This window comes from Cupressus sempervirens, chromosome 4 (assembly GCF_028749045.1).
Source record: "Cupressus sempervirens isolate cs-2001-9-10 chromosome 4, ASM2874904v1, whole genome shotgun sequence".
Lineage (NCBI taxonomy): Eukaryota > Viridiplantae > Streptophyta > Pinopsida > Cupressales > Cupressaceae > Cupressus > Cupressus sempervirens.
Genome location: NC_143121.1, coordinates 157,274,723 through 157,418,901, shown reverse-complemented (window position 1 = coordinate 157,418,901; position 144,179 = coordinate 157,274,723). Strand labels below are relative to the sequence as shown.

The window sequence follows — 144,179 nt, the reverse complement described above, 5'->3', positions numbered from 1 at the left end:
TCACTTGTTGGGGCCTTGATCTAGTTGGAACTATCACACCTCTCTCATCTAATGGACATAAATGGATAATAATAGCTACACACTATTTCACTAAGTGGGTGGAAGCAGTCCCCCTAGTCTTAGCTACAGAGTTCAAGTCTCCAAGTTCATCTCATAGCACATTGTTTGCCACTTCGGCATCCCATCCACCATCTTCACCGACCATGGAGGTAACTTTGAAAATCTCAACATGGAAGAATTATGCACTTCCCTCTGCATCCATCACCACTTTTTTAGCCCATATTTCCCATAAGGTAACGGCTAGGCAGAGGCAACTAATAAAACCCTCCTCAAAATCCTAAAGAAAGTTCTCAATGATTTTGGCCGCGATTGGCACCTACAAATAAATCCAGCCCTATGGGCCTATCGAACCTCCTTTCCTACATCCACAAGAACAACTCCATACTCCCTAGTCTATGGTGCCGAAGTAGTACTACCCATTGAGGTTGAACTTCCCTCCTTACGCATATCTTTGCAAGGGAAAATATCAGATGAAGAATACAGAGTAGCCAGACTCACCCAACTAGATCTCTTAGACGAGAAGTGACAACAAGCCTATGATCATCTCACAGTCTACCAAACTCATCTCAAAAAAAAATTTAACAAGAAGGTGCTCCCACAACACTTTCAGCTAGGCAACATGGTCCTCAAAGAAAATATGAAAGTCCAAGCTGATCGAGAAAAGAAAGGCAAGTTTGAACCTATATGGTTTGGTCCTTATATTGTCACCGCATCCTTTGGCTCCAGAGCCTATCAGATATCTACACCAGAAGAAGAACTCTTGAATGATCCTACTAACATCATACATCTCAAGAAGTTCTATGCTTGAAGATCCTTGGTATACCCAACTTTTGAAAAATACAAAAAGAAATAGTAAAGAGAAATAAGCATCCAATGGTGAAAACTTGGCAATTCAAGTTCCTTGGATAGGTACCTTGGTGAAAACCTGGTAATTCAGGCACCTTGTGTACTAAGACTAATCCGTTATCTATCACTATCCTATCCCTCATCCATCCATTCACCATCCCATAAAACACCTACTTGTTCCCTTGGTGTTTCCAACCAAGTATCCAAAATCTAATGAAGCTTGTACATACCTCCTGTATAGCTTGTAAATCTTGTACCTTAACTTGTAAATCTTGTACCAAAGCTTTTATTATACCTTGTAAATCTTGTACCATAACTTGTATATCTGAATCTTGTCCAAAGCTTGTCCCATTTTTGAGCTTGTAAATAATCTTGTATCCTAGCTTGTATCCTATCACATGCACACAAAGAATCTCATTTTCACTTAAGCTTTTCACAAACCATCTACCTATCCGCCTATCAACTATTATAAACATTCCACCCTCCACAAACATTTCCATCTCACAAAACTAAAACATGAACAACCCTATACATTTGTAACATATCTTGGTCTGTTAGCTTGTACATCCTCTTTAGCTTAGTACTATTGTATCTATCTAGCTTTCATGTCAGTTTGTCCTTGATCAACATCTTTCACACATCGCACAACCCTTGGTTAGCTATTCTAGTGCATCCTTTAGCTAGATCTCCTGTCACCAAAAGTGTTATCCTTCTTAGTTTAGCTTGCCAAACACATCACTTATCCAAATCCATCAGCTTAGGTGCTCTCCGCTAGATCCTTGTAGGATATAGCTTTCCTCATATCTAATCTTGGTCCGTTAGTACCTCATCCTACCCATCTCATTGGCAAACAATTCTCTTTTGGATTTTTTGCTTTCTTTTGATTTGGAATCTTCCCTTTTGAGTCTTGAAATATCTTTTCCAAGCAATCTTTTTCTTCCCTCCTCAAGGTTGCCACGATCTTCCATATCATGGTAGACTATGAATGGGGCAATCTAAGCATAAGGTCTTGATCAAGTCTTTTGTTTGTTTTTCTTTTCTACTTGTGGGTTACCTAGTGTTTGTTCAACTCTAATTCTTCCGAGATTCATGTGTGATGCTGGGGCAATCCTTGCATGTTTATTTTGAGTCAGTTCATCAATCCTCTGGACGGTTGGTGAAAAGGCCTTGATGTTCTTGGTAACCTTGGCAATTAACCAATATTCCTATAGAAAATCTAGTGCTCAACTACATGGTGGTATTTCTCTTTGAAGTATCCCCCTGCTCAATAAGTTTCAATGGATTCCCTTCATCTCCATTATCCCCCATCCATATCTAGCCTCTGTCTCTCCTACCCCATCTTATGCATCAGTATCTCTCTGAATCAATCTTCACTTTTAGCTTTAGGGATCCACAATCCTAGTCTTAGGGATCCACCAAGCCTCATCTTCCGAGATCCACAATCCTAGTCCTAGGGATCTCCGAAACCCATCTTTCGCTAATCTGACTCTTTGAAATCCTGTTGCATCAGCTTTATAATCCCCTCATCCTTCTCCCTATCTTAGATTCCTTTTTATAGAACTTTGCTCCTTCATCCTCCACCTTCCTTGAAGTCTTAGGCTTATTTACTCTTGTGCCTCTGATTCTCCCTTTATCATTCTCCCGTAGTGAGAGTTTGAGCTAATTCAGCTCCTTCTCTTTGCCAATCTGTGTCTCTACTTGTCTCAATTTTTGGTGCTTTTCAAGAAGCTGTCGAGCCTCATTTCTCTCTCTGCCACCTTCTTGAGGGGGCATCATCTAAGTCTATTCTCTCCTTTTCTTATCCAAGACTGGGGCAACCTTGTTGCTAAAACATCTTCCTCGTGTCATCTTCATTTGAACTTCTTTGAAATAGTGTTATCTCAACACTATGTCAAAGAGGGGCAAAATGTAGACACCTAAATTTGATTACACCCCTTTGGTAATCCTATTTAGCTATCTCTAAAGGCATCATTAATTACATTTCTATTTATTTAATCCTTTGCCATCTCCTAGCTGATTAATTTAATTAAATCATCTATAGTCCTAATTTATAAATCAAATAACTTATCATTTATCAATTAAATCCTATTCTTCTATCTAATTCCAAAATCCCCATTTATTAAATAATTCTATTTGATAAATAAAACCCTCAAATCTAATAACCCCTAACCTATCCCTAACCCTTCATTTAGCCTAATCCACCCCATCCACCCATACTAACCAAGCTTAGCCACTAACTCACCGACCCTCATGAATGCCATCCACTTGCATATCTCTAACAAGCCTAATCTAATCCTAAATCACCTCTAATCCCCCCCTTAACCTTGTCAGATTCCTTAAGCAAGCTTAAGACTTTCCTAAGCCAAGTAAATTCAACAATCTCAACTCCCTCCAAAATATCCCAACCACCCAGCCATGAATCCTCTTACAAGCCCTTTCATTACTCTTACAAGCCATTTATGAGGGTCTTTAAGGCATTGATCCTCCTTTGTTGACTCATCCTTTCTCTTTCCTCCATCCACTCACCCTGTGACATGTGTCACTCCCTGATTGGATGTAGGGAAGCACAATCCATGTGCTCTCCTCTCATGCAATCTGAACCCTCCATAAGATTTTCTCCATCCTTGCATCTTATCCCTCAAACCCTTAAGCTCTTAGCCTATAAATTGAATCCCCTCCCAAGCCATATCATCACAATCCTTGAGCTAAAGTTATAATGCTAGTTTGAGAAACAAAAGCCTTAACCATACCTTTATAATGCCAAATTGAGAGCTCACAAAGCTACCAATTTTCCATTACCCATCCCCACCATTGAAGAAAATTTGAAGCTTGAGCATACATCCCAAATCCTATCAAATAGACTCATCCCTAAATCAAGTGACCATCCTCATTGGGAAAGCCATTCCATGACTCATATTCTCATTTGAGGGTTTCACTTTGTCTATCTCATATGTTATGGTTCTTATGCTAGTTAATGCTTTTGTTTTTTAATAGATTAGTATTACTTGCTAACATATTTCTCATATACACTAACCTTGTTGATTCTTTTTCAGCTTTTATTTCTGACTTTATGTACTTATATCTCTTACATTTTACCATCCTTGTCGTATTAGTATCTTCTTCTCTCAAAGGAAATTTAGTCAAGTTACCACATGTTTCACAAGTTCCCCTTATGAAATCTATTTCACCTATTGCACAATCATTTGGTTTGTCACATAAGATTGATGTTATGAATTGACTCGGTTGTTTAGGAAAAGTATTTTGACAAGTTCCACTACTTTCTTCTGTCATCTTTCGAAAACCTTCATAGTACAGATCAAATTCAACATGATATCAACAACAAAATTTTTCAAAATATTTATTTATCTTCACAAAATAGGGCTTCAATCTTTCAAACATTGTTTGTCTAATCTCTATGTTAGGATTTAAATTACAAAATGAGAGATACAATTCATGTTGAGTGACATCCAACCAATGTTTTGCATGTTGAATATATTCCTTAGGTCCAATCCTTTGCTTGATGATATCTCTTCTATTTGGTGAAGGACGAGTATTATCAATCCAAAATTGAATAACTAAGTTCTTAACTGTTTCCCCAATTCTGTCAGATTGAGGAGCTCTACACATTAGTGCCTAATTGCCTTCTAATGTACTATCATTCAAATGTTTTCTCCTTTTCAGATAATGTAGTATTGTCTTCTAAATATACCCGAAATGAGATGATAATGAAGAGATCTGTCTATTTTGGGATGTTTTCTTATTTAAAATAGATGTCAGTATCACTCTTCGTGCAATGGATTTATCTGAAGCTCTAGATTTTTTTCCCAATGGAATGTAACCCTTCCTTAACACTTTCAACAATATCTTTTTCTAGTTTAGAATTCCTCCTCTTTTTTATACTTGTATATATACCCAATAGTCTTAGTGGCTCTTTTAATTCATCTTGAAGAACTAAAATTGATAATAGTTAAGTTTTCTCCATTGTTGATTGATTCTCAAATTGTGCAATTATGTCTTTAGACTTTTTATTCAATTTCCTCTTCGTAGTATGTGTAGGTTGATTATCTTATTCTATCAAATTTTCCACATCCATTTCTATTAAATGATCTATGTTTCTATGATTAATTTTTCTCTTCAATCTTTGAGCTAGATTAGCATTCTCATTTGTTGTTTGATCTCGAGTTGCACAAGAAAAAAAGAAACAAAGTCTTAAGATACAATCTCTCTAGGGGACATATATGTATACATATATACATGTTTAACTTGAGTGAAATATTATGTACTTGATTAAATTATCTAACCTTCAGATGGTCCTTCTTCAATATCCATTGCTTCATCTTCAATTTCCTCATGTCCAACATTTTCATCATCTACTAGAGTTGCATGTGCACGATATAAAAAATAAAATCAAGTAAGTGTATAAGGGGAAATATCGCTCCTTAAATTTAAAAATTAAAGATATAAAGTTTGATAGAGACCTAGAAATCTAGAGAGATCTATATCATATACTTGCAAGAGATGTACATGTACTCGTTTGAGCTTGGGATGAACGTTCTCCAATGTCAGTAGTTGTCCTAGTTGACTACATCCTAAATAAATTCATTTATTTAAATTTAATCATAATCTAATAAACCTTAATGGACTATAAATTATTAACATAATTGAATAAACAAGGTAATTCCCATGTTAAATAAATTCATAATTTAAATTTATTCATAATGTAATATTTACCCTAAGGACTAAGTATGGACATAATTGAATAAACCCTAATGGCCTAAATATGAACATAATTTAAAATGAAATATTAATATTAAGTTAATAGTAATGCTAATTTAAGATAAATATCATATTCCTAATTTGATTTAAACATGAATCCTAACTAAATAAATTAATTAAATACATAGGAAAAAATAATGTGCATGTGTACCTGATCTAAGATAGTATCTTGCTAGCGTTTTTCGATGATTTTCATCTTTTTGTTCCTTAGTTCCTCTTCGTGCATATTTACTTGCTCTTTTATCTTTATTGCCGATGTCATAAATTCTTTCTCCAAAATTTGAAAATAAGTTGCAGTTTGTCAAATATTTCTTTCTTCCCAATTCAAAAGCCAATAACTTGATTTCACATTAATGTAAATTAAAAAAAATGAAACTCATTTTTATATTAAAAAAAAAATTCTTTAAAAAAACAACCTTATTAGTCAACTAGGGAAAATCCCCTAGGGGCCGACTAGAGAAACACCCCTGGGGGCGGACTAGGCAAGATCGCACGCTATCTCTCCCTAGTTTTGATCGAAACTAGGGAAGGTTTGTTAACTGCGTGGTTAAACTGGCCATAGTTTCAATAAAAACTAAGTGATTTAGTTTCTATCAAAAGTTCAAAACAAAAAAATTTGATAGAAACTAAGTTTCTATCAAAACTATCTAGATAGAAGGTTATATGAATAGTTTGAAGTTTTTTCAGTGATTTACTTTCTTCGGAGCTGAATTACTAGGTTCAAATGGAGCAAGTTGAAGACTTGAAATTTTGCATGACTGAAGTACTCTGAACTAGCTTTCTAATGACTATGAATTTGGTGCTTTTTGAATTTTTTAGGTATATATTTTTTAACATGAATTGAATATAGGTTTATTATAAAAACTAAATTGAGATATTCGAGGCTCATGGAAAAATAGTAAATAAAAAAATTTAAAAAATAAGTACGGTCTCCATATTTGAGTCACCTTTCAATCAATTTTTTTTTTTGAAATTGGGTAAATATATAATAAGTTACATGTGTCAAAAGATACGTTTGTCTAAATTAGTGTTATGCCAACTTTAAACTACAATAAAATATGAAATACTAACGATAAAACTATAAGACCAACTCTACAATTTAGGTATGGATGTTAAAAAACTAAATTTGAAAGAATCACATTGATATCTATTGTAGAAAAAAAGTTATGTGTGTCAAAAATAGTGTCACTCTTTAAAAATCAGGTTTTTGATATCATACCAATTTTTGTAGGAGAAAAAAATAATTCAATAAATTCAATTTTTTAAAAATTAAAATAAATATATTTAGAATCTAGACACAAAATCCTAAAAGACTCTAGTTTACTTCATCTTCAAATTCCTAACCGTTAAATGGGAATTCGCATTTGAAAGTGAAAGTTTTATTGAAAATTCAGAGTTCAGTGTTAGTTTAGGCAAAAAAGTGTAACCCATTATTGTGGGCTGACCTTTTAAATTTGAGCCACTTTATCCCATTTAGAAGCATGAAAAGAGACACAAAGAATCTAAAGATGAAGGTACAAGGATAAAGTGGATGGGAATCCATCCCAAGCATCAGACCAAAAAAAAGCCTCAGAACCTCCTTTACATATCCAGAACAGACCCCTCTTCAGTAACGCCACACCTGTCTTCAAAGTATGCCAGACCATTGAGCCAAGACCTTCAGGAGGAAGTGAAAAAACAAAAAATGGATCAGCACCATGAAAATATTTATGAGTGATAATAAGAGCCCAAAGTTGATGTTCTCCAGAGCACCATCACCAATAAAGTTTAGCAGCCAATGCTTGACTACTCAAGAGAGCTGATTGAAGACCAAGACCACCCTCCTTTTAATAGTTGCCCACCAAGACCAAGGCCTACAAATAGTTGCCCAACTAATCAAGCTCCATTTAGTACTACAAAAATTACCACTCCAAAGGAATTGCTGAGAAAGAGCATCAAACTCCTTGATAAAGTAAACAGGAGTAGTCTGAACCATGCTTCTATAAGTAGGAAGAGCTTGGATAATAGAATGAAGAAGAGTAACCCAAGCAGCAGTAGAAAGCCATATATGAGTCCAATGATTTACCTTATCCTAAAGCTTGGTAATCAAATTTTGTGATAAGAGACATGGCTGCCTAGAAATAGCAATAGGAATGCCAAGATAAGTCAAAGGAAGTGACCCAATCTAAAACTGCAAGATACCAGCAATCCTGTGCTAAATAGAATCAGGAGTGTTAAAAAAGTAGATGGAAGATTTGTGCTCATTAACTTTCTGGCATGATGCTACCAAATAAATGTCCAAAGTATGTCGAAAGGCTTCAGCTTCCTTGATCCTAGCACGACTTGCAGGAGCAGAATCATCAACAAATTGAAGGTGGGAAAGAGAAGGTAAACCATTACCCCACTACCACCCTTGAATAGAATTATGGAACACCTGATACTTAATGAATCTGCCCAAGCCCTCAACCATGATGATGAATAGATATGGTGAGAGAGGGTCACCCTGGTGGAGGCCTCTAGAGGTACCAAATAGCTAAGAAGGTTGACCATGAAGAAGAATAGAAAAAGAGGTAGAAGTAACACAACTCATAGTCCAACTCACCCAGTCAGAGCTAAATCCAAAAGAAAGAAGAATACCCCTTAGGAAACTCCATTGAACTCTATCATGGGCCTTAACCATATCCAACTTAAAAAACATTTCTCTCTCCCTTGAAGTAGCCATAGAGTGAATAGCCATGGTAGCAATAACCACCCCATCCAAGATTTGTCTTCCAACAAAAAAACCACCTTGTTATTCTAAGATAATAATGGGAAGCCACTTTTTAATTCTTTCAGCAATCAACTTAGTAATAACTTTTTTACACCACATTACATAAGGCAATTGGTCTAAAAAACTCCAATTGATTCAAGAAAGTAGAATTCAAAGCTCGAAGCATTTACTTCCTAGAATAGGATTCCTTAACCACCTCCAAAAAATCATGATCAATGATGTCCCAAAATTCTTGAAAGAACTCAACTAGAAAGCCATCAGGACCAAGAGCCTTCCCCTTAGGCATGCCAAAGACCACCTCCTCCAGCTCTTCCAAAGATATTGGATGCATGAGATAATCATTCATTTCCTGAGTGATAAGGGAAGGAATATAATACAAAATAATATTTTCTTCATTATCTGCAGGAGGAGAGTCCTTAGAGAAGAGCGTAGAAAAGTACCGAGTAGCCTCCTAGAACAAAGCTGGTAAAGAATTCAGTTGGATACCTTGAGAATTAACCAAAGAAGAGATATTGCTTTGATTCCAACGATATTGCACTATTTTATGGAAAAAGGAAGTGTTCCAATCACCTTCCTAGAGCCACTCAACTCTAGCGTTTTGCTTCCAAAAAATTTCCTCTCGAAGTTCTCATTCTCCTAGAGCTCTAGAAGCAAGGGATTCAGCCCTTCCAAGATCCTCTTAGAAACCTTGATCTCTAATCTCCCTTATGATGACATCAAGATCATCTTGAGAAAGCCTCTTCATAGAGTGAAGGTTTCCAAAACATTGTCTATTCCATATCCTGAGCTACCTTTTAACATATTTAAACCTTTTAGAAAATGAGAACATAGTAGTACCATATGCAAGAGCACCATCTTTCCACCAACATAAAACAAAATCATGAAGAGAGGAGTCACAAAGCCACATCAATAAAAACTTAAAAGGAGGATGCTTTGGAATACAAGCCCCAATAGCAAAAAATTTGATTGGCCAATGATCAAAACCCCTCCAATCAAGGATTTCTGAAGAGAGATTAAGGGTTCCACTAACCCAAAAGCAAGAAACAAGAAATCTATCCAGACATTTTGAGATAGCATCAACTCTAGTCCTTTGATTATTCCAAGTATAGAGACCATTAGAAGGCGTAACATTAGAGAGATGCAAAAGAGATATGTGTTGCCAAAGAAGAGCAGAAGAAGGCCCCAGTCTAGCCAAACCACCTTGCTTCTCCTCTAGACATAAAACTGAATTGAAGTCCCCTACTAACACCCAAGGATGAAAAGGGTGAAAATTTCTAACATATTGAATATGCCACCAAAGTTCCTCCTTTCCCACAAGATCAACAAGGGCATACACATCAGTAACCATGATTACCTCTCCTGAGTCTAAAGCAAAAGCTACCATAGAGAGAGCTGAGCGAGAAGACACCCAGCCAAGGGGAGAAATTTTTCATGGATCTGAATAGATAGCTAAACCACCAGCACTTCCCATTGCCCCAACACACTGGCATTGGCCACGAGACAAAATACTAGAGGCATCTTGGACCATAGACTCCATAGACTCCATAGAGAGCTTAGTCTCTTGGATACAAAAAACATTAGGACTATGATCAACCACCAAATTCTAAATAGCCTTTTGTCTAGGGATGCTATTCAACCCCCAACATTCCATGAGAGAATAATCATCATTGAGTAGAATAGGGAAAATGAGCATCCAAAGGTTTCACTAACCCAAACTCAGCCAATATATCTCCTGTGAATTTAATCTTCTCTTTGTCTATTTTGTGCCCACTCCTTAGAGGGGGAATAAAAGAAACCTGCTTAAAGGGTTTATGCATCAACCCCAAGGGGAGAGGAGATCCTTGCCCTTACTTGATGGTAGCGCATCCTTAACCAAGTCAGCTAGAACAACATCATTATCCTCCAACACTACAGATGTCACTAGAGCCTCTGACACAAGACCTATAGGGACCTCATAGTTTTGATATACCACAACTTGGGATGCCCCACAAGCAGCATTAGGAACAAATCCCTCATCTGGGAAAACTGGATCAAAAGAGATAGGAGGAGGAATACCCTCCTCTAGAACCATACTATCTAGCACTTCAAAGCGATTAAAACTTGAATCAAATAATCTTTCTTTCAAAGGCCTCTTTTGACCACACCCCTTTTTTCATGGGTGAGTAGTGTAGACACCTAAAAATCCTTTAGAAAATAAAGTATTTTTATTTTCTGAAAAATTCCTGATGACATCATCATTTATTAATTAATTAATTAATTAATTTTTATGCCATTAAATCCCTTTATCTTAATTAAAAATATTTAATTAAGGAATCCCTCCCAAAAATGTTTAAATCTTATTTAAACATTATTTCCTTATTTATTAATTATTTAATTAATAAATTGACCAAAAATCCTAAAATAAATAAAAAATTTATTTTTTGCCCAAAACTTGGCCAATTTCCTTGTGACCAATAACCTCTTCCAAAATCTTCTAATCCTTCTTTAATTTCGATTAAAGGCTAATCCCATCATTTCCTACCCCTAATCCCAACTCAAAATATTTAATTAAGATTAAATATTAATCCTCATGTTTATTAAAAAAGTTTTAATAAATATCTCCTCAACCCAAACCCTTGAAATAAATAAAACTTTATTTATTTCCTAAAAATCTAATTTATCCTCGTCCTAAGAAGTTCTAGACTCTTCTAGAAAGTCTTCATCCTCATCCTAGGAAATTCTAGACTATTCTAGAAAGTCTTTATCCTCATCCAAAGTCTAGACTCTTCTAGAAGATGTCTTTAAACCTAATCCTAATCCCCTCCTAACCTTGTCACATTCTCTAAACATGGGTTAAGACTTACTAACCCAAGCCAAAGTTAACAAATATCTCCTCCTTCACCCACCCTCATTAAATGCCATCCACTTGCCTATCCCTAAGCTAATCCTAAACCATCCTAATCCATCCTCTAATCATTTGCACAAGCCTAAACAAGCTTAAAACCTTCCTAATCAAGTCCAAGTCGAAATTGCTCTCATCACCCTCAAAATATCTCAACCATAAAACTTTATGAAGTCCACTAGGTCATAAATGACTCTTACAAGCCCTTTTATTGCTCTTACAAGTCATTATGAGGGTCTTTATGAATATTTTATCCCTTGAGCCTCCTTTGTTGACTCATCCTTCCCCTTTCCTCCATCCTCTCACCATGTGACATGTGTCACTCCTTGATTGGCTATAAGAAAGCACAATCCATGTGCTCTCCTCTCATGCAATCTGAGCCCTCCATAAGCTTTTTCCCATCCTTGCATCTTAGCCCTCAATCCCTCAAGCCTCTTGCCTATAAATTGGATCCTTCCCATTTGCAAAATAACACAATCCATGAAGTAAAGTTATAATGCTATTTTGAGAGCCAAATCCATACTAAAGCCATCTATCCACACCAAAAATCCACAATCATCCATTGAAGCCTTTGGAAGCATATTGAGCATACATCCTATCCATTTAGATAAAGCTACTCAACAAGAGAGCTTCTCATTGAGAGAGCCCATTAATGGCTCATATTTTCAATTGAGAGCTCATCTTAGTCTATCTTGAAGTTTATGAATTTTGTTTAGTTTGTAGAAGCTTTATTTAAATTTGGTTTCTATTAGCATACTAACATTGCTCATATACAAGTAGGGGTAAATCCATCCTTATCCTACATTTGAGCCTTACCCTGACTTGTAGCATCTTGTGGATTCTTTCGCTTGGTAGTATTAGCCATCTGAGATTGTCCTTTCCCTATAGTATCTACCAAACCACCAGCATTGCCAGCTATAGAACCATCCACTCCATTGGAAATCAAGTTACGGGGGTATTGATGTTGTAAATGACCATACTCATGATAAATTTGATAGCGGAAAGGGAGGGATTCATAATCTAATTGCTGCACCTAGGAAAAAGCCCCAAGAAAAATTTCCAAAGAATCTGGTAATGGGTTATTCAAATTAATTTCAACACAAATTCTAGCATAAGAAATAACCTTTTTATCGAGGGATTGATTTGTGATCATAGTCAGCTTTCCCAACCAAGTAGCAATTTGCTAGAGGATGTCTTCACGCCAAAATTCTAGGGGAAGGTGAGGCAAGCGAACCCAAACTGGCACTGTTGAAGGGAGATCCTCACCAAAATTAAATTTTGAATGCCAGGGTTTGACAAATAACCCCACATGGTTGTAGAAATAAGGGCCTCCTTCAAAAACGTGATCACAATCAGACATGCAATAGAATACAACAAGAAATAACTAATCTTTGCCCACATAATCTCCATATCACCTTCCACCTGCCATGAGCAGTGGATCGATGCCTCAAGAGCAGATAGGGAAATTTAGATTCCAAGAAATTTGCATATCAAAGCATGCTTGGTCCAATATGCAATGTCCTCCATTACAGCCGATGGAGGAATAACTAGAATAGGGTGATCATGGCTACACAGAAAACAACCATTAATTTTTTTCAACTTGGAGCTCTCCCTTGAATAAAATGATTCAGATCTAATTACATGCACAGTTAGAGAAGAACCATCTATTCTTACCAATGCAAAATAAATCCTAGGCCTTTCCATGCAAACAATAAAAACCCCAATCCAAAATCGATTGCAGAAGATTTCCAAAAACACCCATGTAAACTTTATCCATAAGTTGAAAATTCAAACAAAATAGGAAAAAATATCAATAAAGAGCAAACAACAATTACAGGCTGGGGATAGAGCCCTAGCCCAGCCAGCAACCAAATCTTCTCATCGCTTCTCTTCCAGGATCCAAAATACAGTGCTATTACTAATAAAAGGAAAACTTCCTAGAAACCTTCTCCACTTTGAGCCTTGACTTGGGTGTGAAACTTTGATAAACTTCTTTAAATGCTCCATTGAACCCAAACTTTCTTTCTTCTTATGGTACCTATTCCTACATAAATTACCTTTTAAGAAGTTGTGAGGAGAGACAACTACCTATTCTATCTGCAAAAATTTTGAATCTATTCAACATGTTTTATTTGAATGGATATTTTCTAGAGAAGTGTAGATTCTTTTTGGATTGGCTCTTAAAAAATATTACCCTTGTTCTAACATTTTTTTTTCCCTTTGAAAAGAATAGGAAAAATTGCAACATCATTTTGTCCATTTCTTCTTTAGTCTTGTTATGGGACATTTAGAATAAATTAAAGGTAATGATTTTTTTTGGGGAGAAGGCTAGATAGCTTACTAAGCCTTTGTGAGGACTCATTTACAATGTTCTACTTTACTAGTAACAACCATGTTATAAAAATGAACTAGATTCTAAATAAAGGAAGAATCGTGGTTGAAAAGAAAGAGGTGGCCTATGGATATAACACTATTAGAGATAAAAATGAAATCATTGTTAATTTAGTAGAGTTTATTCAACAACTCAAGAGTAGTGGACAATGGAGGAATAAAGGGGATGCTAGACTTATTTGCCACGTGGACCAATTCATAAAGGAATCTGACATCTTTGCAAACCTCTCTCTCTCTCTCTCTCTCTCTCTCTCTCTCTCTCTCTCTCTCTCTCTCTCTCTCTCCTATTTTTGATTAGAAAAGGAAGGAAGAGGGTCTTGACCTAGATAACAAAAAATATATCAAACCATCTCTACTTTGGGCCATTATAGGCAAGTAGCAGAGAAGCACACTCTAACCCCAATGGTTAGAGTCCCTCCCATAACTTACAAAAAGGAAAAATTAATCAAAACCATCCATGTTCTAGGAATGGTTTTATCCATCTACACTTAACACTAACTTAAGTCTAAAGTTTAAACTACTAAGATTTCTAACCACATTAAAAAACTTACTACCCCAACACTAGTGGGGATAAACAAAGTAAACAATTAGCATAAAGCGCATCATGATCAAGAGTTTATAGAAATGTTTGTAAGAAAACACATAAAGAAGGAAACCTATAGTAAACCCAAAAAGAACATCAAAAATATAGGAAAGGAAATGAGGGGTGTTTAGTGTTCTCGCAATCTTAATTGAGGTACTTGATCTCTTTAGTCTAGTTTTCGATCTGGCTGGCACTCCTTTGTTGGAACAATTGATTAACTATGTATTGTCTTTGATGTTACACAAAATTTCATAGCATCACCAATTAGTGTATGTCGAGCTCACTCAAGCATTGGAGATAGATTTATATGTCTACTGGGAATTCCAAAGTTTTCCTAGTTCAAAAGATAGTATCTACTGAGTTTACTCGAGCATCAAAAGAAAGTTTGTGGAAGTTGACCGTTAACCAAGCTCACTTAGTTAATAAAGGAAATGTTGGATGGAATCAATGTTAACCAAGCTCACTTGATTACCAAAGGAACTTTGAAAATATGCAATCCTGACCAAGTTCACTAGGTTAACACATGAAAATTGTTTTTGCATTAGTGTCTACTGAGCAGGGTCGGCTAACAAATTGTTTTCTTGTTTTGTCATATTAAGTTTAATTGATTTTTTTGTTGGTTCTAGCTGACTGAGGATATGAATATTAATTATTTCAAGTTATATTCTAGCTAACTTGACAATATGAAAGATATAAATATAAGGTCAAGTTGAGATTTAGAAAGTGTAAGATCATGGAAGAGAATTCAATGATTTAATGATGCTAAAAGGAAGCGAATTAGAAGGATAAGCAGAATATCATTGTAGAGCTAAAAGGCTACATTTGATCAAGAAGGATCAAGTATACAAGCCAGAATTGAGATCTATAATTAGCAATTCAATTGCATCTAGAATTAGGTCATCTCATTGTTATTCTCTAACCATTGTAGCAGTGATCTAAATCTCTTAACAAAGTTGTCTTAACAAATATTTGTAAATCCTCTAACAAGGTGACTTTTTTATTGAATTGTCCAAAGACCTCTAACAAGGCCACTCTTAACAAGATGATTAAATTCTCTAATAGGGTCACACCTAATAGTGTATTTTGTAAACTTTAATAGGGTTGGCTCCTAATAGGGCTCACTTCAGAAGAGTGAAAATCAGTAAGTGATTACAATTGGTGGTTTTTTCCAAATTTGGTTTCCACGTTAAATCTTTGTGTCAAATGTGTTTATGTTATTTATCTTATGCATTTGAACCTAAAATAAAGTAATAGTAATCATAGACAATATCTTAAGAATTTCATGTTAAGTATTCGTTAAGCATTTTTAATGTTAACTAAGTTAAATTGTCCTGTGTGTTTGCCAAGCATCAACAGATTTTAGTTTCAAAGTTTATTTTGTACTAACATATAAGAGATTTGGAATTTATTTTTATTGTAACTAATTCACCCTTCCCCTCTCAATTATTCCTCTTATATTTCCAACAATTGGTATGAGATCATTTGATGCTTGCAGAGAAGGTTTCAAGGACCTAAGCTAAAGATTATGATGTCTTACAAAAGAGAGATTCCCAAGTTAAACCAAGACAATTTCATAGCATGGCAAGGACTTATGAGGTTACATCTAGAAACTATTAGTGATTTAGGATGTAAGTATCTTGATATATAATACAAGACTCTTACTAGAACATTATCAGTTGAAGATATTGTTGAAAAGAAAAGTCATAACATCATGATGATTGACATTGCATCTACTCTTAATTATGTTGAATTTTATGAAGTTGAAGACTATACTAGGACTTATGATATGTGGATTAAATTGAAAGACATCTATGGAGGAGATGATAATGTAAGAAGAGCTAAAGTAGAAAGTCTCAGAGGACAGTTTGATCAGATGAAGATGAGAGAAGATGAAAACATTGCAAAATATGTGGAAAGAATAAAAGCAAATGTGAGTGCAATCAAAGCATGTAGAGGAGACATTGTGGAAAAAACAATTGTGAGAAAGGTACTCAAAACCCTTCTTCCTATCAATGGAATTAGAGTGTCTAATATTCAAGAGATGAGATGCGATCCAAATACAAATATAACTTTGGAAGCTCTAGTTGGAAGATTGATATCTTTTGAGTTGGATAACTATGATAACTATGTTCCTAGTTCCAAAGGCATTGAATCTACATTTGAAGCCAAACTCTCACTCAAGAAAAAAAGTAATAAATCAAAGGCTAATCAATTAGGAAGTGAAAATGAAAAAGAAAGTTTTGACAATGGTCTTGAAGTTGTTGAAGCCCTACTTGCAAGAAAATATTCCAAAGGTAGAGGAAAGTGCACAGATAAGATTCCTCTAATCTTCTTTTCTTGTGAAGAAGTTGGTCACATTATTGCAAGTTGCCCAAATAGAGAAAACATGAATGAAAAGAAAAGTAATAAGAATAAAAGAAAGAGGGAATTCAAAAACTACAAGGAGTATAAGTAAAAAGGTAATAAATCTTGTTTTATGGCTAAAGATTCACATAACATTGAAGATGAAATGGTATTTATTGTTGTAAAAGATGAATCCGATGATGAACCAGATAAGATGGCACTTATCTCTCATGTTAGCCAAAATGATGCATGGATTATTGATAGTGGATTATCACATCATTGAGTGGAGCCAAAAAAAAGTTTGAACATATTGAATATTATGATGGTGGTATTGTGAAATTTGGAAACAATGAACCTTGTTGCATAAAGGGAAAAGGATGTATCTCTTCGAACAATGAACTTATATGTGATAATGCTTATTGGGCTAAGTACTAAAGTACAATCTATTGAGTTTGGCACAATTGAATAAAATTGGATTCAAGGTAGAATTTATGAATGGGAAGGCCAAACCACTAGATGGAAAAGGAAATTTGGTTGGATGTGACAAACAAACAAAAGGTAACCTATTCTGTCTAGATCTCAGTGAAAGTTCATGTTTTATTGCTCAAGTAGAAGAAAGTTGGTTATGGCACAAAAATTATGTCATTTAAACTTTGATAATCTAATTTAAATAAGAAAACATAGAAGAGTAAGACGTATTCGTAGCTTGAGGAAACCTGATATGGTTCTATGCAAAAACTATCAAATTGGTAAGATGGGAAAGATTAGTTTCAAAAGAAAGAACTGTCATTCTATAGAAGTCTTAGAACTTGTGCATAAAAACTTATGTGAACCTATTGGAATAGAGAGGTATAGTGGAAATAAGTCTTTTATTCTTTTTGTAGATGATTATTCCAAAATGATGACTGTATGTATCTAAAAGAAAAATCAAAAGCTTTTCAAAAATTCAAATGCTATCTAGCAAGAGTAGAAAGGGAAATTGGGAAGAATTTGAAAATTTTGAGTTCAAACAGAGGTGGTGAATTTATTTCCAATGAATTCAATGAATTCTATATTGAAAAAGGAATGAAAAGACAAATATTAGTCCCTGGTACACCTCAACAAAATGGTATAGCTGAAAGAAGGAACAGTTCCATCATGGATTGTGCAAGAACATCGATGATAGAATAGAATGTTGCAATCAAATATTGGAAGGAAGTAATCAACACTGTTGTACATACTTTGAATAGAGTATAGCTGAAGAAATATTCAAACCAAACTCCTTATAAACTATGGTATGGCTACTAACCTAACATAAGTTACTTAAAAGCATTTGGTAGCAAATGTTATATATTTAAAGAATCCAGGAAAGATAAATTTGATATCAAAAGTGATGAAGGCATATTCCTAGGATACTCCTATAGAAGCAAAGTTTTTAAATGTTTGAATTTTTCTACACATAAAATCATAGAAAGTGCACATGTGAAAATTAATGAGTTTGTAGAAAAGAGTGAACAAGAAAGCAACAAAGAGCCTAAGGATTAAAGAAGATTTGTTTATTATGAACCAGATACCCTACCAAATATATCTAGTAGGAAAGAGGCTTCACCTCCTAAGTCCCCAAAATCTCTAATAGCTAGTGAGTTCCAGACAATGCAACCTGCGTCATAGTTTGAAGGACCCAAGTCATAGTCAGAGGCTACCGAGCTATTACTAGAGCAAATTGAGTCTAATGGACCCAAGTCATGGAGAGTGGGACCCAAGCTTAATACTAAAGATCATGATGAAATTAGTGAAACAAACTCCAAATCTAAAGAAGTTATGCTAGCAAGATATGTCAGAAGGCATCATGCACCCGACCAAATCATTGGAGACAAATCAGATGGAACAATGATAATAATCAAATTGAAATATACAAGCTTGCTTGCTAAATTTGAACCTAGAAATGTTAAAGATGCTTTGGATAATGAAATTTGGATTGAAGCAATGGATGAAGAAATATAATAGATATAGAGGAACACAACCTAGGCTCTTGTTCTTAGATCAAAGGATAAAAATGTAATTGGCACAAAGTGAGTATTTAGAAATAAGCTAAATAAAGATGGAAAAGTTTCCAAAAATAAAGCAAGGTTAGTATGTAAAGGCTAATCTCAAGAAGAAGGTATTGATTATGGTGAAACTTTTTCTCCAATTGCAAGATTAGAAGGTGTTAGAACTTTACTAGCTTATGTAGCTCACAGAGGATTTAGAGTTTATCAAATGGATGTAAAATTTGTATTCTTGAATGGAATTTTTGATGAAGAAGTCTACATTGAGCAACCTAAAGGTTTTGTACATCCTAGCAAAAGAGACATGGTCTACAAATTACACAAGGCTTTATATGGTCTCAAGCAAGCTTCAAGACCTTGGTATGAAAGACTTCATAAATACTTGGTACAGATTGGTTTTCAAAGAACAAATGATAATAGTAGTCTATATATGAAAGAAGGACCAGACAAGAAGATTGTGTTGACAAAAATATTCATTGATGACACTTTATTCACAAGAAATAATGACTTGTGCAAGGAATTTTTAGAAGAAATGAGTAAAGAATTTAAAATGTCTATGTTTGGAGAGATAAAATTCTTTGTTGGATTACATATATAGTAGAAGAAAGATGGTATCTACATTAATCAATCTAAATATATCAAGGAAATACTAAAGAGATTTGAAATGGAAGACTCAAGACTAGTTGGAACCCCTGTGTCTACTAGACATAATCTTTCCAAAAATGGTGTTTCCATAGAGGTAGATTAGACCACATATAGCTCAATGACTGGAAAATTATAGTATTTAGTGCATTTGTAGTCGATATGGTGGCAAGATTCTTAGCAAATCCCAAAGAAAATCACATGATGGCAATCAAAAGAATCATGAGATATCTAAAAGGTACTAAAGAATATGGTTTATGGTACAAAATAGGAGGCAATTTGGATTTAAAAGTACTCACAGATGTTGATTGGGCAAGAAGTATTGATGATAGGAAAAGCACCAGTGGTGGAGCATTCTTTCTTAGTAAAAGACTAGTGTCTTGGATAAGAAAGAAACAAAATTGTATCTTTCAGTCTACAGTAAAGGCAGAACATGTGGTAGTAATAGTCAATTTTTCTAATATTGTTTGGTTCAAACAACTATTGGTAGGTATGAATATGGAGGTTAAGGATCCAATAGTTATATATTGTGATAACACCAGTGCAATCAATATATCAAAAAATCTAGTGATGCATACCGAAACAAAACACATTTCTATAAAATATTATTTCTTGAGAGAATTGGTACAAGATAAAGAGATAAAATTGGAATATGTGAATACAAAAGAACAAATTATAGACATATTCACCAAGCCAATACCTAAGGATGCATTTTTTTATCTAAGAGGTAAACTAGGGATCATTCCCCTATCTGTAGCTCACTAAAATGAAGTTTAGTGATGCATCAACTAGAGCATGTTGAAGATCATTCAGTTGGTGCAATATTGACAAGGGCATATTGCAAATGAATTAGTACTATAGGTACATTGACATTCACTAAACATTTTCTTTGGCATGAGATATCAAAGAGGGAGCAGTTTATTGTCATATCTCATAGAAATTTTATAATGAACTTGGTATGATATCAAAGACAAAGTTTTCTGTTAGAAGAAGTTGTAGCAGACAAGAAATTTTTTTGACAGAGGGAGAAACTGAAGGAAAAAATAATTCACACTAATAGAGGGAGTTCTCATGGATGAGAATCAGAATGAAACTAATGATAATTCCTTACTTTATTATTTCTTTAAAAATGTTATTACATTATGACATGTTGTGTTGCCATCAATGCCAAAGAGGGAGATTATTTGAACAATTCAATAATTTTGTAAATTGTCTTTGATATTACACAAAATGTCATATCATCACTAGTCAATGTATGTCGATCTCACTTGGGCATTGGAGATAGATTTCTATGTCTGCTGAGCATTCTAGAGTTTTCCTCGTTTAGAAGATAGTATCTACCAAGTTTACTTAGGCGCCAAAAAGAAAATTGTGGAAGTTGAGTGTTAATTGAGTTCACTTGGTTAATAAAAGAAATGTTGAAAGGAAACAATGTTAACGAAGCTCACTCTATTACCAAAGGAACTTTGCAAATATGCAGTATTGATCGAGTTCACTTGCTTTGCATAGGAAAATCATTTTTGTTTTAGTGTCTACTAAGTAGGGTTGGCTAGCAAAGAATTTTCTTGTTTTGGCAAATTAAGTTCAAATGATTTGTTTTTTGGTTCTAGTTAACTGAGGAGATGAATATTAATTATTCTAAGTTATATTCTAGCTGACTTGACAATATGAAAGATATAAATATAAGGTCAAGTTGATATTTAGAAAGTGTAAGAGCATGGAAGATAATTCAAATATTTAATGATGCTAAGAGGAAGTGAATTAGAAGGATAAGAATAGTATCCTTGTGGAGTTGAAAAGATACATTCGATCAAGAAGGATCAAGTATACACACTAGAATTGAGATCTATAATCAGTAATTAAGTTGCATCCAGAATCAGGGCATCTCATTGTTACTCTCTAACTATTCTAGCAGTGATCTAAATCTATTAATAGAGTTGGCTTAATAGCTATTTGTAAATCCTCTAACAAGGTGGCATTTCTATTGAATTGTCCAAAGACTTCTAACAAGGTCACTCATAACAGGGTGATTAAATCCTCTAATAGGGTCACACCTAACAATGTGTTTTGTAACCTTTAATAGGGTTGGATTGTAATAAGGCTCACTAGTTACAATTGGTGGTTTTTCCCAAATTGGGTTTCCATATTAAATCTTGGTTTCAAATGTGTTCATGAAATTTCTCTTATGTTTTTTCACCTAAACTAAAGTAATAGTAATCATAGACAACATCTTAAGAATTTTATGTTAAATATTTTTCTAGCATTTTCAGTATTAACTAAGTTACAACATTTTTCTATGTGTTTGTTGAGCATCAACAGATTTCAGTTTCAGAGTTTATTTTATACTAACATCTAAGGGATCTAGGATTTATTTTTGTGGTAGCTAATTCACCCCTCAATTCTTAGTTACTCCTCTTATATTTTCAACATCCTTATCTCCTTGCAATTCTTTTCCTTAGCTTGGCTCATCTTTTTCAATTTTCTCTTCCCATTGATGATCCCAAACACAACTTTTCTCATCTTTCTTTTAGAACTTTGCAAATGAAAGAAAAAACCAACCTAATTCAAGACAAGTAACCATAGTTTTAAATATTTTATCAAGATTTTTAGTTTTCTCATTTATTTCATCACATTTATTATCATAGTCCTTCTTGAAGTCTTCCAAATTCCTTTGGATATGGGTGTAAGGAAACACACATGCAAAAACAACTTCCTAAACTAATCCCTTAAGGAAACTATTGTACAAATTCCTATTAAATCCTTGCAATTTTAGATTTGATATTATGTAAACAATAATATTGCAATCAACCATCACTATAGAAAACAAATAGAGAAAGAAAACACATAAACACAAAGATATGCTAGTGGGGAAAAACCTTTCAATAAAACAACTCCACCCCTCTGAAACCTCCATAATGTATTATCTTCATCACAGAAAGTTACAACACACTTGCAATGCAAGTTCTTTTAGGAGAACAATGACATAGAAGACCAATCCAATAGCAATATACCATACCAATAATACACTTTCTCACTCACCAATCTGCAACCCTAAAAATTCTTCTATCATGTGCTTTCCCTTTTAGTTCAACTTCCAAAGAACAACCATATTAGGGCTTTACAATTCTCCAAAAAAAAGGACCCTGTGCACTAGTAGGAGACTAGAGTGTATAGTACTCAATGATCAACTCCCACATGTCTTCATGTCTTCACCCATCATCAAATCCTCCAGAGATAGCTCTTACATGTCATAGGAATCTATCATAGCTATTTTAGCCATGATCTCCTTACACAAAATTCAAGATGTTGACACATACAAGTGGAGTGACCCATCAGCATGTACACTCACACTTAATTACATTATTTGCAAAAAGTGCACTTACAAAAAAAAAATTAGGAATAGGAATTATCCAAGGTTGAGACACCTTATTGCTAACAGTCTCCTACTTATTGAACACCTTGTAAGACCAAGAAGAACATAACAAGAACTAACTATTATAGGCCAAAAGGCCCATACACTCCAAACATCATCTGAACTTCTCTATGCCCACTAGTTTCATCAATGCATCTACAACATTCTTTATAGTATCTACCTTCTCAAAATTTACCTTTCCATCTTCCACCATATCTCTCACAAAGTGAAACTCCACATCAATGTGCTTTGTTCTAACATGGAAATTTGGATTCTTTGCAAGGTAAATAACATTTTGACTATTACACTAAATAGTAATCTATTTTTCATCAACACCAACATCATAACAAAATCTCCTAAGCCAAATGGCTTCCATATAATCATGAGTAGCAGCCATGTACTCAGCTTCTATAGTGGACAAAGAAACCACAAGTTGTTACTTACACATTCAACTGATGGTACCACCAAAAATTAGTGAATACATAAGAACTAGAGGATCTCTTTTTGTTAATATCACTTACCCAATTTGAATCCACAAACCCATGAATACAAACTAAATGTAGAGCTCTAGAAGAGTTAACACTATAACAAATGTAGTAATCTGATGTACCCCTCAAATATCTAAATACTTTCTTAACTCCATATCAATGTACCCTTCTAGGATTAGCCATAAACTAGCTGTAAACTCCCACTTCTTCGGCAATGTCTAGTCTAGTAGAGACCATAGCATACATAAGACTACCAACTGCACTAGCATAAGGTACTCTACTCATGTCCTCCACCTCACTAGGAGATTTTGGACAATCATCTATATATAACTTTGTTCCCATATAAATAGGAACACACAATGGTCTACAATCTGCCATGCTAAACCTATCCAAAATAGACTTCGCATACTTACTCTAACTCAACCAAAAAAATAATGTTAGACCTATCTCTAATGATTTCCATACATCCAAGATGTACCTTACTGCCCCAAGATCTTTCATCTCAAACTATGCTAACAATTGAGATTTAAAATCAAAAAGATATCATTAACAAATAATGCAACAGTAAGAAGGCAATCATTTTCAACTCTGAAATAAACACAATGATCTAATTTTGATCTAACAAATCCAATTGATAGCACAAAGCCATCAAACTTAAGGTATCACATCCTAGGAGATTGTTTCAAACCATACAAAGGCTTTTTTAATCCACAAACCAAATTTTTTTTACCTTTAACAATGTAGTGCTCAGGCTATGACATATAAATCTATTCCTCCAAATCACCATGAAGGAAATTTTCCTTTATATCCATCAATTTTATCTCCAAATCATATGATGTAGCAAGAGATAACATAAATCTAATGGATGTGAACTTTACAATAATAGAGAATATTTTACCATAATCTATTCCATCTACCTATCAGTACCCCTTCACAACTAATCTAGCTTTGTACCTTTCAACACTGCCATCTGCACAAAATTTCTTCTTGAACACCAATTTTTTACCAAAAGGTTTTTTTCCTTTAGGAGAAGGTACAAGGTCCCAAGTTTTTTTTCAGTCTAATGAAGCCATCTCATCATCCATGGCCTTAATCTAGGAACCTACATCTTCAATATCCAAAGCCTCTTTCATAGATCTAGGTTAATCAATGTTAGTAATCAAAGTAAAGGTATAACTAGAATCTAACATAGAATAACCAAACCTTTCTGGCTTCTTTCTTTCTCTCATGGAACTCCTCAAGGGCTAATTTTGAGGTATCTCTTCCTCTTCTTCTAAATTATTGGAGCTATTAGATCTCTTGTCATCATTAAACCCAACATGATCTTTATGTTCAGTCTTCTCAAGGGTAGGAGGCAATTGAACAACATTTGTTTTCTTTTTCATTTGATTGTAGCACATGTTAGCTCTCTAAAAATAACATTTTTGTTATATATCACCTTACTAGTCATAGGGTCCCAAAGCTTTTATCCTTTCACACCAAAACTATATCTGATAAAAATACATTTCACAACTTTTTTTTCCAACTTAGATCTTTTCTCCTTTGGAACATGTGCATAAGCTTCACAACCAAAAACATGAAGATGTCTGATTGGAGGCTTCTTACCAAATCATGCCTCCATGGGTTTCTTACCAACAAGAGCTATGTAGGAGATCTATTAACTAGATAGTAAGTAGTGGCGATAGCTTCAGCCCAAAACCTCTATTCAAGACCAACTCCACTAAGCATACTCCTAGCCTTCTCCATCAATGTCATATTAATTCTTTCTACAACTTCATTTTTCTATGGGATATAAGGAATTTTATTTTGCCTCTTGATACCTTGTTCTTTATAGATCTCTTTGAGCTCTATTGAGAAAAACTCACCAACATTGTTAATTCTTGCACACATAATCTTCTTACTAGATTTGTTCTCTACAAGGGCTTTAAATTCCTTGAAATGACCAAAGACTTGTGTCTTAATTTTAAGGAAATAAATCCATGTCATTATACTATAATCATCTATGAAAGATACAAAAATTATAGACTTGGATATTGAAGGAACTTTTACAAGACCAAATATATTACAATGAATAAGATCTAAAACATTAGAAGATTCGTGACAACTAGAGTAAAACTAAACACACTTTTGTTTACCATAGGCACAATGTTTGTAGAACTCAAACTTGAGATTACAATCATTTAACCCCTCAATAAGGTTCTTATTTTTTAGGGTTCTAAGAACCATCTCACCAAGGTGGCCAAATCTCATATGCCACAACATTTTATTTCTACAAGAAGCTTGCCTTCCAAAGTGTTTTCACCCTTAGGTACACATGATACACTACCATCAGAACCAATAACCATATTTCTATTTATTTACTACTTATTCAAATGGTGGGAATGAAGTGATAGCTACTCTCTTCTTTGAAATAGAAGAACTACTACACTGACAAATGCATGCATCAAGATGAAACAAAGTGTACCTCAGCTATTACCCTTAGCATGCACCATAGTTCCTCTCATAATCTTGCATCCATCTTTAGAAAAAATAGCTTACACACCTACATCATTCATCATACTTATAGATAATAAGTTTTATGTCAAACTAGGGATATGCATTACCTCATTGATCCCCTTTACTCATCCATCAGGGAATCTGATAGTGACCCCTCCTTGTCAAACTATGTTTAGGTGAGAATCATCACCCAAGTACACCTTTGCACCATTGAAAACTTCATACTTTGAGAAACAACTTCGATGAGAGGTCATGTGGAAAGAAGCACCCAAGTCTATCAACCACACATCATTAGATGCATGCTTTGCCAAGGCTGCAATGAAAGCATTGCCATCTTCTTGAGATTTTTCTAAACCTAAATATGAGGCCTTCTTCTTCTTCTTCTTTGGCTCTTTACAATTTTTACAAAAGTTCCCAAACTTATCAAAGTTCCAGCATTTTTCCTTGGAATTTATAGGAGTCTTTTATTTTCCATGGGATTTGGATCTACCCTTTCTAGACTTGTCATTTTGCTTCCCTCTATCATTGGATCTCTCACAAACAACAAGAGATTCCTTAACCAAATCTAAAGACTTTCTCTACATCTCCTTAGATAAAAGTGAAGACACCACATCATCCATTTTGAAATTGACTAAAGTACTTGCAAGAGCCATCACAAGATGGCCCCATGAATCTGACAAGGAACATAACAGGGTCATACATCGATCCTCCTCCTCTACCTTGACACTAGATGATGTCAACTCTACAATCAGTAAATTAAAAGCATTTAGATGATTTGTAACAGATCCTCCTTCCTCTATTCTTAGAGAATACAACTTATTCCTCAAGAACAACTTGTTCACCAGTGACTTGGCTTGATACACAAACCCAAGCCATGTCCACAAACTATTTGTAGTCTTCTCATCAAGAATATTTAGGAGAACTAAATCTGCTAGAAAGAGTCTAATGAGACCCTAAGCTTTTCAATCCTTGAGATCCTAATCTACTTGAGATATTGCTATGGGGCTCACATCAAGTGAAACCACCTCCCATAGATCATGATCTTCAAGAAAGTCTTCTATCTTAAGTTTCCACAACTCAAAATTACTATCATTAAATTTCTCCACCTCCATTTTTCTGTATGATAAACTTGTAATCACAATCTGCAAATAAGATTCAGAATTCTCAACACAAAACTCTCACTCAACTTGAGATTAGCTCAAAAATTCCTACCCAACAACTAGGATCAAAAGTGGATCAAGCTATGTTAACACTTATAAGGAAACTCGGGCATGGAAACAACTTCCTACACTAATACCTTAAGGAAAGTATTTTGCAAATTCATATTAAATCCTCATAATTTCAAATTTAGAATATATAAACAGTAATATTGTTGTCAACCATGGATAAAAAAAAAATGACAAAGAAATCACATAAACACAAAGATATGCTAGTGGGGAAAATTCTTTCCGTAATAGAACCCCACCTCTTCAAAACTTGTTGTGAATATATTATCTTCATCAAAGAAGGTTACAACACACTTGCAATGAAATTTCTTTCAAGAGAACAATGAAACTATAGACCAATCCTGTAGCAACATAGCATACCAACAATACACTTTCTCACTCACCAATCTGCAACCCTAAAAATGCTTATATCATGCATTTTCCCTATTAGGAAAACTTCCAAAGAACAACCATATTAGGGAGCATGAATTAGACACTCAAGTGTACAATAGCCTATGATCAATTGGCACATGTCTTCACATCTTCGTATGTCATTGAATCTTCCATTTATAGCTCTTATTTGTCATAGGAATCTGTCATAACAATTTCATCCATGACATCCTTGCACACAATTGAAGATGCTAACAAATACAAGTGGAGTGACATCTCAACATGTACACTCACACTTAATTACATTATTTACAAAAAAAAAAACATTTACAAAAGAATAAATAAGAATAGGAACTATCCAAATGTTGAGACACCTTATTCCTAACAATTTGAAAGGCATTTCATTTTTTCTCCAACCTCAGTTTTTCCCTAATCTTAATCCTTTCATCTTTAGTAATGCCTAAGTCCACCACCACTTTCTTATCTTAAGGAAAGTGAGTTTCATAATTAGTTTCCTCCACTTCCACATCAATATTAACTTCAATAGAGGAAAAAAGAAGAAGCTTTCTTTGGTATTTCCTCCACTTCTGTATCATTTGCATTGTCCTCCATTTAGGAATTGTGGGATTACTCCTTTCTTTATTCCTTATAATGCTTCCCTTTTATATTTTTCAATGTCACAAATCTTCGCTCCCTAGTGTTAGAATTCTTCTTTTTCCTTTTGAATTCCATAATTCTCTCCTTCTAATTAGCATAATTTCCCTCCACTTCATTTTTATTTATATCAATTATTTCTTCTACTATTTTCCTTTTTTCAGGGGTACTAGGAAGGTTGGATTTTATAGATGCATTGTTTTGTTGCTTCGAGGCCTCAATCAAAAGTGACTATTCAAAATTTACAAAAAGTTTCTTAGATTTAGTGGGAAGAGGGTTATCCAAAAATTGAGGTGAGTCCATTTGGGGCTTATTAGCATAGATTTCTTTGATAATCACTAAGGAATTAGGAGCTCTAGGGGTTCTAGGGTATCTATGGTCTAGAGACATTTACTAAAACCTAGGTAGTGAGGACAAACACGATGATAAAGGACGAACATGATCCCTTGGTGAATAGGAGGGTTTTCTCCTAGGAAAATGTTATCAACTAGAAAGGAAAATACGAAGCACAAAATATTAACCTTCTCCCCACGTCTAAGCATATTAAGTGCTAGAAAATGATATCCATGATAGATCATGTAGTGGCCTTCAAGAGTAAAATACTTGATTAATTAGTAGCAAATGGAACCTGTTAGAATAAATAATTAATTATTAATTATTTATTCTATTTACTTAAGCTTACTTAGGTAAATGCATTTTATTAATTAATTCTAGCCTAGGAGTTAGTTATAAGTTGTTGACAATACGGGAGTTTGTTCTCTCCTAAGTCATACATATCCTCTCACATTGTTCAAGGACTTTCCACCTTATGTGGATGTATGCTTAGTTGTCAATCTTCTAGCTTGTTCTAGAAGATTCTTGGAGCTCTTTATAAGTGCGCTCCCTCTTTGTATTTTCACATCATATATCATATTGCATATTGTAAATACATTTCTTCTTGTGTTTGCATATTTGCTCTCATGTCCATTTAGGGTTTTTCCCTTGCTCCATGCTCTTCCTCTCATTGACTTCTCTTTGACAGGTTCTCACATGCAGGTGATCTTGGGCATCTTTGGAGTTGGCTTTCATCAACTCCAACATGGTATCAGAGCCTTCCTGCTGCTACTTGGTTGAGGATTTTTGAAGCCGTGATTTGAAGTCACAAACCCTAGTTTGTTTGTGCATTTTTTCTTCAAATTAGGGGATTAGAAATTTTTTGGAGCACATTGGGCCCAAATAGACATTACCATTGGATCCAAAAGGCCATTTTCAGTCAGGATTCATATAAAGCTTTTCAATTTTGGAGACAGAGCTCCGGGAGAAAAAAAATTTTCTAGTCTAGGGAGGTTTCATACGGTCGTATGGATGCGCGGCAATCAAAAAAATCAAAAATTTATTAATTTACCACCCACGTGCCACCCAAGCATAGCCACTACCAGCAGCATAGCCACGGGGTAGTCGTAGCGCGGCTGTTACTCCGCGGCCCCCGCCGCCCAGCTAGTTGGCCACCTCCTCCCGACGGTGCCACCAGAAGTCTCCTCCTCTGCTCCTGTTGTCTGCCAATCTCACTACCACCATCGGCTTTTGTCACTCTACCTCCACCTAGTACATTCATCACCCAGTCAATGACAGGTGTCACTCTTCCATTCACCAAGTTTTGTTGCGTCAGCAGCTGTGGGGTTGACACGTGGCTTGGGTGCCACATATCAAATTGCCATGTGGACCCTACCACATCACCTGCCAAGCTAGCAATATGCCATGTGGCACTTTTTTTTGCGATGACAGCTATTTAGCTGTCAATTTTAAGCTCGCAAATTTTTGACGTCACAACATCAACCTACCTTGCTCATCTCCAAGGTCAGTTTGGACCTACTTGTGGCTTTTTGGCCATAACTTGAGCATACCGAGGTATTTTTCTGATCTAAAACAAGCACCAAAAAGTTGGTTTTGAGACAAAGACTTTGGTGTAGGTATTTTTAGGTTTTGATGCTTTTTTGTTTCTCATTTTTCTATCAAAGTCTGAAGTTGTGTTTTTGACTCTGGCATGCATATCTTTTGCATCACATGCCCATTTTTTGAAAACTTTATATTTTTGGAAAGCTGGTTTTGTGTACTTTTTAGAAATGTGGTCCTTTTCTTGAGTTTTTGGCCCATGCTCTTTCTATCATAGTTTTGGCAATTTTGCTATATGGTGGATATCTTAAGTGTTTTAGGCCTGAGGATCATTTTCCTGGCATGCTTTCCTTTGTTTTAGGCTATACTTTGTTTTGTTGTAACTTTTTTTTAGTTTTGATCATTGTAGCTATCATTTTGAAGCACTTTTATGTATCACACTGAGATAAAGTGCCACTTTTGCATCCAGGGGTCATGAATGTTGTTTTGAGTTAGTTGTACATGCACTATTTTCATAAAGCACCATGGGGGGGATAGTTGTTTGCTATTTTAGGCATTCTCCCTTTGTCAAGTGAGTGTCCCTTCCATGACATTAGCCAATGCAAAGTCAATTTGATTGTGTCTTTATAGGTGTTTGTACCTCTTTCCCTCTTTCATCGTTCTTGGTTCTTTTGTAGGAGACTTTGGCCCACCTTCTCAATTGCCTATCATCACACCTTATCTACATTAAGTGGGGGTTATGCTATTGTTCTAATGCATCCATGGTTCGATGGTTCGATAGTGTGAACTATGTATTCAGTGGTTGATCCTATGTACAAGGTGATTGCAGTGGCTAGCTACCTATGCATTTTGGTGAGATGGATCATTTACCATATAGACATGCTCAGTTCGTGCCTTCTTCTTCCATGGAGGTTTTTCAGATCAGCAGTTTGGCAGATTTGCAGCTTCTATATGCTTTAGTGATAATTCTTCATTATCACTCCTTGTTCCTATTTTAGGGGACATTTCCCTAGTTGGAAGCTTCTTCAGATCTTCACTAGGCTTACCTCTTTTTGGTGGAGGGTTTTTCCCACGTGGTTTTCTCTCTTTCCCTGCTTTCAGAGGTTGCATTTTATTGCATTGTACTTGGGTACCTAACATGGCCTTGTTGCCGGGACCCATTCTGCATTTCATCTTAGTTATGTAAGCTTAAGGCATTTCCCTAAGTTGCACTTAAGGGGGGGTGTTAGAGTAAATAATTAATTATTATTTATTTATTCTATTTACTTAAGATTACTTAGGTAAATGCATTTTATTAATTAATTGTAGCCTAGGAGTTAGTTATAATTTGTTGACAATATGGGAGTTTGTTCTCTCCTAAGTCATACTTATCCTCTCACATTGTTCGAGGACTTTCCACCTCATGTGGATGTATGCTTAGTTGTCACACTTATCTCCTAGCATCTTCTAGCTTGTTCTAGAAGATTCTTGGAGCTCTTTATAAGCGGGCTCCCTCTTTGTATTTTCACATCATATATCATATTGCATATTGTAAATACATTTCTTCTTGTGTTTGCATATTTTCTCTCATGTCTGTTTAGGGTTTTTCCCTTGCTCCATTCTCTTCCTCTCCTTGGCTTCTCTTTGACAAGTTCTCGCATGCAGGTGATCTTGGGCATCTTTGGAGTTGGCTTTCATCAACTCCAACAGAACCAAAAGGGCTAGTGAGAGAGAGCCTATAATACTTGTTTCTAGAACTCGCATGAACAAGTTCTTTTGTTTATTCAATGAACTTATGCCAAAGTTTACTATATTCCAACATACCTTACCTTTCCACTTTAATGCCAACAAATTCCAATCTTGTTGCATCTTTCTCTCATGTTAATATTACAACTTCTAATTTTACAAGTGATCTCTTGAAGTAATGTCTTTAAAAAAAAAGGTTAAAGCCCTATTACCTTTGACAGACACTATAGATTTTAAATATGGGGCTCAAGTTGTTGGTCTCTCTAACTATTGTTGTATATTAGTGTCAAATAATTAGTCATATACTAGGCAGAGTTAGACAGTCATCACTGTGACCAAGCTACTTTATATAAGTTGAGTCATGAGACAAACTTGTATATAATGAGCACTATAGGGGATAAGAAAGTATGTGTTCACTAAGTATTTTCAATGTAGGTGAAGTCTAATGTTAACTGAGCAGTTAAAGCACGTTGAAGCTGAGTTATAGTGAAGGTTAACATCATATACAGTGAGTGCCAAGTATCAAAAATAGTAAGTGTCAAGCAATAGAAAATTTACATTTAGGCTAGAAGTGATACAAACTTTGAGGTAAACTATCTCATGCTGATATGGATGTGATATTTAATAATTGTAGAGCTTGTTACAAATAGTTTTAGGCATTTATGGCATGGATCACAGATCCCTATGTTCTATGATGAATGAATTAGATGGTGAGGTAAAACAAGGAAGCATTTAGAAAACTCTTTATGAAATCTTTAAATAGGAAAAATTTGACCTAATCATGCACTATTCATGTACCTAAAATATGAATGTCCTAAAATATTAATGTTTGAACATTGCTAAAGAGGCAAAGTGTTCTTTTATTGCAAATTAGAGAAAGTGAGCTAGTCAAGAAGTGAAGGATATAAAAGCTTTGTCATATCGTATTAGAAGGAGTAGATGTAATATCATCTTATCAGAGAAAATAGAGGATTAGATACTAAATTATTTTTTACAGATTGAGACAAGGTAAATATTTTAACAGAGTGGTCTTAATAGATCTTTGTAAATCTCCTGATAGAGTCCTTACATTTTTGTAAGTATGAAATCCTAGATAACAATGTGAGATCTATCAGTCTCAAAGGCTTTTAATGCGAAAGACTCCTCATAGGGTAGATCATTGAATATGGTCAAACATTGTAACCCTAAGAGGTTAAATTTATTACTATAATAGTGAATATTTTTGGGTGTGATCTCCACCCTAGTTTAACCTTCATATTGATGTGTTTTTGGATAACCAAAATTTTGGAGTCATGTGATTTCTTTTCATGCATGTGATTGATAGATTATATCTATATGTTATCATAGTTTGATTTTATAAGTTATCATTGCATAAGAAATTTGATACGAGATGGTGAAGTTAATGCATTATAAAATTGTTGAAGAATTATAAAGTGTTACAAATCCTGATTCACCCCTTGCCCCTTAGTATCTTAGTGTCCAATTAAGACTTCCAATAATTGTTATGAGAAACTCTAGTTCTCTTGGAGAAGTTTAAAAACTTGGAGCTAAGATCTTGGATATGGAGGCTTATAGATTGGATAAAATTATTGAAAAGAAAATTATTGACATCCAACTCATACTACAGAAACTTGTGACAACAAGACAAGATCTAAGGAAAAGAATAGACTCCTGAATGAAGAAGTTAGAGGACTAAAAGGGGAACATAAGATTCAATTAGTAAGGATATGTGAAGTAATTTAACAAAAGAAGAAATTTGAGGAAGAAATAAGGATAATGGTAACTAGACTTAAAGAAAGGATATCTGATGTACAAAAGCTCACAAACACTCAAATTGATATGGTGAATCAATTTATGCTTGCAAATCAAGAATTGAATAGGAAGGATGTGGAGATAGAAAATTTGATTTCACAAAAGGACTTATTGAAGAAGAAATGAAAAATAGAAAAGAAATTTTGGTAAGATCAACAAGCAAAAAGAAGAAATGAAATACTTTGAGGAACTTATGTGGTCATCTAGCAACACTACTAGATCTAGACATTCATTGACTAAGAAAAGAGTATCATCCATGAATGGAGAAATGAGAAGTGAAAAGTCAAAGGGAAAACCTACATGTTATTACTATGGAAAACCTTTTCATACTACAAACATCTGTCGAAGAAAAAATGTTATGAAAAATCCTAAACCTAAGATTAATGGTTATTTATTTTACTACAAGAAGAAAATACATCAAATACATGAGTGTGGGTCAAGAATGAAGAATGTATCTATTACACCTAAATTTGAAGGCTATTGTTACAATTATCAAAATTATGGACATAGAGCATATGAATACCAATCTAAGACAAAATACTACTGGACTAATGAAAGGAAAAATTATGAACCTAAAAATGTATCCTCCAAATGTTATCAGTTTGGACATTCAAAAAAATACTATAGAACTCAAGACAATATCAATGGTAAAGTAAATGTGGACATTGATCAAGAAAGGAAGGAGATGAACCAAACATGGAGGAAAAAGTCAGAAAATAGAAACAATGGAACAAATAGAGTTGAGATCAGCCAATCCACTATGGAAGGTGATCACATCATCTAAAACTAAGTAAGAAAGGCATGTTTGGAACTATATAACTATTGATGCATCAGACATTAGTTCCTAACATAAAATGTGCTAAAATTTCATTTTTGCATAAGTAAAGATGCATAAGAGAATATTTATGAAAGGATCAATACAAAAGAATCATTTGTATAAATAGTGCCAGAGATCAATAATATTTTCTACATTGACCAAGAATTACAATATGGACTAAGTACTTCAGGAGCTAAACTAGTTTATAGGCTGAATTAGATGGAAGAGACCAAGTTGTTTGAAGCAACAATGTTGATTGAGATAGCTAGCTTCCACCTACTTGAGTACAAAAAATTAATGGAGACCCTAAATCAAGCAAAAGGAAAAATATATCAAAATTTCAAAGCATGATTTCACACCTTGCATGCATAATTTGAGAGCATAGGGAAATTTGAGAAAAATAGAGATCCTAAGGTGCTTTAAGAGAAAATCTAAGACAAGAAAGATTGATCAAGTGAAGATTTGAGTCAAGTAGTAGAGCTTATTAAGATTCAATTGGAAAGGAGTGACACTTGTCCTCCACCCAAATTTCATGCTATTCCTAAGATTACAATGAAAGGTGACTCAATGTGTGCATTATATTTGATACCACCAAAGATAATCATCATACATGATGTGTGGAGTTGTTACATGTGTAAGACTAGAGAAGTAGGAGATTATGAAATTTAGGAAGCATATGAGAAATTGTGTGATGAAGGATATTTTAAGGATGATTTCAAGATCATTGAGAGGAAAGGGTTAACTCATGCCCTAGAATTTCCAAGAAATTTAAGATCGAATGGATCAAGGTTGTGTTGAGCAGGATCCACGACATCAAATTTTGGCTTCACAACGGACTAGTTGAAATAACTAAGAAGATGATTCACAAGGTTACTGGGTATTGTACACTTGATAAGAAGAAGACAATAAGAATTATAAGTCAAGAGGAAGTTGAAGAAAACATAGGTGCTAAGTGGCATTATGATTGTCCATCACAATCATTCCTAACCCATTGATCAAATTTGCAATGAGAGTCATTTCTAACAAATTCTACCAATCTAGTAGATTGAATAGTGTGCCATGTATGGAACTTGATCAATCTTGGAAGATAGTCATGAAAGATCATGAATATTATCTTTTTGAGTTGTAGAAGACATAGTTAGTAGAAAACATGACAACCATCAGGAACACATAGAACTCAATGTGTAAGTTTAGTTCACTTATCATGTGCATTTTCTTTTACATTCAAAAATATTTTCTTAGTATTTGAAACATTTTTTGGGAGAAAGGAAAACCTATAATAAGAAAAATCAATGAGTATATAACTCAATTAGGCGAGAATTTTGAGAATTTCGTGGATACGTACTTTGAGGAATTCAAATAGAGAATGAAAATGAGGATGAGGACAGTAAAAGATATGGTAATGAAATATTATAATGATGTAGATTTTATGGTAGACATAGATAACACATATGTGCAAGAAGTTAAGCCAAGAAAGGCATGGCTAACATCATTTTACTATGAGATTGACTAGGAGATTATGAATGCAAACATTATTGCATTATTGAAAGAAGAAATTGAAAATGAAGGAAAACTTTTTGGGAAATATGAACAATAAAAGGAATGAATCATGATAGATTTCAAGATAACTTCCAAGGAAAAGAAGAGGAAGAAAAGAATTGAACACCTAGAAGAGAAGCTGGGCACCCAAGGCATGAGCAAGGTACTTGTACAAATAACACAAGATCTTAGAGAAGATAAAGGAGAAGGTAGTGGTCATGAGGAAGAGGAAGAAGAAGAAGTTAAGGGTAAAGCCCTAGTGGTTGTCACACAACCTATAAAGAAGGATAAAAGAGATACAAAGAAGCCATTGGTGGCACCCCTCTCTCCTCCACCACCTACAAAACCAAGGACCAGGGTAGCAGCTAGTGTTGTAAAGTTTGCAAAATAAAGAATAGTAGAGGTGACTGAATAAAAACCAAAGAGAAGAAGATTGGTTAAGGGACCACCCACAAGGAAAACAAGAACCATAGATTAGGTATATGTCGACCTAATTAAATTTTCAAGCTTATCAAGGTTTAGATTTGTGAAATATGACACACTTGATGATGATGATAGAACAAAAGTTGAGGCTCGACCTATCATATGATGAAAATATAGTTAGCTCCAAACAAAGTAGAGAAGAAAATATCTATATATTTGTTCAATAGACTTGTTAGAAAGTGAAAGTAGGAAGAAGAAAGAGAAACATAAGAACTAACACATTGACCAAGGTTATGCCTAATCTACCATAAGATTGGAAAAAAAAAAATTGGACAAATACAGGAACATATTAATTCCTAAATTCAAAAGTTTTATGTTATTGAAAAATAAGAATGCTTCTATAATTCAAAAAAATGAGTTAGTCTAGAGGAGTATTTTTTGTCTCACAAGAAAAGAAAAATGATATTGAGATAGTTACTATTCAAGATGATGCGAGTGATGAGATGAGTTCAATTCCACTGAGTCTACAAGGTAACATATCACCAGTTCATGCTAACACCCCTAATACTCCAGACAAGTCCTTAGATGGAAAAAAGGAGGAGCAAGAGGAAAGTGAAACTAATAAGGACACAAGTGTAGAAATTCCTACCAAAGGTCAAGAAGAACCACACATCTCAGGTCCTCCAATTGAGGAAAATAAGAATGAATTTAAAATAGAGCCAAGTGCTAGTGTTGTTGTCTCTAACAATGATGTACAAACACGATTGGGTGGTGATAGGTCCCCTCACCATCTCCCAAAGTAGTCTCGAGTAGAAATAGTTCTATACCTCAAAAAAAAAAGCAATAAAGGACCTCTCTCCAAATATTGAAGTTAGTCTAGATGAATTCATTGAGATACCATAGTTCGATTTGGCAAAAGTCACTCTTGAGAAAATAATTTTGCTACAAGAAATTTTGACAAAGAAGAAGAAATATGAAGTACTAAGGAGAGACCATCAACAAAAATAGGTACTACATTATATAAAAGATATTTTTGTTGAGGCATTTGATATTCAAAAATTTTGACGGGAAAGCCCCAATAATTTCGCAACATGGAAATGTTGTTGAGAAAAACAAATGCTGGAGATATTGAATCAAATGAGAAATTGATGGATTGGTGTGCAAAGAAATTTGAGAATAAGGTTGTTGAAAATGTTTCTACAACAATTATCGAGGAAAAAGTTCAACTATAAGAATGTGTACAAAACACAAAAAAAATAATACAAAAAGTACAATATTTGTACAATATTTTAAGTGATGTTCCAAGATTCATAAGTGATCTTTAGCAAAACATCTAGGAGATTTAGGCTGATATGAAGACAACAAGGATCAATATTTTGTAGCTAGCTAAATCTAGAACCCAACATTTCAATAAACTATTGAATGCTAAAGGAAAATTGGCCGAGCTCCAAGTAGCTAAAAACAAAATATATCACAATTGGTATCTATTTAAAGAAATTTGATACCTCATTTGGGGGGTATGTAGAAAGAAACCAAATCATCCTAAGATCTTATTAATGTAGATCATAATCTTTCAATGGCTGACAATTTAATTGATTTTGAAGCTAGGTTACAATTGCATAATAACACTTTGGAATCAACAAGAACTCTTTGGGATTATGCACTTTCTATTATTACCCAAGTATACAAACATTTTATTGGAAAATATAGTTTGATTCCACCCATTCAACCCCAACAACAGTCACAAGTGACCAAAAAAATGGGAAGTATAATGATGACTACATATTTTGAATGGAGAAAAGAAAAATAGAACAAGAGGAACATAATGAGTTTAGAAGAATTTAGAAGGAAATCAAAATATGACACTAGAACAATCAAACTTCCTAGAGTCATGTGTATATATTTTTTTATTCAGCATATTTATAAATTTTATACTTATATATTGAACTAAGTCATTGACTTAGGGGGAGTACTCATATTTGTAAAAATGTAATCATGACAAAACATTTTTGCCACTAATGTCAAATGGGGAGATTATTGGTCTCTTTTACTATTGTTGTCTATTAGTGTCAAGCATAGTAAAACAATCATTACTGTGACCAAGCTACTCTATATAGGCTGAGTCATGAGATATTATTGTCTATAAACTTGTATATACTGAGCTCTATAGGAGTCGAGCAAGTATGTGGTCGCCAAGTATTCTCAGTGTAAGTTGAGTCTAATTTTAACTGAGTAGTTCAAGCATGTTGAAGTTGAGTTATACAGAAGGTGATGAGCATAATAGAGACTGAGTATCAATATCATATATAGTGAGTGTCAATTATAAGAAATTTAGGTTGTGTCAATCAACATAGAATTTACATTCAAGTCAAGAATGTTACAAAATTTGAGGTAAACTATTTCAAGATGACGTGGACATGACATTTAATAATTGTAGAGATTGTTACAGAGAATTTTATGCATTTATGATGCATATCATAGATACCTATGTTCTGTGATGAATGAATTAGATGGAGAGGAAAGACAAAGAAACATCTAGAAAACTCTGTATGAAATCTTTAAATATAGTAGAACTTAACCTAATTGATAGTAATGAAGATAGGTGGTGATGAGACAAATGAGTGAAAAATTTATTCATGCATCTAAATTGTGAATGTGTTAAAATTGCAAAAGAGCCAAAGTTATGTTATTCCATTATAGAGGAAGCAACCTAGTCAAGCAGTAAAGGATAGAAAATATTTAGCAAATAAGAGATTAGATCAAATCAGAATGAGGAGATCCAATATCATCTTATCAAATCCAACTGAGGATTAGGTACTGAATCAATTTTAATAGAGTGAGATAGGGTAAATCTCTTAATAGAGTAGTTTTAATAGATCTGTGTAAATCACCTAACAAAGTCTTTACTTTCTTGTAACTGTGAAATCTTCTAACAAGCTGAAACTTAATCATCTTAAAACTTCTAATAGGGTATACCCACATATGGTAGATCTTGGATATGGTAAAAAATTGTAACCCTAACAGGTTAACTTTATTACTATAGTAGTGATGATTTGTGGGTCTCATCCCCACCCTAGTTTTACCTTCATATTGAAGTTTTTCTGGGTAACAAAAATCTTTGAGTTATGTGATTGCTTTTCATGCATCTAATTGATTGATTAGATCTATATGTTATTATAATTTATGCATGCATAATCTATTGGATATGAGATGGTAAATATGGTGAATGCATTATAAAATTGTTGAATAGTTTTAAAGTTTTATACATCCTTATTCACCTCATCCTCTTAGTATCTTAGTGTCTAATTAAGACTTTCAATGTAGGTTTCTTATGTTGTATAATTAGTAGACTGAGCTATGTTAATTTTTATTTCATAGAGACGATAATGCGCTACTATTATTTGATCAATGATAGTTATTAATAAACAAAGGAAATAAATTTCTTTCCAATTATATCATACATAAACCAAAGAATACAATATTTTTATTATTTTTTAAATACATAGATATAATAAGTAATATTTTTAATTAAAAAAATTCTATGAAAATATTAGAATGCAAGCTATGTAAATTTTTTCTTTTTAATTAAATTAAAGTAATATGTCTAAATCAATATTGCAAATTCTTTGTGTGAGTAATATGTTTCAGTTTTTGTTTCAATTACCATTACAATACTTGGCTTGTGAGTGTTCTATTAAGTTTTCTTTTATGGACTCCAGGTATTATGAAGTTTTTACATTTTAAGTTGTATACTATTTGTAGTTTATTTTATTGTAGTTGGGACACATTAATATGGGTTTTTTGAAATTGAAAAGGGCGGTTGGTTAATTATGGACTTTCCCATTAATTAGTGATATTTTAGCATCATGTACTTCAAGTCAACCCCTATTTTGGCTTCTTTTAATTTCAAAAGCATTACAAATTCTTAATAAACTACTAATTTGGAATTTTTGTATATTATAAATAAAGCATTTATTTACTGAAAATAGAATAAAACTATATTTTTTACTCAGTTTAGGCTTAGTGGTTGTTATTGTTAAGGTTAACCTCAGACATAAATAATAGTTACATGAAAATATAACCAATATCAAAGAATAATAGATCGTACAGAAAAGAATACAAGACACCAAGATTTAATGTGCTTCACCTAATCCCTGGCTATGTCCACCAACAAAAAGTCCAATATTATTATTATCCAGTGATTACAATCTGTAGTCCATTACAACTCAATACCACCACAAAAAGCTACAATATCACTATTACATTATGAAATCCCTAACCCTAAGCCTTTTTATACAAGCCTTTTCCCCTTACAAAATTAGGGCAAGAATAAGTCGTCCAATAGAAAAATAGCACCTGATGCCTTTTACAATATAACCTATCATTTTTTGCTTCGGAGGTGCTACCCCAGAAAATCCCCATGGGAGCGTTGCCCCTTTACCCCAACCTATACTGCAATAGGGAGCACACCTAGCACTACCCCAAGACCTCATAGGGGTGCTCCCCCTTGACCCCATCCTAAGGGTGCTACCCCAAAAACCCCTGTAGAAATAATATGGGGAGAAAATCATGCTAAATAAACCTTCGAGTTTGATTAGGCTCCACATCATAACAATATCCCACTTGGAGGCTGATCATACTGCACAACAATAATAGTTATTAGCAATATAATTTAATATTTCTAATCAAGATCTTAGATTTTTTTGAAAGTTAATAGTTATTTTTTATTATAAAACTTTAACTCTCGATTCAAGAAACTTATTAGATTAAATGTATTTTTTTAACATAAAATATTATTTTTATTTTGAATTTTTTCTTGGATAATATTTTTTGTAAAACTAAAGTAGATAAAACCTGTTTGTGTATATTTGTACTTTGTATATATAAAATAAACTTTATAATTAAATGCATTTGATATCTTCATAAATATTTATAGTTTTAAAACTAAATTTTTAATACAAAATTACTATTAGCTTACTAATTTATTTATGAAAAAATAGATAGTTGTAATTGAAATATTCACAATTTTTTAATTTCATATACATAAAAAGCTTTGATGAAGGAGATTAGGTTAGGAAACTCAAAACCATACTTGTATAGAACCTTTAAAATTTTGGTTAGGATTGGTAAACTTGAAAATTAATTAGATCTATCAAAGGGAAATGAGCATAATTTTTTATTTTCTTTCCTTTAAAAAGATAGTAGTCAAGAATATAAAGATTTGTGATGATTTTCTCTACTCTGATAAATATAGAAACCTCATTTTTTTTTTTGAGGTATTTATCAATATAAGGAAGATGAAGGTAAGAAAGAATTTTATTAAATATCAAATTTAGTCAAAATGTATTATGGTGGAGGCCAAAATGGGAGAAGACACATTAACATTGAAATATGTAAAATTCAGACCTTTGATATAGTATACTTATCATATCATATAACTAGTCTATTTATGTTTCTATATACTTGAACTATTCTTTTTATTTCGAACTTTCTATTTCTCATGTGTTCTCCCCTATTATAGATACTCATTCCTCCAATTATCTATGTCCCTTCCTCCTATTAGACAATTCAAACATATTCTACTAAAATATCTATTTCTTGACCCCAAATAAACTCTCATAAATAATTTGACTCTTATGAAAAACCAATTCTTAATCCTTGATACTTTATCCTATGTTACAATTGCAATCCTCCATTTAAAGTTTGTGTAATAAAGTTTACACTAGATTTTTCTAGTGTCATTCCACACCAATAATTTATATTTTTTTGAAAATGTAAAATAATATGTACTTTTATGTGGAATCATCATATACACTAAACTAAACTTCTTTTAAAATTATTTTTTATCATTTTCATTTGAGTGTTAAATCTATTTAGTGAAAATCATAGTAATTTCGAAGGGCGAATCTTATAAAAAACATAATATTGCAGCTTGATTAGTTACGAACTCATGCAACATTGAATGTTTTGAGAATTTAGTTGTTGTTACTAAAAATTATTACAATTTATAAATAAATTGAATTTAGTCCAATGATTATAAAAGCGTTTTTAATTCTATATTTATTTCTTTTTTCTTATAATATGAATATTAGGTTTTTGTTTCCCTTTTTCATTGGAGAGTAATTGTAATGTGTTTAGTAATAATCTATTTGCATAATTGTAAAAATATTATTAGAAAAATCTTCTAGTAATTATTCAATATTTAAATTTGGTTTGTTTTAATGAAATCTATAAGTAATTAAATTATTTTCTTATATTTTGACATGTTTCAAAATAATTCATTTTTTATAATTGTGATGATATCATAGAAAACATATTCTAGTGATCATTTGAGATTTAATTATATTTTTTTTAAATGAAATTTATAAGTATCTTAATTATCTCTTTGAAAGTATTTACAAGACAATCAACAATCTATTTCTACATTTCAATGATAAGATGTCGTTACCAATATATTTTGTTAAATTTTATATTATGATCACCATTTATGCATTATAGATGAGTTTAAAAGTCTTATAATTCATTTAAAAAATTTACTAAATCATCATGTTAATACACCTAAAACATAATATCATGATTAAATAATTTCATTATTAAGCTTAAATGAAAATTCTACGACATTTTTTTCTATGTACATTGTGAATTTCAATGTTCTATAGTGGAGTATTCATTTATATAAAACTAGCACAACACGTCAGGCACAAGCCTACAACACAATGGTAAATTGTGAGTCTCTCATCGAGGATGTTTTGAGTTTGAATCTACTCAAGATTAATGAGGAATAATAATTAATCTTAGTAATAATAATAAATAATAAATCATCTAGGCTTTGTCCAGTTCGAAAAAAAATCCATTAGTCAAAGACTACATATGTAATATTTTTAAATGTTTCCCCTAAATTTAATTTACTTATTTATGAAATGAATGAGTAGAAACTTTTAGTAATAATAATAAATAATAAATCATCTAGGCTTTGTCTAGTTCGAAAAAAATCCATTAGTCAAAGACTATATATGTAATATTTTTAATGTTTCCCCTAAATTTAATTTACTTATCTATGAAATGAATGAGTAGAAACTTCTAGCCCTATTTTTCATCAAGAAACTTGGTAGTTAGTTTAGCATAAATACTAAGTAGATGATACCTCTATAAAAAAAAAACAATGCCACAAAGATATTTGAAAAGATAATTAAATTCTATAAAAGCCTTTTATAAATTGGGAGTTAATACATAGATGCCTTGTAGATGAAATTGATGATTTTGACGTCGAAAAAAGTTTGAGTAAAAACAATGGGTTGGCATGAGTATTCTAGAATAAATGTATAAATTATTAGGCAATCAAATAACCATGGTACTTCAATTGTAAGAAAGCAACATAAAAATTTAATCTACAAAAGAAAAGAGAATTCCAAGAAAGATAAATCTACCTTTATGATAATTAGATAATTTTTTAATTTAATATATATGATTAAAGAAATTTGATAGAAAATGATTATATCAACAAAGCTTCAATTCCTCTTTAAATAAAATTTTAATAGTTTGAGGAGATCCAAAATGTCATACAATAAGGAAAGTCTAGAGTTTTATGTAAAAAAATATGATAGGAAAAAGAAAAGATGAGAAATCATTTGATTTATATTGGAATTGATTTTTCATGCATAACAGCCTACAAATCATATTATCATCATCTCATTGTTGCACAAGTTCCACATGCTCTATTGTACAGTGAAGGATGATCCGACTTTGTTGGAGATGTGATTAAATCTTTCCTAGTTTATAGGTTATCTCATACATCACTAATAATTATTATTCATTACCTATGTATCTACATCACTCATAATTATTATTCATTACCTATATATTTAGATACATTTTTATTGTATTTAGGAAGTCAATAAAAAAATTTAATATTAAACCATCTTATAGTAGGATTGTATACACTTTGTTGTCTATATAAATGAAAAATGCACTACTAACAAGAGCAATACAAATTAAATTAGAAAGAAAATAACAAGACAAAACATTTTAGCGGTTCATAGAACTATAACAGTAAAAAAACACTATTAGATAAATTAAGGTCTAGTATACAATAAAATTACTAAGATGGTCCTTATATAATTTAAAAATTCAAAAATAATAAATCTAATAACATCATAATAAATAATTATCAAATATGTTATTAAAATTTGTGATCCCAAATCCAAGAAGCTAGTGCTAACCATAATGATGTACCGCCTAAACTTTATTGTAATATTTCAAAAAATATTCCTGATACTAAGAACCTAGTGAAGAGGGGATCACATGTATTTTATAAATTCTATTCTTAAACAGAGAGATTACTATCAAAATATAGTATTAGTTTTAAAAATCAACACTAACAATCCCATCAAGAATGATCTAAAATTGTTAGAAAAATATGTGAATAAATAAATAGAATTTTCAAGAAATATTCAATAGTTTTATAACTACTAGTTGGTGATGATGAAACCAAAAGTATTTTTATTGAATAGTGTCAAATTCTTCATCATGTCCAATTATTCATGAATTTATGTCTGTTTATGAGGCTAATAAGAGATTTTCTAAAAAAAGTACCACCAACAATATCAAAGCATGGAACCTCAAGATGGGACCTTTAGATTCTACATAGTAGGGGTTACAAGACATTTAAAGGGACCTACAATGGCTCAGAGTAAATGAGACCCTCTAGTTAGTGATGCCATATAATATATGGCAATCATATGGTTGGAAATTTGTGAGGAAGGCTAATACACCTGTTATTGAAACCTTGTCGATATCTTATTAGGATAAAGGTGTCTCAACCTTTCATTCCAAAAATGTTAATTATTTTATGTATTTCCCTATAGTGCATTTTAGAAGTCCCAAAATTTAGGAGCTAGTGTCATATGTTGATATGTTGTAATTATTATGATAGTTACTAGTTCAGTAGAAGAGGCATGGAGTGTTAATATTTGGCATTTTTTATTTATGGTGGAGTTAGCTATTGACAAGTGGTGTTAGGTAGGTGTTGCATATGGAATGATGACTATTATAGTTGGGCTATTTTGGAAGTTTCTATGTGTAACTACCATTGATTTAGAAATTTGACACCACATACCTCTTTTGTATTAGAGATGGTTTGTGAACCCATGGGATCTCTCCACTTGTATTGAGCTCCATAAATATGTAGCCGCTTAGTGCATTTTTTATGTTCATTTTGGATATCTTCTAAGAAGCATTTATGTGCTAGATATTCTCTATAATTATCTACTATTGTAATTTTTTTCATGAATATTGACTCGAGGATTGTGTTATAATTGTTGTTCTTGCCAATGATATAATTAAGTTTGTCTTTTTGGGGGTAGATTTCTTCCCGCAAGTGTTTTCCCATGTAGACCTTGTGCTGTGAGTTTATTTGCTGAAATCTATTTTCTTCATGTGTTTATCTAGTTTGCAATAGCTTAAGGGTTTGTAAGAGTTCTTTTAGCATCATCTCTCCTGTTAGATTTAGCATTTGGAAGAATTTTTGTACTTTGAGTTCCTTTTAATTAGTATAATAGCATGCCCAACTTCTTTTATTATTGTTAGGTAAACAAGTTTTTTTTGTTGATTTAGTTCTAGTTGGAGTTTTATTGAGGAGATTTTTCAAAATCTTGTTGTAGGTTAGATATAGCAAGCACATCCAATAGAGTAGTGTTAGGTAAATTTAATTGCAGGAATTTTGAGCCCTGCAAACTCAAAATTAAGGACATGCTCATAGATACAGATCTATGGGGTGTTGTTTCTTCAACAAAACCTCAAACTGCATCACAGAATGATTGGGATAAGATGGGGCAAAAAAGTGAAGGGGTTGACAAGTCTCTTTTTGGTTGATCTAGTGCCCAAATGTCCATGAAAATAAGGATGCATATGATCTTTTGAAGAAACTTGGTGATATTTATCAAGGTAAATACTTGATAAATAAGTTATTCCTAAGAAAGAAGTTGTATTCTTTGAGGGTAGAGGATGGAGGCTTAGTTGAATATCATTTGAATGCATTTAATATGCTAGTTTCCCAAATGAATTCTCTTGGTGATAAGATTGATGGTCATGAGAAATACATGCTTCAATTATTCTCTCAGCCAAACTCATGGATTCATCTAGTTATGGCTATTGGAAGCATAACAACCACTTTTAAATTGCAAAATGTAGTTTTCTTGTTGTTACCCAAGGAGATGTGAAGAAAATCTTCTAAGATGAGTAAAGAAGCCCTATTTTATCATGGTAGAACAATGGAGAAAAGAGAGAAGAAGAATAAGAAGGGAAAAACCTAACCTCTTGGGAGCTCTAAATCTCTTGGTAAAAAGTCCAAGGCAAGATGGTGTATTTCTGATAAACCTAGTTATCTTGAGAAAGTGTGCAAGGAGGAGAAGGAAAAGAAGGATAAAGAGGATTTATATAATTTTGACTTTAAAAAATCATCTCAATATGATGTAGATGCATTTTTCATAGCCTTGGAAACATATGCATCTAAAGATGTGTCATTGATTAATTAGGAGATCCTTTCCACATGGTATCTTACAGAGATATGTTTCATCAACATGAATCAATGTAGGTTTGATATTACATATAATAGCAATCTTTTTATTACCACCCAATGCAAGTTACACAATTCTAGTCAATTTACTATCACGACAAGGCACATGTCCTCCCTGGATTACCACACCCTTACTCAGCTTATTGAGGACTATTTCTAGAGTCATCAAAATTTTATTTATGTGTGACCTTTCCTTCAAGAGTGCACCTTTAGCACCATTTTTTGCAGCACACTTTGAACTAGTTAAATCAACTAAATTTAGAACTGACACTTGAACTGCATCACATGATGTGTCCATATAATCTTCTTCATTCTTATCCTTGCTTTCAAACATCATATGAAAAATGGTATGAGACTTTTTACTATAAATATTCATGTTAGCCTCTCCAATATGGCAATGAGATTCACCAAAATCCATAAGTTGAAGAACGTTCTTTGAACTGGCAACAATTTCTTCCCTCAAGCTAGCTTTGGGAACTCCTTGACTCCCACTTACACTGGCCCTCAATACCCTACTTGTGTCTCCTAATTCAATTCCTACTGGGATAGTCACATCAATCTCCTTTAGTCCTCTAATGGTTCCATGACCTTTGCATGTATGGTATGATTCCTTTACAATATGGCCAAATCCTTTACATGCCATGCATGTTGATGTAAATGGAGGAATGGTAACCTAGATGGAGGGGTTCATACTCTCCCTAAGCGTTTACAAGTTGGGAAAATTTGTGCATTGACTCCTAGATGATGTCTAATACAATGCCTAAATAAGGCAAGCTCAGCAAAGTTTTGAACAGACAAGAAAGAAAATCAAACTTAAATTTCTCCTTTACCTCTCTCAAAGGCATAGGTACTTAACGTTGCTATATATGCCACTAGGTGACCATATTTTCTCATCCTTATACATTTAGCTCCTTATTGACTAGGCACACAAAGAAATTGTGATGTTACTTTTATCTTTTAAAACTTATAATGATTCAAACCATTACCATTTTCTTGTAAAGAATATATTCTTATATTCAAATGCCTTATTAATCTAATAGAATTTGTTGGACCCCAAAGTGGGTCTGGCTAAACAAAATTTATTTTCAAACCCCTGAAGTGTGAAACTGCCTCATTTACCCTCTGGTACTAATGTGAAATAAATTCGACCACTGAAAATAGATTCGAAACTCATTTTACAACTTTTTGCAAACTATGATTTTCTACTAACAGGGCCTATCAGATGGCTTTAAAAACTGATCCAAACACCTAATTGGGCTCTAAATTCAGACACGTTGATTCTCTATTCTGCATACTCCTACATCGTTGAATCTTGTCTAATGAAAACATTAGGGTCAAAAGATATTCACTGTCAAAGTTGACCTCTCAAAACTGCCTGCAAGAAAACAAGTTGGGAAACAATAAATCATGTTTGGGTTTGGTTTTAAAAACTAGGAAAAATGACACTTAGGCAAATGAAAACTGGGATGTTGGCTCACTATCATGAGATGAATATAAATTAATGATTTGGGGTCATGACAAATAATTGGACACATTTGGAAAGTAGTCAAAGTAGGCTACTTGGATTTTGAAGACTGGGAACAATGGTAGAAAAGCATTTTTTGCAAATGGAATCGACATGGGAAAGTGTGCAGATGAATTCATCAAGATTTAGAAACTGACACACTTAAAGTATTTTTCGAGTACAACATAGTGATACAATCTATTTGATCTCACCTATCATGTATTTCAAGTTATAACATCATGGACAGAGGTACTAATCAATCTACACTTACTGACATGAGTAAAAGGTTAGAAACTACATTTGGAATCGCATTTGAAAACAAATCAAATAGATTCATCATAAGCTGAAACTTGAAACATAACAATTTTGAAACCTCTAAAATGCAACTCAAAATTAATTTTATAATTTTGATCAACTGGTCAAAAGTTATAACTCCTCAAACAGCGCTTCCCAGAATTTTGCACAATTTGCAAATGCATGAAAACAGTAAATGACCAACTTTGAGGGATTCAAAACCTAGTCAAATGGATTCAAAATGACTCAAAATCTGAAACATAGGTTCTCTAGTATGGAATCTAAACACTCCCAAAGTAGTGAGTCATGAAACGTTACTAGGTACAATATATTAAGTTGCAAACATAGCCTCCCATTGCTGTTTGAGATGGGTGAAAATGCATATTTGACAATTACTCAAAACAGGACTTCATGAAATGGCTCAAAATAGAAATTTGACTTCATGAAACATATAGACACACTTAATGGAAGGTGCTAGAAGCATTAAACACGTCTTGGGCCTCAAACAAATAGCTAGGTACAATCTCATCAAAAGCACTCATAGGGCTTGATTCACAAAATTTTTAAAACTAGGGCTACAATTTTGACTCAAATTCTGATTTTTTATACCTAGATTCAGAGAATTGTATTTTGTAAAAAATTAGACCAACACTTCTTTCACTAAATTCAATTGATGTAGTATGATATGTATTTCAATCTCCTAGTTTTCAATAGTCCTTCCCAACTTGGAGACTTCCATTTCAAGAACTTTCCTCAAAGTTGCAAAGCTTCTCTTTCAAAGAAAAATGCTCTGGTACCAATTGTTAGAATTACAATAAGAAAGGAAAACTTCTAAAGAGGGGATGAATCAGTAGTTTAAAATTGAACCCATAAAACTTTCACCACACATCAATCTCATAAATTCAATGAGTAAATTGAAGTAACATGCAAAGCATATACATCTAAATTATGTAAACATGTTAGTGTTCACACATATAACACATATATGATTACCCAGAAACCCTCCAATTGAGAAGGCAAAATTGGGGTGGGGATGACACCCACAAACCTTCACTACTATAGTAATAAAGTGTATCAAATGAAGGTTATGATGTTTTGACCATGAGTCATGATCTACCCTGTGAAAGGTCTACCCTATTAAAGACTTTTAGGTCTCACCTTGTTAGATGATTTCAATAGCCTATTAGAAGTGTGCCTTGCCAAAGGACTTTAACTTACAACTAAGTAAGCACCCTATTAAAGGATTTCATATGGTCTATTAGTACTAATCTATTAATAGATTTTGACTAAAATCACCTATTAAAATGTTTCATCTTTGATCTTGTGGTTAGCACTTGCTTGCCTGACAACAGATCACCTATAAACATTTGTCTCTTTGAGCCTTCTCAATCTAATGTCTCTATGTTGTATACTCTTCTCTATCATCTATTCTTCTCTAACTAATTTTGTAGTGTATTTTCACTTCATAACATCTAAGCCACCATGAATGCTCTATTTTCACATGAGAATTTCCTTCTTTGTTCCTTCTATTCCTTACACACTCATAGAGAGTTTAGGGTTTTGTCCTCCATAAGAAGACTTAGTGACTTGGGGTTAGGTATGAATATATGGCTAAGATTAATCCATTTTGTCACTTAAACCTTCTCATTTTCTGATTGGCTACATGTAATTGTATAGGGAATCCAATTAGAGATTCATCCTTATTTCCAAAATATCAAAATTCTATTTTAATTCAGCCAAAAAATAGTTTACATCATTTTTTGTGCCATTACAAACAAGTATGTCAAAATTGTGTCACCCAAAATTTGAAGTCTTTGATTTACAGGATCCATTAATCTTTTTGTTGTGACTTGGCACTTGCATTGCTTGGTATCCATTGTTTACTCATCACTTGTGTGACTTAGCATAGTCTATAGTTTTCTCGACATATGTTACTTGTTCGACATGAACTAAGTAAATAAGTTAAGTTTGTTGACACTCACTTGTCAAAACCAATCTAAGATCAATAGATACTAGGCCTTGTGCAGTCACTGACATCAACATCAAAATGTCTTTTATCACTAATTAATTATGCATCTCTAGATTATATCTTTGTTAGAATATATAATTAAACCACCAATAGCTTCTTCTTAGGTACTTTATCTCTGAACTACTCTCTATAAGTCAAGCATATCTTTTGTACACCTTCAACTTACTTTATGCATATTGAACCTTATCATCAGGACATAGTCTAGAACATGTCCTTAACTATGTGTCATGTGACAATCAAAACTCCATATGTAGGATCATGATCTCTGTCTAGTACTTTGTCAATCTTCATAGAATTATTGCCATGTTAACATCAATGACAAATGCAATCATGAATGTAATATGTTAATGCTGCAACATGATCTCCAATTCTTAAGATACTCCCCAAAAGGAATACCATAATCATTCATGCTAACACATATACATATTGAGAAATATAGGTAAGACCGAGAATGTTGACAAGTTAATGATTCCCAAGCAAGTAGGTATATAGAAGCTATGTGATGGCATGAAGACATCTAAAAGACCCAACATCAGAGAATTCAAGGGCCAAGCGGTTTAATTTTTATATATAAGTTTGAAATGACACAAACACATATGTAAATCTTTTTGCCTAACTTTTCTACACATTTACTGTTTGTAGACCCATCTAAGAAGATGATCACACATCATTTCAAAAAGCAATGATCCCAAGGTATGGAATTCAATCAATCAAGAAATTTGATAGAAACAAAAAAAGATGATGACCTGTATTTCGATGATCAAGATCTAGAACCTTCATAGAAAATCTAATTAAGTAGGATTCTAACCCTAGATTCAAGTGGAATATCCTTATGTGAGTGTGAAGGAAGGAACAAATCGGTGAATGTGCATGTGAAGAACATAAGATTAAGTCTGAAAGTAGATTAGATAAAGAGAAATTAGAGTAGTGAAGGATTGAAAAGAGTTATAAGATTAGGAGATTATATTAGAGATATATCAAAGAGGAGAATCAAAACCATCTTATTGAGTGAATCAAGGGTCAAGTACTAAATTAGTTATTATTAATTGAGATAGGGTAAATCTCTTAGCATAGTGGTTTTAATGGACCTGTGTAAACATCCTAATAGAGTCCTTTCTTTATTGTAAGTATTAAATCATCTAACAAGGTGAGACATATTAGTCTCAAACACTTTTAACAGGTCAGACCTATCATAGGGTACATCATATCTTATGATCAAACATCGTAACCCTAATAGGTTAACTTTATTGTTGCAATAATGATGATTTGTGGGTTTCATCCCCACTCCAATTTTACCTTCACATTGAAGTGTTTCTGGGTTACCAAATCATTATGTTGTGTTTTGAAATATTTCATGGAAGTGATGTATTTAATTTTTGTTTCAACATTACACTTTTAATAGGAGATCTATTAAATGAGATGAATTAGGCGTGTATTCATTAAATTGGTATTAAAGACAAAAGTATAAGATCTTGATTCAACCCCCCCTCCCCGCCTTGCCCCCCCCCCATCTTAGTATCTTGTTTCCCATCAACTAATTCCAACAAAAACCCCTTGTCAAATGATAGTCAACCTAAAGTAGACTCAAAAACTCAAAATCACCTACAAATACTAAAAAAAATGCTTTAAAAGGCCCTCACAACATGAAAAAAGAGATGAATTTGACTGTCCACCTTTTTCTTAGGAAAAGAGTAGTGGAACTTCTAGTCCCTTGTAATCAAGTAGCCCTATTGAATCTATTAATTGATAGCAAGTTCTTAACTGTAATTTTCTATGAACTATGTATAAACTTCCATGTGACTACATGGAAAGGAAATTTAAGAACAACACATACATGGGTGAAGAAAATAACTATAAGCTTATCTTTTTCATAAATTATATTAAATAATATAATTTCATAAAAGATTAACACCTTTTAGACCCTATCTTTATAAAGGTAACTAAAGTAACCTCTTAATGGCATTGATTAAATTAATTAATATTCTTTATTTACATCATATTATAATTATAATATCAAAAAAAAAAATTTATCAATATGGTAACATTTATAATTGTAACACATTTTTTAAAATATAAATTTATTTATTTTACTATTAATAATTATATTTTAAATACAATTAATTACTCATATATGTTATATCCAATATTGGGTAAAAAATATATTAGTATTTAGAATTCTTTAAAAGATTATTGTTAATAGAAAAATAAAATAATAAAAGGCATTCCTCATTCATGAAAGAAAGGAAAGGAAACTTTAGATTATCCCCATGAACTTGACAAGTTATTAATTATGGCTGAATTGTGGCATCAACCCTCAAAATCAAGGAAATCTATAAAATGAAGCTCATTTAAGAAATTTAAATATTTTGGGAACTTTGTTAGCACGTGTGAGCTATAGGGATTCAATTATAGCATCATGAAAAGAGAGAAGTTCTCCATGTAAATCTGATCCCACTATGAAGGAAATTTTGTGGATTTTTTATTTCTTTGGAAATTGAGCTAACTTGGTCTTTTGGACATGATAGAAATATGTATAATTTATCTTTAAAAACCCTTTTTTATTTTTATTTTTGCAAGAGTAAGACTATTTTTTATCAAATATTTTCTCACTTGTGCTCTCCTATTGGATTTCTATTCTATAAATTAAAATTAGTCTTCAATTGTTTCTCAAAGTTGTGTGTATTTGGCTTTGTAGGCTCTGGAGGAAACTATCATATGAGGCATTTTTCCTCTTTATTTTATCCTTCTTTATATCTAAAAAAATATAATAGCACTATTGATGCTTTTCCAACATCCAATTTGGTGATGTGCCTCTTATTTGTCGGGCATCCATTATATATGTGGTCTATAGTTAAGACTATCCAAGATGAATATTCTTCTTTAGTTGCTATCATTTGACCAAATTTATTCTTAATAACCATGTTTTGATTGGTATTTATCTCATTTATTTTCTATAGATTGGGCATTTTTTGTATAGAAGTTTAAAACTCTCCATGGATGTTACCTCTTTTATTAGTATCTATAAGAATACATTTTCCTAATGTAATATTCCTTTTTCTAATAGGGATTTTTTGTTTGGCTATAAATGTCCTCAAAAAATTTTATTTATTGACTATTTTTAGTTATCCAAGATTTTGAAATCACTTTATTTGTAATGGATACCCTCATTTGTAAGGCTTTTGAAATTCCTTTTTGAGGCAATAGTATGTAACATGCTCCATATAATTTATTTGGTATGAAAATAGCTATTATGTTCTAAATAATTCAATATAGATAATTGGTACATTTTATAGTTCCTGTAATATATCTATACCCTCTTTTGTGAATCTAAAACACTTGGAAGTCACATGGCTTAATACTTTCATTCTTTTGAGATCTTTTTTGAAAATAATATATTTCAAAATTCATCAAGACTACGCCTATAGTATTCATCATGTGACATGGCATGTTTTCCTACACTTCAAATCAAACATTTCTTTTTTTGTTCATAGACTCAACATAGGCATCATAATGAAGGTAAAATTATGATTTTCTAGTGATAACCATACTCCTCTTTAAAACAATGGTCTTTATATTGAATATGGAAAAAATATCCTACTCTTAATACGCATGTGACATTGATTCAAAAATAATTCATTGTTATAAATATACAACTATCTCTCTCCTCATTTTCTATTATGAGAATTTTATTCATGAGAGGCCTAACAAGACCCTGTTTGGATAAAACCCAATAACCATGTTTTCTGATTCAACATCATTTTACTGAACTATTTATTTTTTAGATTTTTAAGATAAATCTAGCTATGCATTTATCTTAATAATTATTTCATCTTTTTTAGTAGTCCTTTGATCTAGTAATTTATTTTGTTCTCTTCATATTGTGATGATGTTAATTGCCTTACTTCAAAGCCTTGCATATAACCATCTCCAAGTTTGAACATTAGTCATATGGATATATTTTATTATTATTTTATATTTTGCTTCTAACTATAGATCTATTGTGAAATTAAACATGTAACATTTTTTCAAGGTCTTTTGTTTTATTCTTGCTTCCATTCATTATTATTGTCTTAGATATATTATAAGACAATTCTTTTGGAATGGATGAAAATGAAAACCTTTGTATTGTAAGCATAGCTACTAGATATAATCCTTCTTGTAATATTTTTTTTTTGATGAATAGTCCTTTTCTATTAATAAATAATACACTAAGATTACAATTCACAAAAAAGGGCTAGGGTATTCAAGATCACACCATGAGAGTTCACATGGTGGAAGCTCGAAACATTAAATATTCATCAAGAAAAAACATATAAAAAAATCCTCGAGTGGCTAAAGTGGTTCCTTTTGAGGGAGGTGGATCATCTCTATCATGAAATCCCCAATCATCCTTGGGATTGGGAGGCAAATTGGGAATAGTCTAGCCATTAGCAGTAGCATTAATAGTATCAGTGGCCGTTTCAGGATTCTTCATATCAAGTCATGGACATGAATTGACTAGTTCTAGGTGAAAAGGACATTTCCCAGAAACCACTCGCTGAGTGCCAAGAGGAGGAGTCAAGGACCAGTTAGTGCTAGCATGGGGTGAGGAAACTGAGTGGCACCTCCATCCATTATCACCACTATTGGGAGAGTGATGGTGGGAAGCCTGGGAATGTAGAGAGTGTGAGTGATAGCCTGAAGGATTACACCTCTAGAAGTGGCCTCTAGGCATCGACTTATCAATTAAGGCATTTGGGGGTACCCTAGAAATAGTACAATGGGCATTACCCAAGTCATTGAGAAGATCTTAAAGGTAAGCCACCTCAAAGGCCACCTTTTTTACTTCCACTTGAATATTAATCATTACATTAGTAAAAATGCAAACTTTAGTGAACATAGCAGTATTAATATCAAGAAAACTATGAGTGAAAAGAACAAAATTTCTATCTTCCCATAGAGTGAAGAAAATCTCAATCCTGAAGGTATGCCAAATATGGGTAAATTTTTGAAGGACCTGGGGGAATCACCCAAAATAGCCATGTGCCAAGAAGGGATTAGGCCAAAATGGCTTTAAAAAATCATGAATCCAGTGCCAATTAATTTTGAGCATGTTTACAAAACCAAAAAATATGCATGAAGGACTCTAGTTGACCATAGAACGGACACCTAGGATCTAGAACCCTAATATGCTTAAGCTGAGGCCCAAGGGGAAGACCTTAAAAGGCCAAGCACTAAGAAAAACAGGCAATCTTGGGTTCTATAATAACACTCCAAATAGTGTCAATGCACTTTCTTCATTGAGAAAGTGAAGATTGAAAATGTCATCTCTGATTGAGTGTATCCACCATTGGCAAATGGTGAGAAAGCCATCTATAACACAGACTTGGTAAAGGAGTGGCATGATACCACTTCCAATCAATTCACCAAGGTCTAACAAACTGAATACTCACTTTATGAATTAAGTTCCCTAGAATTGTAGAAAATAATAAGTCAGAAGTGTGTCAATCTAAACGAGGAAGGTGGTAATAGACTTGCATATCTTCTCGAGATCTAAAACTCATGGAAACCCTAGAGAAAAGATATTTAGGAGTCTTGATGCCTTGTTTGAAGAAACACAGAGCACTACCACCTTGAATCTTGGCAATAGTGTTAGTTTGTGATGACTGATCAGGAAAGTATTGTACATACTTCATAAATTCTTTGGGGCTTGAGATTTTGGGCTAACATGTAATTATTAATTATAACCCTAAAGCTATAAAAATACTTGTATAAAAGGGCTTAAGGTGAGGGATTTTTTCATAAGGTGATGCAAAAATTGGTTCTTGCAATGGTATTGAGTTGTAAGGGATTATAGATTGTAATAAGTTTATAATCACGAGATCACAAAAATATTGGACTTGCTATTTGGTGGACGTGGCCTAGGGTTTGGGTCAACCACGTTAAATCTTGGTGTCTTGTGTTCTTTTCTATGTGGTCTATTATTTTCTAATATTGATTATATTTGCATGTAATTGTTATTTTTGTATGTGGTTTAATCCTAACAAGTGGTATCAGAGCGAGGTTTTTTTTAGTTACCCTCTGCAAGAAAGTCCCATAGTTTAGTGGGAGTGATGATAGATGAGGGTAAGTTGAGGGTTGACAAGTTTAATGGGAAGAACTTCTAGTTATGGAAGATGCAAATGGAAGACTATCTTTATCAGAAGAATTTATGGAAGCCATTAGAAGGCAAAGCCAAGAATCAGGGATATATGTCAAATGATGAATGAGATATTTTGGACAAAAAGAAACTTGGAAGCATTCGATTATATTTGGCATCACCAGTGGCATTTAATATTAAAAAAGAAAAGAGAATAGGAGAATTGATGCAAACCCTAGCTAAATTATATGAAAAACCCTCTACTTCAAAAAAGGTATTTCTCATGAAGTGTTTATTGAATATGAAAATGGAAAAAGGTGGATGTGTTGCAAATCATTTAAATGAGTTTAATACTATTACTACTCAATTATCTTCTACGAGTATTGATGAAGAAATAAGGGCTCTCTTAATTTTGTGTTCTTTGCCTAAAAGTTCGAATGGCCTAGTAATGGCTATGAGTAATTTTGTCCATGGATGTAGTACCCAAAAATATGATGATGTGATCGGTGTTGTTTTGAGTGAGGAAACTCCTAAGAAAACCTTAGATGGATCTACATTAGGAAGTGCTTTGAATGCACAAAGCAGGGGCAAAACAACTAAGAGAGGAAGTAATTCTACAAATCATGGGAAATCAAGAGGAAATTCAAAGGGTGGGAGGTCTCAATCGAGATGACCAAATGACTATTGGTACTATGGGAAACTAGGGCATACAAAAAAGATTGTTGGAATTGAAAGAAAAATAAAGGAGATAAACTAGATGGAGACAAGGAGGAAAATGTGGTAAGTAACAAATTCAAAGAGGATGTTGTGCTTCTGCCTTTAGAAAGTGTTGATGATTCATGGGTTTTAGATTCTGATGCTTCATTTCATGCTACACCTCATAGAGGTTATTTCATTGATTATGTCCACGGGGATTTTTGACTTGTTTATTTGGGGGATAATGAACCCTATCAAATTGTTGGAAAGGGAAAAATTAAGATTAAGTTGCAGAATGGGAATCATTGGCTACTACATGAGGTAAGACATGTTCCAAGGCTGAGTAAAAATTTAATTTTAGTAGGGCAACTCGGTGATGAGGGTTGTGTAGTTACTTTTAATGATAAAAATTGGAAGGTTTCAAAAGTTTCCATTGTAGTAGAAAAAGGTGTGAATGTAGGCACCTTCTATTTTAATTGTTTCAAAGAAAAATGAATGTTCAAGAAAAATTGTTGTAGTTGTGTAGGGAGACCAAATAGTTGTTGTAGATTCTGATATAGCACTATGGCAAAATATACTTGGGCTCATGAGTGAGAAAGGTATGAAAATGCTTCATTCAAAGAAAGTTTTACTAGGTCTAAAATGTGTTAATATAGATTTCTATGAAAGTTGTGTGTATAGAAAACAAAAGAGAGTGATTTTGTGAAAATTGGGAAGGAAAATAAAAAGGAGAAATTAGAGCTTGTGCATACAGATGTATGGGGACCAACTAGAGTATCTTCCCTTGGTGGCTCTCATTATTATGTTACATTCATTGATGATACAACTAGAAAAGTATGGATTTATTTCCTTTGATAGAAATCTGATGTATTTCAAACTCTTAAGAAATGTCTCAGATTTGATAATGGTGGTGAGTATTGTAGTCATGAATTTAAAGATTATTTCTCCACTAATGGTATTTGTAGACAGAAAACTTTTCCAAGGACTCCACAGGAAAATGGAGTGGCAGAACACATGAACATGACTATAATGGAGCATGCAAGGAGCATGAGGTTGCATGTGGGCAGAGGCTATCAATATTGTTGTATATTTGATTAATAGAGGTCCTTCTACTCCTCTAGTCTATGGTATTCTAGAGGAAGCATGGACTAGTAAGAAGTTGAGTTTGTCTTTTCTCAAGACCTTCCATTGTGAAGCTTTTGCTCATATAGATTCTAAAAATAGAACCAAGCTTGAAGCCAAGTCAAAGAAATGTGTATTTACTAGATATGACATTAATGAATTTGATTATAGGCTTTGGGATTTTGGAAATCATAAAATTTTAAGAAGGGATTTAATATTCAATAAGAAATTGTTGTACAAAGATTTGTTGCAGCAACATGAGAAGAAAGAAGATGATTATGTAGTGTTGGATGATACTCCAAAAGATGATGTTCTAGCCATTCCTCATGATGTGGAATAGCTGCAACAGCAAATACCACACACACTAGTGAATGTTATATAGTCAACAAGGAAAATTAGACCTCCAGGGAGATTTTCTCCCTCTGTGTATTCTATTTTACTTATTGATGCCTGTGAACCTGAATGTTATGATGAAGCTATGCAGGAGGATATGAAAATTTAGTGGAAGTCTGTAGTGAAAGATGAAATGGACTTTTTGTTGAAGAATAACACATGGGATTTATGCAAGTTTCCTGTAGGTAAAAGCACTTTACAAAATAAGTGGGTTTATAGGTTAAAAGAAGAGGATGGAGGTAAGAAAATATTTAAAGCTAGGTTAGTTGTGAAAGGATTTTCACAAAAAATGGGCATTGATTTTGATGAGATATTTTCTCATGTTGTTAAGATGATTTCTATCCATATTGTTTTAAGTCTTGTGGCTACTGAAGATTTGCAATTAGAGCAACTTGATGTTAAAACAATCTTCCATCATGGTGATTTGGATGAAGAGGTCTATATGGCTTAGCCATAGGGTTTTGAGGTCAAAGGTAAGGAAAACTTAGTGTGCAAATTGAAGAAAAGTTTATATGGCTTGAAGCAAACACCTTGGTAATGGTATCTAAAATTTTACAATTTTATGCATGAGCATGGATACAATAGGTGTCATTCAGATCATTGTGTTTATTTTAAGAGGTTGGATGATGACAACTACATTGTTTTATGTTTATATGTTGATGATATGCTTGTAGCTGGTTCTAACATGGATCATATTAAGGGGCTGAAATGCTAGTTAGCACATGCATTTACTATGAAGGAGTTGAGGTAAGTGATTCCAGATCCTTTGTCATTTTACTTTATCTTTTCTATTTCCTTCTTTCTATTATATTTTATGATTTTACTATGTCAACTTCTAAACCTGTTCCTGCCATTTGCGTGATAGAAATAGGTTATTCCATTAGGTGATATGTTGACTAAAAAATAGACAATAGACATTTATCCCTTTAGTGTGATTATAAGTTTGGTGCTATAATACAGATATCATAGGTGAAATTTCCACTAGTTTGTCTTGCATTTTATGTATGTTTATAGATTCTATGAATCCATGTACCAAAGTTTCACAAGGGTCATTCTCAACATCACTTTCGCATTCAGTTTTAGTGTTATCTATGTCATTTTTTTCAACAAACTCATTATTTGTTTCTAGAACTTGTTTCCAATCTCTATTGAGTTTGACATGCTACATTTTGTACAATATTCTTGTTAGCAGTTGTTGAAGAGCTTGCATAATAATTTTTGGTCACACCATTCCCTTTTGAAATGCATTTTTGTATTCTAGTCTTTTTTTCAAGGATAGAACAATTGTTGTTATATCAATAGTTGATAAAGGAAAAGCTCTTTGTATAACATTACTATATATAGGAACATTGATTATTGAACCGGTTAAGCCAACTTGAGATCTTTTGTGTCCCAATTCCCAAATTTGTGCAAATGCAATTCACAATGAAACAAGACATTCTTCTAATTGTGTTAGCATCTACACATACTGCATTGGCTTGTTCACTCGAATGTTATATGGTGTAGCGTATTGAGGAATCTTGTGTTTCTTTAATGCGATATTACAGTTGTGACAAATGAAATTTGATAATGTATTGCAATTTGATTTGACTAATATGGAATAAGTTTTCTTTTGTTCAAGCCAAAAAAAATTAATGTGTTTCTTAAAATGTAATGTTTGACAAATATTGCACATGTGTATTGGTGTGTCTGCAACTGCATTTTGGATTACTTCAGTTGCAGATAATGTTCTTTTCCTTTTTTTTAAAGAGTTGTTCTGGATTACTGTTTCGAATGCTTTTTTTCAATCTCTGAAGAGAAGTTGTTTGTTTTGTAAGTTTTTTTTGTTGATTGGTATCTTGAGTACTATTTTTTATTTTTTGGAGGCAAGTATTCTATTTTACAAGCTCCTTTTGGTTATTGTCTTCTTGTCTATGGCTTTGATCTATGCTAGTTGCAGTTTTTATGTGTAGTTGTTGTTGGTTCTACAAACTTGGTGTCACTATTTCTATTAGTAGTTCAAAATGACTAGAAAGTGGGTTAGCATCATGGAAAAGAAGCGAGTATGGTTTAGTCACTAAAGATTTGTTGAAATGTAAGTATTTTTTTCCCATTATAGATGACCAAAAATATATTCCTATATTCAACAATTTTGACAACCATCGTATGCAGAATATATCTCCCCAAAGACTTTGTTCATTATTACTTATGTTAGGATTTGCAGGTTTTTGCATTTTTCGCAAATATATTTCATGGTCCCTAACTTTATGCAATTTGTAAAGTATCTCTAGATATAAATCATGGTTGTAAGAATCAATTGTCTCTGATTCTTTTTTTTTTAGACCGTTCAAAAAGTGTTGAATAGTTCCTCTACCAAGATCAATTGATGTATGTTGATTCCCAAGCAAAAGTTGTAATGAATCAAATAAGCAATCTCCAACATTATATGTAAATGTTGGAATCCTAGACAATCCATGTTGATCAAGTACATTGTCAATGTTGAAGAATGGCTTTAAGATGTTGTTTTTGTAGTTCTCTATATCTACAGTTTTAGTGCTTTCTATTTTCCTTTTTTCTGGTGGCACCATCTTCTGTAATTATTTTGGCTTCGGTCGTAGAATCTAACTCTAGCTATTATCTTGAGGAAAACAAAATTATATGTTTCTTATATCAGGAAAACATAGATATGACTATTAGATTTAGAAAACATAACAAAACAATGATTTAAAATTCAAAGCAACCAAGCATCTTAATTACAACTTTCTACATGCGATAAAGAAACCAATAGTTTCCCTGGTGCTTGCGTATTTGCAATCAAATGCTCTAGATGATATGAAATTTGTTACAAGGGTAAGCAAATATCAACTGTCATCTTTGTACATTATTACATATTTAATCAACAACATAAAACACTTGTCTAAAAGTAATGGAGCTAAGATTCAAGATAGAAATGTGGGAAAAATTAGTAAAATAAAATAGGTTAAAATATTATTAAAATGTAGTTGATAACTTTATGGAAATATAGTGTAAATATTTAGTGGAATATATTAGAGGTCATAGAAAATGATAGAAGATAAAATGAATATAAAGCATATGGAGATATATGTATATATAAATTGAAGAGAAAATAATAACAAATATTCTAAAAATTGTGAGGGAAAAGATGTGAAATTTTATTCCATCTAAACAACACATAGACAAATCTAGTATGCCATATTTTATGGGACAAAAATATCATAACATTGTTCATAAAGAACAATTAAGATTAGAATTCTAATTATTAAGTAAACTAAATTGAATATAAATATTTATATATATTTAAATAGTTGCTGGGTTGATTAATTTTTAAAATATTTTCTTTAATAATTTGTGTCCTTTTTATATTTAGTTTGTGAAAAATATTACCCTTATCAATATATTTATAATCAGTTATAAATAAATCAAATTATAAATATATCTACACACCTCAATGAGTGTATATATATATATATATTCATTTTAAAAATATATACTTATATTTCTATCTTATCAATTCATTTGATTTTTTATTAGTCCATTTGTATTTATATTTCTTATTAATATTTAAGTATAACTATAACTATATCAAAAGTTACATTTTTAATAGTTAAATCATGACCAAATTATTAAGAAAGACATAAACATAATTCAAGAATCTATTTCACATTTAAAAAATTAAAGACAAAAATATCATAACATTGTTCATATAGAATAATTAAGATTAGAATTCTAATTATTAAGTAAGCTAAATTAAATATAAATATTTATATTTCACCAAATTATTAAGGAAAACATAAACATAATTCAAGAATATATTGCACATTTAAAAAACTAAATACAAAAATATGATAACATTGTTCATATAGAATAATTAAGATTAGAATTCTAATTATTAAGTAAACTAAATTAGATATAAATATTTATAATTATTTAAATGTTTGCTGGTTTGACTAATTTTTTATATTTTATTTAATAATTTGTGTCCTTTTTATATTTAGTTTGTTAAAAATATTACCTTTATTAATATATTTATAATTAATTATAAATAAATCAAATTATAAGTATATAATTAGTGTATAACTTATTTATTATTAAAGTGACAAGTAGAACTAAATTTACAAGAGTAAAAAAATAAATATTAAAATGATAGTAGTTAAATTTTTTTCATTTTTAATATATAATAATCAATCCACCCTATTATTCAAGTTGCTTGAGAAATTAGCAACGTTTTAAAAGGAAAACTAAATGTAGTAGAAAAGAGTATTTTTTAAGTTATTACTTTTTTAACTATTTACTACATAAGTAAATAAAGAGATTTTTATTATAACATTTAAATATGTTTTTTTTTTCACCTTTATGTGTAATTTTTTAAGTTATTATTTTTACTTTTTCAAATTACTCATTTACTAAAATTGTTTATAACATTTTAATGTCTCATAATATATTTTTTGACTTTCATATTTAATTTTTAAATTTAGTATTTCTTGTTTTCAAACCTATAAATATTTATCTTAGACAAAAATCAGTATTTTTTTTAACAAATCTATAAATAAATTTTTTAAACAAATTAATGTTTGTTTTTTTAATTTCTGATTTTTTTAATACTAATCATTTATTTGTTCCTGAATTTAAATTTGATATAATACAAATTATTTGAAAATCTGATAACACTATGAATAGAATAAAATTTGAAATTTGAAATTTGAAAAAAATATGCAGATAATCAGTATTTCAAATTTCACTGATTATACAAAATATTAAACAAAACAAAAAATGAAAAAAGCTTGAATGACTTGTTGGTGCAGAATACTAGATTATTAAAAAAAAATTTAAAAATAGTTAACAAATATAAGTTCTAGAGATTTTATATGAAGCTAGAAAAACATGAAAAGCAGCCTATAGAGATAAACTTTGCATTGATTTAATTTTATATATAAAACAACATAGGCTACATAGTCTAGAGCTCATAGAGTGGAAAGGGAGGTAAGTTGTGAACCAACAAGTAGTGAGGACATGAAAAAGCATAGTGTTTCTAATTATTTTTAACACTAAGTAATTATTTTCAATAGGAATAAATCTATTTCAAGTTTTCAACATACTGTATACTACCGCGACACTTCAATGTATAAGTTCTGTTGTTGAGCATCCAATCAAACTGCAAATGAGTCGTGTGCTTTCCCTTCCTACTCTGATCCAGTAACGTCAATTCAAAGATATCCCTAACATCTGTACCCTCACTGGCCAAGGCAATGAATAGAGAAACTAAGTAAATCCTAGCTTTAAAGAATTAGCATCAATGTTTACTTCAAGAAAAAGAAAAATGAAAGAACAAATAAACAATTGATTTAAGAAAATTGGCCAAAATTATGCATAGTTTTAGGCTCCAAAGCATCAAATTTGCCTCAAAATAATCATTCCAATGGCATGCTAGAAGCTACTATGAACAAGTCTTTAAAACCTTGAACTTAATGGTTGATTCCAGAAAAACATCAATGTACTCGAATTTAATAGAAGGAAAGCGTATTTAGCACAAATAATTTAATGCCACTGATTGCCTCAATGAAAGCTTAAATTCGTCCAACTTTTAAAAAAGCTTCAGGTAATATAAACAGATAATTTTCATGCATGCTTTGAAGCTTCAGACTCTATAATTTACCTGAATAAGTAAATTCCTATAGTTTACTAGAAACTAAAAGAAACTGACATGAATATATTATATTTATGTTTGCTTGAGGAAAAAGTAACTAGACTCAAAAAATTAAAGTGGTGTATGTGAAGAGATGCATATAGAAAAGCTTCATACCTTACATTTTATTCAAAGAGAAAATATTTCAACATTGTGACAGAAATTTCCATAAAGAATAGCTTCAAAAAAACTAGTTCCTATACTTCGCTTTTTCAAAAGCAAAAAAAAATTCCTATAAGTTTTTGAACATAAACACCATATAGTATACATATCAAAAATAGTTAAGCACGCGACATTTTGAGCTTGTTGGCAAAAACTGCACAGTGACCCAGCACCAAATCCCCAAATTGTGTGGAACAAAGAACGAACTGGAGCAATCATTGTGGGCATATGGTGAAGGTATTTTAATAACTATGGAATGCATCAAACCTCTGTTGGTTGAAGCTGCAAAAATATCCCTTAAGCAGAACTCTATGCCTATCCCTCCATGGAGAACACTTGAATACTTAAGGGCAAAATAGTTTTCATCTTATGAAAGAGTGGTTGTGGATACTCCCAGCAAATACCATACAGGATGCCTCAATATGGAGTGGATAAGTATGGATATTTGCCCAAAGCAAGGGCATTGCAGGGACCAATTAAGGAGGTTGAAAGCCTCTTTGCCTCCTAAAACAGAATCTGGATGCGTGTTAAAGACCATATCAATTGAAAGGAATAGGGGCATTCTGACTGACTAGAGGTCAAATGTTTTGAAGTCTTGAAGAGAAAATTCCAATTTTGAAATTAATAGCAGTGCGTGCAGAGTGTGATCCTATTTATTTATTTTTTTCAAAAAAGGTTTGCATGTATATTTTCAGCTTCCTAGTTAAACCAATAATATGCAGAGTTTCAACAAGTTTTTGAGGTTTTTGGAAGTTCATTGTTATATTTATTTGTCCCTTCGTAGAAGTTAGGTGGAGGAGCTTTCTATAACTAAGCCCGTAGGTTATAGACTAGTTTTATGGCATCATTCAATCATTCTTTCAGTAGTAGATTGGACGAGACTCGTCTCTACTGTCTTCTCGCAATCAATAAAAGGTGAGCTAGCTTTTATTGTATCATTGAAAATAATCAGAGGACTACATTGAATAGCATCTTTTGTCATAGAGGTATTCCTTACTAGCTCAGTAAATAGGGACTCCAAAATTAAAGTAAAATACTAGTTGTTGTATTTGCAAATGGTACTTGTTTCTGTAGTTGCTCGCACAGAAGGCAGCATATGAGTGCACCAAGACGCCCAACAAATGAAGCAGAAGCAACATACAAGTAGATGGGAAACTATTCTTCGCTATCTGCTCAAGATATCAATGCCAACCGCAGAAGAAACTTTTGTTATCGCAAATTTAATATATCACACGCCACCGACTAGAGCCATTAATGGATCGTTTCTCATTTTGGGCAAACATTAATAAGGCTGTAATCACTTCCACCGACCCAATACAGGTGAAAATTTTTAAGTGGTCCAAGTATCTAGCAGAGCATAGAGAGAAAGCAGCAGATGAAGTAGGAGCAACCAAACATTAATGATCATTTATTAGACACATATATCTGACAAAGATTTCTGGCACCACCTTCTAATTTCAGCCTAATTTTGACTGAAGGAAAAATATTTTCTTCCTTACCAAAATTCCTGTCAACCAATGACATGATAGAAAAACTAGATTTTAATATGTTTTAAATATAATCTAATTGCTAAACTTTTAATACAACTTAAGGTTAGAAAAAAAAATCAAAATTCATTGGTTCAAAAAAACCAAACTAATAGCATTGAATGAATGCATAAGTATTCCTGCCTTTAGGCAAGAACTAATAAAATGATAAAACATTAAAGACAAAAGAATTGTCTCCAACATATGTCTTAAAACATGGTATTATGTAGTAGTGCACCTTACCTCCTAAGATGGTGATAAGCCATCAAATTGAGTTTTTCCCTGGTGCATATTTACCAAATAAGGTAGCATATAAGCTTACTCCTGACCAGAACTTGGAAGTAACAAGACATGTGCAAGAACTCATGGATGAAGGCATGATCAGGAAGAGTATAAGCCCATGTATAGTTCCTAGTGTACTAGCATCCAAGAAGGGAGGAACGTGGAGATATGCACAAATTTAAGGGCTATAAATATGATCACAATTAGGTATAGGTTCCCCATACCTAGGATTGAGGATCTCATGGATTTTCTTGAAGGGGCAATGCACTTCACAAAGTTGGATTTGAAAAGTGGATATCATCAAATTAGGATTAAGGAGGGAGATGAGTGGAATACAACATTCAAGACAAAAAATTGGTTATATGAGTTTTTGATGAAATAAATATCCACCCAAACTATTCTCAACTAGCCAACACTTATTGCATCTAGTGAGATAAGAATTTTTAATGGTTTAGCTTAGTTTTATAGAAAAAACATTAGGAATTTTAGTGGTATATGTGCACCTTTTTAAAGTACCATAAAGGGTGGGGTCACAACTAAGTTCAAATGGAATTTAGAAGCAGAAAAATCCTTTGAGTTGTTGATGAAATAAATATCCACCCAACCCATCTTACATTAGCCTAGTTCTGAGAAGATCTTCATGATAGAATATGATGCAAGTGGTTTGGAAGTTAGAGGAGTGTTGAGTCAAGAAGGTAGGCTAGTAGCCTTCTTCAATGAAAAAGTAAATGAAGCCAAGAAGAAGTATTCTTCTTATGACCTAGAACTATATGCCTTAGTGTAGTCTCTTAGAAAATGGAGATATTATTTTCTACCAAAGGATGTTTTTGTATTCATAAATAACCAAGCCTAAGTTATATTAACACTCAAGATAAGTTAAGTAATAGGCATTTGAAATAGATGGAGTACTTACGAGCATTCACATTCACAATCAAGCATAAAAAAGGGCAAATGAATAAGCTAATAGATGCATTGAGCAAGATATTGTTAAGTATCCAAGAGATTCAACTACAAATAATAGGGGTAGAGAGTTTCAAGAATCTCTACAAGGGGGATGAAGACTTTTGTAGAAGTGTACAAGGTATGTTCTTTGAAAACTATTTTCATAGCAAATTCTCTGAATTTGCCTTGTAGAATGAGCTACTATTTAAGGGTAACCAGTTATGTGTTCCAAGAGGATCAATGAGGGAAAACCTCATTCAATAAAAGCACAATGGGAGTTTAAGTGGTCACTTTGGTGTGAACAAAAATATAGAGTTAGTCTAAAGATTCTACTATTGACCAAAATAGTCAAGGATGTGACTAGATCATGTTGAACAACACATGGTGTGTATGAAAGCCAAGGGTGGAATCAGAAATATGGGTTTATATCAGCCCTTACAAATCCCAAATAGGCCATGGGAGAGTGTGAGCATGGAATTCATAGTAGGTTTGCCCAAGGAAAAGGAGAGATATGGCAATATATATGTAGTAGTTGACAAATTCAGAAAAATGTGGCATTTCATACTATGAAAAATTACCAATGATGCTAGCTACATTGCATACCAATTCTTTAAGGAGGTTGTGAGAATTCATGGTCTCCCATTAAGGGTTGTGTTAGATAGAGATGTAAAGTTCATGAGCCATTTTTGGAAGACCTTGTGGAGTAGACTTGGTACAAACCTTTCATTTGGTTCAGTCTACCAACCTCAAACAGATGGTTAGATTGAGATGGTTAATAGAGTGTTAGATAATCTCTTGAGATGCTTAACTAAAGAACATGAGAAAACATCAGATGTTATCATTCCTTGGGAAGAATATGCTTACAATGAGAGTAAGAATAGAACCACATGTAGAAGCCCATTTGAAATTGTGTATGGGATTCATCCAAGGGGTGTATGTAAGTTAAGAGATCTTGGAGGGATGGAATATAGGAGTGGAAATGCTAAGGACTTTTCTCAAACTATGAAGGAAATCAAAGAGGAGGTGAAGAAGACTATCCAAGATGACACACAAAAGTTGAAATCCAAGGTAGATGAGAAGAGAAGAGAAATTTAGTTTTCTATAGGAGATTATGTCATTGTGCACTTCAATATATCTAGATTATAGAAGCCTGTGCCAACTAAACTGCAAATGAAGAGAGTGACACCTTGTAAAGTCATCACAGAATATGGATCCAATGTCTATAAGGTTGATTTGCCATCAGATTCAGGAATTTCTCCTATTGTCAATGTGCAAGACTTAGTTCAATTCAAAGGTCCATGTCATATCCCCATTTTAAGATAGAATTTTAATAACTATTAGATAATACAATGTCATTAAATAAATAATAAAGTTATATTAAAACTAATACTAAAATAGAAAATAAGAAAATAATATTTATTTAATCTATATTATTAATAAAATAATATTTAGTATGATATTTTAAATAATTAAAAAATAATAAAATTTCAATGAGTAAAGAAACAAATTAAATTAAATTCAAGAGACAATATTGTAGAAAGTATGTTAACTTTCTAAATACAATTTAATAATAAATAAAATAAACACAAATAAGTAAGTAAATAAATAATATAACATAGAATAATATAAACTAACTAAATCTAATAAAAAGTCAAGAGATGTTTAACAAATAGACATGACTCCTTAAAATTAAGATATAAAAGAGAGGAGAGTTTATTTTAGAGGGGAAAAAAAGAAAGAGAAGAGGAGAGGAGTTCAAAAAGGGAAAATGGAAGAGGAAAGTAATATGAATACAATAAGGAAGTGACATTCTGAAAAGGTATCAATGATATTGAAAGGATGTGTACCTTTTGAAAGGGTCATAATTATGAATAGTTGTGACTCTTAAAAAATATTGTGATTATAAAGTATAGAGATTTTTCCAAAGGATTTTAGTTATGAAGGGTCGTGACTTTTCGGAAGGATGATAACTATGAATTGTTGTGACTTTTAAAAGGATTTGTATTATGAAAGAGTGTGACTCTTGAAAAAGAAGAATGTAAGAAAGGTATGTTTATAAATTATATTTGTTTAATAATGTTTATGAATTTATTTATGAACCATACTTGTGGATAATATTGTGTTAGCTCATGGGGTTAACACCATGGATATTAATGAGACTCAAAGCATGGAGTATGTGAGATATTTAAAATCTCCATTGTTTGCCATGGCCAAGAATTAAAGTTACTCATAGCATGGAGCATGCGAGATATTTAAGATCTCCATTGTCTGCCATGGTCGAGAATCAATGTTACTTGTAGCATGGAGCATGCAAGATATTTAAGATCTCCATTGTCTGATATGGCTGAGTGTTGATATCGTAGCATGGAGCATGTGAGATATTTAAGATCTCCATTGTTTGCCATGGTTGATAATCGACCTACCAAAATATTTTGAAATTGTCAACATGTACATATGTGAGTAGCCTTGGATAGAGGATACCTATCTAAGAAGAATATTAAGGAGTGTGCTCCTGAGAAGATGATAAGGTAGCTATGAGCTAGGAAACCTGACTTGGAGATGTCCTTAAGATCAGGGTTAAATTAGAGAATAGAATAATATAGTTAGTTTTATTATTTTTATGATTCTAACATTTATTTTGTAGGTATTAGTTGTCCCTAACTAACCCTATTAGTGGGGACATTACAATCCACTTCCTAATATTTCTCACAATAGTCACAAAATTAATATTGATCTAGACTCTATAGTGGTGCCCTACCAATAAAGTTGGAAGCTAAAAAGGTGTTGGACTCCAAAGTCAAGAAAGCTACTAGGAATCAGGTGTATATGGAACATCTCATCAAGTGGATGCACAAACCAAATTCAAAAGAAACCTTGGATTTTTGAGGGAAACTTCAACAAAATGGATATCTCCAATGACCTATTGTCCATAGGAGTGACATAGTTTTTCTTTGCAGGGGAGTATGGTATAGAGGCACCTAGGTAAAGATTATGAAAGACCTAGGGTTCCTAAGTTGTTTTGGCTTGTAGTCGTACTAGCCACACCACTAGGGTAATAAAGGACTAGCTTGGTCCTAAGTTGAGGTGTGTTAAGTATACGAACCTTAGTTTCTCTTAGTTGCAAGTATGCCCATTTTAGATCAAATGGGGTATTTGTGTGATTTTAAGGGAAGAATGGTGTAATATCCCTGTAATGATAAACTATTGACCAAGTATTTGATTAAATATATGTGCATACATATAAAATGAGATGACTAAATACCCATAAATAAACTAATTTAGATTAATTAAAATGTGAGTTATATAGTTAAAATAGTATTATTTAATAATTTCATTATTAACTAAATATTTAATAATAAATAAATATTGAACATTGAATGAACAATTGAATATGTAAACCATAAATAATAAAATTAAATAATAGTAATTATCAAATTACTATAAATGATAAAATACTAATTGTACTGCATATTCCTAAGCTAAATGTTGCGTCATTTCACCTCAAAGAGATGTGAATGATTAATTTGTGTAGTACAAATATAGTTCACTTCAAATGCATAAAAGGGAATCATGGAGAAACAAAGAGAAGAAATAAATAAAATATACTTCATATCAACCTACATCTCATAAACCCAATACCAGCCAAAGCTGACAAATCATGTGCCAGATCAAAAAGGGAGAAATATAAAATATAAGATATAGGAAATGGAGAGTAGAAAAAGAAGGCTGATACACTTAAAAAGCATTAAGTATTTTCACTTTGAAAATAATAAGTGAAAGTCACCAAGGAGTGTTTAATAAAAGGGATTGCATATATAAGGAGAGTATTTTTTAAGGTATCTAATATTAAGTAATATATTTTCTAATAAGTAGGAGATAATTTCCATAGCAAGTCAAATTGTGATATTGCTATCAGGATTTAACTGTGTGATTTTTGAGTCAAACTCATTGACCCATATTTCATGAGTAGTGATTCATGAATCCATCTCTCATGAGAATAAATGGAACACTTAGCACTCATTGGATCTAGGTGATGCTCACAGGGGTGAAGCACCGGGACTTCCTAGGAGGTTACAGTGGTATAAGAGAATGATCTTGCCATCCTATTGGGTAAACATAATCATAAGCGTTTCAATCAATAAAAGATCAAACTTTGAATATGGGTGATACTTTAGCATAGGGACATGATTACATAAATTATGAATATGAGTTCATCAATTGATAAAGTATTTTATCGTCAAGAAGGGAGAGGTAGAGTAAATCCATTTGAGATAGGTAGATTCCATGATAGGTAAGGACATGGGTTCCAATGCCTTGAGGAAAGAGTCCAAGATGGGTGAGGACATGGTTCCGAATACCTTGAAGAAAGAGTCAAATATACGTAAGAACATGATGCCAAAATCCTTGAGGAAAGAATCCAAGATGGGTATGAATATGCAATCCTAGACCCTTGAGGGAGCCTACTCATAGATAGGTATCTAGTGTCCTATGATAATGAAACTTTACATACTCTAAAGAGAACATGAATTAGAAAAAGAAGAGGGATTGTGTCTATTTCAATTGAATAAACACTAATGATCATAGAGAGAGTATTCAATGAATTATAAACTATGGAAGATGTTAAAATTTTGGAGATTAACCAAATCATAACATTTGATTATAAATATATCAATCATATTTTGAGGTAACTCAACATGTTGAACTCTATAATTTGTCATCATATAGCATCTTATCATAAAACATAAACTAATTGATTATTCTCAATCAATCTCTCATTCACTAATTTGACCTAGTACATGGAATAAATCTTACCACTCAATATAAGTTCACCTAATACTAATTTTCACACAATCAATTACATCACTTAATTAAATTTTGGAACTAAAAAATGAGTCATTAATTAATTGCTTGAGGAAAAGCAGTTTTGAGAGAGTAGGATTGTAACATCCCTCTAATGATAAACTATCAACCAAGCATTTGATTATATATATATATATATATATATATATATATATATGTATGTATACATACATACATGTATGTATACATACATACATGTATGTATACATACATACATGTATGTATACATACATACATGTATGTATACATACATACATGTATGTATACATACATACATGTATGTATACATACATACATGTATGTATACATACATACATGTATATATATATATGTATACATATATATATATATGTATACATATATATACATATATATACATATATATATATGTATACATATATATACATATATATACATATATATATACATATACATATGTATATGTATACATATATACATGTATATCTATATATAGATATATATATGTATATATATATGTATGTATACATACATATATATACATATATATATACATATATATATACATATGTATATATACATATATATATACATATGTATATATACATATATATATATATACATGTGTGTGTGTGTGTGTGTACACACACACACACACATATACATATACGTATATATACACATATATGTATATACATACATATACATACATACATGTGTGTGTGTGTGTACATACTCATGAATAAACTAATTTAGATTAATTAAATTGTGAGTTATATAGTTAAAATAGTATTATTTAATAATTTTATGAATAAATAAATATTTAATAATAAATAAATATTGTACATTGAATGAACAATTAAATATGTAAACTATAAATAATAAAATTAAATAATAGTAATTATCAAATTACTATGAATGATAAATTACCAATTGTACTACATATTCCTAAGCTAAACGTCTAGTCATTTCACCTCAAAGAGACATGAATGATTAATTTGTGTAATATAAATATAGTTCACTTTAGATGCATAAAATGGAGTCACGGAGAAACAAAGAGAAGAAATAAATAAAATATACTTCATACCAACTTACATCTCATAAATCTAATACCAACCAAAGTCAACAAATCATGTGCTAGATCAAAATGGGAGAAATATAAAATATAAGATATAGGAAATGGATAGTAGAAAAAGAAGGCTGATATAATTAAAAAATATTAGGTATTTTCACTTTGAAAATAATAAGAGAAAGTCACCGAGGAGTTCTTTAATAAAAGGGATTCCATATACAAGGAGAGTATTTTATAAGGTATCTAATATTAAGTAATATATTTGTTAATTCAAAAAGTTATCTTTAGGGTAATAAAGGTGAGTTAAGATGAAATATAAATAAATAGATTTAGTGACCTACATTGTTAAATAGCACGTAGCTTCATATCCCAAAGCTACAGGGAGCCCAATATATAAGGTATGTTATATTCAAAGTAATGTGTTTTATTAATTGAGAAAGATAACATTCTAGCTAAGAATACATTATTGATAACATTATAAAACATATTATTATAAAGTTCATAAGTTATTGATGGTATACCAATACATTGAATATTTATATTATAATTACAAATATTATATATAATATTTAATTAAAATATTATTATGATCTCAATATTATTAATTCTATTCTCCAATAACATTATAAATGATTATTAAAATTACATTTGATATAATTTTATTATTAGATGAAATATTATAAGACTTTATCTTTTGATTATCAAAACATGACTATTTTTTTATTTTTTTTAAAAGAGGGGTAAACGCTTTGACCTGGAGCTATGAACCAGTGAGGCCACAAACGGGGGACCTCATCCCCATGAGATTTGAACCTTGATGGCAAGGATAACAACGCAACAACTTAACCATCACAACATGCCACTATTGGCATCAAAACATGACTATTATTAATATTACAATTCAATGAAATGTCATCTATAATAATGGAGTAGGAGTGGGGACATTACAAATTGCCCAAAAAGTGATTTAAAGTCCTTTTTTAATGTTTAAAGACCTTATTAGGCTTTTGGTAAAGTTTGGTGGCCTTTGGGACAAGTTTGAGTGCAAAATTCAAAAAGATGTAAAAATTGCTCAAAAGTTGTCAATGTTGATATTGACAACATTGAAACTTAAATTGTTGAATAAGAGGAACATCGTATATGGGGCTCGATAACTATATAAAATGGTTGGTGTTGGCCTTTGGACAAGTATTTAAGGCCACACTTGACCCAGTAAAGGTGTTGGAAGAAATTTGGATTTGTGTTTACAAACTGTACAATAGGAATAATAGTTACATTTCTTGATTTTTTGAGTTTTGAGTGCTTGAATGGATTATATGAAGTGTGATAAAAAATTGAAGGGTTAGATTAATTCATTTTAAATATCTATGTGGTATTAGTTCATGATTTTGTAGGCTTCTATCTAGTTGTTAAAATTATTTTGTGTTATGCCATTCTATTGTCTTGAACTAGGTAACTCGTAAAGATCGGTTCATATAGCCTCTTCCCAACATGGAATTTGCACACGATTTTCATATTAGGAAGATGACTACATGTACATAGTATACTATGAAGGAGGGGCTCTGGAAGGAAATGATGGTATTTTTAAGGTGATTCCCTAGGTGAGCCAAAGTTGCATGGCTAGGGATCACAATGTGTTGCAAAGGTGTTAGGAGGTATTGAAAGCATTGATAGCTTCAATTAAGGATTGGGAGGTGGTAGAAGCATGTGTTCTGAAGTCCTAATAGTAATGGGAGGCAATGGTGAAGATTCATTGGAAGGGGAAACTGCATTGTAAACCCTGATTTTTAGGCACAATTGTAGGTGATACTATATAGATTGTTTGGAAGCCTAAAACCTCAATAATCCTTTAGTTATCTAAAAAGGTTATATGGATCAAAGGTTAGTATATCACCTTGTTAAGGACTTTTGTAAGTTATTCAAGATTTTCATCAAAAGTAGGGCTAATTATTTGTAGCTCTATTTAGATTTTCCGTGTGGTTCTTGGAACTCGAGTAGGTTTAGAATGCAAAATATGGTTTTAGGTCTTGGAGAGGATCCTAATGCCTTCCTAGATGATTATATCTCCATTTGGAGGAATAGTTGAATATATTGGGGCAAATTGTTGAGTTGGTGAAGAGGGAACAATGAAGGCTAATACAAGCCTAGGAAGTGGTGTAAGGAGTTGTTGTTCTATCTAATTGGTGTTCACTAGTTGAATGGAGTAGGACCTCATAGATAGGATCCTATGAAGATTGGGGGTAGTAAGAAAACATACCAGGTCAAGAGAAAGACCTAAGGAAACCCTTGATGGAGTTGAGGTAGGAGCAAGACTCGTGTTACATCAGAGTATGTATTATGGAATTGTTATTCTAGATTAGAAACTAAGAATACACATTCATATTCTTGTTTGGTTTAGCTGGAATTTGATGGGGAATTCACAAACCTAAAAAAATGTTTTTTCTAAAATAAATAAATCTGGAATAGGAATATGTATTCCAATTCCACCTCTTTAGGTAGAATTGCAAATGCTTATTTTTGGGCCAAAATTGGAATACATATTCCTAATCACAATTCTGATTTGATGCACCCAAATGAAGAATTTGAAATTTAAAAAATTTACATATGCCTATTCCACTCATATTCCCACTGCTAAATAGACCCTTAGAAGAGCAAGGATTGATATATTCTTCATCGATAATGCAAATCATAGTTTCCACAAAAGCAACTACGGATTCATTACCTTTGATATTATATCAAATATTTTAATCCTATCAAATATCATACACTCTTCATTATAAAGGAAATTTTATCATTATTCTAAAAATATATTGATGAAGTATAGTTTTTTGGTGTTGGTATAGGTGATCAAATTACACCACTCTTTGTTCAGCATGTAATGGTATGCAGATTTTTTTGAATTATAAGATAAACATATCTGAAAGAAGTGAATAATGAATGATACAAAATCTTAAGGAAAAAATATTATTTCTTTATAATTTTAATAAGTTACCTTAAATGTCTTATTTCAAATATATATTATTATCTTAGTTAATAGATATTTTATGATGTTTGTATAATAATTTTTTTATATGAAAATATATTAGATGAACTTTAACAAGATGGAAAGTCCTTTTAGATAAATACATAGAGAGATATCTATATTTATTATGATGAATTTCACATTGTCTTTCTTAGGAAATTTCAGATATTCTTATTGTATATATTTTATCTTCATTCTATCATACTTACTACTATTTAAACAATTTAATCATATATTCTTGACCTGTCAATAGGGCACAATTATTTGAATCAAATGTAAAGGTAGTTTGATGGTATCAATTTGATACATATTCAATTTTACTTCAAACAAAATTGTTATCTTAGACTCTTACATTGTACATTATTTATGACAATATAATCTATTAGTTAACTAGTTCATATTGATATAAATGAAGATCAATTACCACTTTTGTAAAAGATTTATAATTTTATACACAAAAATTTTGTTTTATTATTATATTTTATATATGGTAAGACAATTGTCCCATTTGATAGCTCACAGTAACTTAAGAAGATTCAAGATAACAACATAATGACTACTGCAAATTCACTAGTTTAAATTACTTGTTCAATACCAATCATGGAAATACTTTCCACATCCTAATAGCAGAAAATAATGAATCTAAAATATAACTACTTTCATGAGAGTGGAAAAAGACTGTCGTCAATTGTATTGATGTCTTTGTTTCCAATAATCTTAATTATTCTATCTGCAAGCCAATTCAAATTTATTGATCAATTGCTTGTTCTATGGCGTTTGACTGATCTGTCATAAACTGAATAGAAAAATCACAATAGAAAGTATCACCAGCAGCAAACCACGGAAACTCAAGGAGGAAACTTTGGACTCTGAATATTCGGGGTAGAGGTCAAGGACACGAAAAAGAGACTTGCAATCAGTAGCGACAAACGAAAGCCTCTCGTTGGCGTTGTCATACAGAATATGATGATTTTGCTCCTTGGAAATTTCCAAGGATGGCCGGCACACCTTCAACAGAAGCCTCCCCCATTTCCAAAATTGCCAGACAGAAAATAAACTGATCCATCTCTACATATGTAATGAAATTGCTTTCTGAATCAATAACATAGTCTGCACCTCCGCCCATGTGAAATTTCACACTCAAACCAGGTACCGCCCGGGCAGGTGCTCCATAGCACACACTAAACCCATCACGGGACCCCTTAGTTCTATTGTATTCGATAAGGGATGAATCCAAAACAGAAGCCACTGCAGTAAATGCGGCATGCGGTAAGGCAGTGTAGGGCGTTGCAGACTCGATGATGAATCCCCCGCTTCCATTCGGCTTTATATCGAACGTTCCTTGTGGAATTTTGGCAGCCACGTCCCCAACGTTTTTAACTTCCACAAAGAGGTAATAGTAGCTGTTCAGTTGGGGCAGAATTGGGTTTTTAAGGATCTTCGTGGACTGTACTCCCGCGTCGTTCAATTCGGCTGCGGTGCCGAAAAGGAGACGCATGGCGAATAACTCATTGGAGTCTTCGGGGTAATCTTGGGCAAGACAGTAGGAGAATTTGGACTCACCAATCTGTGAGTTGAGCAATAGATTTCCTCGCCGGAGCGCCACCACGCCGTTTATCCCCATGACGGCATTGTTCCACACAACGCCATTGGTACTCACCACGCCGTCTCCATGGCTGTCATTTCTGCAGGCAAACGCTACTCCGTCAAAAGATTGCGCGCCCCCGCTTCCATTTGTCATGCTGAATGTCCCGAAGAATAACTCTCCCGACGTGGTCTGTGGAATAATGAGAGAATGTCCGATTGTCTGTGGAATAATGAGAGAATTGGCATGAGTTGGTTGAACAGGTGGAGTTAGGAAGAGAAGAGCAGAGGGAGGACGAGCAAGGGACAGATTTGACACTACTACACACTAGCCATATTAAAGACGTTACTTAAAGACAAAATATCGATTTTGTCTTTTACCATATTTTTTATGTTTAAATTATTAATTGTTTTAAATAAAGACAACAGGAAAATCGCGACTTTTCTTAAAATGACTGATTGTGATCTAACTTATGGCGGTTAACTCTGTTTACGAGGCATCAACAGCGCATCATCAGCAGTTCTCAGGGCATTATGAACAGTTCTCAACAGAGGCGGGAAGATTCATCATGGATATGACTAGAGTTCATGATTTATATATATATATTTTTCATCTATCACGCCCTAGCCGTCGTCGTCTTCAACGAGAACGATTCAGATCCGTATACAATAAACAGGTAAAAACCCTATGTAGATCTCTTGTATGTTCAATCTTTTCCGCTCGGTTTCCTCCACATCTGCATTAGAGTTTTATGGTTTACAATTGATCTGCTCTTTGGGTTTTGGGTTTTCAGTCTAATGGAAAAAGATCGCTTGGTCTGGAAATCGTCGACTGCTCACAGCCTTGGACCATCTCAAACATTGTTTGTTGGGTAAGACACTTGTGGTGGCTGCATAAAATATTTAATGAGGTTTTTTTTATATCCTCATCGTGGTCTGTCCTGACATTTCAATGATTTCGTTCAGATCATATGTTTTCATTGTTTTGCCCCATTTTGACATGGTTCTTTACCATTTAACTCTCCGCACCATGGATCCTCCTAGGGTTTGGACGCATCGAGCGTTGCCTGTGGATTGCATGACTTTTATATGTCATAGGAATGCTAGAATTTACTTTTGGCCATGTTGAATTTATTCTTTCTTCTGTGAAAGGCCTAATCTCAACTATATATAATACCTTTATCATTTCTCACTCCTCCTGGAATTGTGAAAGCGGCAATGAAGGTGATTGTGGTTATCAGTTGTGACTATTGAAAGCGTTTGAATGGATTCCTTATGGGAGTAGTCTTTTTTATTGTTTTCTCGCGTATTCTCAATCACATTTATATTCTCAGATAAACCAACTTTATTTTCAAGGACGGTTCCAGACTCATTCTCAGATAAACTGTGACCTAACCCTTGGAGCTGCTCCCTCCCATAATAATCTACGGGAGAATAAACAACCCAGCTTCTGGAGAATCTAAACATGATTTGTTCTCTATGAGATAGCGAGCCTTCTAATTGCTTGGCCATTGCCATAATTGACCTTGCTGAATTTCTTCGACTTGTAACTAAATTCTGGAATGTTGATAACTTGAGATCAAAATTTGTGGTTGTAGGATCTGTAAACAGGGGAGATATAGAACAGAGCATTCACATCTAAGTACATAAAAACACAATAAGGGTTCAGGGTTTTATCTTGGCATTATAAGCATGCCTCCTGATATTAGATAACTGCAATCTCTAACTCAAATATCCAACTGGATGTTATTTTACTACATCCAACATTAGTTTTGTTGTATTCTTTAGCCCACAGACATTACTTAGTTATCCAACTGAAGCTACATTAACATTAACAAAATCAATTCATATCAACCAATAATAAAAATGTGGAGTGCATTCCAAACCACTTTCAATCCAGCTTGAAATGTCCCCTGGTATTGTTGTCTTATGATATCAAAATAGTGCATGTTTACTTGAATTCATGAATGAAGTCTTCATATTGAAACCATTACTCCCAATAATTTGTCTTGATACTCTACTCAATTAATTAGCCCATTCTATTTGAATTCACTTGACTCATAAATCCAATATGTGTATGTGTCAATATAATGAGATAGGTTTGCCGGTAATTTATATTATGTACAGCAATCATAAGATTGGTCCAATATTATGTAATGTCTTTTAACTTTGATATGATTAACCTCAATCTTATAAGAGCGATTCTCTTGCTTGATAGTGATTGGGAGCTCTGATGATAGATGTAATTCCTCTTATTTATTATGATATATTTGTTGACTATATTGGTTTGATCAAATGTTTTTGCCATAGACTTCGAAATGGATTTGTATGTCCTATTGTTGCAGATGGTATCTAGACCTCTATTTTCTCTATCACGTGATATCTTTTAGTCAAGGCACACTTGAATGATTCTATAGAATTCATTGGGGTTAAATTATAGCCCAAGTTATATTATACACTGCTCAGCCTTCATGTGGTCTAGTTTTCGGTATATGTCGCTGATTATGATAGATTATATTCTTCAATATAATAACTTCAATATCTCAACCTATCATGGTAAACTCAGAGGGGTCAGTACAGTTTGCAAATTATGTATCAGTCTCTAATATTAGCTTTCAAGGTCCACATGTTGACTGAGTATATACAAAATATCCTCTAGAGGGATTCAAGAAAGTCCTCTATCGCTTCTAGATATTTGAATTGATCTTTGACAAAGGTCATTATGTTGCTATCTTGTTATGATAGTAATTTCCTCTATTCTTATTCACATGAGTTGGATTCTGGACTTTGATGTTGTAAATTTATCCTCTTTGTTTTATTCATTCTTGATTGGAGACTGTCTATTCAACGCAACCAAGTATCACTTTCTCTTCCCTTCTTTGTCACTGTCTTCCTTGGAAGTAGTGGTTTTTGTAGTTATCACTAACTTGGATGTTTGTGATTTACTCTGATTGATAAAGTTGTAGATCTAGATATGGAAAGAAGAGATAGGTTTGGATGTGTCCCTTTGCAAACAATTATATAAACTTAATAAATTCTATAACATGAGAAGATGGAAATAAGATGAGATACCGATCCGTAATAACTTGTGAATCCTTTTAGAAAGAATTCATATCATATTTACGCAAAAGACATACCCTTTCTCAACAATACCAATTTATTTTTTGCATTGACTATGGAAGATGCTTCATATCAGTGCAAGATGATTCGCAAAATTGTAGCGTTGCACTTATTCAACTGATTTTGGCCGATTACTATCTGGAGTCTCTTTTTCCAACTATCGAGATTGATTATTTGATGTAGTGGCAGGCACAAATATTGAATAATGACCTAGTGTGGCCTTTTGTTGTCATGGCGTACTACTGCTAGGGGAAGGGATTATGTGGGCACCAAGGAGCTTCCATATTTGGTTGTTTTGGAAATGGACAATGTGTAGCTCTTGGTGGGCGGTGATAAACAAGGAGCATGTCATGGAGCTCCTACCACTGATGAAGGGCCGCTCTGATACCACTTGATGGAGGGGCCACACCACCCTACCAACTCATAACCAAGAATGCAACAATATGGAGACAAGAGAGATAAAATGCTTCCCAAGAAATTTTATTGTACTTGAAAATCCTAACAACACCCACAAGATGATATCATAGATATGACTTCTTCAAAAAGAAGTTTACAAATTTTTCAACATAAGAGAAATCCCAAATAAGAGTCTTCACACCAAGAGCTTCACCAAAATCTTCTACTTGAAGAGCTACACCTTTAGAGCTTTCACACCTTGAAGTCTTCACACCTTCCACCTTCACACCTTGAAGCTTGACTTTCCAAAACTTTACCTTCCACAACTTCTACTTCTTGAGCTTGATTAGAAATGCTCATATGCCTTGCTTAAATAGGAACTTACGACCCAATGCATGACTTATCCACAACTTTCTAGAATTCCTCCTACACAATATCCACAACCTTCTACAACTTCCATAACCTTCTACAATACTCACAACTTTCTACAATATCCATAACTTTCTAGAATTCCACCAACACACCTCGATAAATGGAATGACAACCTTTTTTTTTTGTAACTTTTCTATTTTATGCCACCTATGCACCTCGAAAATAGAAATTCCTATTTTTTTCTTTTTTTTCCTTCATTTCTCCTTTTTCCCCTTTTTTTTCCTCTAATTTTCCTCACTTTCTCTCTCCTCCAATTTTTTTTTATAATTAATTAATTTATTTTTTAAAATTTTTTTTATAAATAATTTTCTCATGCAAGATGCTTTTGCATCAGACTCCCCTGGTAGATAGAAAAATGTGTCCCACACTTTGACGCCAAAAAAGAAAGATCTACAACTATCTTCATCTTCACCAAAGGTTTCCACCTCAACGGGGACAAGAAAACCAATGTGCAAATCTTCCACATCTGCATCCATATGTCAAACACCAAAATCTCAACCATCCAATCAACATGCTCACTTCCAGGAACAAACTGATAGAGGGCCACACCACCCTTACTCACTCACAATCAAGAAAGCAACAATATGGAGACCAAAAAAATGCTTCACAAGAAATTTTATTATACTTGAAGATCCTTACAACACCCACAAGATGATATCAAGCTTCTCCTTGAGCTTCTCCTTCCACAACTTCTACTTCTCAAGTTTCTACTCCTCGAGCTTGATTACAAATGATAATAAGCCTTGCTTAAATAGGTACTTCTAACCCAAGACATTACAAACACAACCAATGTGGGATAAAAGGTAAATACAACTATCTTTAAATAAATATTAAATTCCCACCCAAATACAACTAAGCACCCAACAAATATTAAATACATGATTTATCCAAAACCTTCTAGAATTTCCACCTACGCACCTCAATTAATGGAATGAAAACTATTTTTCTTATTTTTCTATTTTATGCCACCTATACACTTCGAAAATAGAAATTCCTCTTTTTTTCTTTTTCTCCTTTTTCCCTTTTTATTTATTTATTATTTCTCCTCTAATTTTCGTCACTTTCTCTCTCCTCCAAATTTTTTTAAATTTTTTTTTTTCCAATAATTTTTTCATGCAAGATGCTCCTTCATCACAAACTGCACATAATGCTTAATCAACAAAACTTCATTCACATCAGCAATTAGTGAATCAACACTAGCAGCAACAAACCTTGCATCAGCAACAACAAACTCCATATCAGCACCAACATGTAGATCTCCCTCAATACATGCCAAACAAGAAATCTCATTGCTCACAACAAGATGCTCTGCAATACATAACTCACCTCCAACAACAACTGGATCATCCACGACCAAGTGCTCTGCAACATGCAAGTCACCACCAACATCAACTAGATCATCCATGACCAAATGCTCTACAATCTCCATGTCAGACTCAACCAGTTGATCATGAAAACCAACCTCTGTCCCAACATCAACAAGGTTAGGAATATCCTCAGCAACAACCTCTATTTTCTCTACAAGTTCTGCATCAGGCTCCACAAATTGATCAGCAAAACCAACCTCTTCGACCTTGACCTTCTTAACTTGATCAGCCAATCTAGCATCCACCCGAGAAAACATCTTAGAAAAATTCCTCTCCACTATATCATGGATTTTCACAATCATCTTAGGGTCCAATCCTCTCAGGGCCATCTCCCAAGATCTTTGTAAACCCTCTGCAACAAATCTTTCCCATGCTCCTTGTGACAACCAAATTGTTTGCAAGTCAGATCACAACCTGCCACCTCGCACGAACAATCAGGAACCACATCACAAGTCTAGGACAACGGATCTGCAATCCACAAGATCTCTATGATCATGCCTCAACAAGTTCAGTCTTCCATCTTTGCATCCATCAATTAATCTGCATGTCCTCCCAAGGTCCTGGTGCAAACTGCCTCAGCTTTGATGATTTATTTAGGAACTCCCGCTCTGATACCACTTGATGAAGGGCAGCTCTGATACCACTTGATGGAGGGGCCACACCACCCTACCAACTCATAACCAAGAATGCAACAATATGGAGACAAGAGAGATAAAATGCTTCCCAAAATTTTTTATTATACTTGAAAATCCTTACAACACCCACAAGATGATATCATAGATATGACTTCTTCAAAAAGAAGTTTACAAATTCTTCAACATAAGAGAAATCCCAAATAAGAGTCTTCACACCAAGAGCTTCAACAAGATCTTCTACTTGAAGAGCTACACCTTCAGAGCTTTCACACCTTGAAGTCTTCACACCTTTCAGCTTCACACCTTGAAGCTTGACTTTCCAAAACTTTACCTTCCATAGCTTTTACTTCTCGAGCTTGATTAGAAATGCTCATATGCCTTGCTTAAATAGGCACTTGCCACTCAATGCATGACTTATCCACAACCTTCTAGAATTCCTCCTACATAATATCCACAACCTTCTACAACTTCCATAACCTTCTACAATATTCACAACTTTCTACAATATCCATAACTTTCTAGAATTCCACCAACACACCTCGATAAATGGAATGACAACCTTTTTTTTTTTTTTTTAATAACTTTTCTATTTTATGTCACCTATGCACCTCGAAAATAGAAATTCTTTTTTTTTTCTTTTTTTTCTTTTTTTTTTCCTTTCTTTTCTCCTTTTTCCCCTTTTTTTCCTCTAATTTTCGTCACTTTCTCTCTCCTTCAATTTTTTTTTAAAATTTATTTATTTATTTTTTTAAATTTTTTTTATAAATAATTTTCCCATGCAAAATGCTCCTACATTAGACTCCCCTGGTAGATAGAAAAGTGTGTCCCACACTTTGATGCCAAAAAAGAAAGATCTACAACTATCTTCATCTTCACCAAAGGTTTCCACCTCAACAGGGACAAGAAAACCAACGTGCAAATCTTCCACATGTGCATCCATATGTCAAATACCAGAATCTCAACCATCCAATTAACATGCTCACTTCCGGGAACAAACTGCACATAATGCTTAATCAACAAAACTTCATTCACATCAGCAACTAGTGAATCAACACCAGTAGCAACAAACCCCACATCAGGAACAACAAAATCCATATCAGCACCAACATGTAGATCTCCCTCAATACATGCCAAACCAGCAATCTCATTGCTCACAACAAGATGCTATGCAATACATAACTCACTTCCAACAACAACCGGATCATCCACGACCAAGTGCTCTACAACATACAAGTCACCACCAACATCAACTAGATCATCCACGACCAAATGCTCTACAATCTCCATGTCAGGCTCAACAAATTGATCATAAAAACCAACCTCTATCCCAACATCAATAAGGTTAGAAAAATCCTTAGCAACAACCTCTATTTTCTCTACAGGTTCTACATCAGGCTCCACAAATTGATCAGCAAAATCAACCTCTTCCACCTTGACCTTCTTAACTTGATCAGCCAATCTAGCATCCAACCAAGAAAACATCTTAGAAAAATTCCTCTCCACTATATCGTGGATTTTTGCAATCATCTTAGGGTCCAATCCTCTCAGGGCCATCTCCCACGATCTTCGTAAACCCTCTGCAACAAATCTTTCCCATGCTCCTTGTGACAACCAAATTGTTTGCAAGTCAGATCATAACCTACCACTTTGCACGAACAATCAGGAACCACATCACAAGTCTAGGACAACAGATCTGCAATCCACAAGCTCTCTATGATCATGCCTCAACAAGTTCAGTCTTCCATCTTTCAATCCATCAATTAATTTGCATGTCCTCCCTAGGTCCTGGTGCAAACTGCCTCAGCTTCGACGATCTGTTTACACGCTTAGGAACTCTTGCTCTGATACCACTTGATTGAAATGTCCCTTTTCTAATTTTATATGGTATTTCAAGCCTCTAATTAGATCTTTAAGATCAAACAACCAATATTACAAAGATCCACCAATTTCTCAATAAACCCCAAATCGGGTATGTCCGAAATAGTGCCAAAAACTTCACAACTTCACAAATTATTAATAAATCTGAAAATGGACATTTGCACAGAAATTTCAGCAGCATAACGGCCTACAAAATGACATTTCTAGATCTGTATAGCATTTACACAACACCTCACAAACGTAGGACAAAAACTATGATCGAGCTCCTGAAAACAACACAAAATAGTCGAAAATACCACAAAAGCATTGATAATCTATCACAGAAGTATAATCATGACCAAATACATATATTCAACTCTATTTTAACATCTAAAAGTTTGAAATACAATAGAAACCCAAACTAATATGAAATACTCAATTGGAAACACCAAACTCTTACAAAAAACACACTCGAAAACCCACAAATCTGCACTGTTCAGCACAAAGGCAAACTCCGCATGAGCATGCACATGGAATGGCTTCAAAATCCCATCCTTAGCCTTCCTAGAAACTTGCAAACTCCCGTTCTTGGGTCTCCTTCTCCACAGGTTTGGCAGCCTCTGAAGAACAACAAAGCAATGCGCAAAAATCAAGTTCTAGAATGAGCCCAAAATGCCTCCAAACCCATTAAAAGAGAGCATAACCCTCACTCACATCTAAGAGGGGTTAATAAAACATATTTTAATAATAATTTTCACTTATTAGTCCATTAGCTTCCAAAGATTATCCCCTTTTTCCAAAACTTCACCTTTTTGGGCCTGCCTGCCTTAGCAAAGATTATTATTTTTAATTATTTGAAAAGGGGACATGACATTGATGAAGTGCCACTCTGATACCACTTGATGGAGGGGCCACACCACCCTACAAACTCATAACCAAGAATGCAAAAATATGGAGACAAGAGAGATAAAATACTTCCCAAGAAATTTTATTATACTTGAAAATCCTTACAACACCCACAAGATGATATCATAGATATGACTTCTTCAAAAAGAAGTTTACAAATTCTTCAACATAAGAGAAATCCCAAATAAGAGTCTTCACACCAAGAGCTTCACCAAAATCTTCTACTTGAAGAGCTACACCTTTAGAGCTTTCACACCTTGAAGTCTTCACACCTTCCACCTTCACACTTTGAAGCTTGACTTTCCAAAACTTTACCTTCCACAGCTTCTACTTCTCGAGCTTGATTAGAAATTCTCATATGCCTTGCTTAAATAGGCACTTACCACCCAATGCATGACTTATCCACAACCTTCTAGAATTCCTCCTACACAATATCCACAACCTTCTACAACTTTCATAACCTTCTACAATATCCACAACTTTTTACAATATCCATAACTTTTTAGAATTCCACCAACACACCTCGATAAATGGAATGACAACCTTTTTTTTTTGTAAGTTTTCTATTTTATGCCACCTATGCACCTCAAAAATAGAAATTCCTATTTTTTTCTTTTTTTTCCTTTCTTTTCTCCTTTTTTCCCTTTTTTTTCCTCTAATTTTCGTCACTTTCTCTCTTCTCCAATTTTTTTTTTTAAATTAATTTATTTTATTTTTTAAATTTTTTTTATGAATAATTTTCCCATGCAAGATGCTCCTGCATCAACCACATTCTTTGATGGAAAAGTAAATGCAAAGTAAGTTGAAAGGAAGTTCTTCGACCACCAAACTTCTAATTTTCTTCAGATGAATGTTTTCTGCCTAGCCAGAAGTGTTTTGAGTTTCCAAAACTTGACTTGCCAGAAGCTTGACTTTCCAAAACTTTGCCTTCCACAGCTTTTACTTCTCGAGCTTGATTAGAAATGCTCATATGCCTTGCTTAAATGGGCACTTACCACTCAATGCATGACATATCCACAACCTTATAGGATTCCTCCTACACAATATCCACAACCTTCTACAACTTCCATAACCTTCTACAATATCCACAACTTTTTACAATATCCATAACTTTCTAGAATTCCACCAACACACCTCGATAAATGGAATGACAACTTTTTTCTTTTTTTTTTTTAATAACTTTTCTATTTTATGTCACCTATGCACCTCGAAAATAGAAATTTTTTTTTCTTTATTTTTCTTTTTTTCCTTTTTTTTCTCCTTTTTCCCCTTTTTTCCTCTAATTTTCGTCACTTTCTCTCTCCTCCAATTTTTTTTTTTTAATTTTTAAAACAATTTTTTTTTTTTTATAAATAATTTTCCCATGCAAGATGCTCCTGCATCAGACTCCCCTGGTAGATAGAAAAGTGAGTCCCACACTTTGATGCCAAAAAAGAAAGATCTACAACTATCTTCATCTTAACCAAAGGTTTCCACCTCAACGGGGACAAGAAAACCAACGTGCAAATCTTCCACATCTACATCCATATGTCAAATACCAGAATCTTAACCATCCAATCAACATGCTCACTTCCAGGAACAAACTGCACATAATGCTTAATCAACAGAACTTCATTCACATCAGCAACTAGTGAATCAACACCAGTAGCAACAAACCTCGCATTAGCAACAAAAAATTCCATATCAGCACCAACATGTAGATCTCCCTCAATACATGCCAAACCAGCAATCTCATTGCTCACAACAAGATGCTCTACAATACATAACTCACCTCCAACAACAATCGGATCATCCACGACCAAGTGCTCTGCAACATACAAGTCACCACGAACATCAACTAGATCATTTATGACCAAATGCTCTACAATCTCCATGTCAGGCTCAACAAATTGATCATAAAAACCAACCTCTGTCCCAACATCAACATGGTTAGAAAAATCCTTAGTAACAACCTCTATTTTCTCTACAGGTTCTGCATCAGGCTCCACAAATTGATCAGCAAAATCAACCTCTTCCACCTTGACCTTCTTAACTTGATCAGCCAATCAAGCATCCAACCGAGAAAACATCTTAGAAAAATTCCTCTCTACTATATCATGGATTTTCACAATCATCTTAAGGTCCAATCCTCTTAGGGCCATCTCCCAAGATCTTCATAAACCCTCTGCAACAAATCTTTCCCATGCTCCTTGTGACAACCAAATTGTTTGCAAGTCAGATCGCAACCTGCCACCTCTCACGAACAATCAGGAACCACATCACAAGTCTAGGACAACATATCTGCAATCCACAAGCTCTCTATAATCATGCCTCAACAAGTTCAGTCTTCCATCTTTTAATCCATCAATTAATTTGCATGTCCTCCCTAGGTCCTGGTGCAAACTGCCTTAGCTTCGACGATCTGTTTACACACTTAGGAACTCCCACTCTGATACCACTTGATGAAGTGCCACTCTGATACCACTTGATGGAGGGGCCACACCACCCTACCAACTCATAACCAAGAATGCAACAATATGGAGACAAGAGAGATAAAATGCTTCCCAAGAAATTTTATTATACTTCAAAATCCTTACAAAACCCACTAGATGATATCATAGATATGACTTCTTCAAAAAGAAGTTTACAAATTCTTCAACATAAGAGAAATCCCAAATAAGAGTCTTCACACCAAGAGCTTCACCAAGATCTTCTACTTGAAGAGCTACACCTTTAGAGCTTTCACACCTTGAAGTCTTCACACCTTCCACCTTCACACCTTGAAGCTTGACTTTCCAAAACTTTACCTTCCACAGCTTCTACTTCTCGAGCTTGATTAGAAATGCTCATATGCCTTGCTTAAATAAGCACTTACCACCCAATGCATGACTTATCCAATTCCTTCTAGAATTCCTCCTACACAATATCCACAACCTTCTACAACTTCTATAACCTTCTACAATATATACAACTTTCTACAATAGCCATAACTTTCTAGAATTCCACCAACACACCTCGATAAATGGAATGACAACCTTTTTCTTTTTTTTGTAACTTTTCTATTTTATGCCACCTGTGCACCTCAAAAATAGAAATTCCTATTTTTATTTTTATTTTCCTTTGTTTTCTCCTTTTTCCCCTTTTTTTTCCTCTAATTTTCGTCACTTTCTCTCTCCTCCAATTTTTTTTTTAAATTAATTTTTTTATTAATTTTTTTTATAAATAATTTTCCCATGCAAGATGCTCCTGCATCAACCACATTCTTTGATGGAAAAGTAAATGCAAAGTAAGTTGAAAGGAAGTTCTTCGACCACCAAACTTCTAATTTGCTTCAGATGAATATTTTCTGCCTGGCCATAAGTGTTTTGAGTTTCTTTTGTTTCCTTTGAGAAAGTTCTTATGATACAATACCTCTTGGTTGTTCAAACAAGTGGCATTATCATTTAAGGCAAGTATTTGGGATTTCTTAAGCATACCTCTTTTGTCTTATGTGTATGAAACTGATATTGAGCATGCCACCGATCTGTGTAGTTTTTCTTTAAGTTTTAATGATCAAATTTTTGGTTCACTTGGATTTCCATTCTAAATCCATTTTTCCAATCCACTCAGATGATGAATTTAATGGAGAATTAAGTAGGGTGTGTAGATTCTTTCTTGGGTAGTTTACTAACTAAATATTTTGCATCCACACCCACAATCAATGGGACTAGTGCGGAATCAGCTCAAAAACAATACAATCAAGTAGAAAAAGATGGATTGCAATATAGTGAGATAGGAGATCAAGTAGTTGACAATATAAGAGAAACAAGTAAGAATCCCAGTGAATTAGAGAATGTCCAAAATGAAAAAGCCTAAATCAGATGAAATTCTTATGTAAAACCCAACAAACCAGAAACAATTGATAAACTACCAGAAGAATCATAATATGCCCCCTTTGAAAATATCAAAAAATTTGCAAACCCATTAGAAGATAGCAAAAAATTTGACAAATCTAATATGAGACCCAATGAAAATCTTAATCATATAGAAGCTAGTTCTGAGACTTACCTCAAAAGAATTTCCAATAAACCAGGGGTTACACATGATGAAAATAATGTCAAATTGGAGAATGATCAAGATAGTGCAAGTGATTGAGATGGAAATTCTTTGGAACATGGTGATGAGATAATTGGATCTTCATTAGTGGGGTCAACAAAAATAGTTCACAAGTTTGGGAATGAAAACAAGAAATAGATTTCTAAGAAACTACTGAACTAGAGAGCATATTTACTCAAGATTGATTCTACTGGAGCAGAGAAGACTTTGGTTCTCATGTTGGCAATTATTCTACTTGTTTCCTTTCTTATTAGTTGTTACCTTTTAGGTTGCATTTATTCGTAGAGTTGTAGTCTTTAGTATCACTAGTACTCACGTTGGGAAGAAAGCCTCAATCGAGTAATCACTTAGATTAAGCCTAAGGTCTGGCTTTTGGAAGTTAATGTGGTTTGTAGTATTTATTGGGTTTCTTCAAGAACTTTAGCCTTGATTCATAACTAAGATGTTTTTTTGGGAGAGGCCTTGGAGAAGAATCAGATTGAAAAATTGGTATATAGGTTGTCTATCATGCCCTTTTCTTTCTTGGCTCCATGGAAGGATGATTTGTTGAGTGGCATGGGTATGTTTTTACAAATAGGGGCTTTTGTAATTTTTTGGTATTTGTTTGATTGGCTGATTTTTTATAGTGCTTAGATCATGGGGTGCTGGGTAGCCATCATTAAAAGAGAATATAGTGGTCATCGGGCTTTGAATAAAGGTTGGAATCTGGTAAAGCACATGGCATTTGAAGCTGCTATAATTAAAGTTGTTGATGCTATTTCTTGTGGACTAAGGTTTGGTTGGATGCTCAAGAAACTTGGTGGACAGTTATTTTCATCTCTTACAATAGCTCTAGTTTAGACATATTTTCTAATACTTTGGTCAATCTTCTATTTTGCTGCAAGATGCAAGGTAGATGAAGGTGGGAGAGAATGTTTTTCTTACCAAGATTTGGAGGACTTTCAGGAAAAATTTAGGTAAATCCATAGTTGTAGTAACAATTGAAAGAATTTCCATTCTAAGAATACTGATTCAACAACTTTCTTCTATATAATAATTTCCAGCCCATGAAGGCTTCTATTGAAAGAAATTCATGTGATATTAATGTAGGACGGCTTTGCTACCACTGACAAAGGTACGCTCTGATACCACTAATGTAGGTACAGCTCTGCTACCACTAACAAAGGTATGCTCTGATACAACTGATGAAGGGCCAACACCACCCTTACAAACTCACAACCAAGATCACAAAAATATGGAGACAAGAGATGACAAAAATGCTTCATAAAGCATCTATTAATACTTGAAATTCATTACAATATCCTCCAAATGAAAGGACTCGAAATTCTTACAATATAAGAGATATTTGCTCACTAAGAGCTTCTACAAGAAATTACATCTGAAGAGCTTCTATTTGAAGAGCTTCCATTTCTCGAACTTCCATTAGAAGAGCTTCCATTTTTCGAGCTTCATTACAAATGATAATAAGCCTTGCTTAAATAGGCACTTCTAACCCAAGACATTACAAACACAACCAATGTGGGATAAAAGGTAAATACAACTACCTTTAAATAAATATTAAATTCCCACCCAAATACAACTAAGCACCCAACAAATATTAAATGCATGATTTAAGGAACTTTCCACAAACTTCTAAATTGCCACCTACACACCTCGATTAATGGAATAACAACTATTTTTATTATTTTTCTATTTATGCCACCCATGCACCTCGAAAATAGAATTTCTTCTTTTCTCCTTTTTCCCTTATTTTATTTTTTTATTATTTTTCCTTCTATTTTCTATTAACTGAGAAAATAAGCTAGTACAAATAGTATAGGAAATTAAACTTCAAAACATGCCCTAAGGGCTTACAATAGCATAAATCTGGAGATAATTTCTCCTTTCAGCACCTCCTCTCAAACTCCACTCCGAACTGCCTTTTACAATGCCAAAAATCTCCTTAAATAGACCCCGGAGGGTTAAGGACTAGGAGTACATTCTAGAAAGTGCTAGTAGACATCCACCAACCAAATAGAAGGTTCCAAAAGCTGCGTTAGAAGTCGGTGCAAATCTAGAAGAATCCAGAAACGGTAACCGAACTTCCGGGAGGCATAACTTTTGAACCGTAGCTCCGATTGACGAAAGGTTTACATTTTTAGAAAGCTCTCAAAGCGCTCTATAGCCCTATAGACAAGCTTTGCTCATCCCCCATTTTTTGGCCCTTTTCGAAGTCATTTAATGCCCCTAACCTGACTTTGAAGCATTCTTAGGAGGTCTCCAAAACTCGAAAAACTGCAATAACTTTCAAACCGTGGGGCCTTTTGACTTTATTCTTTTTTTGGAATGCTCTAAATCACAATTACATTCATTTGGCCAATTCACACCTTCTAGGTCACCAAAATGATGGCCAAATTGCATGCTCCTATTTTTTCGAGATTTTCTAGCACACTGATAGTTGAACTGTGAGAGTTGGAACCTTTATTTGACCCAAATGGGTGTCCAAAAATGAAAACACATGAAACAGAAACTAAGTCTAAGTACATTTTTTTGGGTGACACAGGATTGCCCTTATACCTCTGGATGCTCCTGCATCAGACACCCAGGGTAGATTGAAAAGTGACTTTGTTACTTTATGAATGGTAGAGGAAATCCCAAATGGAAAACCTCAGCTGCTGAAATCCAAGTTGAGTCCTCGATCGACTGTCCTTTCCACTTCACCAAATACTCTTGATATTGCCTATTTCTGGTACTCCTACCCACACGATGATCTAGAATGTCTTGTATCTCCTCCTTCTTAGAATCAGGAATCGGACATGGCTCTAACACCAGCTCCTCATCTGCACCATCATCATGATACTCTGTTAAATTTGCAATGTTGAAAATGGGAGAAATGTGAATACCATCTGGCAGCTTCACTTCATATGCATTTCCTAAGTCATGTTTCTTCAAAATTTTGCAAGAGCCAAATTTCTTCATTTTCAGCTTGTTGTAAGTACCGGCTGGAAATCTTTCTTTTCGTAAGTGCACCATGACTAAATCTCCTACTTGGAATTCCTTATGTCTTCTCCTTTGATCAGCCCTAGCTTTATACTCTTGATTCATCTTGGTAATGTGTGCTTGAACCTCCTCATGTAGACGCTTGATATGTTCAGCAAATTCCTCAGCTTCAGCACTTGTCCGCTCCCCTTGTTCTATCCTCCTCAGCTCTGGTGCAGTCCTTGGGCTACTCCCATATACAATTTGAAATGGTGATTTTCCAGTACTCCTATTTATAGAGTTATTATAAGCAAACTCTACCTGTGGTAGAATCAAATCCCATCCCTTGGGCTTATCCCCAACTAAACATCTCAGCAAATTGCCTAGACTTCTGTTTACCACTTCTGTTTGGCCATCAGTTTGTGGGTGATGTGTGGAACTAAATTTCAAGTCGGTTCTTAACTTTTTCCACAATGTCCTCCAGAAATACCCCACAAATTTAGTATCTCTATCAGAAACTATGCTCCTTGGAAGACCATGTAGTCTTACCACCTCTTTGAAAAACAAGTCTGCAATATGGACAACATCATGAGTTTTGTGGCATGGAATGAAATGTTCCATTTTGGAGAACCTATCAACCACCACGAATACTGAGTCATTACCCCTTTGTGTCCTTGGCAATCCAAGAACAAAATCCATACTTATGTCCTCCCATGGCCTTCATGGAACAGGCAATGGCTGATATAGACCAGTATTGTGACTAAACCCCTTGGCAACTTGACAAACCTGGCAACTCTATACAAACTTGTTCACATCCTGTGAAATTTGAGGCCAAAAATAATGTTCTCTAAGAATGGCAATGGTCTTATCTCGACCAAAATGTCCTACCATCCCTCCACTATGTTTCTCCTTAATCAAATTTTCCCTCATGGAACTTCTTGGAATGCACAATTGACTACCCTTGAACAACATGCCATCCTGAATCAAATAGTCTAACCACTTGGTTCTATCTACAGCAACAGGTTCTTTACAAGCTTTCCATGCTTCAGCAAAATCAGGATCCTCGGGGTACAAATTCTTGAGTTCATCAAACCCAACTACTTCAGCCTGCATTACTGCAAGCAACAACTGTTTCCTACTTAGTACATCTGCAACCCTCTTAGATTTTCCACTTCTATGCTTCAACACAAATGTATAACTCTGCAAGAACTCTACCCACTTCATATGCCTCTGATTCAATTTACCTTGGCTAGTTAGGTACTGTAATGCCTGATGATCAGTATACAAAACAAATTCCTTTGGCAATAAATAATGCCTCCATTTCTTTAAGGCCTAAACTATTGCATAGAACTCTTGATCATAAATAGAATACTTCTTCTATGCATCATTCAATTTTTCACTAAAATATGCAATAGGCTTACCTTCTTGGCTTAATACAACCCCAATAGCGCTGCCACTGGCATCACAATCTACCTGGAAATTTTTTTTAAAATCTGGAAGTGCCAACACAGGTTGTTCTGTTACCTTCTTCTTCAGCAATTCAAAACTTCTCACAGCTGCTACAGTCCATTTGAACTCTTTTCTATCCCCTCTTATTGTGTCAGTTAGGGGTGCACATATGCCACTAAAATTCTTAATAAACTTCCTGTAAAGACTAACCAGACCATGAAATGATCTTACATTAGTGGTATCAGAGCAGGTTGTTCCTGAGTGTACAAGCAGATCACCGAAGTGTGAGGCAGTTTGTACCAGGACCTTGGTTGGGTGAAGTTTATCAGAGCAGGAGTTCTTGAGTATGCGGACAGATCACCGAAAGTGAGGCAGTTTGCACCAGGACCTTGAGTTGGGTGAAGTTTGTGAAGAAGTTCTTGATTGTGTAGACAGAGCACCGACTGTGAGGCAGTTTGCACGAGGTTCTTGTTTTGGACGAGATTTGTCTTCTGAAGACTTGATTATGGAGAAGAGAAAGAAGAAGATGACTTTTGTGATTGGATGGATTTTGAGGATTCCTCGACTTGAGAAATTTAGAGCAAGAAATCAACAATCATTGCTAGTTGATTTGCAGAAGCAAGTGAATGAATTAGAAGTTGAGTTGCAGAAGAGAAGAGCACATTACCAGAAAAGAGACGTTGATAAGAAAGATAATCTAGTGGACGAGCAAGCGGATGAAGAGGAAATCATTTGCGAACCTAAAGTTGAAGAAGATAAAAGAGAACAAGAAGAGCATAAAGATGGAAAGATTTATGAACTTGAAATAGATCAAGATGATGTGAAGATTGCAGCAATGGAGGTAAAGTATAGTGCCTTCGTTGGAGATCAAGCAAGTGGACAAGTTACATGCATTGTTCATGACACGAAAGAGGCAAGAAAAGATGAAGATGTCAATGAGGTAAATTCTTATGAATCATGGGATGTTGTCTTTGATATGAGTTTAAAAGATATTGATGATGGTTTGCATGTGGATCTTGTTAGTGATGTGTGGTATGCAAAGAAAGATTGGTATGGTTTTGCTGAGTTTATTACAAGTGTGATTAATTCAACAAGATTGAATGAGGATGAGAGTTATACTTGGATGAAGTTCATTGCAGAAGAGAGATTTCATCAACAAACACTTGTTTTAGCTAGGTGTTGGAAAAGAATAAAGAAGGAAATATATCGGCATCGGATACTTGTTCCAGCTATGTGTTGGAGGAAGAGGGGAAAAAAAAAGTCAACAGTGGCTACTTCATTTTGTGAATCCATATTCACAAAATTTTTCCTACCATGGGGGTCGAATGCAGGAGCATCATGCATCAGCAAAAAAAAAATGTGAAAGATTTGCATGTTGGTTTTCTTTTCCCTATTGAGGTGGAAGCTTGTGGTGAAGATAAAGATGGTGGTATATATTTCTTTTGGCGTCAAAGTGTGGGACACATTTTCTATCTACCAAGGGAGTCTGATGCAGGAGCATCTTGCATGGGAAAATTAATTTTTTTTTTTAAAAAGGAGAGAAGAAAAAAAAATAAGGAAAAAAATAAAAAGAAAAAAAAATTGTGGAGGAGAGAGAAAGTGACGAAAATAAAAGGAAAAATAATAAAAAAATAAAATAAGGGAAAAAGGAGAAAAGAAGAATTTCTATTTTCGAGGTGCATGGGTGGCATAAATAGAAAAATAATAAAAATAGTTGTTATTCCATTAATCGAGGTGTGTAGGTGGCAATATATAAGTTTGTGGAAAGTTCCTTAAATCATGCATTTAACATTTGTTGGGTGCTTAGTTGTATTTGGGTGGGAATTTAATATTTATTTAAAGGTAGTTGTATTTACTTTTTATCCCACATTGGTTGTGTTTGTAATGTCTTGGGTTAGAAGTGCCTATTTAAGCAAGGCTTATTATCATTTGTAATCAAGTTCGAAAAATGGAAGTTCGAGAAATGGAAGCTCTTCAAGTAGAAGCTCTTCGGATGTAATTTCTTGTAGAAGCTCTTAGTGAGCAAATATCTCTTATATTGTAAGAATTTCGAGTCCTTTCATTTGGAGGATATTGTAATGAATTTCAAGTATTAATAGATGCTTTATGAAGCATTTTGGTCATCTCTTGTCTCCATATTTTTGTGATCTTGGTTGTGAGTTTGTAAGGGTGGTGTTGGCCCTTCATCAGTGGTATCAGAGCATACCTTTGTTAGTGGTAGTAGAGTTGTACCTACATTAGTGGTATCAGAGCGTACCTTTGTCAGTGGTAGCAGAGCCGTCCTATATTAGTGGTATTAGAGCAGGTTGTTCCTGAGTGTAAAAGCAGATCGCCGAAGTGTGAGGCAGTTTGTACCAGGACCTTGGTTGGGTGAAGTTTATCAGAGCAGGTTGTTCCTGAGTGTACAAGTAGATCGCCGAAGTGTGAGGCAGTTTGTACCAGGACCTTGAGTTGGGTGAAGTTTGTGAAGAAGTTCTTGATTGTGTAGACAGATTGCCGACTGTGAGGCAGTTTGCACGAGGTTCTTGTTTTGGAGGAGATTTGTCTTCTGAAGACTTGATTATGGAGAAGAGAAAGAAGAAGATGACTTTTGTGATTGGATGGACTTTGAGGATTCCTCGACTTGAGAAATTTAGAGCAAGAAATCAACAATCATTGCTAGTTGATTTGCAGAAGCAAGTGAATGAATTAGAAGTTGAGTTGCAGAAGAGAAGAGCACATTACCAGAAAAGAGACGTTGATAAGAAAGATGATCTAGTGGACGAGCAAGTGGATGAAGAGGAAATCATTTGCGAACCTAAAGTTGAAGAAGATAAAAGAGAAGAGGAAGAGCAAGAAGATGGAAAGATTTATGAACCTGAAATAGATTAAGATGATGTGAAGATTGCAGCAATGGAGTAAAAGTATAGTGCCTTCGTTAGAGATCAAGCAAGCGGAGAAGTTACATGCATTGTTGATAACACAAAAGAGGCAAGCAAAGATGAAGATGTCAATGAGGTAAATTCTTATGAATCATGGGATGTTGTCTTTGATATGAGTTTAAAAAATATTGATGATGGTTTGCATGAGGATCTTGTTAGTGATGTGTGGTATGCAAAGAAAGATTGGTATGGTGTTGTTGGGTTTATTACAGGTGTGATTAATTCAACAAGATTGAATGAGGATGAGAGTTATACTTGGACGGAGTTCATTGCAGAAGAGAGATTTCAGCACCAAACACTTGTTTCAGCTAGGTGTTGGAAAAGAATAAAGAAGGAAATATATCGGCATCGGATACTTGTTCCAGCTATGTGTTGGAGGAAGAGGGGAAAAAAAAGGTCAACAGTGGCTACTTCATTTTGTGAATCCATATTCACAAAATTTTTCCTACCATGGGAGTCGGATGCAGGAGCATCATGCATCAGCAAAAAAAAATGTGGAAGATTTGCATGTTGGTTTTCTTGTCCCTATTGAGGTGGAAGCTTGTGGCGAAGATAAAGATGGTGGTATATATTTCTTTTGGTGTCAAAGTGTGGGACACATTTTCTATCTACCAAGGGAGTCTGATGCAGGAGAATCTTGCATAGGAAAATTTATTTTTTATTTTTAAAAAGAGAGAAGAAAAAAAAAAAAGGAAAAAAAAAAAAGAAAAAAAAATTATGGAGGGGAGAGAAAGTGATGAAAATAGAAGGGAAAATAATTTAAAAATAAAATAAGGAAAAAAGGAGAAAAGAAGAATTTCTATTTTCGAGGTGCATGGGTGGCATAAATAGAAAAATAATAAAAATAGTTGTTATTCCATTAATCGAGGTGTGTAGGTGGCAATTTAGAAGTTTGTGGAAAGTTCCTTAAATCATGCATTTAATATTTGTTGGGTGCTTAGTTGTATTTGGGTGGGAATTTAATATTTATTTAAAGGTAGTTGTATTTACCTTTTATCCCACATTGGTTGTGTTTGTAATGTCTTGGGTTAGAAGTGCCTATTTAAGCAAGGCTTATTATCATTTGTAATCAAGTTCGAAAAATGGAAGTTCGAGAAATGGAAGCTCTTCAAGTAGAAGCTCTTCGGATGTAATTTCTTGTAGAAGCTCTTAGTGAGCAAATATCTCTTATATTGTAAGAATTTCGAGTCCTTTCATTTGGAGGATATTGTAATGAATTTCAAGTATTAATAGATGCTTTATGAAGCATTTTGGTCATCTCTTGTCTCCATATTTTTGTGATCTTGGTTGTGAGTTTGTAAGGGTGGTGTTGGCCCTTCATTAGTGGTATCAGAGCATACCTTTGTTAGTGGTAGTAGAGCTGTACCTACATTAGTGGTATCAGAGCGTACCTTTGTCAGTGGTAGCAGAGCCGTCCTATATTAGTGGTATCAGAGCAGGTTGTTCCTGAGTGTACAAGCAGATCACCGAAGTGTGAGGTAGTTTGTACCAGGACCTTGGTTGGGTGAAGTTTATCAGAGCAAGTTGTTCCTGAGTGTACAAGTAGATCGCCGAAGTTTGAGGCAGTTTGTACCAGGACCTTGAGTTGGGTGATGTTTGTGAAGAAGTTCTTGATTGTGTAGACAGATTGCCGACTGTGAGGCAGTTTGCACGAGGTTCTTGTTTTGGAGGAGATTTGTCTTCTGAAGACTTGATTATGGAGAAGAGAAAGAAGAAGATGACTTTTGTGATTGGATGGACTTTGAGGATTCCTCGACTTGAGAAATTTAGAGCAAGAAATCAACAATCATTGCTAGTTGATTTGCAGAAGCAAGTGAATGAATTAGAAGTTGAGTTGCAGAAGAGAAGAGCACATTACAAGAAAAGAGACGTTGATAAGAAAGATGATCTAGTGGACAAGCAAGTGGATGAAGAGGAAATCATTTGCGAACCTAAAGTTGAAGAAGATAAAAGAGAAGAGGAAGAGCAAGAAGATGGAAAGATTTATGAACCTGAAATAGATCAAGATGATGTGAAGATTGCAGCAATGGAGTAAAAGTATAGTGCCTTCGTTGGAGATCAAGCAAGTGGAGTAGTTACATGCATCGTTGATGACACAAAAGAGGCAAGCAAAGATGAAGATGTCAATGAGGTAAATTCTTATGAATCATGGGATGTTGTCTTTGATATGAGTTTAAAAAATATTGATGATGGTTTGCATGAGGATCTTGTTAGTGATGTGTGGTATGCAAAGAAAGATTGGTATGGTGTTGCTGGGTTTATTACAGGTGTGATTAATTCAACAAGATTAAATGAGGATGAGAGTTATACTTGGACGGAGTTCATTGCAGAAGAGAGATTTCAGCAACAAACACTTGTTTCAGCTAGGTGTTGGAAAAGAATAAAGAAGGAAATATATGGGCATCGGATACTTGTTCCAGCTATGTGTTGGAGGAAGAGGGAAAAAAAAAGTCAACAGTGGCTACTTCATTTTGTGAATCCATATTCACCAAATTTTTTCTACCATGGGAGTCGGATGCAGGAGCATCATGCATCAGCAAAAAAAAAATGTGGAAGATTTGCATGTTGGTTTTCTTGTCCCTATTGAGGTGGAAGCTTGTGGTGAAGATAAAGATGGTGGTATATATTTCTTTTGGCGTCAAAGTGTGGGACACATTTTCTATCTACCAAGGGAGTCTGATGCAGGAGAATCTTGCATAGGAAAATTAAATTTTTTTTTTTTAAAAAGAGAGAAGAAAAAAAAAAAAGGAAAAAAAAAAAAAGAAAAAAAAAATTGTTGAGGAGAGAGAAAGTGATGAAAATAGAAGGGAAAATAATAAAAAAATAAAATAAGAGAAAAAGGAGAAAAGAAGAATTTCTATTTTCGAGGTGCATGGGTGGCATAAATAGAAAAATAATAAAAATAGTTGTTATTCCATTAATCGAGGTGTGTAGGTGGCAATTTAGAAGTTTGTGGAAAGTTCCTTAAATCATGCATTTAATATTTGTTGGGTGCTTAGTTGTATTTGGGTGGGATTTTAATATTTATTTAAAGGTAGTTGTATTTACCTTTTATCCCACATTGGATGTGTTTGTAATGTCTTGGGTTAGAAGTGCCTATTTAAGCAAGGCTTATTATCATTTGTAATCAAGTTCGAAAAATGGAAGTTCGAGAAATAGAAGTTCGAGAAATGGAAGCTCTTCAAGTAGAAGCTCTTCGGATGTAATTTCTTGTAGAAGCTCTTAGTGAGCAAATATCTCTTATATTGTAAGAATTTCGAGTCCTTTCATTTGGAGGATATTGTAATGAATTTCAAGTATTAATAGATGCTTTATGAAGCATTTTGGTCATCTCTTGTCTCCATATTTTTGTGATCTTAGTTGTGAGTTTGTAAGGGTGGTGTTGGCCCTTCATCAGTGATATCAGAGCATACCTTTGTTAGTGGTAGTAGAGTTGTACCTACATTAGTGGTATCAGAGCGTACCTTTGTCAGTGGTAGCAGAGCCATCCTATATTAGTGGTATCAGAGCAGGTTGTTCCTGAGTGTACAAGCAGATTGCCGAAGTGTGAGGCAGTTTGTACCAGGACCTTGGTTGGGTGAAGTTTATCAGAGCAGGTTGTTCCTGAGTGTACAAGTAGATCACCGAAGTGTGAGGCAGTTTGTACCAGGACCTTGAGTTGGGTGAAGTTTGTGAAGAAGTTCTTGATTGTGTAGACAGATTGCCGACTGTGAGGCAGTTTGCACGAGGTTCTTGTTTTGGAGGAGATTTGTCTTCTGAAGACTTGATTATGGAGAAGAGAAAGAAGAAGATGACTTTTGTGATTGGATGGACTTTGAGGATTCCTCGACTTGAGAAATTTAGAGCAAGAAATCAACAATCATTGCTAGTTGATTTGCAGAAGCAAGTGAATGAATTAGAAGTTGAGTTGCAGAAGAGAAGAGCACATTACCAGAAAAGAGACGTTGATAAGAAAGATGATCTAGTGGACGAGCAAGTGGATGAAGAGGAAATCATTTGCGAACCTAAAGTTGAAGAAGATAAAAGAGAAGAGGAAGAGCAAGAAGATGGAAAGATTTATGAACCTGAAATAGATCAAGATGATGTGAAGATTGCAGCAATGGAGTAAAAGTATAGTGCCTTCGTTGGAGATCAAGCAAGCGGAGTAGTTACATGCATTGTTGATGACACAAAAGAGGCAAGCAAAGATGAAGATGTCAATGAGGTAAATTCTTATGAATCATGGGATGTTGTCTTTGATATGAGTTTAAAAAATATTGATGGTGGTTTGCATGAGGATCTTGTTAGTGATGTGTGGTATGTAAAGAAAGATTGGTATGGTGTTGTTGGGTTTATTACAGGTGTGATTAATTCAACAAGATTGAATGAGGATGAGAGTTATACTTGGACGGAGTTCATTGCAGAAGAGAGATTTCAGCAACAAACACTTGTTTCAGCTAGGTTTTGGAAAAGGATAAAGAAGGAAATATATGGGCATCGGATACTTGTTCCAGCTATCTGTTGGAGGAAGAGGGAAAAAAAAAAGTCAAGAGTGGCTACTTCATTTTGTGAATCCATATTCACAAAATTTTTCCTACCATGGGAGTCGGATGCAGGAGCATCATGCATCAGCAAAAAAAAAATGTGGAAGATTTGCATGTTGGTTTTCTTGTCCCTATTGAGGTGGAAGCTTGTGGTGAAGATAAAGATGGTGGTATATATTTATTTTGGCGTCAAAGTGTGGGACACATTTTCTATCTACCAAGGGAGTCTGATGCAGGAGCATCTTGCATGGGAAAATTAAATTTTTTTTTTTAAAAAAGAGAGAAGAAAAAAAAAAAAAAAGGAAAAAATAAAAAATAAAAAAAAATTGTGGAGGAGAGAGAAAGTGACGAAAATAGAAGGGAAAATAATTTTAAAATAAAATAAGGGAAAAAGGAGAAAAGAAGAAATTCTATTTTCGAGGTGCATGGGTGGCATAAATAGAAAAATAATAAAAATAGTTGTTATTCCATTAATCGAGGTGTGTAGGTGGCAATTTAGAAGTTTGTGGAAAGTTCCTTAAATCATGCATTTAATATTTGTTGGGTGCTTAGTTGTATTTGGGTGGGAATTTAATATTTATTTAAAGGTAGTTGTATTTACCTTTTATCCCACATTGGTTGTGTTTGTAATGTCTTGGGTTAGAAGTGCCTATTTAAGCAAGGCTTATTATCATTTGTAATCAAGTTCAAAAAATGGAAGCTCTTCTAATGGAAGTTTGAGAAATAGAAGTTTGAGAAATGGAAGCTCTTCAAGTAGAAGCTCTTCGGATGTAGTTTCTTGTAGAAGCTCTTAGTGAGCAAATATCTCTTATATTGTAAGAATTTCGAGTCCTTTCATTTGGAGGATATTGTAATGAATTTCAAGTATTAATAGATGCTTTATGAAGCATTTTTGTCATCTCTTGTCTCCATATTTTTGTGATCTTGGTTGTGAGTTTGTAAGGGTGGTGTTGGCCCTTCATCAGTGGTATCAGAGCATACCTTTGTTAGTGGTAGCAGAGCTGTACCTACATTAGTGGTATCAAAGCGTACCTTTGTCAGTGGTAGCACAGCCGCGGATGCAGGAGCATCATGCATCAGATATGTAGGTTGTGAAGGGTCAAATATTGGGTATTTCAATTTCTTGTAGGAACAAGGATTCTCATTCTTTCCAAAGATTCTCTTAGAAAAAAAAGTCAAATATATAGTTTAAGAAGGCAGCCTTCTCTATTGACCAAACCTACATATCTAATCATGAATTACAAAACATTATTACTTTTTGTAGTATAAGTAAATAAGCTATTTTTTGTGTTCAGTTTCTTGTCTATTTCTGCATTTTTAGTAGGTTTTAAAATACACCACAGTTCCCTCTTCTTTGTACACACTTATTGATGAGCCCTATATTATCTCTGGTTTTGTTATATAATATGCTATTGGCATTACATTGATTTTCTTCCTTGGTTATTGTCTCAAAGCCTGTAATAGAACTTGTGGGCATAGAATATTTAATAGGAAACAAGATTTTGATGCATTGGCGGAAAGCAATTCTTGAAATTCATCCAAGACACCCATGACTATATTTTAAGAGAGATTCAAGTATATTATATGCTCTTGATTATTTGGCACAATTCTTATATATGTTTTTTAGATTTCGTTATGGCCAAAATGCTTGTATAGAATGACACAACTAGTAAATTCCTCTAGTCAATTTTGTTATGGCAACAATACTTGTACAGAATAACACAACTATTAAATTTAACATCTGATTATAATATTAACTTGTATTTTTCAAATACAAAGATATGAAAATGACTTTTCTAGCCATTACAATTACTTTGACATTATTTTCTATTTAAATGTATCTCTAATTGGCTTACTACATGAGCTATAGGATGGCAAGATCTAGTGGCCATGCTTGAAAGCCCACTAAATGTAGAGAGCCCTTATTGAGGAGCATAAAACAAATGCATATGGATTGACCTTTAATGGTTTTACATTCACGATTTCTCACCCAAATGCATTTCTAACTTCACTGGTGCAGGGGTAGAAATTTATAGCTCAAAATGATAAGGGTTTGGCTGAGGTAGTTGTCAAGGTCAAAGAACTAGATGAAAAAGAAGAAGATTCATGTTTCCAATTCTGATAAACCCCTCTTCTATATGAAAAATGAAAGATAGTGTCTTCTCATCCCATTTTGGAGAGTCTTGTAAATTATTCTTATCATTTTCTTCTATAATAAAATCTTTTGGGATTTTATTTTTGGGTTCCCCTAACTCAAACTCTTTAAACCCTTCCTTAGAAATCATTTCCTTAGTGCTTACATGTTTCCTTTTCCCAGAATTCAAGTGACCAAATAATTCTCCCCCTGATGAGTGAGTAAGCAATCTTATTAATTTTCCTTTTGATGGTTTACCTCTTCCTTTCTTAGTTGTCATTAGTAAAGAAATAGATAACTATAGATCTAGTGCTCCATTATTTTCTGAAACAATCTTGTCTGAATTGTATCATTGAATTAGTGTATTTCCGTTAAGCTCATTAGGAATTTTAGTGTGTGAATCACGATTTTGAGTGTGGTGACTTGTGTCAATCTATCTTTAACCATTCCTTGAATAAATATATATTTCAACAGATGTACAAAACTAATTCATATATGATTTATTTTTGGTCTGCATTCATATTATGATTGTGATTTATTTCTTCTTTTTGTAGGTGCAAAGGAAATCACTTCCCACACCTTTTTTTCTCATTTTCATCATCGCTTAAGCTAATCATCCATCTAAAGTCATATTGTAACTGCTAATACAAATGCTCATGAATGGATTACACTATTAGATGAACCACTAGCAATGCCCTTTATGAATAGGCAACAAGAAAATAACTGGTTCAAAAGTGCTTTGACAGATATCCATTCAGTAGAGGGAGTAGTTTGAGAAATAGTTATTCAGTATTTCCAAGCTTCCATTGTCACATAGGTAGCATGGACACTAACAAATGTATGAGATGTGGCTTTATATCTTTCCATTACATTTGTTAGAGAATTTCTAAGCCTTTTCAACCAAACTTTTTGGGGTATGCCTACAATCATGGCAATCTGAGACCATTTTCCCATGTTTTCCATTTTTCAAATAAATCTGTAGATTGTAGTCAAAGGTTTTTAGATTTCATTTTATGCCAACAAATTCTATCAGCTTGAAGATGATCAACATACATATTTGCACGATGGGAAATTTTGGGAAACTACACTCTACCCAATCAATTTTATAAATCTATGTAACTGGTGAATTTGTAATCTTTGCAAAATAACAAACATCCCTATATTTCCTAATTATAATATTTAGTTTATTACTCTTTATATTGTTAAGAACATTTTCCCTATTCTTCAATCACTATAGCAGTATTAGATGAAGAAATGTTTATTACTCTTAGATTTTGGTTGCAAATTTGTAGCAATCCCACTACTATTATACTTATATATTTAGAACATATTTGGAGTTAGGACATATTGGGATTGTAATGATTATTGGCTTTATATAATTTTTATTTCAAATGAATGTTAAGGATTTTATTTAGGTAGTTAGAAAAAAATTTAATATTTACAATGATGTTAGGATTCAGGTGTAATTTTTGAGTGAATAGTAGGGTTACTTTAGGATTTACCAACATAAATATTTACACTACTATGGTTAAAATAAAAGGCATATTGATTTTTTATTATGGTTACTACAATGATTAAGTGAGCCTATGGCTAGGAGCAGGAAGGAGGTGGTCAATAAGAAAGCCAATCATCAATATGAAGTTCTTCTTAGACTAATGATAATAATATTGGTTCTCCATCTCAACATATTATCTCCCACCTAGGGAATAAATCTCAAGGGAACATAACCAATTGAAAAGAAAATAGAAAAACATATATACAAAGTGACTAACACCAGTCACATAGAGGGAGTCTGACAGTTTATCATAAGCAGTCTTGGATAAAAAGATCATTAAATTGATATTTGTTAATGAGTTCTTCTCCGTATTTTAAATTTTCTTTCAATTGGTGATGTTAGTCTGCTCCAATTGAATTGTCTTCCAATGAAAAGCAAAGAGACAGTTGTTTTTCATCTCACTGAAGGCACAGGGAAATGTCTCTGAGTTCGGAGAAGGCATCTTTCTCACTAATTTTATTATCATAACAAAATAGAGTTGATTCCAATTAAAACAAGCAATTACATGAGATTACAAATTTTAGTTGTATTATCTCCTCCATCATTGTTATTTTAACAAGCAAAGTGTATTTTAGGAAGTTTGTCTCCAGATAGAACCAATTTGGACTAGAGGTAAACTAGTTATCCTGGTCATGTAGGGTCATCAAATATTAGTATATTTAACATATTATACTAATACATAGTAAATTAGAAGTGTAAAGACTGCACCATAGTTGTGCAAGGAGGCAAGAGGAGGAGATTGGCAACCAAAAAAGTGTGCATGACCACCTGAAAAACAATCATATAACTAAGAACTTGTGTTTCATCTTTGTCTTTGTGCTCATCTTGAAGGGGTGTCTTCGGTGTCAAAGCATCATTGGAAAGGGTTCACTTGTGATCAAGGGATTTTTCGTTACGAGTGTTCCCTTGCAGGTTGTTGGTTGTTCTTAGGTAGCAACAAGTTTACACCACTAAAAGTTTGGTTGGCTGGCAAAGTCCCATGGCATTGCTTCAGCCCTGTTTTACTTGGGTCTCCCCCTTCCCCCCCACTCTTGGTGATGCCACACAGAATTGTTTGGAGCCCATGTCATTTCTGGAAACATCAATTATTCAATTTTTGGACATAGAAAAGAAAGAAAGAATATAGATTAGTACTTATTAAACTTATAAAATTGGCAGAGTCTAGGAGTGATTGGCTAGAAATTTTTCTCGATTCAAATATCTATTTTTTTGCATTTTTTATTTTTGAGTAGGACTTTAAAAGTTTATGGTATCTGTAAATCAATTTACATTTATGATTCAAAGCCTCATGTTTCCTGTTATCCCATACTTTTAAGTATGGGAGTTCTTCAGTTGTCTAGTTTCTGAAACATCATTATGTCTAGTAATATTTGTAACAGGTTAGTAGACAAGGCATGTGAACTATTTGCAGTCAAGCACACAGTTTACAATCTCCTAGTAGCTTGTCCGAGAATGGCTAATTTGAATGTCATTGTTCATTTTTTTCTTGGTTGTACTTACATTTTACTGTGACTGTAGTAACCATAGCCCTTGACTCCCATAGAAAAGGTGTTTAGCTGACCCAAAACTGCACAAACTCCCGATTAGTGAAGGTATACAATCTGAAAGAGTGAATCAACCTTTTCATTCATAAGTTGATCCCTACTTGAGGCATTGACCACTTGGTGAGGTCTAGATAGGGTCCTGACAAATTAGAACCAGAGCATAGAATTTAAACATAGGAGAGTTGGCATTAGAATACTGCAACCCCATATGTAGCTCTCAAGTTATTAACATTTTTAGTTTACTTGGTGCAAAGTGGCATTTGAGTCTGAACATTGCGTATGAGAAGAATGCCTGAATTTGAATACAAGGTTGAAGAGTTTCTATTCTAGACACTATTAATGTCTACAAATATGGTTGGCAAAACATCTGGTCATTAGAGCCATGAATTTCTGGGAAGTGACAAAATATCTTTTAGTGAAGGATAGTGATGCCCCTTAGATGCCAACATCTATATGCAAATTTAGACAAGGGCTTTATGTGCTCATCTTTTGATGAAGTGCCATAATGCCCTTTAGATACTAACATGCATAACAAATTTAGATAATGTGTTATCACCCCTTAAGGATATGGGGGTGCATATATAATTGCGACCAGTGCCAACTGGCTCTGGCCTTTCCTTTTCTTTTCAATTTTCATAAATGACTAGAATTCTTTTTCTAAAAGGAATTTAAGATTTGTGGCATAAAACTATTTGATGTTGTCTGTGTTTTATTAATAACTCCAGTCAAATCCTAATTTTATAATGCTGTAAAGATGTAAGCAAGCCATAGATATTCATTGATGAACCATATAGAAGGTATTATGACTTTTGATATCTTAGGGAACTTCGTAAATTTGAACTTTCAAGCAGATTGTTTTTCTAATTTTTATTGTCCTATATAATACCTATGAAGATTGATTCCAGGAGTGAATTATGATAAAAGGTTTATTTCTACAAAAGAGAATAGGCTTGGATGGTGGTTAGATAAAGAAATTGAAAGATGTACAAGACAAGTGATTAAAGGTGGGGAAATGAATTCTTGTATTGAAAATTCAAGTGAGTATGGGCATAGAATTACTCTGACTATTGAAATAAGAATAAAAATTTAATCAGCTATCTTTATAAATGCCATGTTTCTTCTGTTACTCTTACAGTTTGAAATTGATACAGGTTGGTTATAGTCTTCATCTGGCTTCCGGATTAGTAATGTATTGCTAAGAAAATTATATTTTTGTTCCTTATTGGGCTTTTTGGCATTATGTCACTTGGTATTCAGTTTGTTGTTTCCTACAACATTTATAGATTTACATTTAGTAGTTTCTTTTATTTTTTGTCAAACACCATGATCCTTTTTCAAGGTTAGATGAACCTGATCTTGGGGCATTTGTTTCATTCCCTTGTCAGCAAGTGTGGGCATTTATGTACGCCGTGAAGTCATATAATTCATGTTAATAAATAATTGATACACAAATGAATATAAGTTGTATTTCTTAGCTATAACCCTTGGTAAATCCTACGTGATTACAAAAAAACATGGATGATGGAGAGCTAATCGACGCCCTCTAATTTCCTGAGTGATGAAAGCCTTCCGAGGAAAGAAAAGAAGCCATAGATTCCTTCAAAGTTTCATAGGAGTGGAACTCCCTTGGGCTTCCTCTAACTCCACAGTGAGAAGATCAAACATTCTCAACTAATATGAGCTCCCTTGAATCTTTCAAGTCAGAAAGCCTCAAACACAATCTGCAAAATCTCACCATACTCTTGGTAAATATAAAATTCCCACACACCATAACCATAAGAAGCCATTAAAACATAAAATCTTGCGCATTAGATTTTGATGAGTACTTTTATCATTTATGTTACTTGTTAGCTTGTTCACATTATCTGTTTACCAAAATACTGAGCACTTGGAGACACTATTGTGTTGTTTCATAAAATGTTTGTGAATGAATGTACATATTCTGGGTGAAGTGAAGTCCAATACTGTGGTAGCTTGTTATAATATTTGACTGCATTTTCAATATTCAATTCATATGAAATTTAGGGATCCTTGACTTGGATCTCTGGACTTCAGTTAGAGAAATGTGTGGCTTTATTCAATGAAAACAAAAACTTGAAAGATGTTACCTTTCTGAGTAACATTTTAATGGGGGTTTTCAATTTTGTACCAAATGGGAGTTGCGTAGTTTTACTTTTTCTTTCTAAACAATCTGATCCTATCTATAAACATGCATTAGAGAAAATGCTCTTAGATTTTTGATGTCTTCTGGTAATTCCATTGTCCACACAGAAGGGTCCCTGCCTCTCCCGTGGTCTATCAGGATAAAAATCACTTTAGGTGCAGCAAAGGGCCTGGCATTTCTTCAGAGGGGCAGAAAGACCAGTAATTTATCGAGATTTCAAAACATCAAATATCCTGTTGGATTCGGTTAGTATCTACAACTTCAATGCTAGATGGTTCAGTAGTGGGTATCTTATTCATATTATTAAAAAGTGATTTCTTGAGGCAGGAATATAATGCCAAACTTTCAGACTTTGGACTAGCAGAAGATGGATCCGAGAGAGATAACACTCATGTTTCAACTCGAGTTATGGGAACATATGGCTATGCTGCTCTAGAGTATGTTATGACTAGTAAGCTTTCTGTTAAGATTAAAACCAGTGCCACTAGGAGATTTTAGATTTGATACTACAACTAAGTGAACAAGGCTACCATCTTATATTTAAGGTAGGTGGTAGCAAAATTCATGGGTTTTTTTGTGGTAATTTCAAATTTCGTCTAACAGCAAACCTATATTCAGGTTTTAGGTTATTTGACAAGAGGCCTATATTTGCCTAAATTTCTGAATATGCATGTATGGCAAAAAACTAGCACTCGCAATCTTGGTTTAAATAAAGCACAATGACCCTCTGTTGGGTTTTACCTTAGTCATATCATATCATTCCATATGACTGTTCTCTCCTAATATCTAATGTACTTCAATTTTTTCATTGATCAATATATATTTTAAAGCTAAACAAAAGTAACTCAGACTAGAAGCCTAGTAAAAAATGTTCCCAAACTGAATTTGGGCTCAGGATCTGATCAAATGTATCCATAAACAACCATAAAGAAATCAAAAGGAAATTATTGTGGAAAGCACAAGCATAAACTCTTAATGTCATCAAAATACAAGGATAAGAACATCATTTGTAAGAATTGAAATTTTAATAGTTTAGTAATTTTAGAGGCCTTAGTCTTCTCTATTTCAACTATTTACTGTTGTCAGATATGTTTAGGAATTTGATAGTACTGTTTATTTGTACAGATAGCATAATTTCAGTTGAGCATGTATACCTTGCAATCAATTATAGGAAGAATAAGTTTGATGCCTCCCTCTCCCCTGAATTCCACAAGAGCAAAAGATGGCAACATCTACTGCCCCAGACCTAAATTTTGAAGTTCCAAATTTGAACCTGCATGATTAATATTAGTGTAGGTCAGACTTCCTACTCTATCTTGGGCAGTTAAGTTAGCTGCTTTGTAGTTTGTACCAATGCTAGTGCTTCGTTCAATGTCTAACATCACAATTCGATGTCCATACAAGCGTATCCATGGATATGAGACTCACGAGAATATATCATTCTTTGTATTCAGAATTTATTTCTTCCATTACTTTTAAGGGTTTTTAATTCTGTGTCTACATCATGCAACACTGTAAGCACACATAATGGGTGAATCTAGCTGGAATTTCCTCCTGTTCCATCCTTTGCTCTCAGAATTTACGTCAAACTTACAATTTGCCCAAGACTGCTCCAGCAGCATGGCCTTTCTGCATAAGCTTAGTTATAAAACAAATTTAGAAAGTAACATTGTGTTTGATAACATTGTCATGGTACTTGTCTTGGATAAAAAATAGGTTCCTGTTATCAAGAAAAAATTGAAAAAAATAATCAGTAATGCATGCGAACCAGCTTAATAATAATACTATTTTACAAAGAAATGTGATTGATTTACATTTTTTGTAGATTTTATGGTGCTTTTGTAATGCTTTCTTGTCTGTATCATATGACGGATTGATATATATATATATATATTTTCCATGCTGAAATACATCAATCATTACAAACTGTATCGGTGTTGAGTTCTGAATTATGTTGTCAGTAGAGAGGCTTTATTGAGTTTGCATAAGGAGTATTGAAAATGAAGTTGACAAGAATGTCAAGGTATATCTTCACAATATATTTCTTAGCTAGAACCTTTGGTAACTCCTACGTGATTACAAAAAACTTGGATGATGGAGAGCTATCAATGCCCTCTGATTTCCCGAGTGACGAAAGCCTTCCAAGGAAAGAAAAGTCATGTAGAGCAATAAAATCAATAAGCCACAAATTCCTTCAAAGTTTCGTATGAGTGGAACTCCCTTGGGCTTCCTCTATATTCATCCTTCGATAACTCCCCCATTGAGTTGGTAGTAGTTAGGAGGTCAAAATCCCTTTTCTAACTGGGGGATTTTGTGAATCTATAGTCAATAACAGTGGAGGTCAAAATCCCTTTTCCGGCTAAGGGTTTTTGCAAATCTACAGTCGGTAGGAGTGGAGAGGTAAAAAGATTTTCCGATTGAAGTTTTTTCGTGAATCTACAGTTGGTCGTAGTGCAAAGGTCAAAAGACCTTTTCTGGTTGAGGGCTTTTGTGAATCTATAGTTTGTAGCAGCATGAAGGTCAAAAGCTCTTTTCCGGCTGAGGTTTTCTACATACTTACCAAAGTTGCTAGTGGAAATTAAGCAGATCAGAAATCTATAGAAATTCCCACATTTCTGCCAAGAGGTGGAGCTTCTCTCACATCTCCGGTAGAGATTTTTCTTTTCCTTATTTTTCTGAATTTCTGTTCAGATTATACCCCAATGCATGTCTCTTTTGTCCTAGCCCTCCTCCTATTTTTCTGAGATTTTATGTTGTTCACTTGCCTCTATTTCATTTAGCATTATCAGTTATCTCAAACATCTGATGGAGTGTTTTTGTTTCCTAAAGCTTTGATATTTTCACTCTTAGAGAGCTCAAACATAGAAAAATACTATTTAATAGATGCCAATGTTAGATCATGTCTTAAGCCTAACTTTAATCTAATTTTTTTTCTCTCTCAAATATTTTGCAACTCCTATAGCATGGAAAGAATGGGATACAAACTTTTTTTGTAATATACACTCTTTTTAGTACAATTACCATGAAATTGTCATATCTCTTTCTTTATCTATATGTCCATTCATTCTAATGGGAGTCATATTCATAGGAGGCATTTTGTCATAATTTGAAAATCATCAAGCTACCAAAGCCATGCGAGCCAAGATTATATGGGAAGTTGCAAACACTGCCTCAATCTCAATAGCCTAAGGTGAGAAAATGTGCCTAGAGATTAAATTTATGTCACTAGATCAATTTGTTTTTGTTGTAGTGCTTATCATTTCATGTTTTCAAATGCTATTGTCAAACACAAATTAATGTGTTGCAAATAGAGCACTTTAAGGTTACATTAAAGCACTCCTAACAATACTAAATAGAGTTGCACAAGTGCTTGAAACAAATCTCCAACGGATCCAAAAAGACTTTCAAGAATGTTAGACTATATTGTGGGTCTTGAAGTCATTTTATCTCTGCTCTTCAATGGTTTATGGCTTTCTTCCAGCTTCAATTTAAGTTACTCGTTATTAATTTATTTTATTTTTTCAAATTGTAGATCTCAACTTCTTATCATCCTAAAGTTACAACGTTTTAAATATCATCCTTACACCTAAACCAATGTATTCCAAAAGAAATCACTTTAGGTATACATAAAAGGGTCACATACGGTTTCAGAATCTCTTCAAAGAAGCCTCTAGTATATACAAGCAGACTATAGAAGCAATTTAAATATATCCATGAGAATGGTAGATTGCACTAATGGGCTTGATGTCATTTTATCTCTGCTATTTAGTTGATTCTGTAATCTATGTTATTGTAGAGAAATGAAGATACCATAAAATAAGGGGGGTCTCATTTTGAATGATTTTATAGAAGAATTTGTGCATAAAGAGAAGCAATAGTATAGTGCAATCATTCTTCATGTTTGAATTATAATTGCATACCGGTTTGCCAACAAGAAAGTCAAGTTCTGAAGATCATTGGTTCAAGTTTTAGAAAAAATCCCAAAAGTGAAAGAGTGTTGTTGATGCTTTGTCTATCTAGAAATAGATTCAATTTGAGCTTATTCCTAGACCCATCTACATCATCTCCTCTTCATCTATCTTTTTCTACATATATCAAGAGCCAATATACTCAAGAATATGCAACAAATCCTTACTTTAAAGGGATTCCTTTATATTCTCCAAGCCCTTAATTTTTAGCATTGAATACTTCTCAACTAAGAACATATACACTAGGGACTGATCCAAAGTTGGTTTTACTACCCCAAAAAGATTTTCCAATTGGGCATGTGCATCCTAATCAACTTAATTCCTCTACGGTAATAAATTCATTATTCAGCTAGCATCTGTAATTTTGTTGGTAGAGAAAAATGATACCATTTGGAGTCTCTTGGACTTGTTCAAATTATGGAGAGCTCTGGTACAAGTAATTGGATCTTCAATTCCTTTGGTCAAACATATTTCTAGTCGGACTCTACTATTTTAGACACTTTCAACTCATTAACCTTGTTAAGTACTCAACATTTCATTCAATGGCAACACCAATCAACTTTCTGGTCATACTTTTGACTTAGAGACAATGCTATCTAGATTCATGTCCTATTTTTCTCAAAGGAGAAGTGTGAGAACCCTAAGAATGGGCTAGATTAGTACTTTGTGGCTACTTTGTTCATGCGATTGAGCTACTTAGAGGCCATAAAGTATCAATTCATTCTCTTGCATCTCTTATATTGTAAATTAGTATTAAAATATGAAAGATGCTTAAACAAGGGTGTATCAACACAATAGTGTCTGAAAAGCCCCTGAGCTAATGATCACAAATTTCAGAGAGTATATTAGTAGATCTCTAGAGTACAGTAAGATAAAAAATATGAAGATAGAGATGATATTAAATGAATACTGACTATCCTATGGATCTTAGGTTGCGTGGAAGCATAATAGTTGCAAATGTTGGATGTCTTTCTTCAGGATTTTGGCTCTTATAAGAGAAGAAAGGATACGGAAACAAACATGTTGTTCTAAGTGGCCTTCTCTAGAGAACTTAGATGTTAAAGATTTGATATGTTACTTGTTCAGTGGATTTAGAAATTATGCACGCATGTTCCCATCTATGGCTTATGAATCCAAGGGTAGTTATTCCCAAAACCTAAGCTATAGCACTGCTTCTCCCTATGATTTTGTGTCAAATGTAGATGTGCAATACAAAGATAAAGTTATCTTCTCAAAAGTAGTTTTGGGAATACCTTTAGTTGGAGATTTTGAGGGGTGGTTCTCTATCTACCCTATTAGGAATGATATCCTTAACTTTGATAAATACCATACAATATTTTGGGGACAATTTATGGAGAATATTAAGCTATAAGTTGGATTGTCATGAATAGGAGAACATGGAAAGTCACTAATCATTCAAGTTGGAATCCTTTGAATGGGATGAGAGCTTAGCAATTAGAATTTTTTTAGAGGAATTGGAGGTGTTGCGAGTTCAATATAGTCCTGTAGAAGTGAGGGGAGAACATGAATGTCATTAAATTAGGAGATGTGCTTTTTCTTGCATCTTGGGCAGCTATAAATGAGATGAAGGTTTTGAGTGAGAATAAAATGTATGTTGTTGACACATTTTATACAACAAACAACTTATTCAAATATTATACACTCACTTTATAGTTTATATACAAGGAGCACATGAAAGTAATTATTAGTAAAGATTACCAAAAAGGTATGCTTCTAATGACATAATTCCTTCCATTAGATTCTTCTTTCCTGCTCTAAAATATAGCACTAGATTTGTATCATGTTCTCTAATTGCATAAAATAACAATAGCTTAGTTTTCAAAAATAGTAGAGTAATATTATTTGTTTTCTGCTATAAGAGATAATAACATCGATCAAAAAGTAGAAGAAGTTGACACCATATAGCATGCATTTTACTTTTAGTCTAAAGGAAGAAATGTTATAAACCTTTTACTTTTGCTAAGTGCATTTGAGCTTCAAGAAAAATGAAAGAAATGAATAAGTCATTACAATGTTCTTATTTTTGTCGTTGCTTTGCAGTCCACATTAACTAAATCTATATTCAAGGAGCATGTGAAAGAAATTAGTACATGTTGGAAAACAAGGTATTCTTTGAAGGACATATTTCCTTCCATTAAGTTCTTTCCTACTCCAAAACATAACACTCTAGAATTGTTTCATGAATTGCATAAACTAAAAATAAATTAGTTTTCAAAAATAGTATAGAAATATTATTTGTATTTTGCTATAGGAGATAATAACATCATTCACAGTAGACTTCTTTCATAAATCTGCAAAAGTCATAGCAACTTCTACTTGGCAAGGTCCCTTATGTATACTACTCATTTTCACTTCCACTTAACTTGGGCTCTTCTAGTGCACGATACATGCAACAAGTACAATCCTCTCCACAGGTACATTTTTCTTTGGAGCTTATATATTCACATTCATAAAATACTATACAGCCCATAGCAATTGGCGATCAAACTAATTTCTTCTTGCTTTCCTTACAAGTCTTCAAAGGAAACTCAAGTTAGGACAAAATAACAACTTAAACAAAACAGTTGAACACTTTCACCATACATTGCTTCTCATGGATCCCAAGTGAAATTTCCAGCTCTTTTGTTGCTGCAAATTGTCATTTTTCTACTATATTGACATATACTCTAATATAATGAATTATTGGCTTTCTCTAGTCTTTTTTGAAATTGGGAGCAGTTCAAACAACATGGAAGTTGTGAGTCGAATCAAGTGCTCAAATAGCAACAAGTATGTCACTTATTACATGTATTGTCAGTCTTGTTCCCTCTCATTTTTTTGTCAAATTTGGATCTGGCACTCAATAATAAGCCCATCTTTTCCAAAGTTGTCTTTCACATCTCTTCTATTGCGTATCAAATGCAACAAAGTACAACACATGAATAGGCACACATTTCTTTTGACTTCTTATATATTTACATTCCAAGAAACGTTATATGGTACATATCATTTGGAGTTAAACTAGTTTCTTCTTTCTTTTCTTACAAGCCTCCAAAGGAAACTCAAGTTAGGATAGCATCTCAACTTAAACAAAATAGTTAGGCACTCTCACCATACATTACTTTCATGGATTCTGGGTGAGATTTCCAATTCTTTTGTTGTTGCAAATGGTCATTCTTTTTCTTATGTCCTATGAAGAATTATATTTTACGTGATATTGATAGACACTCTAATATACATCCATTATTGGCTTCCTCTCATTAGTTTTCCATTTGGTTGCTATTTGGACAACATGGAAGTTGTTGAATAAAGTGCTCAAACAACAACAAGCATGCCACTTATCCCATGTATTTTCAGTCTTGTCCACTCTCATATTCTATCAGTTATGGATGTGGCAAATAAGAAAAAGCCCAACTTTTCTAGAGTTGTTTGTGCTAGCCCCTTCACTCATGATTTTGAGGGTTGGTTCTCTAACTCCTTTCACAATGGACCTCATCAAATTTTTTGAATTTCTTGTATGTTTCGTAATCTCATGGTAAATGAATATGTTATATGATTAACATTTTAGATTGTATTCCATGATCTTTTCTCAGTCTTCATTGTGTAAAAAATTCACACAACTAAATAAAACATTTATTCTCTTCAAATATAATTTCTTTGAAATTCAAGGAAAATTACAGGTTTAATGGCATACTCTTTAAGCTAATTCATATTTTCCCACTTCATCTTCATTCAAAGAATACTACACCAATCACTAGTGGCAAGAAATATGATGTCATGCATCTCTTGATAATGTATATAATTTTACAGTTTATTTGAGTGTCTTTAGTCTATTTTTATAAATGAATTAGGTTGAATTTAGATTTGTTGTTTTTTTTAATGTTAGAGTTTTATCAATGTTCAAAATCATGTTTGTTAGTTTTTAATTAAAACAAGCTTAAGTTCCATTTAATTTTTTCAAACATTTGTATGAACTACCAACCTTGAGTGTGGGATTTGAACGTGTCAATACCTAGTAGTATTTATCCAGCCCAACACCATTGTTCCTACTTATTGACTAGTATGTCTTGCCCCATTCTTGTAGTTCATATTTGCAAAACCTTAGATTTTTAGTTTTCCTTATTTAAAAAGGTGCTAGCTCAATGGCAGAGTACCTGCATTACAAGCAGGGGGTGGTGGTTTGAATCCATCGTGCCTTAACTTGAATTGATTAATAATATTGTGGTTTATATTTAAGAAATATTAATTTATACAATAATCTCTGTAATCATCTTAAGAAAGACAAAAAGTGAGATTGTAGACATATTAGTGAGATTAAAGACATTTTTATTTATTTGAAGACAAACTTATAATCGTCTCTAAGAAACGATAATTCTGTTGTTGCTTATTGTCTTTATGAGACAATAATTTAAGACAGTAGTTTAAGACACACTTAAAGACAATTATTACGACAATATACAACTTTATTTTTGTCTCGAATTAAGACAATTCATTTTGAAATTGTCGCAATTATCTCAAAAAAATAAAATGATTGGTCAAAATTTTGAATTCTAATGCAATATTACAAAAATTTTAGACCAAAAATAAGAAGTAAACATATGTCTAACCACCTTAATCAAAATCAAATGATAATATTTTTAAATAATATTCTAGATATAAGTAGTAGACTCATGCCTGGATGCGAGACATATTTTTGGGTATTTTTATTCTAAATAAATAATAATTAATTAATTTTTGACTTTAGTATTTTTGGAATTAAAAAATTCTCATGTCTGACCACCTTAACTAATTCTAAACTCTGCAAAATTCAATTTTTCATTTTTTTCTCTTATAGTAGAAGAAACATAGAATGTGATGCATCTTTTGGATTTAAAAAATGTTGTACCATTTGAAAGTTATAGTTGTTTTCAAGTAGTGTGTCAGTCAGCACTTTACACATAACTCTATTAGAAAATAAGTAATAATTACTTACTAAAATCATAATTTGACAAACCTTACATTTATGGAAAGATAATAATATTCTTAAGAAACCCTTCTCATTTCATCCAATTTTGGTGAAAAAAAAGTTATCAGCTACATGTTTGAAGTAAAAATCACATAAAAATAGGTGAAAAGCACATTTTAAGGATGTTTTTTAAGTTGACCATATAGGTTTGGTATCAAAAGATATAGTAGACCTTAGAAAGATATAAATTGTTTTAATTTAGTAGTAGGGTAGGTGGGGAAAAAAATTGGAATAGATTTTGAAATGGTTTGAGATATTTGAGAACTACAGATTTTTCAAATCGCCACTTTTTGGCACACCATGATCCTACATATACCCATAAATTAAAGAATAAAGATGAATGGGCTAAGGAACTAGATGATTTATTTTGTCTGAGAATGAATAAAATCATCAATGAAATATGACATGCATGGTGGGCCACCACAAAAGAAGAAATAGTGAAAGCCCAAATATTATTTCATTCTTTGAAACAAGATTTTGTTGATATTGATAGTGCAGTTGAATATGTACTTAGAAAGCAATGGGATGTTCTGTGATTTGATTGGCTAGATGAAACACTTTTTGACAAGTGGATGGCAGATATTTCTCTTGATGAATAGTTGGAAGAAGCTGAAACAAATGATGATGAGGTGCAGGAGGATGAAGTATAAATTGTTGATATAATAGCACTAGATTAGAGAGAGGATGAGGATAAAGGTTAGCAATCAGTTCCACTTATAGGTTTGGAACCCTAGGATGTGGACATGACAAAACAACAGACATGAGTAAAAGTATTTTTGTTAGTTCAAGATGAAAATAGTAAAAACCCTCAGGTAGAAATTGATTTGCAAGTGCTAAAACAAGATTCATCATTGGCCACTATAGTAGCTACATATGTTGAAGATTCAGAATAGTGGTGGCTAATCAAAGAACCAATAGCTTGTCTGGATGTAATAGAAATGGAACCCACCAAAAAATCACTTGATGTATTAACTTTCTGTTACACAAAGTTTGTCCCTTTATGACTATTAGCAAGATGTAAATTATTTGTAAAAGGACACCTATCAGTTCTCTGTGCCTAAAGCTTGTTGCATCTCACACTATATAAGTGAGATTCCAAGGCTAGAGAAGGTTCCAATTTCTGATGCAAATTTTAGTTTTATACTAAGTATGTTTCAGTCTAGTTATGGTAGCAAACTTCATGATGTATCTCCTTTGCAAATTTTCTAAGAATACATTGATTTTATGTAATCTTTGTATCTTTTCTAGAGTTCGAGTCCTACAACAATTGTATACAATTTTTCAAGGAAAATTAATACAAAATTTGAACTGTCCTCATATCTTCTCTTGCTGAATTTTGTTTCCTTTGTCATTACCTAGTTATTCTGATATTGTATGAGCAAAGTTTGTCCAATTGAATGCAATTCACTTAGGTTGTATGTCAATTCATTATTTCTATTGATTCAATTAATTAAGTAAATGATTTGGTGAATTTGATGGGATTGCTATGGTAATAGAAAGGATGTCTATAAGAATGATTTCCAACAAGAATTTCTGATGATATTTGTTGTAATGCTACAAATTAGATCTATAAATTGGATTAAACTCTGAGTTCCAATGGAATAGGCACTGATCTAACTAATCCAATCTATAGATAGGTAGATCATGAAAAAGCATCAAGTCTAAAATCAAAATCAACTTTATTTTACTATTATGAAGAGTTTAAAAGGTGGTCAACACTTGTTTGCATGAAACGTTTTAGCTTTAGTTAGTTGTTGTTGCTAGAAGTACTTGTAAATCTAAGAAGATTTGTGACCAAAATCAGCTTATAAGGGATGCATATCATTTGAAAATGTCAAGGAATGGATTGACTATATGTAATATCAGAGGTATAAGATGAGAATTAGATTGAAACTAATAAAATTCTCATACAACAGAATTCATTTGAGTCATCCCCTAGGTATACCTACCTTGGTTATGTAGAGCCTAAAGAGTGGAAAGCTAGTCTTGGTTTTGTTGAAGTTGGTTCCAAATGGTTTACACACATAATTGTTGATAGGAAATAGCTAACCCTTAGATTATGTGAGTATTATTATATTGGTATTGAGCCATTGTTGTTTAATAGTTGAAAAACACCAACAAAATGGCAACATTGTTAGAGAGTTCTCCAACATGTGTAAGAAGTACTACAATTTCTTTGGTCTTGTTGTGTATGTGTGTGTTAGATCTTTTAGTACTGCTTGTGGTCATAATGGGTATGTTTTAGTAACAAACCTTGAGAAATTAAAAAAGAGAGAAAATGAAAATCAAATGCCACATAGCTACACTAATGTACATAGCCCTTAGTGTCTTATCTGTCAAAGCAAGAGTTGTAGTCTCGTGATCTTAGTGATTGGTTCATCTATGTGTCAAATATTTTTGTGTTATCTTGTGTCTTTTCCTTGAAGTTGGGAGTAATTTTAATTGTTGTATTTTCCCTAAAATAGGGTGGTGACTCAACCAAGGTTTTGAAGCTAGTGCTTATTTGATAAATAGTAAAATGGTTGACAAAAAAAAAATACAAGAGCTTACACAAGAGCCAATCCTAATGTACCAATGTATTGTAATGTACCTAAAGGTGGTAGGAAGAACTTGAATAAGAAAAAAAAAACCCAAACCCCACCTAGAAACCAAGAGGTAGTGTATCAATTAGTTCTCAATATCAACCAGTGATAGGGAGAGAGTTTTCTTCACTTAGCTTTGAATTAGAAACCACAAGACTCTTAGGAGGGATATTTAGTACCCCATTATCGGATGAAAGAACATATCAAGATAAGGATATGTCACCAGTAGGGAATGCATCCCCTAGACCAGATTTGATAACTAAGATGAAGCATAGGCTAGGACTCAAAAGTTCATTTGGATATCCTTTTAATCCCAGAGTGGTCCCATAAATGGAACCTAATCTTATACACTTGGATGATCCTACTAATTCAGAACCCACTTCTCCTGATCCTAAAGAAGTATGATCAGAAATAGGAATGTTGAAGAAATGGGTTATTGAGGAAGAAGCTAAGTGTATTCGTCTAGAAAAGGAGAGAGAGCAAGCAACCCTAGATGCTATAGTGGAAAGCGATAATTTGCTTAGAGGAATGACTACCTTAAAAGAAAAAAACAAGAAGTTAGAAGAAAGAACTTCAATCCTTCATGCTGATTGGAGTTGTGGACATTCTAAGAACTAAAGTTCAAGAACAAGAGAAACTCCTAAGCCAAAAAAAAGAACCTGTTATTTCCCAAGTTCAACCCTACAAGCCTATCCAAAGTAACCACGTAGAACCTACTATCAAGCAGATAGATAAAGGAAAAGGAAAATCTATAGGAATCCAAATAAATGAACCTCAAGCTTTACCAAGAAAATCCATAAACCTTCCCATGTCTAAGTTGGTCTAGATCTGGAAAATGCTAGAAAGGAGAATGAAGATCTTGCAAAAGAACTTGAGAAGGTTGAGAATGAAGCTTAGGCCTTAGAAACTAGGAGGTGTCTAAGTTAGATCTAGATCTGGAAAAGGCTAGAAAGGAGAAGCAAGATCTTGCAAAAGAACTTGAGAAGGTTGAGAATGAAGCTCGGGCTGCAGAAACTAGGAGGAAAATCTAGTTCATAAAATCTAATTCTACATTGGCTTTATGGCCAAATTTGTCTACCCCAGTTGCAACTTCTATATTGGCTTGTGGGCTAGTAAATTCAAGTCAAGGAATATCTCAATCTGCCCCTACGTCATCATCCACCATTAGTACCCAAATCCCTGTTGTCCAACCTCAACAATCTCAAAGTGTTATTCTCAACCAAGCCAATGTAGCAAGTACCTCAAATGTTGCTTCTTTTTAGAAGAAGCCCATCTATATGTAAAAGTATAGACAAATGTCATTTGTAGGTATTCCTAGTGCTCCACACCCAATCTCTTTTGATTTAAGAGATAAAGTTGTCAAGTTCTCTGGAAATAATGTTGTTACTATTGAAGAGCACTTGAGAATTTTCATAGATATGCTAAATAATTTTGAAGTTAAACATGAGGATGTGGTGATGAAGTTATTTGTTCATTCACTAATTGAAGATGCAAGAGATTGATTCAAAAGACTATGCGATGACATGGAGAAATTATTCAAAGAATAGTATGGAGATAATACAAATGTTGGGTTTATGTTGAATGATTTCAAGAACATCAAGAAGAACCGTAATGAATCTACATTAGATTTAAATGTGAGATTCCAAAAATGTATGTACAAATTGTTCCAGATCATGATGTTGAATGAGGATTTTTTTCTTACAACATATTTTAATGCTTTTGATAGCAAAATGCTTACCATTTGAGGGATAAAGATGCTTATCAGTTGAGGGATAAAGATCCTAAAACTTTGAGGGATGCTTATAAGATTGTAGTAAATATTGAGAATAATAGGAAAGAATTTGGCAAGCTTGGTAGGAGAGATGACCCAAAGTTGTTCAATCCCAAGAATAATAACAAAAAGGAAGCTGATAAAACCCTTGTAGGTAAGAAGCCCGAGGTACCTAAAATAGGTCAATTGCTAGACTTGTTAAAAAAGATGAATCCTACTACTTTCAATACAAAGAAGTCAAATGTTGGTGAGAAACTCTCAATGAACAACAACAATTTCAATAGACAAACTAGACTGTAGAATTATCCTTATACCACATAATGGAAGGATGGTAAGCCAATCCCTAGCCAAAACCAAAATGTAAAAGATAAAGGTACTCTAGATCCTTTGCAAAGGAGTTCTGTTAATATGAATGATAATGTGCCATGGTGTATCATTTGTCAATCACCTCACTCTTCAAAGTATTGTGTAGTTGCTTAGTCTTTTGTTTCAGATCATAGTGTACAAAATGAAGAGGAAGAAGAAGAAAAAAACCATGATGATGTAAGCTATTATATGGTGAGCATGTGCACTGAGTGTGGGGACTCTAATCTAGAAGAGACTAAAAGTGATCTCAAGAATAAGAAAATTGCTTATCAGTTACATCATCAACAAGTGTTTTCAGACAATGAAGAGTATCATGAAGATTAGGTATGTGTTACATCTTCTAAAGTTGGTCATGTAAACTTAAGGATACCTTCTAAAGAGGAAATTGATAGGATTACTACACAGATGATCTCCCACGTACATAGCAATTACAAGTTGAGAAATAAAACAATTAATAATGCTATTGAGAATCCTTTTGGTATATTCATCAAGGATATTACACATAAGATGAAGGATGAAAATAAGGGAGCTAATGTAGAGACAGTTAAAGTTAAATATATTAAAGCCAAGAAGTGGGAACCCAAGAAGAAGGTTCATTTCCAAACAAATGAGACAACAAAATTAGTTGTACAAGAAAATAGATTAGGATCTGGTATTGTCAAGCAAATAATAGCACCTGTTGTTCAAAAGGTTCCTACTCTAGGTATGATTGTGAAATACGCTATATCTGATCCTATTGATATGATATCCATGTTGTCACAAATTACTATTAAAGTACCCTTGTCTAAACTATTTAGAATTGAAGAGCATAAAAGTAAAGCCTTATCATGGTTGGGAGGGATAGTAACTCATGACCATGCTGAAAGACAAGATTTCATCCAGCAAACCCCAGTGGTAGTAGAAGATAGTGGTATTATATCTCAAATTTCCCAAATGTTTTTAGATGATTCATCAGTAGCATATATAGAAGATATTGACCCATTTTTTCTCACCCTGATTATAAAAGGAAAAACCCTAAGAAATTGTATAATAGATTCAGGAGCCTCTAATACCATCATGGCCTTCAAAGTAATGAAAGCCCTAGGGTTGAGAGTAGATAATAAGAAAGGTAGATGTAGGAGTATGGATGCTAGAGAAGTTCCAATTATAGGCACTATTAATGCTTTACCATTTAAGCTAGTTGCATATGCTGAGATAGAATTGACCATGTCAGTGCTTGTAGTTGATATTCCTCCACATTATGAAATGTTGCTCTCAAGAAAGTGGTGTGTTGCTATGGGAGGTAGCCTATAATGTGACCTAACCTATGCTACTTGTTTTTTAGACACGAGTGTGAATGCATTTAGAGCTGAATTATTTATTCAAGAAGTTGAGAAGTTGCCTGCTATGATTGAGCATGAAGTTGAGAGCTATAAATGGATTCACCATTATTGTGGACCATGTTATTTAATAGGGCCATCTCTATAGAAGGTGAAGGGGTAGGGGTAGTTTTTGTTTCTCCTGAGAAGAACACTTATAGATACTCCTTCACTCTAAAATTTTCATGCACTAACAATATAGCTGAATATGAAGTCCTGCTATTAGGATTGAAAGTTGCTATTCATCATGGAATTAAAAAGTTTCATGTTATAGGTGATTTAAAATTGATTATTTTGCAGATAAAGGGGACATATGCATCTAAAAATAAAAGTTTGAAATAGTATAGAAATGTTTTTTAGGATCAGACAGAATTCTTTGATGCATTTGGTATTTCATGAAGAGAAAAGACTCAGAATAAGATGGCTGACTTATTAGAAAATATAGCAATTAAACCACAAGAGGTATCATTTGCAAGAGTTTCACAAATTGAGTTCTAGAATAGACCTTCAATACCTAATAATATTGAACATTGGAAAGTATTTGAAGATGACAAAGACATTGTGAATTTCTTTTTAAATGAAGATAAATACCATGGTCAAGAGTTGGACTATAGTGATTTGGTTGAAACTATAGATGGGGAGGAAATAATCTTTGGTCAAGAGGTCATACAATTAAAGATTAATAAAGTACCTAAAGGTTTGGTTGTTTTGGAAAATATGTTTGATAACCAAGATAGGGTAAAGCCTAGGGCTAAAGATTGTACACCTCAAGAGCTAGAAGAGAAAAATCGAGGTACTAATGAGGCCCTTAGGAAAGTTAACATTGGTCATAATTTGTCAGCTAAAATTAGAAAGCCTTTGATTAACCTACTAAGAAAGTATAGACATGTTTTTGCATGGTCATATGATGACCTAAAGGCTTATAGAGGGGATCTTTTCCAACATGTCATACCATTGAAGGATAATGTAAAACCTTTTAGGCAAAAATAGAGACCAATCAATCCTACTCTAGCCCCTAAAATGCAAGAGGAATTGATGAAGTTAAGAGATGGAGTGATAATTAAACCTATTAGAAATTCTACCTGGGTCTCAAATGTAGTACCTCTCAGGAAAAGGAATGGAGATATCAAATTATGTGTGGATTTCAAAAATTTGAACATTGCCTCCCTAAAAGATAATTATGGGTTGCCAAATATGAAAGTTATGTTGTAGCAAATAACTGGGTCTAAACTTATGTCTATGATGGATTGGTTTTTAGGGTATAATCAAGTCCTAGTGAAAGAAGAAGAATAGTTTAAGACAATATTTACAACTTCCTGGGGAACTTATGTATATGTGAGAATGCCATTTGGATTGATTAATGATGGTGCCACTTTTCAAAGACCTATGGATGTAGCTTTCCATGAGTACATCAATAAGTTCATGGTTGTATACCAAGATGATGTTACAACTTATTCCAAAAAGGCTGAAGACCATTGTAAGCATTTGGAGAAGATTTTGATTAAGGCATTTGATTATGGAGTGTCACTAAACCCTAAGAAATGTACATTTGGGGTAACAGAAGGAAAACTATTGGGACACATAGTATCAAAGGATGGCATAAAAATAGATCCTAAAAGAGTGGTAGCTATTGATAAGGTGCTTAAACCAAAAAATGTGAAAGGAATACAATCTTTCTTTGGGAAAGTTAACTTTCTGAGGAGGTTTGTTACAAACTTTGCTAAGATTAGAAGACCTATTTCCAAAATGCTCAAGAAAGGAGCTAATATTAGTTGGGTTGGTGAACCTTCACAGGCATTTCAAGATATTAAAACTACCATAAATAATTCTCTAGTCCTTAGGACTGCAAATTATAGAAAACCAATGCACATATTCTCTTTTGCATCTTTCCATACTATAGTTGCAGTCTTATTGTAGAAAAATGAGGAACCAATTGCATTCTTTAGTAAGTCATTATAGTCTACTGAGTTGAAATATGAGATAAATGAGAAACAAGCATATGCTTTAGTGAAAGTTGTTAAGGCTTTTAGATGTTATTTGGTAGGTGGCATTGTCATTGCATTTGTACCAAGTGCTGCTATAAAGGACATTTTTTCTCAACAAGAAGTATCAGGTAGAAGATGCAAGTGGATTAACAGGATCCAAGAATTTAACATTGAAATATAGATAACTAAACTAGTAAGAGGTCAAAGACGAGCTAAACTTATGCCTCTATCTAATTTTGAGGCTAATCAGATAAACATGGTAGCAAATGACCTTAGATCTAACTTATGTGACATGGATCATTGTAAGTGGTATACTAATGTTATCCATTATCTACAACACATGGAAGCTCCTTCCCACTTGACTAAAAATGAAAAGAGGAGTACTAAGTTACAAGCCATTAGGTATATTATTGTTAGGAACAATTTATGGGGGAGAAATTTTGAGGGATTACTATTAAAATGTGTTGACCAAAAAAAGTCAATGGAAGTGTTGAATGAAATGCATGTTGGAGTTTGTGGAGGGCATTATATGGCGAGACCACTGCATAGAAGGTAATGAGAGCTAGATTTTGGTGAGCATCCCTTTTTAAAGATGCTCAAATCATGGTTAGAAAATGTGATGCTTGTCAAAGGTTTTCTAGAAAATTGAAGTTTTTAAGTAATATTCCATTAAAGCCAGTTGAGGTTCAAGCGCAATTTCAGTAATGGGGTATGGATTTCATAGGTGAGATTTCTCCTAAATCTAGCACTGGTTACTCATGAATTTTAGTTGCTACTAATTACTTCACAAAATGGGTAGAAGTAGTCCCTACAAGAAATGCAACTAGTAAAGTTGCAACAATTTCTTGTTAAATAACATTATTTATAGATTTGGTTGTCCTCAAAAAATTGTAATAGATAATGCAATGTGCTTTAGGTCTGAGGAGTTCATCAAATTTTGTGACAAATATGGGATTACAAGATCAACTTCTTCCCCTTATCATCCACAAGGGAATGGACAAGCTGAGTCCACAAATAAGAGTTTGTTAAAAATAATAAAAAGGACATTGGATGATAATTCTAAATTGTAATTAGCCATATAGGTTGGTAGGGTGATTGTAAAGAAGGCCATTGGTGTAGCACCTTTTGATATGGTCTGTGGAATCCATGTAATGATGCCTCAGAATAACTTGGTAGGACTTTATAATTATATCCACTTGTATTATGAACAAATTACAAATGACATGCAAGAAAGGGTGGATGAGCTTGTAGGATTAGCAAAAACTAGGAGAGAAGCACCTCTTAGGAACCAAAAATTACAACTACAAGTCAAGACACTATATGACAAAAGAATAGTGAACAAAAAATTTGAAGGTGGAGATTTAGTCATCATGTGGAATGCTAGGATTTAGGATAAAGGAAAACATGGTAAGTTTGATCCTGTATGGTTAGGTCGTTATCTAGTTGAAAATACATGGAGAGAAGACTCTTATATTCTCAAGGATCCGTCAGGCAACATTCTTGAACTTCCAATTCATGGACAATTCTTGAAGAGGTATTTTTCCTAAAAAATACTTGTTTCTTCCATGAACAGTAGTCTAGGGTTTTTCTGACATTTGCAAATTCTTTGTTCTTTGTGTAGTTTCCTATACATAGTCTTTTCCCTATTGTTGTTACTCTCTCAATTTTGTCAGTTTCTAAGGAACATCAGGTATGTGGTCTACTCAACCATAGATTCTAGATTCTTGCATAGACTCATTTAGTCTATCATCCCCAAACAAAGCCACTATTGGTCTAATTTTTACAAAACAAAAATTTCTAATTTCTAGGTTAAAAATCAGAATTAAATCCATTTCTTGCTTGTTAGGGTTTGGTCCTTTGGCTTTGCAATTTTAATATACTTTGAAAAACCTATCAAACCCTAAGTCTTGCATTCCTTTTAAATTTATTTGCACACGAAGCTTCTCAAATCTCAAATATTCCGCATCCTATTTAAATGTTTCATGCCCCCAAGTGCCTTTTCCATTTTTGTTTCCCACCATCTGATCTTTATAAGATCTATGATAGTCACCTCATTGCTATGTAAAGATGCAAGTGTTTTAACCATAGCAACATAGAGACTGCGACAAAATTGACTAGTGGTGTTGTGAATTAGAGACATGGTGACCAGAAAGTGCATTGTTTCAGAAGGTTTCAGTCATGTGTTTCCTGTTAGAGTTGTCATAACCAAAAAAGGAACCAAATATAATGAAGTGCACGTGGCATCACTAGAATCTAGTTCTTCCTATGAGTCACTATGTCGTGATTAGAAAAATTTCACATCCCATCATTAGCGACATATTGCCTTAATGGAAAATATAGAAGAGAGCGGCTTTTGAAAAAATTGGTGACCATAAAATCTCCCAAGTGGCCTTGAGGACATGCATTTATTACTGTGTCAGAAGTATTAATTATGGTAATCATGATTGATTAGCAAGTTTTTCTCAACGCCATATTTTATCTATATCTGTGAGGTCACTATGTCATGACTAAAAAAATGTTAGATCTTGTTGGTAGTGACATGGCACCTTGACGAAAAATAATAATGTAGCAATAGTTTCAAAAAGTGGGTACCAACAAATGGTTCATCAGAAATGAAACATGTAATCTCATGGACACGATGCCATCCTGTTGGAAACATGTACGTGTCTAAAATTTTAAGAATGCTGAATTTTGTTATGTTGTGGTAAAAAATTCTTTGCACCTCACCGATAGTGACATAGTGCCTAGCCTAAAAATATGCATATGATGGGACCCAAATCATGTGGTGTTACAACTAGGACTCTAATATTAAGTTACACGCCAGCTTCACAAGATGTTCCCACATCAGCAGGAACATGGCCCCATGCCCAAGTTGTAATGTTCCCATGTTTTAGCCTTCACATTCTCCAAAGCCTAAGTGGAGGATAAGAAAAATGTTAGGAATAAGGTGTCTCAACCTTGTATAATTCCTATTCTTATTATTATTTGTTTTGTAAAATGTATTTTTGCAAATAATATGTAAATGTGAGTGTACATGTCTAGTTGGCATGTTGATCACTTACATGTGTCGTCATCTTGAAGTGTGTGAAGGAGATCATGGCTGAAATGGTTATGACGGATTCCTATGATGCATAAGAGCTATTTAACGAATGAGCTATGACAGGTGTAAGAGCATCTTATGACATGAGGCCTATTTGGGTGCCCAAGAATGAGTGGTTGGTGTGTGTAAGAGAATATGCCAAAAATAGGTTGGTATGACAGATTCCCTTACACTTCTCTTGTGACCGCTATTTTTGGCGAATTCTATGACAAGCTGTCATTGTCTATTCAAGGGATGGATGCCCTTTTCTTGGTATTGGATGTACATGTGGCATTGTGCATGTTTCTTGGTGGTTGAGCCATGAAAAATGCCTAACTCCATTATGGGCATTTTGTTGGGTCTTAAGATGTTCATAAAATGGGTATTGCATGTTGAAATGCAATAGTGTGATAGATGAAAGTTTGTAGGTACTGAGGTGCTGCTGGAGTCTTCTATTGTTGTTATTGAACTTGCATTGCAAGTGTATTGTAATCTTGTGTTGAAGATAATACATTGTGCAAGTTATGGAGGGGTGGGGTTGTTTTACCAAAAGGTTTTTCCCCACTGGCAAATCTTTGTGTTATGTGTTCTTTCTCTATCTAATTTTTGTATGCATGGTTGGCTACAATAATGTTGTTTACATGATATTGAATCTGTAAGTGTAGAAGATTTTAAAAGGATTTGCACCATACTTTTCTTATGAGATTAGTGTAGGAAGCTGTTTCCGCACCTGAGTTTCCTTACAAGTGGTATCAGAGCTTGATCAACTTTTGATCCTAGTTGTTGGGTAGGGTTTTTTGAGCTAATCTCAAGTTGAGTGGGAGTCTTGTGCAGAGCATCCTGAATCTTATTTGCGGATTAAGATGGCAAGTTCATCATATGAAAGAATGGAGGTGGAGAAATTTAATGGCACTAATTTTGAGTTGTGGAAACTCAAGATGGAAGACATGTTAGAAGATCGTGACCTATGGGAAGTGACTAAAAGTGCTACAAGACCAGCAACTATAACTCAAGCAGATTGGGATATCAAAGATCGTAAAGCTAAGGGTCTCATAAGACTCTGTTTAACCGATGCAGTCCTTCTAAATGTTCTAGATGAGAAAACTGCATATAGTTTGTGGGAGAGACTTGGGGCCATGTATCAGGCCAAATCTCTGGTGAACAAGTTGTTCTTGAGGAAGAAGTTGTATTCTCTGCGAATGGAGGAAGGTGGATCCTTAACGGATCATTTAAATGCATTTAATCTACTGGCTGCACAGTTGACATTTGCTGGTGTCAAGTTAGAGGAGGATAGTTGCTTCACACTTTTGTGTTCTTTACCAAATTCATGGGACCATCTTGTGATGGCTCTCAAAAGAACATTAGTCACTTTCAAAATGGATGATGTGGTGTCTTCGCTGCTATCAGAGGAGATGCGGAGAAAGGCTTCCGTTTCAGAAAAAGAATCCCTTGCTGTTTGTGGGAGATCCACAGAAAGAGGAAAGAAAAATGACAATAAGTCTAACAATAAGGGTAGATCCACATCTCGTGGGAAGTCAAAGACTTCCAATAAGTCCAAAGAAAAATGTTGGAACTGTGAAAAGACTAGGCACTTCCATAAAGACTGTAAAGAGCCTAAGAAGAAGAAGAAAGCCTTATATTCTAGTTCTGAAAAATCTCAAGAAGATGGCGATGCATTCATCGTACCTTTGGCAGCCCATGCATCTGATGATGTGTGGTTGGTAGACTCAGGTGCATCTTTTCACATGACCTCTCATCGAAACTGGTTCTCAAGATATGAAGAGTTTGATGGTGGAAAGGTGTACTTGGGTGATGATTCTCACCTTAAGATAGTTGGACGCATAAGGGTCACTATCAAATTTCCTGATGGACGAGTAAAGGGAATCAATGGAGTTATGCACATTCTAGGCTAGGCACGAAACCTATTATCTATAAGTATGCTGAATGATGTAGGTGTGCAAGTTGTTTTTTTGAAAGAAGGATGTAAGATGATTAGAGGATCAATGGTGCTTGCTAAGGGTACTAGGAGAGTTACTTTGTTTTAGCTAGATGCATGTATTCCTCTATGTAATAGTTCTTCATCCTCACCATCTGAAAGAAGAGTGAAGAATTCTATGGTTATTGGTTTCGATGGCAATGCAAACACTTTGGAAGGAAAGATTCCTGCAGAAAAGACAATGTTGTGGCATATGAGACTTGGCCACATTGGTGAGAAGGGTCTCAAAACCCTGAAAAAGAAAAATCTTGTTGAGGGGTTAAATGATTGCAATCTCGAGTTCGACTTCTATGAACACTGTGTATATGGTAAACAAAATTGTGTTAAGTTTTACTCTAGTTCTCACAAATCTTCTGATTTTTTGGATCTTATTCATTCTGATGTATTTGGTCCTGTAAAATTTCCTTCGATCTCCAAGTCTGTATTTTTTGTATCTTTCATAGATGATTACAGTAGAAGGACATGGATTTATTTCCTTAAAAGTAAGACACAAGTCTTTAGTTGATTCAAGGAATTTAAAGCCCTTGTAGAGAATTAGACTAGTGAAAAGATTAAGTGTGTAAGAACTGACAATGGTGGTGAGTTTTGCTCAGCAAAGTTTGAACAGTTCTATAAAGAACAAGGTATCGAGAGGCATAAGACAATTCCTTATACCTTGGAGCAAAATGGAGTTGCAGAGAGAATGAACAGGAAACTGATGGAGAAGGCTAGGAGTATGCTTAGTGGAGCTGGTTTAGAACAAAGGTTTTGGGCCGAAGCTATGGTCACTGCTTGCTATCTAGTTAACAGATCTCCTACATCAGCTCTTGTTGGTAAGACACCTATGGAGGCGTGTTTTGGTAAGAAGCCTTCAATTAGACATCTTCATGTTTTTGGTTGTGAAGCTTATGCATATGTTCCAAAGGAGAAAAGATCTAAGTTGGAAAACAAAGTTGTTAAATGTATTTTCATCGGGTACAGTGCTAGTGTGAAAGGATACAAGCTTTGGGATCCTGTGACTAGTAAGGTGTTGTATAGTAGAAATGTTAGTTTTAGAGAGCTAACATCTTCTCCTATTGTGCTACAACCAGATGAAAAAGAAAAGAAAAAAGATGTTCAGTTGCCTCCTACCCCCGAGAAGACTAAACAGAGAGACCATGCTGGGTCTAATGATGAGGAGAGCTCTAGCAGCTCTGATAGTTTAGAAGAAGAGGAAGAACAACCTCAACCTCAGCCCTTGAGGAGATCCACGAGAGAAAGAAAGCAACCAGAAAGGTTTGGTTATTCTATGTTAGATTCCAGTTGTGCTTTTGCTTTGATTACTAACACTGATGAGCCTAGATTTGTGAAAGAGGCTTTGGGCATGGAAGATGTAGGTTCTTGGATTAAGGCTATGGATATGAGATGGCTTCATTAGAGAAAAATAAAACATGGGACCTTGTAGCTTTGCCTAAAGGGAGAAAACCTGTTGGCTGTAAATGGGTGTTCAAGAAGAAATTCTATGCAGATGGCAGTGTTGAAAGGTACAAAGCTAGATTGGTTGCAAAGGGGTATTCACAGGTAGAGGGAATAGATTATGGTGAAATATTCTCTCCTGTTGCAAAGTTGACATCCATTAGATTTCTGTTATATCTTGCTGCATCATATGATTTAGAGATAGAACAGATGGATGTGAAGACAACTTTCCTTCATGGTGATTTGGAGGAAGAGATTTATATGTCACAGCCTGAGCACTACATTGTTAAAGGTAAAGAATCCTTTGTTTGCAAATTGAAGAAATCTCTATATGGTTTGATGTAATCTCCTAGGATGTGGTACCTTAAGTTTGATGCCTTTGTGTTGTCAATTGGATTTTTAAGATCAAAATTAGATCATTGTGTTTATTTCAGAGTTGAAAATGATCGCCTTCTTATTGTTGCATTATATGTTGATGATATGTTGTTGTTTGGGAAGAGCAAGGGTATGATTTCTGATTTTAAATCTTAGTAGTCAGCATAGTTTGAGATGAAAGATCTTGGGGCAGCAAGGTACATCTTGGGAATGGAAATTAGTAGAGACAGGTCTAATAGAAAACTTTGGTTGAGTCAGAATAAGTATGTGAAGTTTGTGTTGGACAGGTTCAGCATGGCAGATTGTAGACCACTATGTGTTCCTATTCCTGTGGGAACAAAGTTATTTGTAGATGATTGTCCAAAATCTTCTAGTGAGGTGGAGGACATGAGTAAAGTACCTTATGCTAGTGCAGTTGGCAGTCTTATGTATGCTATGGTCTGTAGTAGACTAGACATTGCCTAAGTAGTGGGAGTCCTAAGTCGGTTTATGGCTAATCTTGGACGAATACATTGGGATGCAGTTAAGCGAATATTCAAATATTTGAGGGTTACATCATATTACTCCATATGTTATCATTGATAACTCTTCTGGATCTCCGCATTTAGTTTGTATTCATGGGTTTGTGGATTCAGATTGGGTAGGTGATATTGATCGCAAGAGATCCACCAGTGGTTATGTGTTCACTATGTTTGGTGGTGCCATCAGTTGGATGAGTAAGCAACAACCTGTGGTTGCTTTGTCCACTACAGAAGCTGAGTACATGGCTGCTACTCATGCTTGTAAGGAAGCCATTTGGCTTAAGAGATTGTGTTCTGATGTTGGTGTTGATGCAGAACAGATTACTATTTGGTGTGACAGTCAGAGTGCTATTTTCCTTGCAAAGAATCCAACTTTCTATGCCAGAACGAAGCACATTGATGTGCAGTTTCACTTTGTGAGAGATATGGTGGAAGATGGAAATGTAAATTTGGAGAAGGTAGATACTGTGAAGAATGTTGCAGATGCATTAACGAAACTAGTGGGCACTGAGAAGTTCAGATGGTGTTCGAAGTCTATGGGCCTTTCGACCTATAGTGGTTAGTTCCTGTTATGTTCCTAATTTCTCTTACAAGGTGTTCGACAAGTGGGAGAATGTTAGGAATAAGGTGTCTCAACCTTGTATAATTCCTATTCTTATTATTATTTATTTTGTAAAATGTATTTTTGCAAATAATATGTAAATGTGAGTGTACATGTCTAGTTGGCATGTTGATCACTTACATGTGTCGGCATCTTGAAGTGTGTGAAGGAGATCATGGCTGAAATGGTTATGACAGATTCCTATGATGCGTAAGAGCTATTTAAGGAATGAGCTATGATAGGTGTAAGATCATCTTATGACATGAGGCCTATTTGGGTGCCCAAGAATGAGTGGTTGGTGTGTGTAAGAGAATATGCCAAAAATAGGTTGGTATGACAGATTCCCTTACACTTCTCTTGTGACCGCTATTTTTGGCAGATTCTATGATAAGCTGTCATTGTCTATTCAAGGGATGGACACCCTTTTCTTGGTATTGGATGTACATGTGGCATTGTGCATGTTTCTTGGTGGTTGAGCGATGAAAAATGCCCAACTCCATTATGGGCATTTTTTTGGGTCTTAAGATGTTCATAAAATGGGTATTGCATGTTGAAATGCAATAGTGTGATAGATGAAAGTTTGTAGGTACTGAGGTGCTGCTGGAGTCTTCTATTGTTGCTATTGAACTTGCATTGCAAGTGTATTGTAATCTTGTGTTGAAGATAATACATTGTGCAGGTTCTGGAGGGGTGGGGTTGTTTTACCGAAAGGTTTTTCCCCACCGAAAAATCTTTGTGTTATGTGTTCTTTCTTTATCTAATTTCTGTATGCATGGTTGGCTACAATAATGTTGTTTACATGATATTGAATATGTAAGTGTAGAAGATTTTAAAAGGATTTGCACCATACTTTCCTTATGAGATTAGTGTAGGAACCTATTTCTGCACCTGAGTTTCCTTACAAAAAATTAAAGTCATTCAATTAAAAATTAAAAGGTGACTTTGTATTAATAGCTTCTAGGGTATGTATTAATTATTGGAAGGATGGAAGCCTCTCATGATTTAATTAATTATTGTCAAAGAGGAATTTCTAGGGTATGCATTAATTATTGGAAGGAGGAAGTTTCTAGCTCTTGCAATTAATTAATGTTTTAGTTCCTTCCAGAAGGATGAAGAAAAGCATAAATAGGGCTAAAAGTCATATTGCTGATCATTGGATGATGATGACTTGCATTTGATAAGAGCTTGGATGTGTGAATCACACTCCTTTTTTGGCAATAGAGGGCGTTCATTCTTTGTTGTAACATTCTAGATGTCACTCCCTTAGGGTTTGGCCTTTGGGATACATCTCTTTGTACTTGATTGTAGCTTTTTTAGAATTAATATAATTTCAGCAGTTGGTTCAGCTTTTGGGCATTCTTGGGTGTCCATTACACTGGTATCAGAGTAATAAGTCCTGCCATCCTATGGAGATCTTCAACATTTATGTTTGAGCATGCGACAAGGGCTTTATAATATTCACAATACCAGAGCAAGAAAAAGTAGGAGTTCAGACTCGCTTAATGAATGGGATAGTTCATTTGTGTAGAGAGACATACAATCCAATCATACAGACATAGAGGAGACATTCTTTGAACAAGACAGCAGCATGGGTGACCAAGATGATAGAAATACCAGTTTTGACCAAGACAATGTAATTTTTAGGTTATTGGGTACATTAGAGGAGGGGAAATGAATGCAACAGGAGAAAAATAGGTGAACGGATATGATGTTGTAGCTAATGGCTAGACAGATGGGCATCAATATTAATCTAGGTGATGTCAACAATGGAAACAACAATAATAGGGGTAATGATAATGGAGGCCAAGACAACATTAATGGTAATAATGGACATGGCAACAATGGAAATGAGGTTGATAACTTTAGACATGTTGCATAGCAAACTCGAACAACTAGCTCGAGACCTCTTCTACCCACCTTTCCACCCAGAGAACCAGTTCAACTGATTAATGAACCACAGATTGTAGAGTTACAAGATCAATTTAGGAGGGATTAGGAGGCCAGTGGGCTGAAGTTTCAGGCAGATATCTCTCCCAGAGATTACTTGGACTTGAGGATGAGACACATGCCCAGATCAAGAGGACAAAGTCAAAACTTTGAGTTGAGAAAGAAAGTGGGGAAACTTTCTTTACCTTATTATGATGCTTCAGAGAAGATGACCGCATTGGCTTGGGTGCAAAAGATGGATACATACTTGCAGCTGAATCCTATGCTTAAAGAGGAGGCTATAAAATATGCAACTATTCACTTAGATGGACCAGCACATGAGTGGTGGCACCATGGCATGGTAACATTGGGACATAATCAGATCACATCTTATGAGGAGTTCACTGAGAAGCTCATAGAGAGATTTGATACTAGGGATCCTAAATTGCAGTTAAGGAGCTGGCACAACTCAAGTAGTGGGGATCAATTGAAACATATATCAGTGAGTTTCAGAGGCTAGCTGTGTTGGTCACAGATATTTCAGAGAGGAGGTCAATAGTGTTGTTTATGGATGGACTCTCAGAACTGTTGTGAGGATGGGTCAAGGGACATGACCTAGGTACGTTGTAGGAGGCCACTAAAAAGGCTCGTGACTTACCACCTTCTTCATTTAGGAGCAGATTTTAGCACAAGGATTCTTATATGAAAAAGGACAAGGAGAAGGACAAAAAACCTTTTCACAAGGATGCTCAGCCCAAAAGAGATAAGTTGGATAATGACACCTTGAATGATTTAAGAAAGAAAAATTTATGTTTTCATTGTAGAGAGCCTTGGGATTTATCTCATAAGTGTCCTCTCCAGGACAAGGCAAATCAAATGGAGTATTTCTCAATAGAAGAGTCACAGTCAGAGAGAAAGGATCAACACTCAAATTCAGATGAGGATAGCACTACAGAGGAGAGCAACATTCCTGAGGATGAGAAGTCATTAGCATAATTAACAGGGGCTCTGAAGGCAATCACATTTAAGGTCAGAGGTACTATCCAAGGGTAGAAAGTGATCTCACTCATTGATACTGGGGCTACACAAAATTTTATAGATGCACAATTTGTAGCCAAGAGAGGTCTAGAGATTGAGGAGCACACCAGATTTAGAGTTATGGTAGCTAATGGTGACAAACTATTATGCACTCAGAAGATATCTAATCTTCACATCAAGTTTGGAGATGGCTATATGTTGGAAGATGAGTTCTATGTGATAGACATGGGAGACTATGATATCATCCTTGGCATGGTGTGGATGGCCTCGCTAGTAGAGTTCACACTTAACCTAGAAAAATTGGAGATGAAGTTTTAGTATGAGTGAAGAACTATGGTACTTAGAGGACTTTCAGATGGGAGTTGTAGAGTAGTTTCCCTGAGGAGAATGCAATTTTTTTTTTGGCATAGTAATATAGAGTGGGAAGAAGAATGCTTCACTATGCCAACTTCACAAGAGGCATAGGTGAAGAGTCATCCACCAAAGATTTAGGAGATACTTGACAAGCACACTAAGGTATTTGGCAAGATTTCGCATGGGGTTCCTCCTAACAGAGGGATAGAACATGTTATTGAGCTTGAAGAGGGAGCCAAACCAGTCATGATTACTCCATATCATCATCCTAAGAAACATAAGTATGAGATAGAGAAGGCAATTAAGAAGTTGTTGGAAATAGGGCATATCAAGCCTAATAAGAGTCCCTTTGCTTTAGCAGTAGTGTTGGTAAAGAAGAATGGGACAATGCGCATGTGCATTGATTATAGGGCATTAAACATGAAGACCATTAAGAACAAATATCTCATCCCACAAATAGATGAGCTAATTGATGAGTTACATGGTGCATTTTTTTTTACAAATATTGATCTATGGTTAGGGTATCATCAGATCAGGATGAGGGAGGAGGACATTGAGAAGACAACTTTTTGGTGTCACTAAGGCCACTTCGAGTTTTTGGTTATGCCATTTGGGATAACCAATGCCCCTGCTACATTCTAGAGTTGCATGAATCAGGTATTTAGGGAGCAGCTTAGGAGATTTGTTTTGATTTTCTTTGATGGCATTTTAGTTTTTATTAAGACTTGGGAGGAGCATTTACAACATCTTGAGATGGTGTTGTCTACTTTGGAAAAAGAATCATTGTATGCCAAGGAATCTAAGTGCGAGTTTGGGATGACTAAGCTACTATATCTTGGACATATTATCAGTGCAAAGGGAGTTCGGGTAGATCCTAAAAAGATTAGGGCTATTTTTGATTGGCCTACTCCAAAAAATCTTACACAGCTTAAGGGATTCCTTGGTCTCTATGGATTTTATAGGAGATTTGTTAAAATATTTTCACAGCTCGCTACACCCTTGATAGACCTTACCAAGAAAGGGGCCTTCACATGGACAAAGGCAACTCAGAGAAGCTTTGATCATTTCAAAAAGGTGATGTCATCATGTCCAGTACTAGCTCTACCAGATTTCATGAAGCCATTTGAGATTCATTGTGATGCATCAGGAGATAGGATCGAAGTGGTCTTGATACAAGAGAAGCATCCCATTATTTTTAAGAGTAGGAAGCTTTGTGGAGTGGACAGAAGCTATTCCATATATGATCAAGAGATGTTGGCTATAATGCATGCATTGGCTAAGTTTAGGTCCTACCTAGTTGGGGGAAAGTTTGTTATCAAAACCGATCATGATAGCATCAAATACTTCATGAACCAACATGATTTGAATGATAGACAACAGAAGTGGATCACGAAGTTGCAGGCTTATGACTTTGACATTGAGTTTGTCAAAGGTAAGAAGAATATGGTTGCAGATGCTTTATCCAAGAGGCCTCATATTTGTGCTCTAGCTAAGATTATAGGAGTTTGGAGAAATAAGATCACAGAAGAATATGTGAGGGACACTTGGGCTTCTATAGTAATTGTAGGCACCATACATGATGATTGCTATGTGGTGATGGATGGGTTGATAAAGTTTTAGGGCAGGATATATTTGATTCCTTCATCATAGTTTAAGGAAGTAATACTGAAGGCATTTCATGATGCACCTATAGCTAGACATCCAGGGGTCTTTAAGACCTATAGGTAGATCCATGAATGGTTCACATGGAAAGGGCTCAAGGATGATGTTCAGAAGTATGTCAGGGAGTGTATAATTTGCCAGTAGAATAAGAGAGAGTACACATATCCTGTAGGGTTGTTACAACCTTTGCCCATTCCAAATAGGAAATGGGAAAGTATTTCCATGGACTTCATCATTGGGTTACCATGAGTACAAGGGAAAGATTGCATCTATGTGATAGTTGACCAATTGACAAAATTTGCTCACTTTTTTGTTATTCCATCCACTTATACAACAACAAAGGTGGCTGATATTTTCTTTAGAGAGATATTCACATTACATCGGCTACCTACTTTCATTGTTAGTGATAGGGATAGTAAATTCATGAGCACTTTTTGGAAAGAGCTATTTAGGTTGTGTGGTACTAAACTTACACCTAGTACTAGTTATCATCCACAGAAAGATGGGCAGATAGAGATTGTGAATAAATGGGTGGAAGGATATCTGAGGAACTATGTGACTACACAGTAGATGGCTTGGGTCAAATGGTTACATATGGGAGAGTACTGTTATAACACCACTTATCATATGTCCATTAAGATGACTCCATTCATGGCACTATATGGTTATGAAGCACCTAGTTTCATGGATCTGGTTTTGGGAGATAGTAGAGTGCCCAAAGCACAAAAAATCTTGCAAGATAGTCAGGATATTTTGAGGGTGCTCAAGGAGAATATACAGCAAGCCCAAAATCAGCAAAAATTGTATGCTGACTAGCACCGGATAGAGCATAGTTTTGAAGTTGGGGATATGGTTTAACAGAGGCTACAACCATATAGACAATCATCACTTAAGAAAAGTGGAGTAGAGAAGTTGAAGCCTAGGTTTTATGGCCCCTACAAAGTGATCCGCAAGGTGGGTGAGGTTGCTTATGAGATAGAGCTTCTAGAGAATATTCGGGTGCATAATGTGTTTCATGTGTCAAGGCTTAAGAAAGCCATCAGACAAAGAGTTGTGCCTTCAGTAGAATTAACACCATTAGATGAGGAGGGAAAGCTTTTATTAATTCTTAAGGTTATTCTAGATACTAGGGAAAGGACTTTGTGAAGCAGGTTGATTAAAGAATATTTAGTCAAATGGAAATATTTGCCAGAGGAAGATGCTACTTGGGAGAGTGAGCAGGTGCTACAGCAAAAAGGACTAAGATTGCTTGAGGGCAAGCAATTTCAAGGAAGGTGGACCTGTAATGTTCCCATGTTTTAGCCTTTACGTTCTCCAAAGCCCAAGTGGAGGATAAGAAAAATTAATGTCATTCAATTAAAAATTAAAAGGTGACTTTGTATTAATAGCTTCTAGGGTATGTATTAATTATTGGAAGGATGGAAGCCTCTCATGATTTAATTAATTATTGTCAAAGAGGAAATTTTAGGGTATGCATTAATTATTGGAAGGAGGAAGTTTCTAGCTCTTGCAATTAATTAATGTTTTAGTTCCTTCCAGAAGGATGAAGAAAAGGATAAATAGGGTTGAAAGCCATATTCCTGATCATTGGATGACTATGACTTGCATTTGATAAGAGCTTGGATGTGTGAATCACACTCCTTTTTTGGCAATAGAGGACATTCATTCTCTGTTGTAACATTCTAGACGTGATTCCCTTAGGGTTTGGCTTTTGGAATACATCTCTTTGTACTTGATTTCAGCTTTTTTAGAATTACTATAATTTCAGCAGTTGGTTTAACTTTTGGGCATTCTTGGGTGTCCATTACACAAGTCAAAAGTTAGATGAAAGATTGTAATCATTAGATCAATGATCATCGTCAAGTCGCTATGAGAAGTTGTGCACTATTTATCCAAAGTGACATCGAGACTAAGGGACCCACCATAGTTATGTGGATGTAATGCAGTTTCCTCACCTTCAGATTAAGCATAGATCTATGGTTGTCCCTTTGTCGCTATGGAGGTTTGCTCAATTCTTAAGGGTTGTGACATAGTGAGTAAAGAAAATGGATAGGGGGCCCACCACATTTGTACTAAGTGATGCATCAAAATCCCTCTGCTAAATCAAGATGGAATCAACGATTGTCTCTTTGTCACCATGGGAAGTTTTTCAGGTTTTATGTATAGCAATGTAGCAAACAAGGTAAATGAAGGAGGGACCCACCACTTTGATATTAAAAACTAAATTAAAATTTTTCCCATCAGATTAAGATGAAATCAATGCTCATTGTTATCTCACATAGGCAATATGCTCACTCTTTATGTATAGAGAGATAGCAACTAGGTGACATGTGTCCTCAAGAATTAGTGGGTCTAGTCGGAAATGCCAATAGTGAAAGAAAAGCACATATGGAGAATTTTCATTGGTTTGATTATCAACATGTCAACTGGAAGATGAGTCATCCCTATTTTCACTCTTGGATCATAAGATTTTCTTGATTCAATGCTGCAAATTTGAAAAGGGAAGGTAACACCACTCTATTTCACTTGTAGTTCATTAATGAGGAATGCAAGCTTCATGTGTGAATAAAAATAGAGTATATTGTAGAGGATTTTTCCATTTTCATCTTGGATGAACAAGATTTCAAGCTTTCTGAAAAAAGAAATTAGTGAGAATTTGTGTTGAGCTTGATCAAAACGTCAAGCAATTTCCCATTGGTTCACAAGACATTGTAGGATTACAGAGCAAGCAAGAAAATCAAGTAAGTTCAGTATACTATAAGCTCTATAAGAAATCTTAGTTTCTACAAACCATATCTAGTATGCCTCCAAAGAATGTGTTCTCTAGGCAAGAGGGTTATTTGGCTAGAAATATTCATGATGACTTGCTTGAATTGCTCCCTGAACCTACCACTAAAACTATGCAAGTTAAAACGTTAACTTTGTTAAACCCTAGGCTCAAAGTCACAGATGGGTTATATGATAAGGAAAATTGGATCTGGGATGCCAAAAATTCTTAAACTAGTCTTTCTCTAGTTAAGAAATGGTTTTCAAAAAGAAACTTATTTGCTCCACATGCCAATATTTGGAATTTTGATTTAGGAAAGATAGTTGTTCCAAGTGTTTTTATGGATTATGACGTCCTAGAAGTTTTTGCAAAGAATTATGATCCATCAATTAGAGTGGTAAGAAGAATTGATGGTAAAATCTTGATCATAATCAACCTAGTGGAAATTTGATAGGTATTTGGTTTAGGGCCTCTAACAAATTATCATGTTCCTATTGACCTACAAGATTTAGAGAAAGAATACGCATCAATGAAGGATGCAATTAGGCAAGGTGCACTGAGAGCACATATTGGAAAAATTGGAAATCTACCAAGAATAATAGCATCCTCCAGGAACTCTTCAAAAGGGTGTATCTCAATACCAAGGTTGTAGAGGCATAAAAGACTCTGTGTAGAATTTTTGGTGAAGATGAAGAGGAGTTTATGCCCACAGGTTTTAAGTACATGATTAGTCAAATTTCATCTTTTGGTGCGGATTATTTTTTATTTTACCTCCTATTTAGTAGAAGAAATTCATAATGGCCTAGTTGGGATTGCGAAAGGTAAGGCAGAGAAGATTTTTGGTCACTATTCTTTGTTAATGCATATGTTTTTGTTCAATGGAGTAACATATTTAGGTAAAGAGATGAAATTGAATAGGGAACAAGATGGGGAAGCACTACCAATCCAACTATGGGGTGCAAATATGACCTGGGAAGCAGAAAAAACTAGTTTTATTAGGTTTGATAGGTACTTTGCTTCAAAGTTGAGGTGCCTATTATTGAGTGACAATCCCAGAGTACCCAAGGTATTGGCAAGTCTTATTAAGCCCCTGGACAATCCTATTGGTTTGAAAGTTTCACATAATTGGGGAGACATTATCCCATACTTTGTTTCTACTATTATTAGGGTTTATGGTTTTGAAGGAGACTCTCATGTATTGCCTTGCTAGGTACCTTTAAAGATAGGAGTAGCTAAATTTTTGTGCAACTAGGAGGATTAGAGGAAACTTATCTGTTGAAAAGGGGTAGGGGCTCAATATTCCCTACTTGCACTGTAGCACATCAATTTATGATTACAAAAGGGGGTTGGCTTTTTCTACATAAAATATTAGATCAGTATAATA

The 144,179-nt window shown here is 33.9% G+C and overlaps 1 protein-coding gene and 1 long non-coding RNA gene across 4 annotated transcripts; one reads left to right on the top strand and one right to left on the bottom strand.

The window, feature by feature from the left end:
- Nucleotides 1–77,340: 77,340 nt before the first annotated feature.
- LOC149560455 (aspartic proteinase nepenthesin-2-like) lies at nt 77,341–78,129 on the bottom strand. The gene has a single exon (XM_089827615.1). It carries the CDS (start codon nt 78,127–78,129, stop codon nt 77,341–77,343), a length of 789 nt encoding a protein of 262 aa, XP_089683741.1.
- Nucleotides 78,130–78,448: 319 nt separating this feature from the next.
- On the top strand, nt 78,449–111,735 carry LOC149560454 (uncharacterized). Of its 3 annotated transcripts, none has more exons than XR_016363683.1 (4): nt 78,449–78,649; nt 78,767–78,844; nt 110,115–110,252; nt 110,335–111,735. It is a non-coding gene; the product is annotated as an uncharacterized LOC149560454 (long non-coding RNA). The 3 variants fall into 3 exon arrangements; XR_016363684.1 differs by having other exon boundaries at nt 78,450–78,649; nt 110,118–110,252; XR_016363685.1 differs by lacking the exons at nt 78,449–78,649; nt 110,115–110,252; nt 110,335–111,735 and adding an exon at nt 81,342–81,458 and having other exon boundaries at nt 78,708–78,844.
- The last annotated feature ends 32,444 nt before the right edge of the window (nt 111,736–144,179 follow it).

Bases quoted from the DNA above. Each gene is read 5' to 3' on its own strand.
- LOC149560455 (XM_089827615.1), bottom strand. From the start codon at position 78,129: ATGACAAATGGAAGCGGGGGCGCGCAATCTTTTGACGGAGTAGCGTTT.